General features: G+C 41.6%; 2 protein-coding genes and 1 non-coding gene across 8 annotated transcripts; 1 reads left to right on the top strand and 2 right to left on the bottom strand.

Annotated features, from left to right (window-relative positions):
• Nucleotides 1-56,461: 56,461 nt before the first annotated feature.
• LOC131415093 (U6 spliceosomal RNA) lies at nt 56,462-56,566 on the top strand. The gene has a single exon (XR_009222326.1). It is a non-coding gene; the product is annotated as a U6 spliceosomal RNA (small nuclear RNA).
• Nucleotides 56,567-64,086: 7,520 nt separating this feature from the next.
• On the bottom strand, nt 64,087-74,965 carry NFKBIZ (NFKB inhibitor zeta). 2 transcript variants are annotated; one of them, XM_058555723.1, is made up of 12 exons: nt 74,650-74,965; nt 72,256-72,395; nt 71,718-71,748; nt 71,493-71,596; nt 70,623-71,395; nt 69,830-69,935; nt 69,324-69,470; nt 69,073-69,136; nt 68,614-68,783; nt 67,643-67,753; nt 67,349-67,516; nt 64,087-65,500 (listed from the first exon to the last, which is right to left on the bottom strand). In XM_058555723.1, the coding sequence occupies exons 1-12, from the start codon at nt 74,906-74,908 to the stop codon at nt 65,447-65,449; spliced, it is 2,127 nt and encodes a 708-aa protein (XP_058411706.1). In that variant the 5' UTR covers nt 74,909-74,965; the 3' UTR covers nt 64,087-65,446. The 2 variants fall into 2 exon arrangements, with proteins under 2 accessions (XP_058411706.1, XP_058411707.1); XM_058555724.1 differs by lacking the exon at nt 74,650-74,965 and adding an exon at nt 73,092-74,595.
• A 23,193-nt stretch (nt 74,966-98,158) lies between these two features.
• NXPE3 (neurexophilin and PC-esterase domain family member 3) lies at nt 98,159-139,114 on the bottom strand. 5 transcript variants are annotated; one of them, XM_058555719.1, is made up of 8 exons: nt 139,048-139,106; nt 137,633-137,740; nt 136,208-136,393; nt 133,503-133,773; nt 114,447-115,201; nt 111,488-111,561; nt 102,474-102,680; nt 98,159-99,586 (listed from the first exon to the last, which is right to left on the bottom strand). In XM_058555719.1, exons 4-8 carry the CDS (start codon nt 133,593-133,595, stop codon nt 99,036-99,038), a joined length of 1,680 nt encoding a protein of 559 aa, XP_058411702.1. In that variant the 5' UTR covers nt 133,596-133,773; nt 136,208-136,393; nt 137,633-137,740; nt 139,048-139,106; the 3' UTR covers nt 98,159-99,035. The 5 variants fall into 5 exon arrangements, with proteins under 5 accessions (XP_058411702.1, XP_058411701.1, XP_058411703.1 ...); XM_058555718.1 differs by lacking the exon at nt 139,048-139,106 and adding an exon at nt 138,019-138,675; XM_058555720.1 differs by lacking the exon at nt 139,048-139,106 and adding an exon at nt 138,019-138,675 and having other exon boundaries at nt 137,633-137,672.
• Nucleotides 139,115-144,179: the final 5,065 nt, after the last annotated feature.

The following is a 144,179-nucleotide window of genomic DNA, read 5'->3' as shown; positions in this document are numbered from 1 at the left end:
TTGTTAAATTTTCTCATGATTTATCCCACACAGAGTTACAAGGAACCAATGAAAACACTTTTGGCAAACTTTGAAATTTTAAGTTACTGAAAGGTCACTTGATCTTGTGGTTTAGGAAAGGAATGAAATGGGAGTGTGGAGCCATGTAAATATTATCTGACCCTAGCTCATTGGCAAAATCAATCAACTCCGACTGACTCGTATTAGACCCACAAGATTTAACAATAGTATCAGAGTCAGGAGTTTCTAAAAAGTCAGTTAACTGACTTAAAATGCTGAGTAGACTAAGCTCTCATGCTCTGTTACACTGTGCCCTTCTGTAATGCCCTCTTAATACCACATTTTTCAGATATCTGCTCTGATTACCCCAGCTAAATCTGATTCATTCCCTCCTAATCAGAACTCATAACAATATATTAGAAACACTAATATTGCCCTTTTCTTCCTCTATTTTATAGTTGTTTGTTTCTTTTCCTTGAGAGCAGGAGCCATGTCTTACTTTTTTCTAATTTTTCATAATACCTTATGCATAGTAGGCACCCAAAATATTAATTGAATGAATGGCTTCAATTTTCTGGTCATGCACCATTACGTGGGAATATCTCTAAATGTCCTTACGGAGGGAAAGGATTAACAAGAATCCAAATTTCTCTTAAATTATTATTTTTTTTTTTTTGGTGAGGAAGATTAGCCCTGGGCTAACATCTGTTGCAAATCCTCCTCTTTTTGCTGAGGAAGATTGGCCCTGGGCTAACATCCATGCCCATCTTCCTCTACTTTATATGGGTTGCCACCACAGCATGGCTTGATAAGCAGTGTGTAGGTCCACGCCCGGGATCCAAACCTGTGAACCCCAGGCCACTGAAGCAGACTGCGTGAACTTAACCACTACACCACCGTGCCGGCCCCTTAAATTTTATTTTTAATACACTTGCCTTCCTACTTATATTGTAATTAGGCTAACTATCAAAAAACTCGATTTCCCAGAGTACACAGCTGTCAGAAGGAGGGAGATATAGCAGAAGAATGCTGAATTAGTGACAAGAAGAAATCATTTTGGACTTAAAACTCTTCCTTAGCTAGTGTAGGTCATGTTCCCTGGGGAAAAGACTACGATGGACATTTGCATCAGGATTTTATTGGTCTCAGGAATATCTGTAAGGGGGTGAAGAATGAAGGATTGGACAGAAGGCGAGATTGAACTGTGATACAGAAACAACAGTGGTCTCACCAAATGCCATGGGAGTTCACCTGTTAGAATGACTATTATCAAAAAGTGGAAAGATAACAAGTGCTGGCATGGATGTGGAGAAAAAGGAACCCTCGTACACTATTAGTGGGAATATAAATTGGTACAGCCGTTATGGAAAACAGTATGAATGTTCCTCAAAAAATTAAAAGTAGAACTACTTTATGATCCAGCAATCTGGATATATATCCAACGGAAATGAAATCAGTGTCTCAAGGAGATATCTGCTCTCCCATGTTCATTGCAGCATTATTCACAATAGCCAAGATATGGAAACAATCTAAATGTCCATTGACAGATGGATAAAGCAAAAGTAAAGTACATATACAAAATGGAATATTATTCAGCCTTTAAAAAGAACGAAATCCTGACATTTACAACAACATGGATGAACCTGGAGGACCTTGTGCTAAGTGAAATAAGCTGACAGAAAGACAAATACTGCATGATCTCACATATATGTGGAATCTATAGAAGTAGAGAGTAGAATGGTGGTTGCCAGGGACTCGGGAGAGGGAAATGGAAAGATGTTGGTCAAAGGATACAAAGTTTCAGTTATGCAAGACGAATAAGTTCTGAAGATCTAATGTACGGCAATATGAACGTAGTTAACAACACTGTGCTGTATACCTGAAATTTGCTAAGAGGGTAGATCTTAAGAATTCTCACCATGAAAAAGAAAAAAAAAGAAAATGGTAACTATATGAGGTGATGGATATGTTAATTAGCTTGATTGTGGCAATTATTTCACAGTGTACACACATATCAAAATATCATCACACACCTTAAATATACAATTTTTATTTGTCAATTATACCTCAATAAAGTTGGGGGATCATGGTGCTATTACATAGGATTTCATGTGGAAAGTGCTTAGCAGAATGCTTCATATATTCATATATTCAAATAATCATTAAATACCAAATAGTAACAGTATATTTGAAGATAGATATTGCAAATTTGAAGAACTATGTTCAACCTTTAGTGAAATATGTTCTGTGGAAGAGATCCAAGAAAGCCATCTTTTGAAAGCTTAGGTTATAAAATATTCGGGAGCCCACAATACTGTGAAACAACCTCAGCCCCAATTGTCCTAGTGCAGCATAGTCTTAAATCATGCTTTCAAACTTTTTAGTTCACAATCCCTCTAAAAGATTTTTTTTAACTATGTATCTCTTTACATATTTAAGTTTACTTTTTTTTTTTTTTTTTGGTGCGAAAGATTAGCCCTGAGCTAACCTCCGTTGACAATCCTCCTCTTTTTCCTGAGGAAGATTGGCCCTGAACTAACATCCGTGCCCATCTTCCTTTATTTTATATGTGGGACGCCTGCCACAGCATGGCTTGATAAGTGGTGCATGTGTCCGCGCCCAGGATCCAAACCTGCGAACCCCGGGCTACCAAAGTGGAGCACGCAAACTTAACCACTACATCACCAGGCTGGCCCCTAAATTTAGTTTTTTATTATAGGTTTTTAAATTTTATTTCTTATTGTTAGAAAGAGAAATTTATACATTTCATGAAATAAAATAAATAAGGTCTGACTAATTGAAATAAATATTTCATAATATGATTTGGTGAAATAGGTTTTGACTCTCTTATTGAATAAAGTGCAGCAGCTCTGTAAACACTTGTCAGAAGCAGCCATTGCCCCTGTAAAAATTAAATTTGGCTTCCTGGCTCTGCAAGACTGTGTTGGAAATTTAGTATGATACTTTTGACTAGTTCTACATACTTTTTAAAGCCTCATACTCTTCTCTCTCCTGATGGGCTTTATCACTAAACTATCATTTAGTGGGAGAACTATTACTCTTGAATCTTGGTGGCCTTTCTAGAGACATCAAAAGGAAGATGTCTGAAATTAAGCTGTCCCAAAGTTGACTCTTCAATTTCTCAAGATTTTCCCATCTATTTTGACTTCCTGTGTTTAATTCAGCCCGCCACTGAGAGCCCTCTTCTTTCACGGAACTTCTTTCAATTCTTGGGAAAGTGGAAGGATGATAATTTCCCACATAGTCAATGAACAGTAAGCAATATCAGTGTATTTATAGCCTGTTTTAACAGAAGAGAGAGGAAAAAACAGAGAAAGATGGAGATTTTTTTAAGTGCTGTAACTGCTCCATAAGATCACTGGTTCTTGGGTTGTAGAGGAAATATTGACAGAATCTGAAACTTAATTGATTGTTATCAAAAGATTATGTACACAACTTAAAAACTGTTAGGCAAAATTCACACCCACCAATTCTCCTTAACCAATATCCCGGAAAGAGCTGAAATTTACCTTTGCATTATCAGTGAAGAAAGGTCACAGAACTCTTGAGCTAGAAGCATATTGAAAATCTCTAGTTCACTACTTCATTTTCAGATACCAAGAAAATGTGTAAATACGAAAAGTGTTTTTTAACGTATCTTTTAAAATCCATTATTATTGTATTATCATTGTAAATAAATGATAACAAATGATATATAGTGCAGAAAGTAAACGGGAAATAGCAGAAAAATCTCTTCCGATGCACCCTTCCTGCTGAGGTGGAAATTAAGAATATTTTTTTCCACAGCCAGGTTGCAAAGTGCTAGTACAGCAGAAACTCTTTGTTATAAAAATGCTAGACACAGTATTTACCATAAAAGGTTAACTGTCATGTGTTAGGATTTTGTTGTCCAATTAGATGAAATCAGTACATTCTAGGAAGTCTGTGAGTAGTTTAATTAGTTTTGAGCCCAAGTCAATGAAACCAATAAATTTAACGCCCATAGTGTTCAGCTGCTTAGGCACTGTTCCACAGCTAAAGCCTGCTCCCCAACCGTGACCAGTCTTTTCAAGAATGTGTATTAGGGTCAGGAAATAACTCAGTAAGCAAGTACAGGTCATCCAGCAGAAACTCACTCACCATGGCTGGAAAAGTGGCTCACAGCATATACACTGCTAATGGAGGGACACACTAAATGACAGAATAGTAGAATAGTAGGCTTAGAAGAGACCTTTGAGATCATCTAGTAGGAGCCTTCAATTGACACATAACAAAGCTTAAATCAGAGAAGTTAAATAATTTGTCCCAGGTAAGTGAGTGGCAGAGCTTAAAATAAAACTTCTGATCATTCTGTCATGTTCTTCAACTGTAAAATAAATGTTATTTATTTATATATTTCCTGGCCTACTCACCTCACTGGGTAGTTGTGAAGTTTAAAATGAAGTAATTTAGATGAAGGCACTATTTTAAAGTTATCTAAACATTGCAGTGAAAGGTAAGGCAGTATTATTTGAGAAGTAGCATGGTATCTTACAAAGAGAACCTGAATTTAAGTCCTAGTTTAACCATTTATGGGATGATTAGCCAAGTCCCTTCATATCTTTGAGCCTGAGCTTCATTTTCCAAAAGAAGAGAAAGTGATGAACTACTCTGCCAACCTTACGTGGTTGCAGGGATCAAATAAGGTAGATAGTGCATGGTAGAGGTCACAGAAAACTGCAAAGTGCTATGGCAGTGAAACCCAAACATGATGAATATTCCGTGTGGCCCAGTTTATGCAGAGTATTACAAAGAAACAGCAAAAACTACACACCTCTACACACACATGCACATGTGCATGCACACTTGTTATTGTCTGGTTGTTGCTTTTTTTTTAATTCTGTTTTAGCCATCCTAGTGGATGAGAAGTGGTATCTCATTGTGGTTTTGATTTGCATTTCCCTGATGACTAATGATATTGAACAACTTTTCATGTGCTTATTGACCATTTGCACATCATTTGGAGAAATGTCTATTCAATTCCATTCCTCATTTTTAGTTTGATTATTTGTCTTTTTATTGTTAGTTGTGAAAGTACTTTTTATATACCGAATACAAATTCCTTACCAGAGATGTATTTGCAAATACATTCTCCCATTCCATTGGTTGTCTTTTTACTTTCTTGATGGTGTCATTGGAAGCACCAAGTTCTTAATTTTGATAAAGTCCCATTTAGGGCCGGCCCAGTGGCTTAGCGGTTAAGTGCGTGAGCTCCACTACTGGCGGCCCAGGGTTCGGATCCCGGGCTCGCACTGACACACCACTTCTCTGGCCATGCTGAGGCCGCGTCCTACACACAGCAACTAGAAGGATGTGCAACTATGACATACAACTATCTACTGGGGCTTTGGGGGAAAAAAAGGAAGAAGATTGGCAACAGATGTTAGCTCAGAGCCAGTTTTCCTCAGCAAAAAGTGGAGGATTAGCACAGATGTTAGCTCAGGGCTGATATTCCTCACAAAAAAAAAAAAAAAGAAAGTCCCATTTATTTGGTTCTTTTCTTCTGTAGCTTGTGCTTTTAGGGTCTTCTTTTCTAGTTTTGCACTCGTTCAATTATATATACACAATACAGAGAGGTTTAAAACTAGTTCAGGGATTTGCAGAGTCATACAGATAATTAGGGGCCAAGTTAGGATTTGAAACCTGGTCTGTCTGATCCCAGAGCCAAAGTTTTTAACTGGTACTCTATATTTCTTTGTCTTAAACAACTACTGACTGTGAAAGAGAAAAACGAATAGAAAAAATATATATTGCTCGATTAGTAACTGGAAAATATTGATTCAATCATTTACTATTCTTTATATTGCTGCTAAGGAAAGAATAGAAAAGATAGAACCACAAAGCATACAAGAGTCATAGTAATGTTAGGAATCATGAATAACAGCATTCATTGCAGTATAAGAATTAACAAACTTTTATATATAGACTGCTTAGTTAATAACAAGGTGGCATTTATATAAGTTCAAAAACAGCCAAAACTAATTGATGTTTATAAAAGTTGAAAGAGTGTTTACTTTCAGGTTATTGGCTGGGAAGGGGCATGCGTGGAGCAATTCAGATGCTGGGAAAACACATTTTTTGTCCTGGTTTGTGTTCTCTTCGTGATAATTCATCAAGCTGTGTAGTCATGACTTGTGTTTTCCCCTGCATGTTTGTTATACCTCAATTAAAATATTACTTAGGGCCGGCCCGGTGGCACAAGCGGTTAAGTGCGCGCGCTCCGCTGCAGCGGCCCGGGGTTCGCTGGTTCGGATCCCGGGCGCGCACCGACGCACTGCTTGGCAAGCCATGCTGTGGCGGCGTCCCATATAAAGTGGAGGAAGATGGGCACAGATGTTAGCCCAGGGCGGTCTTCCTCAGCAAAAAAAGAGGAGGATTGGCGGATGTTAGCACAGGGCTGATCTCCTCACAAAAAAAAATAAATAAATAAAATAAAATAAAATATTACTTAAAAAATAAGAAAATTAGGGGGCGGCTGGGTGGCACTGTGGTTAAGTTCATGCGCTCTGCTTTGGTGGCCCGGGGTTCACAGGTTCAGATCCCAGGAGCGGACCTACCCACTGCTCATCAAGCCATGCTGTGGCAGCGTCCCATGTATAAAATGGAGGAAGATGGGCACAGATTTACCTCATGGCCAATCTCCCTCACCAAAAAAATAAATAAATAAATAAATAATAAAAAAAAAAAATTTTTACACTAGTCCAGGGACCAGGGACTACCTGCTCCAAAGCTATCCTAGCCACACTGGATCTTGGATGGACATAAGAGACAGACCAGAACTCTGCACCTTGTGAATTCATTGATTTCTGTGCTCTCCCACCATCCCACTCCTCCAATCCCAGCATACGTCACCCTTAGTTTTTGCCAGAGTTCCTTTTGGAAGATTCCAACATATTGCAGGTGAACTAAAAGGAAAAAGGATACCTCTCTGCCAAGATATGTTTGGAAATCCGTATGTTCTCGATGATCAGATGTCTTTGTGGTACCCCTTCAACTAAAGAGTTAAGAAGGGCCAGCATAGAAAATATGGGTCCAGAAGGGGCAGAACTGGGTAGAATCATGACTGCTCTCCTCCTCTTGTATGGGCATCAGATTGCAAGAAGAAATGATGGCTAAAAGCCTGAGAGAGGAGTCAGAAAAGTACCAAGAGTAAATACAAGAACTCAAAAAGACATGGTGGTCTACGCTCATCTTGCAAAGGAGCAGATTGTTCTCCACAGCTCAGAGGGTATTCACGGGTATTAGCAGCCCAGACCTCGTTTTCAAAGTAGCTGCAGGTTAGCACTGCACCAGCCTGAAGGGAGATTGGGGTCAGCTTAGATTTCTGACTGCAACAACACGCAACTAGACTACACTAGAAAGCTTTAGTTCCAATTCCCTAATAATAGAAAAGAATATTTGATTGGCCCAGGCTCGTCAAGTTACCACCTCTGCTCCAATCAAAATGGCCAACATCACAGAGTACAAACACGGCTCCTACAGTAAGGAAAGCTGAAAACACTCCTAAGATGAGAACAGCATATGGGAGTGTCACTCTACCTGGCGGGAAGACTGGTGAAGTGTGTCAGGTTACATAATCTCGAGGCAAGTCCACAGTCTTTACAGTTGATAATATTTTTAATGAGTCTGTCCTGTTAAGAATCAGTGGGGCTTTTCTAACTTTTGCCTACACACAGACACGCACACACACACATGCAATAATTCCCATAGATTAGTTAAACTACCACTGCAATTATGAGATTAAAATACTTCATTTTACAAATATATATCTATGTTTAGTTCTTTCTCTAAACACAGTGAATTCTCCCATAACACAAAATAACCCCAAATTCTGAGGTTTTGTGTGTTGTAAAGTTATACTACACTTAACTTTTTCAAGTGAATAGTTTCAAATTGTCTTTTCAACTGGGAGCATGGATCAGCGGTTAAAAACAGGAAGTTTGATGAGTAACCTTGAAACCAGTGAAAATACAGAAGATACTGAGGGAAATTCAGAAAAACCTGAAATTGTCCACAGATGTGACAGTTATGGAGTAGTTCCTAAGATTTCCCACATGAACCTGGTAGTGGGAAGCATGATTGCAATATCCTGTCAAACAAGCAGTAAATCAACAGAAGGCAATCATAGGCTGTTCTCACATGTGAGTTTAAAGTGTTTTCCACAGTATTTCGGAGATTTGATAAAGTTTTGTGACCTTTGTTCAAGAAATCCTGGAATAATAATTGTCCAAGACCATGAGGCTAGCAGAATTCTTTAAAAACCAGTTATGCAATTTTTAAGGAAGAACACCAGAATTCAATGAAAAACACAATCAAAAATGCTAAATAGAAATTGCTTCAGGTTTCCCTCAAAGGCAATTTTAGAACCCCCTTAGAAAGCAGAGCCTCTTTACAAGCAGAAACTAAGCGAAACAGAGGAAGCCAAGCAAAAAGTTGCATGTCACATAACTCATTTTTATGGCTCGAAAAACATAAACAACTGTTTGGGAAGATGAAGTTAATCAGACATTTTTTAACCTGCATTGGAATTAAAACATCAATATTAATAATTTGGCCATTTCCTTGGTCTTTGCTTGCTATATTTGTGATGGTACTTTTGATAGTAAAATGATGGGTAAATAAATTTTTTTACACATAGTTGTAAGCTCTCTTAACTAGAAGAAAGGCCTGGTCAGAGAACACATTTTCCTCGTCAGGGATAAACTGTTATTTTTCAGCTTAAAGAACTTTTTAAAATCATAGTTAATTTAGCTGATCAAAGACTTTCTTGGAATACAGCAAGTTCTCATGGAGGATTTAAGGCTGTGAAACAAATGGCTTCCAGAGGAGGAAGATACGGCTATTATCTTGTCTTAGCCAAAGCAAGCCTACTTGTCCCAATGTTATCGAGTGATCTGGGAAACCGAGGCATTTTCTGAAGCACTTACCTTGCTCTCAGATCTCACCCTAGAGAAGTTCTGTCTAAACTGCAGTCCATCAGTAACAGCCTTTTATAGTTCACCATTAAGTACTCAACACTTAACAGTCCTAAAACCTTAGACCCCCACCACGTACCTAGGCTGCTTTATCTCTGCTTGTGTCAAAGTGACAAGTGACTTTACCCAGTGACAAGAGGGATACCAGGATCCCATCTGCTTTCTTAACACAGGCAGAGATTTAGGGTGCTCCTGTGATGACTTAGAGCTCGCCCTTTCAGTACACTGTCATTTCCTCTCTTTACCCACCTCATTCTTTCCAGGGTGTTTCCTCTATTTTCAAACACAGGGCAGTTTGCCAGCATGTCTTCTTTCTTGAAATATTAATCATTGTACTATGCCAAGAATTCGAATGGGATTAGAATGGAGACTTCGTTCAAAACCCCTCAACTCCGTCAGCATATCCTAGTTATTGCCACTTTTCTTGGAACTCATACTTCTTTGCGTTTCCTACTTTTCTGACCCGATCAGAAGATAATTACCTCATTCCCCAAGTGAACTGTCTTTCTTTTTTCTTATTCTCCTTCTTATTATTATTCCTCTTCTGTCTTTCTCCTCTCATAAACAGTGGTTCTGTTGTCTATAAAATTTTCACTTTCACAAATGGGTCTATGTATCAAAGTTTTATTTTAATTAAGCCAAAAGGTATTGGAGGCCTACTAGAGCAGCTTTCTCAAAAAATGGCTGTAATGGTTAGACCACATCTCAAAAAGCTATGGTCTCACAGAGGGAGGAGTGGGTAAGTGTGAAGAGTAGATAAATAACACTAAAATGGGGACTAAAGCGAGGATGAGAAGTACGTCTTTGTGGGGTCAAAGGAGAGAGGAGTTCCCAGTGTTTGGGTGATCAGAGAGAGCATCATGGTGGGAATGGATTCGGCAGACAGAGACTGTTTATATATCCTTCCAGACCCAGGAGGAAAGGCAACAGAACAGAAAAGTAAGAATGTGTTAACGGAACAGAGAATGGTACCACCTGGCCAAACACAGGCTGTGTGTAGGAAAATTGTGACCTGTAGGTCTCTGAGGATAACTTGGACCATACCATATCTCACTTTTGGGAAAATAATGAAGCAGTGAAGGTTTCTGAGCAGACAGGTGGCCTCCTCAGAGCATGCCTGAGGAAGGCGAATGACCAGCAGTGCGTGGGGTGAATCCAAATGTCCAGGGCAGGAGCCAGGGCCGTGTAGGAGCCACACCACTTGTCCAGACAAGAAGCAATGCAGGTCTGGACTGCAGAGGCAACACAGAGGAAAGAAGGAGAAAAACAACTTGCGATGAACACCTACAAGTCACGAACTGCATGAAGGACCTTGATACGTATTGTTCCATTTAATGGAAAAGAAAAGTGGGTATGAGAGACATAACTAGGGTCAGGGAAAGGAATGAGATTACTATTTATTGAGGAGGAAGTATAAAACGTGCAGCTCCCTTCCACTTCTCTCAATTGGCCATATAGGAGATGTTATTTTCCCCATTTTATAGATAAGGATACCAAGACTCCATGAGCTTAAGCAACTTGCTCAAGGCCAAAACGGTAGTAAGTAGCAAAACCATGATCTGAACCCAGATTTACGTGGCTCCAAAATAGAGGCTCTTCCCACTGTCTGTGCCACAAAGCCTATAGAATCCTCAATACACAACAATTTATTAGGCATGGAGCACGAGAAGTAAGAATAAAAAATTACTAGTGAGTTTTGAAAGATGACTCATTAACAGTGGCATCAGTAATAAAAACAAAGACAATCAGATAGAGTTTGGAGTTTGGTGGCTGTAAGTTAATGAGCTTAGTTTTAAAGGCACTGAGATTGAAATCCTGGCTGATTATCTGAGTAAGAAAATCCTAACGACAGCTGGAAATTGCTAGGTTTGGGAATCATCAGGAGAGAGATTTCAAGATGAAAGGAAAAAAGATTGAAGAATTCATGTGTAAAGCAATGCATAAAGAATGTGGAAAAGAGAACATCTTCATTACGGAGCAGGAAGAGGAAGAAAAAGCAGGTGGTGAAGGAGGTGGAAGGCAACATCTCCGAGAGACAAAAGAACTAGCAGAGTATGGTATTACAGAGGCCACAGGCGAAGACAGCTCCAAGAAGTGAAATTTCTGCAAAGAGGACAAGGAGAATGAGGACTGAGAAAAACTTACTAGGTTTCTTGGGAATGAAATACCTGGTGACCTTCCAAAAGGTGCTTTCACAGAGGGGTAGAGATGGAAGCCATATTACAAGGGGTTAAGAAGTGAATGTGTGGGGCCAGCCCCGTGGCTTAGCGGTTAAGTGCGCGCGCTCCGCTACTGGCGGCCCGGGTTCGGATCCCAGGCGCGCACCCACGCACCGCTCCTCCGGCCATGCTGAGGCTGCATCCCACATACAGCAACTAGAGGGATGTGCAGCTATGACGTACAACTATCTACTGGGGCTTTGGGGGAAAAAAAGGAGGAGGATTGGCAATAGATGTTAGCTCAGAGCCAGTCTTCCTCAGCAAAAAGAGGAGGATTAGCATGGATGTTAGCTCAGGGCTGATCTTCCTCACAAAAAAAATAAAAAAAAGAAGTGAATGTGTCAACAAGAAGTGAAAGCAGAATTTGTACTCTTCAAGAAGTTTGGTGGTGAATGCGAGAGAGACAAGTAGCAGCCTGCTCGAGAAGCAGGGTCGGAGGAGGGTTATTCTAGGATAGGGAGGACCCTGAGCATATCTGTGAGCAGAGAAGGAAAGATTGATGATGGAAGAAAGATAGGACCTGAAGGATGGAGCAAAGCCAAGAGGAGGTGAGCAGTAATAGAACCAAGAGCAGTGTTCTTGGCAAGAAAAAGAACAAGCTACCTTCTTATGAGGTAATAAAAGGGACGAGAGGGTTACCCTGCAGGAGATATTGGAAGAGTTCACATGGACTGGCCTCATTCTCAATAAAACGTAAGGCCAATAGCTAAATAAGACAGAGAAAAAGAGACTCTCCCCCAAAAGTTTGGAGTTCATGTTCTAAAAGGAAGAAAAATATTTATGTAGGTTGGAAAATGAAAATTGTTTTAAAAAGTTACCAAACTTCAACAATTTCTTCAGCTACTCTCTATAGCATTTATTCCATTTTTTCAGGAATCTAAAACCGTTATTCTCTAAAAAGTACATGTATCTCCCTTAGACTGTGTGGTTGTCATTTGGACAATGAAAATAATCTTTTTGGTTGTCAGAAATAAGCACCGCTCTGTACTCTCATCTGTGTTCCTTTGAGAAGGTTTAAGATACTTCTGTAAAGTTTACGAATGGAAGTACTGATTTCAATGTTTATTTTCAATGGCTATCAATTATGTGGTAATTTTGATTGGTCTACAAGTAACAGATGCCTTCTCTTAGCAAAACATTATATTTCACATGGATTAGCAACAGAAACTTCAACACAAACTCAGTTCCTAGAGCTATTTTGCTAGCCCTTTCCATTCTCATATTTAATCACTAAGAGCTCACATTCGCTGATTTGGTCCTCCATGTTGGGTGCATGATGTCTGTGAATGAGATTCTGTAATGCTCATAATAACCTCATAGTATACTATTATTATTATTATTCCCATTTGCAAATAAGTAACTAAGGATTAAGTCAAGCAACTTCTCCAAGTTCTCAGAGCTAGTAATGGTAGAACCAGCCTCAGTCCTGGACTGACTTAAAATCTGGTGCATCTAAAGACTAAATTGTACCACGTCACAACTGAGTTGCATATTTCGTTATATAGTTTTTTCTTCTCTGATTTCTTTGATTATCTAAGAACTCTCCTTTCTGCCTCCTTCTTCCCCACCAGAGTATAAATTCCTCGAAATCAGACACCAAGTCTAATATCCTTTGGACAGAGTCTGGAATATTGTGCATCTTCAAAAAATATGGAAGTAAATTGAAATAAATTAAAATCAACTTAAAAATAATCAATCTTCTCCATTTTTCAACACATCTGCTTGTTGCCACTACACTTCCTATACTCACCACCCCTCCTCTCCCAATGGTTTCAAGAGAATATCCAAGTTTGGGAATGTGAATATTATTATGAAAATAACCCTGTAAAACAGCTTCTCTAAATGAGACTGTGCTTATGTCAAGTGTATAAACGCATTGAAGATGAATAGAGTCTTCTCATCAACAATTGCCCAGGAAGATTTGAGCTGAGGATTTCACTCCCTTAGAGCTGATGATCTCTTGTTCATACAACAGCCATTCCTTGGGCACCTTCTATTTGCTTAATCCACTTCCTGCCCTTTATGAGTTCTCAGACAAGTGGGGGAGACAGACAGGTGTCCTGTGTTTATAGAACAGCCTGGTAATGCCAGAACAGAGGGGAAAAGGATGGCCAAACAACAGCTTAACACTTTTTTCATCATTAATTACATATATTTCAACCTAACTTCCCAATATGGGCTCATTTCCTTTTTGCATCAACATGAAGCCTCAAATGAAACCACACAGTGTATTTCATTTCAAAATGAAACTCATGACACAGCTAAGCAGTGAGTCATCCTCAGAGGCCATGAAATTTCAATCCAGTGGTTTAAAGACTGGTTAGGTCTTTTCCATTATTAAGCTACATTGTGTATTTCTTGAGCTAAACTTTTTTTAATCGCTCATTTTAATTTTGATGATGATGGTCAAAATAGCTAATTTTGTGTTATGACAAAACCTGCAACTCTCCACATCACTAAAAACTGAGTTTGGAACAAAGAGGAAACAAAGTGAGGAAACTATTTTCTTACTGATTTAGATACTGGAGGAAATTTGAGATTTGATCACAATTTTTCCACAGTGACTATCCTCACAGCCTAAACTCATATTATTATTTTTACTTTATTGTGTGCCCTACAGAATTTTTGTGGTTAACTAAAGGCTGTATCTTTTCACTTTGGAAAGTCAATCAATGCAAAAAAAATACAGAGCTAGGAAATCTACAGTGAAGAATGGACCCAGGTCAATAACACATTTCTGTATCCATGAAGATGCCCTGAGGTAACTTCCTGTGCCCCCATGGGTGATGTCATAGTGCTTGTCTGTTTCCCACCATCCTCTTGAAAAAAACATCTCAGTGATTTCTCAGGGTTAAAACACAGGTCGATGTGAACCAACCACCCAAGAATGTCCATTAGATTTCATTGGCCTCACCCTTACACACCAAAACAAACCCATATAACACAAAAGGAGAGGGAGACTGAAAGCGTATCTCAGTCATACAGAAACAAATTCACCTTTACCTCAACTTTTAGCTAATTTTCAAAAAGTGTTCTTGTGCCTCCCAGAGCACACCAAATCTTGTATGTGACTTTGCGTCATCTCCATCTCCACACTCCTCTTCTTCACCACTGCTGTCACTACCTCATGGTTGTGCACATGCGTGCTCACTTCAGGCCTGCCAAGCTAAAGCTATGTGAAGAATGCACAGACAAGTGAGTCAGAAATCTTAAAACCTTCACAGGGGCCATCCCCAAGGCTGCAGATCACATGCAAACCACGTGATGGCTTCCAATGGCATTGACGCATCAAGACAAGAGGTTTCCTTAATGTAGTACTTACTGGAAAATCCTAGTGAATCACCAACTATATGACAAGCAAGGAAATTGACAGCCCATATCCAACCCCTTTATTCTGTGTCATGCAGACGTGACAATAAACCAGAAAGAGGAGCTTGGATTTCATAACACCTGACAGTTTGGTTTTGGTCAAAATCCAAGTCCTTCCTAAATTCTTTTCAGCTAGAAAGATGGGTAAGACACAGAACCACTTCCACTGTAACACATCTTCCTCTATCAACCCTACCTATTTTAGTGCACACCCAGATCAAATATTAGTCTTTCCTTCTCTCTTTACAAGGGAGTCACATCTTACTCCAGGGTTATGTGGGTCATCCCATAAAGTGAAAACCTCATGTAATTCAAATTACCCTTGAAAACTCCTTGAGTCTCCCGTAGAGTTCAATGTCTTCTGTAGGTGATCTCATCAGTTCTCCTCTAATGTTTCTCTAGGGCTTTTGATTAATTTTTCAATTCCTACATTGAGCATGTCAGTAAATCCTTCACCACCCACTTACCAAGTCCCTTGAAAATCTATTTCACATCTTTTTTGTTGATCAGGGAGACTCTTCAAATTATTCATACAATCTTTCTATGGATTTCCACCAAAGACGTTGACTAGTTCAGGCTTGATTGAATCTTCCACCTCAGTAGAATCGACAAATAACCAAACCACTACTCATCCCAACCTTTACCCCATCTTTCTGTCTCCCCAACTCTATACTGTCCCTGTCACCACTTCTCTCCTTCCTGCCCTCCTTTTATTTCTGAAAAGTTCAATTCAGATAAATCAATTGCTCATATCATGCAAATCTTCTGTATTGGGGAAATATTCTCAAGAAACTTTTGTCTGACTTTCTTCCAACATAAATCCATTTGCCTGACTTTCTTCCAACATAATTATTACTTTTTATTGCTCTCACTTATTCATTCATTCATTCTTCCATTCCACAAATAGTCATTATGCACCAGCTACATACTAGACACCCTTCTAGGCACTGCTGATACATCAGTGTTCACAACACGCAAAGTCCCCACTTTCAAGGACCTCACTTGCCAGTGGGGTAGACAATCAACAGACATACTCAACAGACTGTCAGACAAGAGTGAGTGCTAAAAAGGGGGATAGGGTGTTCAGACAACGCCTCTGAAAAAGTGACATTTGAGCAAAGACCTAAGTAAGCAAGGAGACGAGCCACGAGATATCTGGAAGAACATATTAGAGGGAGCGGCAAGTGGAAAAGCCTTGAAAAGAGTGTGGGATTGGAGTTTTCCAGAAACAACAAGGAGACTTCCAGTATGGGATGAAGCTGAGAGCTCAACGAGGAGAGGGGTATGAGATGAGTTTGAGAGTCGGCCAGAATCCAGAAGGACTTTGGGCTTTTACTCACAAATGTTATGCAAAGCCCTGAGCAGTGGGTCATTGTGAGTGGGGAGGTAGTGTGCTCTGACTGAGGCATCTTGAGAAGGGTTTCTCCAGCTGCTGTGTGGAGAGTAGGGGGAGGGGCACGTAGAGGGTGGATGACAGGAGACGGGGAGGCTCCTCCAACCCCCCAGCATACCCTAGTGTCTCAAATCAGCCTTTCCCAGTGTTTGCCTTTTCTGTCAGTTAAAACAACTGAGAAACGATTTCTAGTTAAGTGGTTTTGTTACCAAATTACCCAACTTTCACACAATCCTTCCCTCCCACTGTCTAGGTCTGCCTCCCCTACCGGCCATGAGATCTGCTATGAATCTGGCCCTGAGAGCAAGGCTCCTTCAAGGGCCCTGGAAGCCACGTGGATTCACTGAATATCGCTGTCTTACTAATACAGGATTCCACCTTTCCACTTTCTTTTACATGCAGAGATTCTGGCAGCTGTAGCACAAAATATAATAGCTTGAAATCAAAAATTCAATGTTAGTCTCTTGAAAAAAAGATAAATGTTTCTACAGATAAAGTAATGTGTATTTAATATGGACAGTAAATTTACCTCTGAAGCACTAAATACATATACAACATTTCTCAAATACCTGGAGAAAAAATTACCTTCGAAAATTCACCTTCTTGGTGATGGGTTGTAATTAGTATTTTGGTGGTGAACATGATGTAATCTATGCAGAAATAGAAGTACAATGATGTACACCTGAAATTTTTACAATGTCATAAACCAATGTTACTGCAATAAACAAAAAATTAAAAAAAAAAAAAAGAAAAGAAAATTCACCTTCTTGAGCTTGAAGGCCTTCAGAAAAATTGTGAGTAATCTCCTAATTTTTTAAAATCTGGATGTTTTTACCTTGGCACATACACACACGAAAAACCTTCCCTTCATATTCTCATTATGAGGAAGACGAGGAAGAAGCTCTCCTTCTCTCGAGGAAAAATGACTCTCAGTAAGGAGACACATTTGTACAAGAAAAGACCTGTCGCTTCAGATTTGTAAAAACTAATTCAATTTTTTTAATTTCTTTGTTAAACACCAGTCTAGACAAAATTTTTAATGCCTTGATAAATCTGTGAACGTAACATTGAGTTTTGAATCTATAAAAAGTAATTTTTTAACTTTATCTTAGATCTATTTAGAAGCAAATAGTATGTTTTTTAAATTAAAAAAAAGGAAAAGTGCATCTAATGTAATGTAAAATACAAAGTATAGTGCAAATTATCATCACTAAACTCCCTATTTCTCATATATATGTATGTATGTGTGAGTATATATATATATACACATATACATTTATATGAATTTTTCTCAAGTCTGCCTGGTATATTTTTATTTAAACCTCTGGAAACCCTAACTACCACCTAGCCCCCTCAATTGCATTGCACTCTGCTCTAATCCCTGAATACCGCTCAACTGCCTGAGTCCAGCCATTGCCTGCTGGGGTCACGCCAAGGAAGGTCAACTTGACTCTTTAGGCAATGTGGGTCCACTGAAGATTTCCAGAAGATCGAGATAATGTAATTTTTCAATATTCATTTATTCAAAGATTTGTGGTACACCAACTACGTGACAGAGGCAACAGAGAAACAGCCACAAATAGGACAGAGCCTGTGCCCTCACAGACCCACGTGACGGCCACATGGAAAGTAGCTGGTGGGGAACCATGTCTGAGGGCAAAGACGCAGGAGCTACCTTCTGTGACAGCCTAAGAAGAAGGTGGTGAAGCTAAAGGAGACCCGAGAGACACGTCAGAGGTAGAATTAACTGGACTCTGTCAGTCATTTATTGTCAGGTTTTCTTTCCTTATCAACACTCTCTTAATTCCCTACAGGATTTTCCCTCTGGATGTTTACAACACTTCAGAACTCTGTAAGGGATCCAGGTTCAGAGAGCTAGACCAGAGTGCCCTGCTTTATGTGCTTATAAAGAAGTAGAATAAATATTGCCATGGAGTTTAATCAAGGATTTGAGTATCTGAGTGTCACGGCAACAAAGAAAAGGAAACACATCCAGAAAAGGTATGAAAAATAAAGTTTTGTTTTATAAAGCAATGAGGAGAAAATAAAAGTACTAAAGTCCTTATTAAATAGACACCATTCATCACTCTCAACAAAGCACCACAATACTTTCCAGGACTGCAATGGAAAAAGAAAAGGCTAAAGTTTTGGCACCATCTGAAATCTGGCAGGCATGATGTTTAGTCAGTCCACAAGGCTGCCTTTCTCCTACGATGGCCCGAGAAGAAAATGCAGACTACCTCAGAGCCACACTTTAAAACAAACAATCCATGTAGGGGGAAGGAGTCTTGAAGTGCTATTTTGCTTGCTTTTCAGAAACAAATGAGTAGAACAGGATTAGGCTAGAGACACCAAATTTCCCCAGACTCTCATCGGAGACGTTAGCCACAGAAAGAGGAAATCCAGTTGCAATGGATGAGCCCGGCGGTGGGGAATGAGCAATCATCTTCTCCCAAGTGGATCTTTCGAGTGAAAAGCCTAGACAGATTTTGCTCTTTAAAATGGTTTATCCTGCTCAGTCCGGCAACTAGTTTACAAAGATCCTAAGCCAAGGACAAGTCAAAGTGAAGGCAGAGGTTACTGTGTACACATTTCTATATCCAACCCAATAATCTTGATTTCTCTTTTTTTTTTTTCCTAGTCTTATTGAGACATGGTTGATCATATATCACTGTATCAGGTGCACAGCATGATGGTCTGATTTCTTGATCTTTGCAGATAAGTGGCTGTGAATAAATAAAAAAGTGGTGACAACCTGAGAAAAGCGAGCTCTCTGCTGCCTGTTTGTAGGCATTCTTGTTTCAGTTAGCAATCTACATAACAAACAAACCGGCCTAAATATAGTGAGTGGCATAAAACAACAAGCAGGCTCTATGTTCCTCCATTCTGATGGTCAGGAATCTTAACAGAAGACAGGGGGAAGACTTCTCTCTGCTCAGTGATGTCTGGGGGCTCAGCTCTGATGACTCCAAAGGCTGTGAAGTGACTCAAAAGGTATGGCTGCCAGAGCGGGGATAGGAGAATCCACTTTCATGGTTTCTTTAATCACATGTCTGGCACTCGGCCTGGGATGCGTGAAGGGCAAGCTCAGCTGGGGCTGTCAACCAGGGTGCCTACCTGTGGCCTCTCCAGCCTGGCAGTCTCAGGTAATCAGAATTCTTACGTGATGGTTCAGGGCTCAAAGGACCAGCCTTCCAGTGAACCAGGAAGAAGCTGCATGGTCTTTTGTGACCCAGCCTCAGAGGTCACCTAACCTCACTTCCAGTGTGCTCTATTGGTCAAAGCAGGCACAAGCCCATCCAGATTCAAGGGGAGGAGACACCAACCCCACCTCCAAAAAATTGCAGCCATGTTGTTAAACTGTCTCAGTTACCTTCCACATAAGATGCCTCTGTCAACAGAAAGGCAGACTGTATTACTTAGGAGCACAGGGGAAATAAGGACAGGCCTCATTAGACACAGTGAGGTGAAATGAGAGGACAGTCCTTAGGAGTAATCTTTTCGCTGTAGCACCTCCAGCAATACTCAAGATCTGATTTCCATGTAGCTTTGTTACTTGGAACAGGACTTCTTAATGTGCATTCTTCATCCCTCCCTTAAGAGCTATATGGTCCCTTTGACTGATGATGCTTCAGACGTGACTCCAGATCATCTCATCATCAATCATCATGGGGCAACCATGATTCCTTCCAGGCCAGTCCTCACACCTCAGGGCAGAAATACAGAACTGGTACATTACCACAGCTGAACAGTCACCACTGCATGAATGTACTGGGCAATTTACCCCTGCCCTAGATTCCTGTCCTGATTCTTCTGGGGGGGGGGGTGGGAGTGGGGTGTCTAGGTTTCCTGTTACCTTTAGCCCCCAAAGCCATCTTCCAACTGTTCAGTGTTACTCCCAATGGGATCAGGAGCAGCAGGCAAGGGAGAAGGAGATGAGCAGTACAGGGCCAGGCATGGATTAGCAAAATATCACCACTAATTATAGAATTATGCAACTATATTAATATCAAGTGAAATAAGCTCTAAATCATAAAGCTTTACTAGAGATAGAGTGTCGCTTCATAATGACAAAACGTACATTTCATATGAAAGAAGTAATTTTAAATTTTTATGCAACTTTTGACACAGCCACAAAATATTTAAGCAAAAGTTAGCAGACGAAATAGTTAAATGCAATATCATACAGGGATAGTTTAACAAATCTCTCTGTATTTGATAGAACAAGAATACAAAAACTCAGTAAGAATATAAAAGATATTTATTACATAGTTATATAATTAACAAGCATAATGAAGATGTAAGAGATATATAGACAATGCACCCTCAACTGCAGAATACACTTTCTTGTCAGGCACACTTGAAATACTTACAAATATTGACCCACACTGATCCTTAAAGCAAGTTTCAAAAAATACCAAAACATTGGTCTCATTCAAAGCATAGGCTCTGACCACACCACAGTGTTGTTAAACTTGACACTACTAACAGAGAGACAACTAGAAAAACCCCATATGTTTGAAAATCAATAAACTTCTAAATAGCCCATGGGTCAAAGAAGAAATTAAATTGGAAAATAGAAAAAATTTAGAACTGAATAATAATAAAAGTATACCACAAACAAAAATTGGGGAAATATAGCTAAAGCAGCAACTAGAGGGAAATTAGTAGTCTTAAAGCCTGTATTAGACAGGAAGAAAGCCTGAAAATTAAAGTGCTAAGCATCAACCTGAAGAAGCTCTAAAAAAATACAAAAAAATACATAGAAAGAAAGGAAATAATAAAAGTAAGCAGAAAAGTTAGTATATAATAGACACAATTAACAAAGCCAAAACTGTTTTTAAAAACTAATACAATTTACCAACCTCTGGTAAGACGGATTAAGAAAAAATTTTTTTTTTTTTAAAGCACAAATAATATCAGAAATTAAAAAAGGAAATGGGCAGAGGAAATGAATAGACATTTTTCCAAAGAAGACATCCAAATGGCCAACAGGTACATGAAAAGATGCTGAACATCACTAACCATCAGAGAAATGCAAATTCAAACCACAGGGAGATACCACCTCCCACCTGAGTTGGTTTGCAAACTGACCTCCGCACACGGAGGGCAGGAAAGGACAGAAGAAAGAGGCAGCCACTCCAGATTGGTCGGTGGCAGGTTTAATAAGCAAGGGAATTTACTTAGGAGGCTTGTCTTGGGCACCGCAAAACAAGATCTCTGCATCCACCCACCAGAATCTCAAAGTTTATCTAGAGGCCTTACCTAGGTTTAGTCACGTTTACCGTTCACGTGGTCTCAACGACACATTGCTCTCTCAAGGATGTGTCCTTGAAAATGGTTCTAGCTGTGGGAACGGTAGGCAGAAGCTACATCCCAAGGACGGGGAAGACAGGAGGGGTGTCTGCCCAGGACCAGCTCGAGGGTCAGTTGGAGGTCACATCCTCTTGATGACCTTCTCCAACAACCTGTTAGATTGGCTACCATCAAGAAGACAAGAGATAACAAGTGCCAGCGAGGATGTGGAGGAAAGGAAACTCTTGTGCACTGTTGGTGGGAATGTAAACTGGTGCAGCCACTATGGAAAACAGTATAGAGGTTCCTCAAAAAATTAAAAATAGAATGATCCAGCACTCCCACTCCAGGGTATATATCCAAAGGAAATGAAAACGGGATCTCAAAGAAATATCTGCACTCCCATGTTTATAGCAGCATTATTCACAAGAGCCAAGATACAGAAACAACCTAAGTGTTTGTCAACAGATGAATGGACAAAGAAGCTGTAGTATATATACACAATGGAATATCATTCAGCCATAAAAAAGAATAATATACTGCCATTTGCAACAACAGGGACAGACCTTGAGGGCATTATGCTTAGCGAGACAAGCCAGACAGAGAAAGACAAATATTATATGATATCACTTATATGTGGAATCTAAAAAAGCTGAACTGGTAGAAACAGAGAATAGAATGGTGATTACCAGGGGCTAAGGGGTGGGGGAATTGGGGAGATGTTTAAGAGTACAAACTTGCAACTAGAAGATGAATAAGTCCTGGAGATCTAAAGCACAGCAAAGTGATTATAGCCAACAATACTGTATTATATACTTCAAAATTGCTAAGAGACTAGATCTTAAACGTTCTCACCACAAAAAAGAAATGGTAGTTATGTGACGTGATAGAGGTGTTAGCTAAAGCAACAGGTGGTAATTACATTGAAATATATAAATGTATCAAATCAACACACTGTATACCTTAAACTTACGCAATGTTATATGTCAATTATATCTCAATTAAAAAAGGAAAAATACATTTGAAAACTTTGGTGAGATAGAAAAGTTTTAGAAATATATCACTTTCAAAAACTGACTCAAGAAGTGGGAAACTTTAATAGTTTTATACCCTTTAAAGATACTGTCAGCAGTTAATTCACTTGTGTTGGCTTCTATGACATATTTTCCTTCATACAGTGCAAGAATACTTGGCTATTGAATGCATATAAATTGCCTTTTAAATATAATGTAATTCCAATTCAACACAAACTGTTCCAGAGTATAGAAAAGAGAAAAAAAATACTCCTTAACTCTGTCTACAAGCTTTGCATAACCTTGAATCCACAAACTGACAAAAGCAATACAAAAAAGGAAAATTACAGGCTAGTCTCAATCATGAACATACATGCTAAAAACCAAAGAAAACATTAGCTAACCAAGTCACTCCAAGGGTATGCTAACGTATTGGAATGTTCTATTTCTTGACCTGGCTGGTGGGTACCTTGGGTTTTTTTTGTTTTTGTTTTTGTTTTATTTTTTGTGTGTGTGAGGAAGATTAGCCCTGAGCTAACATCCATGCCAATCCTCCTCTTTTTGCTGAGGAAGACCAGCTCTGAGCCAACATCTATTGCCAATCCTCCTCCTTTTTTTCCCCAAAGCCCCAGTAGATAGTTGTATGTCATAGTTGCACATCCTTCTAGTTTCTGTATGTGGGACGCGGCCTCAGCATGGCCGGAGAAGCGGGGCTTCGGTGCACGCCGGGGATCCAAACCCGGGCCGCCAGTAGCAGAGCGTGCGCACTTAACCGCTAAGCCACGGGGCCACCCCTGGGTTTTTAAAATATTATCCTTTAAACTGAACAAATACACATTTGTTTAAATATATTTTGTTCACTCTTCTGTTTATAGGATATATTTCATTATAAAAACAAAAACAAACAATCCCTAGGAGCCCCTGACACACTCTTTCCTGTAAAACACATCTGCTCTTCATCAGAACCTCTCAAAATTCTGTACATGGTGCCACACACAGTGTGGCCCACATGCCAAGCCGCAGCAGCAGGATCACATGGGAACCTGTTAAAAATGAGAATTCTGGATTAGAGTCCAGAATTAGAATCTCTGGAGGTGGGACGCAGGAATCTGTTTTAACAAGCCCTCCAGGTTATTCGGAGGCCCACTCAAGTTTGAGAAGCGCTGATCTGCATAATAGCGACAAGCAAGAGGTGGGACTTATTCCCAAGGGAACTTGAGCCAGAGGCAACTTGATGCCCAACATTACACCCACTGCCTTACCTGTGGCACATATTGCGCCATGTGGGGTTTTCCTTCTTTGAGAGACCAGCCTCACCTGGACCAGTCTCGTTTCACAGTAAGAATGATGATCATTTTGCAATGACTCACACCTGAACATCTGTGTCAATTAGCGGGCCGTGGTCGTTTAATCGTATTACAAGATTCCTTCTCCACACTGGTCACTGGGTAAGCTACCCAGGGTAAACTTGCTGTTCTAGCTCTGAGGGAAGGGGAAGTGTGTTCATTCTGAATGATCCAGGAACAAGGACTCTCCTTAATTCATAGACTAATCATCCGTTTGTGGAATAACCAAAAGTTCTCCTCCTTCCTGCCCCCTCTCTTCTTTCCTCTTCACTGTTTCCCAGAAGCTTTGCATACACAGGAGGAAAATAGAAGGTCACTTGCAAAGTTCCTCCGGTTACCTGCAAATGATTCCATGGTAATAGAGACCAGAACAACTGGCTAAAATAAGACATATCTTAATTATGGATTAAAATGCTCATTTTTATAGATGAATAAAATAAACCTTAAGAAAGTTAAAGAGCTGTTAGTAGTAGAATGAAAATAATATTTATTCTTTTTATTTTTATCAGAGATAATACTTTCACATAATTTGAAGAGACATATAGTTATTTCACAAGGCCTAATATAGAAAATAACAAGCTCTTCCCAGAGGCAACATCTTTCTTCTCTTCAGAGAATTATTTTAGAATTTATCACCATATCACTAAATAACTAAATAACATGCATATATTGCTGTGTTTTTTTTTCCAGTTTTAGTCATTATCTATTGATTTTCTACCAGGAAGGTGTGGCTTAGCTTTCGTTAACCTATCCCTCTCCCCCCACCACAAACACACACACACTTTTCCTATAACCACCACATCCCCTCATTCACTCAGTGGAGTGTATAGAAATTTTGGTTAGATCAGGATTCATTGTTTATATGACTGTGACTATGTAAACATCCTTGGCAGGTGGAATGTGTAGTCTACTGTGATTCCTTTCCTGCACAAGCTTTTGCTGATGGGGGGAGGGGGACAATTAATAACTGCTGCTTTTTCTCTTATTTGCTCATATGCTTGGTTTTCTATTATCACCAATTCAATCTCAAACTCTCTTCCACGTGCCTAAAGCTTCCATCAATATACTATGAAACACAGCGTCAGTCTATTAATTTCATCTTCTTGAGACAATCTCTTCTGGAGCCTTCTTATGTGCTTAATTCCAGACGTTAAAGCCTAGCTATTGTCTCCACGCTCAATGCCTAGCTATTGTCTCCACGCTCAATGCCTAGCTATTGTCTTTGGATCTCCCTTCATTCATTCCGGAGAGTCCCTTCCACTCTCTTGTATTAAATCACAATTTCTCATTTTCCACGTCTATCTCTTTTTTAGTTTACTCCCTCACTTTGATGAATGATAACCAGCAGCAGATCTCTGAGAAAGAGCTCATGGGAGATAAAATTTTTCAGATCTTGAGTATCTGAATTTTTTAAATTCTGTCCTCATATATGCTTATGAATTTGGCTGAGTGTAGAACTCTAGGTTATGAATCACTTTTCCTCAAATATTTGGAGGCACCGTTCTGCTATATTCTAGCCTCTGTTGTTGCTTTGAAAAACCCATAGGTGTTCTGATTTTTTATCTTTTGTATACGACTTTTGTTTTTTTCTGGAAGCTTGTAGAACGTCTTAATTTCCCCATTATTATGAAATTACAAAATGATGTTCCATGGAGTGAGTCTATTTTTAATCCATTCTGCTGGGCAACCTATGGATCCTTTCACCTGGAAACTCTAACCTTCAGTTCTAGGAAATTTTCTTTAACTATTTGGATAATTATTTCCTTCTTTCTCTTTTCCCTCTTTTCTTTCTCTCCTTTTGGAATTCCTGTTATAAAAGTATTAGGCCTCATGATATGGTCCTCTAATTTTATTATATTTTCTCTTCTATTTTCCATCTCTTTTCCTTTTTGCTCTTCTTAGAGATTTCCTCAATTTTAGCTTCCCACTGTTCTGTTGAGCTTTTCATTTCTGTTATCGTACTTTTAATTTCTAAGAGTTCTCAATTGTCATTTTTTAAAGGAACCTGTCCTTGTTTCATGAACATAATATCATCTTATATCTCTCTGAGAACACTAATGATGATCTTTTTAAGCCGTCTTTCCCCTGAAAAATCTTTTTTTCCAGGTTGCTCTTTGTCTGTGTGTTTGTTTTGATGTCTATGTTTCATGGTGAAATCTTACCTCAGCTAGCTGGTGACCTTGCTTGCCCACTCACATTTGAGTGTGGGGCCCTGAAAGAGCTGACCGGAAGTTCTGCGCCTGTGGTTGGGGTCAGGCTACTATGAGCTGCACTGTCCCCGTCCATCTAGCTAGGCAGTTTCCTTGGAGATGCCTCTCCCCTAATGTCAGTACCATGACTTCTTTCTTCTTGGTCTGGTAGAGCTCCTGGAGAAGGATCTTCCAGGGTCCTATCTGGAAGATGCACATCTGCCTGTCAACACTTTGGGAGCTGACTATAGACGAGGCCTGGAGAGGGCGGGTCTCAGCATTCAGAATACAAATTTGCTTAATCCCTATGTTTTCCCTACTGTACTTCCACCCTCAACTATGCTGACAAATCCTAGAGCAGGGACCCTCTGTTCTACACTCTTTGGTGAGCGATTTTCCTCAGCCTTCCTCAGGGTGGTTTGGGGGTGGAAACCAACTGTGAGTCTGTGGATTGGGGGAAGGGATCTAACTGCTTTTTAAACAGACTTGAAATGGATACTGTCCTTCTCAGCACTACCTCCCATCTTCCAGAAGTGCTTGTGTGCCAGTTCCTCCAGCTTTTAGAAATTCTGTGGTGTAAATCAGCTTACTTTTCAGCTCCCTACTGCTGGTGTGGGATTCAGTTTTCTCAAGTATCTCAAACAGTGTTGCTATTGTCTTCTCTCATTTTCTTTATCTTTTTAGGTTTATACCTTTCTTCAAAAAAATCTATTTATTGTCATTTTATGAAGTGTTTGGAGGAATAAAAGTAAATGTGTGTGCTCAGTCCACCATCTTAACCCAAAAAGTCACAGTAATAAGATTTAAGAAAATTCTCCATGCAGCAAAAGGTAAGATAGAATTTCAGTGACTACCTAGGGAATTTAATCAACATTAAAAAATCAAAGAAAAGACAAAAGAATTAATTAGCACAACCACTTTGAAAAACTGTTTGGCTGTCAATACCTATAGTAACTGAAAATACCCCAAATCAGAAATCTCTCACTTCTAGTACATATCCAGTAGAAACATAGGTCCATACGTTCACCAAAAGTCATGTACAAAAATATTCATAGCAGCAGTATCCTTATTAGCCCAAAACTGGAATCAATCCTAATGCTCATCAGCAGTGAAATACGTGATAAGTTGTGGTATTTTCATGGAATATGCACAATATACACAATGGAATACCATAAAAAGAAAATAAGCAAATTACTGCTATATTCAAGAACACAAATATAATATTGAGTGAAATAAGGCATACACTAAAGAGTACATATTATAAAATTCTACTTCTTTCAGGGTCAAAACTATTCTATACTGACAGGATTTATAAAAGCATCTACATCCGAAGGAGAGGACAATGACTTCATTGATCCGAGAGGTGGTTCTGTGAGTATGTACCCTCTGTGTAAATTAATCAATTGTTCACTTCTGATTTGGCCATTTTTGTATGTTATACTTCAATTTAAAAGTTTCCTTCAAAAAAAACTACTTTTACCAAAGAAGGAAGGAAGGAAGAAAGAAAAAGAAAGTCAAACCCCTAAAGTAGATTCATTTGGTACCAAACTCTCTGATCTAAGCAGTTTCTTAGGTTAAAACGCCAGCTTTTCCCTTTATTAGAATGTGACTTGAGCTAAAGCATTATTTAAATTCCTCTGTAAAATTAGATGCGGTCATTCATTCATCCAACAAAAATGTACTGAGTGCTGACTATTATAGGCACTTGGGATATAAGGATGAGCAAAACACACCCAAATCCTTACCCCATTGAGCCAGTATTCTGATGGGAAAGGAAAAGAAAAGCCTGCTCTACCTAATTCACAGAATTTCTGTGACTCTAGAGAGAGATCCTGGTAAGAACCTGCTACTCCAAATACAGTTTGTGGACCAGCAATATTAGCACGACCTGCGCATTTGTTAGAACAGCAACCTCAGGCCCCTAGACCTACTGAATCAGTATCCTCATTTTAACAAGATCCCCAGATAATTTATATGCGTGTTAAAGTCTGAGAAGCACTGCTGTAGTGCTTTGTGAATCATAAAGTGCTGTCAAGTGTAGGCTATTATTATTAGTCATGCGCACCAGGAAATTGCCACAACCCTGCTTTGTAGGTACATTCCTGTTCTAGCAAATGAGGGATATGAGGATGACAAGGTGCACGTTTACTCCCATCTTAAGAGCTGCTCTATTTCCAGGATATGTTGTCTTGGAGTGTTTTCTTTCTGTTTTGTTCTTCAAGTTGGTCTCAATTCTCCAAATCAATAGACCCCTGCATCAGAAGCCCCCCTGATGTGAGAATGCTATTGATGAAATTTATTGCTGGGTTTCTCAATTGGTTCAACACCATTTCCTGGTCATTCAACAATGAGCCCAGGAAGAACACTGATAAAGTAGTAAAATGCTGAACAATACAGACTTTAGATCCACGGAGTTTTATTGGCGTGTTGGTTCGTCTCAGATTCATTTTGTGCCTTTCATCTCTGGATGGGAGAGCTAGTGAAACTTTTTCCTGCAGGCTGTTTGGTGGATCTCTAATCAGACTTGTTCCAACAGTGCTTTTGTGGAAGCGAGAGCCCAAGAAGCGCTGAATGTCTGGAAGGCGAGGATGCTGTTCTGGGAAGAGGGACTAATGAGGCCTTCAACCACTGCCTTATTAGAGAAAAAATACCTTGTGAAATTGTTCCTACAGTAGTGTTCCCCAAAATTTAATGTGCTTACCAATCACCCAGATATCATATTAAAATGCAGTTGAGATTCACTAGGTCTGGGGTGGGGCTGAAAATTCTTCATTTCTAATATGCTCCAGTTGATACAAATGCTGCTGCTTCCCAGACCACACTTCAAGTAGCAAGACCCCATCCTACAGAAACTCAAGAGGAGCCAAACAGTGATTTTGAACCTCTAGCTTCCTCCAACGTACACAACAGGGTCTTCTGATAAAAACCAATGCCCAGCAAACCAAAGCACGTTGACTTACTAGTTCTTTAGGAATTTAGAAATTAAAAGATCCATGCTAAAAGTATAAATACCTATTTAGATATTACTATATATAAAAATTGGAAGGAAATGCATTAAAATGTTAAGATTTTTTGTTTTCTTTTGTTTCTGCTCTCTAAATTTTCTAAAATAAACAGTTTAATTTTATAATATGTAAACAATAAATATTAGCTTTTAAAATGTATATTTTTACAAATTATCTTAATCTAATGCTAAACACTCTGAATAACTGGGTAAAAAGTTCTTGACTTTTCCATAAATATCACAGAGTATAACATAGATTCGGGTTCTCTCTGCCTCTTTTCTCCATCTTCCCTATAGGGGCAGCTCTGAGGACTGCAAAAGGTCAAGTTGAAATGACTCCAAATGTATCCAACATTACATTTTCTAGGGTAAAGCATTGTTTTTTTGGTTTTGCCATCTTAATGGTGAAAATGTAAGTGGCTTCATTAATAGTAAACAACTGCTACTCCCTCAGAGCCTTTTAGGATGAAAACGTCTTCATTAGGAAACTCCGGACTCCCTGGAGGCACTGCACAAACGCCTACTTTGACTGATAAATTCACTATTTTCTTAAAGCAATTTAAAGACAAAAACTGGCTCATTTTCAATCTCTTGGGACGAAAAGGTAGTTAAATTGAGATCATTGTTGATGATTTGGTCCTGCAAGCAAGTAGGAAAAAGCCACAAGGGTGGGAGGTGGTCTGAGCAGAGCCTGGTCCCTTAACCACTGCCTTATACACCTCGACGCTTCTGGAGCGCTTGTTATGCACCAAGGACTGTATTACACACGTGTGATGCATTGTCTCATTTAATACAACAACGTTTTTGCCCAATTTTATAGATGAGGAAACAACATTAGGAAGGTGAAGCAACTTGCCTGCGGACATACAATAAGTGGCAGACAAGGCAGGAAGTGGCTGACTCCAGGCAGGATGTGCTCCGTGACAAGTGACACTTTGTAGAAATCAATGAGCCCATCAAAAACACAGTGTGTACTAAAGCATCTCAGATTTGCTTTCTGACTTCCTGAGCTCATAGCTAATCCCCGGTTTATTCATTAGCTCATCCACTTATTGTTTTGTAGCCACTAATGAACTGTGGGAGCTTCAGAGAAAGATTCACCTATTTTCCTAAATTGACTCTCTATGCGGATTCTTATAATTTTCTCATTTTAAAATAAAAATTGAGTCGATATGTTCATAGAAGGATTGGAGCTATTTCTTATTGTCATCATCATTACCATCATCATCGTCATTATTCCACATGTTGTCTGCTTTTCAATCTTATTTTGTCTTAATTTTTCTCATTTGTGTTGCCTTTAAAGTTGTAAGTTCCTTTTGGGCCGAAGCCGTGTCTTTTTACTTGCAAACAACAGAGTTTCAGAATAAAAGACCAAAAGAAAAAAAAAAAAAAAACTGTTAGCAATGGTTGCTTCTGGGTTGATGAGATTATGATAATTTTTATCCTTTCTGTACTTTCCAAATTTTCCACAGTTATAACTACAGAAAATTATTATTTTAAATCATTTTAATTTTTCTTGTCTAGGATACTATACATTGGTTTCTACAAAACATCTCACCAACACTGAAAAGTGTCTAGAAGCAACACCAGTAATAAATAGAAGTAAAAGTCTCACGTTAAATTCCGGGCAAGAGTTGAATGTGTCAGAGGTAAGAGGAAGCCACTCGAACAGAGAAGAAGAGCTGGAGGCAACACGTTTCCACGACCTCACCACTGCTCCCCTGAGTCCAAGTGGCCCAGGTGCATGAACCTGCACAGCGCTTTCCAGAGGTTTCCAGAGTAAAACCTCACTGGGTTCCACATGAGGGGGGCAGGCTCTGTAGTAGAAACATGACTTATCACGTTCCTCACGTGATAACGCATGGAGCCATTCAAAGTCCCAGAGAGACTTTTTCTAGCCAGTGAAAAGCTTCTGAAATTTTGTCTGTGATGCTTTCATGCACAAATTCATATAAAAGGTGCTGAAGTTAGTCAGTTCTAGAAAGATCTTTTTCCTTTCATTCAAGAGAAAAGACTTGGAAGCTAGAAAGACGTGAGTTTTTTAACAGAGGTTTCTTTCTAGGGCATTGCTGATATTTTGAAATAAGTAGAAACCATTGCTGTCTGCTTCCTGACGTCTGGTTATTGTTGTGCCTTCTGATGTCATCAGTTGTGAGCTGGTGACATCACAGTGTGTTGTTTGAGTTGTACTCATCACCCAAGTGCTGCTGAGAGGACAGATGGCTGAGAGAATGACAGAGAAAATGTTGGAATCTCCTCTGACCCATGAGTCAGAGAGGAAATTGCAGCCATCTTCACGTTCCACGGAGGAGACACGCCATGTGCTGGAAGCACTGGGGAGATCCCCAGCTGTCCTTGTCGGAGCACCCCTGAAACGAAGATCAGAGTGGCTGCTCTAAGAAGACACTGGGCACCACCACACAGCAGAAATTACAAGTGACATACACAGGGGACACACGGACTGGGGCGCACTTTGAGATGAGGTTCTCTAAGGAAGAGTAAAGTCTTCCACGATGCCACTAGGACGTGGGATGGAAGTACAATTTGACAAAAGCTCTCCCTTAACACCTTCTGAAATACAAGTTTCCCTCTGGGCCAGAATCCTAATGAGGCAGCTCAATGAATCCTTGAGGGACAACTATTAAAAACCTGATGTCGTGATTTGTAGACTGATATATTGGGTTCAAATCCCACTTCTGACAGCAAGTTGAGGTACTCACTTAACTCGCTCAGCCTCGGCTTCCTCATCTGTGAAATAAATAGTGGTACCTAACTCATAGAAACGTTGTAAGGATTAAGTTAGGAAATGTTTATAAAGTACTATGCATATAAAGTACGCAGTGCCTGGAACAGAGTAGGCCTACAAGAAATGATAGCTATTACTAATTGTGTGTGTGTCTGTGTGTGTATATGCATTGGAATATCTTATGTATCTCATGGCAAAGAAAGATGAGACACATTCTGGTTTTGGTTTTAGATTTGTTGAAGGTGATTAATAGCGTGTGAAATATTTTGTGTGTCAGACCCCCAATAATGTGTCCAAATAACAGTGCACCGTGATAAATTTATCCTGTCTTCTTGGTTAATGGCTTTCCAAACTTGCTGAGTCAGTTTAGGTCAAATACTGTGCGAGTTCCTATATGTCAAAGAAAAATTGCACAGCACAGAGTTTAACAGGCCAGGAAGGAGACTTTATTTAAGACCATTGCAATAGAGGTCAAGTCTATTGCAATAGGGAAGAGAGATTGAACTCAACTTCCTTAGAAACAAAATGCAGGAAAGTTTTTAAGTGCTGAGATGAGCTAGTGGAAAAGCACTCGAGGACTTTAGCCGGGAGGTTGGTCAGGGGGATTAGGCACCTGTGTTTGCTAATTGACACATCGAGTTAGGTTCCTAGCCTCCCACAGAGACTGGATGCTATCTTTCTTGTTGATGGCATTTCAAAGGACAGTTTCCAGGTCCTTGAGAAAGACAGTCCTGGGTTGTAAAACAGGCAAGAGTCTGGGAGAAGATTTACATCTCAAAGGGGCAAAGAAAGAATTTACAATTCCAAGTTTTCTAAAGTAAATTCTCCAAGAAAAGAGAGACCAGTGACCTACAGTCAGTAAGAAACCTGTCTAAAGTTTAGTCAAGTTGACGGAATGTTAAGGCCATCTTAGTCATATTCCCAGCCTAGCAGGATCAGTCTTAATGGATCAGTCTTAATGAAAGAGAGAGCCATCTAAGGCGTATTTTCCCTGGTGCCACCAGGCACCGCCTGTCCAAAACGAGCTTCCCACCTCCATCTCTATAACCTGTCTGGACATTCCCACCATTTGAGTCATTCCTGTGTGTCAGACAACAAAGCCACGATTACAATGCTGGTGTGATTTGGGGGCAGCAATGAAGGACATGCCTGCTCCTCTATCTGCCCTGCTGTCTGGCAATTTGGAGGTACATAAAGGCTCTCCAACTCTTCCTCCCCTCCCCGACCCCCCTTGCTGTTTCAGACACCCTGTGCCCCCAGAATGTCTCCTTTCCTTCTCTTTCCTCCCAAAAGAACTTCCTCCTGAATCTTATACTAAAGTGTAAAAATCTGGCTAAAAGCTTAGAGGAAGCTAGACTATAACTAAATCTTAGACCAGGTGGAATTCCTGATTCTGATCAACAGCTGGTTGGAATTTTAAAGGACCTTCTCCTCGAAACTGTCCCCTCCCAGCAAACGGGAACACAGGGCAAGAAAGTACCAATGGGGACCCAGTCTGCCAAGGACAAGCCTCAGACAGCCCTGCAGTGGCCCGGAGCCAGGACACTAACATGGGTGCCTGGAGCTGGGGGAGCACAGGGATTCTGGAGTTGCTGGAGGAAGGATATCAAAAGAATATGTCTAAGCAAAGCAGGGTGCTAAAGACCAATGCTTCCTCTCTCTTACTTTAGCCTCACATGAGTTCTAGAGCTGAAAAATTATAAGACCCAAAAAAGGACCCTGCTGTTCAACTTTTTCCCCCCAGCATCCTCTCTAGCCTTTCCTTCTGGCCCCAAAGCTATTTTATAGAGCAAGTTTACCATACTCCAAATACCACCTCAGTTGCTTCTGTACCTACTCTCTCCAGCAATGCCAGTTTTAATGTGTGCCCCCAGGGCACAGTTAAATGAGTTAATACATGTAAAGCAGGAAAAGAGTGTCTGGTATATAATAAGTGCTGTATGCATAACTAGCTATTACATGATGATGATGATGATAATGGCTATGCCTCAGCCCTTGATTGGGAGGGATCTTTGGCAAAGCCAGAGCAGAAAAGTACCCCAGTTATAGCTACTAGGTCAGCACCATAAAACAGAGGAACTCAGTAATTTTCCATAAAGGAAGATGTAATCATCCTGTTCTTTGTAAAGACTTAAGGTAGCAGAATGGATGGTATTTTCCTAGGGACAGACTTCCCCAAGGATGCTGGTCGTGCTGCCTTATATTAATCAACCCCAGAAGGCAACTGAACTTATTTTTTATTTGGGGTTACCTCCACCCAGCACCACAGACACGTGTAGGATCTGGATGTGGAAGGTTCCCCACTCTGCCAATATCTCTTAAGACGTTTCTTGTGAGAAATTCATCAGTAAAGCAAATATTAAGAAAAGTTCTGTGATACTTGAGGGGTGGTGTCTCTTGACTCCTGTCAGCATCCTTGAAGATGACCAGCTAGATTTATTACATAACCCCAAGAACCAGCAAGAGCAGTTCTGCTTCCTGGGGAAAGCCAACTTCCAAAAATTGCAATAGAACTGTTGATATAGGGTAATCCAACGGTAAACTGACCCAGCAGGGTGGGGGGTTTTTCTTAAAAGGGAACAATGCAGAAAAGATAGTTTGTGTTTATGCCTGAAGTAAATCTTTCACTTCCTCTCACGGAAGAGAAGCAGATGTTCAGTGCAGGGTTGGGGAGGCAACGGGGGAGATGAAGTAAACAAACAGAATAAAATCCTGGTTCAAGTTATTCTTTAAAACACCAGCTAGATGCTTTCTCTCATGTAAGAGCTTAAAAACCCACCTCAGAAGAGGAAGAGTCTCTTCATCCTTGTCCATACATTAATTCTTTTTTTTTTTTTTTTTTGTGAGGAAGCTCAGCCCTGAGCCAACACCCATGCCAATGCTCCTCTTTTTGCTGAGGAAGACCAGCTCTGAGCTAACATCTATTGCCAATCCTCTTCCTTTTTTTTTCCCCAAAGCCCCAGTAGATAGTTGTATGTCATGGTTGCACATCCTTCTAGTTGCTGTATGTGGGACGCCGCCTCAGCATGGCCGGACAAGCAGTGCACCCAACCGCCAAGCCACAGGGCTGGCCCCCCCATACATTAATTCTTTACGCCCTACCTACTTCACCTTTTCTTTAAAGCATAAATGTAATAAAAGCAGAGTCAACAATTACACAAGGCATCTTTTCAACAAATGATGCTGGGACAACTGGATATCCACAGGTAAATGTTGAATTTAGACCCTTACTTCATACCATACACAAAAATTAACTCAAAATGAATCATAGATGTAACATCCCTTGCTAAATGTAAGAACTAAAACTATACAACTTTTAGAAGAAAACATAGGAGAAAATCTTTGTGCCCTGGGTTAGGCAAAGATGTCTTAGATATGATCTCAAAAGCACTACCCATCAAAGAAAAAATTGATAAATTAGATTTCATCAAAATTTAAAAGTTTTGCACTTCAAAAGACATCAATAAGAAAATAAAAAGATTGGGCCGGCCCTGTGGCTTAGTGGTTAAGTGCGCGCGCTCCACTGCTGGCGGCCCGGGTTCGGATCCCAGGCGCACACCAAAGCACCGCTTCTCTGGCCATGCTGAGGCCGCGTCCCACATACAGCAACTAGAAGGATGTGCAGCTATGACATACAACTATCTACTGGGGCTTTGGGGGAAAAAATAAAATAAATAAAATTATAAAAGAAAAAAAGAAAAGAAAAAGATAAGTCACACACTGGGACTTGCAAAATATTTTTCAAGTCAATATTTGAAAATCATATTCTGATAAAAGACTTATATCCAGAATATATAAAGAACTCTTACAATTCGATAAGAAGACAAATAAGCCAATTAAAACATAGGCAAAAGATTTGAATAAACATTTCACTAAAGAAGATATATGAATAGCCAATAAGCACATGAAAAGATACTTAACCTTAATTGACGTTAGGGAAACCCAAATTAAAGTTACAAGGAGAAACCACTTCACATCCACTAAAATGACTATAATCCAAAAGGCAGGCGATAGCATGTGTTGGTGAGGACATGGAGAAACTAGAACCCTCATGCATTGTTGATGGAGATATAAAATGGTACCACTAGTTTGGAAAACAGTTGGGCAGTTTCTTAAAAAGTTAAACATAAATTAACCATAAGACCCACCAATTATACTCTTAGGTGTCCACCCAAGAGAAATAAAAACATATATCAACATAAAGATCAGTTCATGAATGTTCATAGCAGCATTATTCACAAAAGCCAAAACCTGAAAACAATCCAAATGCCCATCAACTGGTAAATGGATAACTAAATGTGGTATATCCATAATAAATATTCCAAATAAATGGAATATTATTCAGCAATAAAAAGGAATGACATACCGACATATGCTGCAACATGGATGAACTTTGAAAACATTATGCTCACTTAAATGAGCCAGTCACCAAGGCCAAGTATTGTATGATTCCATTTGTATGAAATCTCCAGAATAGGCAAATCTATAGAGGCAGAAAGTAGATTAGCAGTTGCCTGGGGCTGGGGGAAGGCATCTTTTGGGGATGATGAAAATATTCTAAAATTGGGTTGTGATAATAGTTGCACAACTCTATAAATTTACCAAAAATTATTGAATTATACAGTTTAAATAGCTGATTTCTATGGTAAATTATACCTCAATGAAGCTATTAAAAAAGAATACACAAACCAAATAAAAAGGAAGGTCAGTAAACATTGATATCAAAAAATATTAGATTAAAAAGAATAATTGAGTTTAAAACTAATCTTCCTGACACCCAAGGCAAAAGGAAAGAAATTTCATCAGTCTACATAACTTTATTCTTACTTGAAAAAAGAAAGAAAGCAAAGCTACTTTTGGAAAAGCCTTTTTTCCTGGCTCTGAAAATAATTTACTATGTATAGCTTTATATACTTAGTAACAGCACAGTGTTTATTGCAATTTTACCGAAAAAGAAAAGAAAAAAACCCAAGGTGTTCCATACGTGCTATTTCCTACAGAGGATCTCCATAAAAGCTGAAGGAGTGATATCAGGTCTTAGTTTGGGCACAGGATTTTGTATCTGGAGCCAGAATAATATACTGCAGAACCCCATTTGCAGTACTGCAACTCGATACCAGAAAATTGCTCAGAGAAGCTAAAGGAAAGAATGTTTAGCATCTCTTTGGCTGCATTTCTCACATACCGTTTTCCCCATCAGGGCTCTCACAGGGTTTCTGTAGAAAACAATCTAGAACTGACTTGACTGGTGAGTTCATAATCTTCCTACCTATTCTCTGTGGCTGACTGAAAGGAGAGTCTCATGCTTAGACACATAGACAGCAGGGAAACTAGAGAGTCTGATTTACACTCTTGCCGGGTGGCATGGCCTTAACAGAGTGGGCTAAGAACGCATACAGGTAAATAAAACTTTTGTCAAAAAAGCTGCTTTGGATCTGTCCCCAAGGCACTAACAAGAACAGCAAATCCCTAAATTTCTGTACTTACAGCACTTAAGAGATGTCCTTGGCCTGAAACATTTTTAGGAGAGAAGCTGGCAACCACCTGCCGCTTATGAACTTTAATGTGGCTCCTGTGGAGCCATTAATTTGGAGCAGAAATGAATCTCCATGGCTCCAATGAGTGGTGTTGGTCCCAAAATACACACCACCCCCCAGCACCCCTGAAACGTAACTACTCTTATCTGTTCAATGGAGCTGCGTAGCTCTGCTTCTCAGGAACACACTCTAAAAACGCACACTTAGGGCCAGCCTGATGGCGCAAGCGGTTAAGTGCGCGAGCTCCGCTGTGGCGGCCCAGGGTTCGCCGGGTCGGATCCCGGGTGCACACCGACGCACTGTTTGGCAAGCCATGCTGTGGCGGCGTCCCATATAAAGTGGAGGAAGATGGGCACGGATGTTAGCCCAGGGCCAGTCTTCCTCAGCACAAAAAGAAGAGGATTGGCAGATATTAGCACAGGGCTGATCTCCTCAAAAAAAAAAAAAAAACGCACACTTGACACTGAGCTCTTCCTCCTGATAGAAACCGACCACTCAGTGTAGGACTGAGTCATCAGCGCAGAGAATGACGGATACCTTCCTGTTTGCTATGTCAAGAGACACAGCATCTGGTGTATCTAAAAAAACTGACTCAAATTGTCATAAGTTAAAATTAAAGAACTGAGTGCAGCCACATTTAATGCTGCCTAAAACTGGAATTTATCTCAAGAAGCCCATTGTATTTCACAACAGGGACTGTGATACAGTCTCTGGAGAAAAATAAAAAGGCTTGGACTTACATAGACCCTACCATGTCCCTCTAGATACATGCCACAAAAATCTTAAAATGTTCTTAAGCTCAAGAACGACAAAACAAACTACCCAATTAAATAATAGACACGGGACTTGAGTATGCATTTCTCCAAAGAAGATATACAAATGGCCAATAAGCACATGAAAAAATACTCAACATCACTAATCATTAGGGAAATGCAAATCAAAACCAAAATGAGATACCACTTCACACCCTTTAGGATGGCTACTCTCAAAAAAACAGAAAATAACTAATGTCTATGTGGGTATGGAGAAATTGGAACCCTTGTGCACTGCTGGTAGGAATGCAAAATGGAGCAGTCTCTATGGAAAACAAAATTTCAGGTCCTCAAAAAATTAAAAGTAGAGTTACCATATGATCCAGCAATTCCACTTCTGGTTATATACCCAAAAGAATTGAAAGCAGGCACTCAAGCAGATACTCGTACACGCTTGTTCATAGCAGCATCATTTACAATAGCCAGAAGGTGGAAGCAACCCAAGTATCCATCAATGGATGATTGGATAAACAAAAGGTGTTGTATACATACAGTGAAATATTATTCAGCCTTAAAAAAAGGAAGGGAATTCTCACACATGCTACAACATGGATGAACCTTGATGACATTATGCTAAGTGAAATAAGCCAGTCACAAAAGGACAAATACTGTATGATTCCACACATGTGAGAAAGTAGAATGGTAGTTGCCAGGGGCTAGGGGGAAGGGAGAATGGGGAATTGTTGTTTAACAGGTATAGAGTTTCACTTTTGCAAGATGAAAAAGTTCTGGAGATTGGTTGCACAACAATGTGAATGTAATTAACACTACTGAAGGGTACACTTAAAAGTGGTTAAGATGGTACATTTTATGTTATGTATATTTTACCACAACTTAAAAATTCTTTCAATGTTCTTAGTTTCTTCACTATGTGAGTCGTCAGGCCAACATCAGTTGCAGAACTGTGTCCAAAGGCTGCCTGATTCGAGCAAGCTGTTAAACCTACGGAACCAGACCTGTGGTTTCATTATGATATCGAGTTGATAGTGAGTGGCCCTTTGGTAGCTGTTGCGTACTAAACTTTGAGCTCATCTTTCAGGGCCTCCCGCACATCATTACCAGGCTTGAACTTTGACAAGTGAAGACAGAAACAGTAAGATGAAGACGAAAGATTGCTGGCCAGGAGACCTGACTCCTCATAATGGCTTTATTGCTACTCGCCATATAATTCAGGCCTCTGTTTTTGAGAAGGCTAGAAACATTTCTAACAGTGTATAATGCCCTCCAACATACTGTATTGACCAGTTAGCCTTGGAAAGAACTAGTGATGTTGGTAAACTATCAGACTTTTAGCAGCCATAACAAAAGACAAAAGGATACTTAATGAAAGCAGCAGTGGTGGCCAACCGAAGGTGATATTCTGACACAGCGGAAGGAAAGAAGGTACGATGAGGGGACAGAAGACAGAACGGTTCTGCAGGAGGCAGGGGAAAAGGGTGAGGTGGAGGTAAGGGGTGATGAGACATGGGGAGAGCCACACAGGGAGGGCAAAACGTCTCCCATAGTGCCCTCAACTCAGTTCCCTCCAGACACAGCACACACACACCCCACTATTCCTGTGTCAGGAGAGAGGGAGGGGAATGAGAAATGAGGATGGGCTCAACTCCAGCTGTCACTCTATCTCAACAGCTCCAGAAGCTTCAGAGGGGAACAGCTGAAACTCTGCCACCAAGCTCACCTCCATGTCACAGTGAATTAGAGACCCATTGGGCAAACATCGCACATTCCCACCCATGACCATGCGTAAACATTGATGTGCATCCACACCAGCAAGTCCATCCTCCCCTCCACTACAATGGCAGCAGAGTCTCTTCTCTCTTCCTGTCCAAGGCTAAACCTTTGACCCACACTCTGGATCCCATCCCTTCTGCATTCTCAGGAACCAATTCCGTCCATTATTCCCTCTCTCCTCTATATCTTCATCCATTCCCCTCCCTTTAGCATGTACATATACTCAGTTCTCACCCATTCTTTAACTAATTTTTTAAAAATTCAAAATATGATAAATATATATATTTATTTATATACAATGGAATATTATTCAGCCCTAAAAAAGAAGGAAATCCTGACATTGGATGGACCTTGAGGGCATTATGCTAAGTGAAATAAGTCAGACAGAGAAAGACAAATACTGTATGATCTCACATACATGTGACATCTAAAAAAAAACAAACTCATAGAAACAGAGAATACGCTGGTGGTTGCCAGAGGCAAGGGTTGGGGGCTGGGGGAAATGAGTGAAGATGGTAAAAAAGGTACAAACTTCCAGTTATAAGATAAATAAGTTCCAGGGATGTAATGTACAACACGGTGACTATAGTTAATGATAATGTATTGTATATTTGAAAGTTACAAAGAGAGTAAATCATAAAAGTTCCCTTCACAAGAAAAAAAACATTGTAACTATGTGCGGTGATGGACATTAAACTTTTTGTAGCGATCATTTCTCAATATATACATATATCAAATCGTTACATTGTACACCTTAAACTAATACAATGTTATATATCAATGGTATGAACTGGAAGAAAAAGACTCCTAGACCCTTTACCCCCTTTTAAGATTCTCTGTCACTTCACAGTGAAAATTCTTAAAATTTCAGTCCACAATTTGCCTTCATTTCCTTATCTCCTCAGCCAACTGAAATCTCACTACAACTGATCTCACCAAGGTCACCAACAGGCCTCCTTCGTCCAATATAAGGGACAATTTAAGTTATCTTATTATGGGACTGCTCTGCAGCGCCAGACCCTGAGGACCAGGCTGAACTCCTTGGAGCATCCTCCTCCTTCCCCTCCCTGGACCCTCTTCTCTCTGGTTCCCTTCTTCCTCAGACTAAGCCTCCTCCGACTCCAACGCTACTGTCCGTTCCTCTCACCAGGGGCCCACGTCTCCTCTTTGTCTCTAGTCCCAGAATGTAGCACAATGTTCATAGTGACTGAGCCTCTAGAAATACTTGTTGATAGATTGGTCCAAATGGTACAGTGGTTCTCAACCCTGGCTGCTCATTAAATTTATCAGGAACTTTTACAGGGATATCAATACTCCAACTGATAATATTACTGATTTCACTATTCCTAGGTGAGCTGCAGGCAACAGTATTTTCTAAAAGCATCCCAGGTGAGTTTTAGTGCTCCCCAGTAAGCTTGTCACCCCTTGCTAGGGCTATAAGGACAGGGAATTCGTAAAATGCATAACTATCATTTTAGAACTTAACCCTTTGGTTAGATTTTAGGTGGAGCTTTAGAATTCTGAGACAGAGTAAATTTCAAAGGTGTCCTTAAAAGTCTACATTAGAAAGTTGTTTGAAATCGGTCCATCCACCGTCATGCCAGCTCTGCAGTCCCAGGAAGTTGCTCTCACCCTCGCTAAGCCAGGAGCCCAGATTTTGTGGAGTGAACAAGTGACCCTGATGGCTGCAAACACGGGAGCTTTTTCTTCCTCTCCCTTCTGAGTCTGCCAAGATTCTTGGGAGTGCCTTTGCCCCACCCTCCCCCTGGTTTCCAAGAACCAACATGCCCAAACCCTTCCAGAAGCTCTGGCCTTCCCTCTCCCCCTGCCTTGAGGGTCAGAGTCTGCTGTGTACCTGGCTCACCAGAGTTCTGCCTGTTACTGTTTATGAGAGAGGCGTCTGTTGGGATGGCGTGACCAGAGAGGCATATTCACACAGAGGCTGTTTTGTTTTGTGTGTGTAATTATTTGACTGTGGCTGTGGTTTTGGGGGGTTTATGGTGAAGAAGTAGGGAAGGAGTTGGTCACAAGACGACTAGAAGGACAGAATGAAAACAACCATCAAAAGCTGTGAGACCCAACCGCGCAGAGAAACAATTCCATCCACCCCGCTGCCCACTTAGTCCAGAGAGGAAGGAAGAGAGTTCACAAGGAGAGGTCATATTTCAGATCGCATCTTGAGTTGTGACCAACCTGTTAAGATCATTTAACAGTCACTTCAGTAGCAAGGGGACTAAGTCCTGAAGGTATGAACAGCAATTGTGGAAAGTTTTGGGAGTCTCCTGTGGCCAAAATATTCAGGAGGTCTGGATGTTTCCTCTCCATCAGATCCTTCTCAGCAAAGCAACAGAGTCTCACCAGAAAAAACAAAGTAATCCGCCGAAGTTCAATTCACGGAACTCAGGCCTTAACCCAAAACTCAAGACAGGAGTGTGTATGGTGCCCCATATTGGCAACAGCTTAAGAACCAAGAATTCATGCTCCTGGTGGTAAAGATCAGATTCTACATATTTTACATATTGGAAGGAGTGGGCTAACGGGAAGGAAAAGAGGGGCAAAGAGGAGACAGAGCAGCTGTTTGCAAAGGGCAGCCAATTCAGTCAAGGAGTGATTATTGCACAACATCTGGCATTGGTCCTGGCGTCTGCTGGGGGCAAAGGTTGCTGAGCTTGTGATTTGGGCCCTGTTTGCCCCCTCCTCTGCTATGAGAAAAGCGAACAAGTCGTTCCGTGTAGGACAGGGGAACCATGAGTGTGGGTGAGCAGCATGGGAAGCAGATTCCGTTCCGCCTGTCAGGAGGGCTGCCTGAGAAGCAGTGAGACCCCGGGCTCATATACTCACGGGGGTGGGTAACTGCAGCTTAGACTTGTGGGGGGACCACGTGAGAGCCACGGGCCTTTACGACATCTCTTGGGCCAGTGAGTCCATGATGGCAGCAATAGATTATCGAAATTATCTTTCCACCGCCAATAATCAACAAATCTACCACATCTAAATCTTGCTTCCTCGCTCCAATTTAACCTTTTAAAATAAGTTCACTGGCAAATTTTAAGGATCTGTTAAGTACTCAGCACGGTGGTAGGTTTTCTGGAGAGAAAATTTATTGTGCTGGGGAACTATATTAGAGAGAAGGCTAAAGAATAGAGTTGTCTAAATAGGAAAAAAAAAACAGAAAAATCAGAAAATTCCAGAACCCCTGGAAATCTTCCTTTCTCTTTAATAATGACCAAGGGGCCTCCTTCTTTGCACAGACCCAGGCTGCCCCAACATTCTGCCTGGGTACTCCCTTGCTTGACTCATTTTCACCCAAGGGTAGGGAGGGCAGAATGAGAGGGAGGTGTTTGTTGGGTTTCAGCCACACTTTTAAACTCGCCTGGCTCACACTCTGTGGGTTTTGTAGCCAGCTGCCTCTCCTTGGTGATTAATGGAGCTCCACTGAAACCTGCTCTCTGCTCCTCCTCCCACCTGGGGCAAGAACCAATGCTTCTCAGACTAGAGCTGAGAGGCCGGTATGAAGAAGGCTTACAAGTGATGGAAGATGACAAGGTAATGAAGACCTGTCACCTTGCTTACAGTGGGATCACTGAGTTAAGTTCCCCTGGGCCTGGAGCAGTATAATGCAAACACCCTTATCAGATCCCACATGTTCTGGCTGTACTTCTAACCTCGCCCTTCCCAAACTCACTGTGGACCGCAACCCATCCCCACACAGCCTTCAAGTCTTTCTAAATTACAGCCTGATCCTGATTCTTCCTTGACTGAGTTATTTCTGGGGGTCCCTCTCTCCTATATACCAATCCTTTGAACAGAATTCAAGGCCCTCCAAGATCCAGCCTTTGCCTCTTTCTCCAGTCTGATTTCCCACCATTCCAGGTCTCAAACTCTTCAAATTAGTCGACATAAAATTCTGTTTTATGTCTCTGCCTTTTGTGTGTATATTTCCCTCCTTCCAATGTTTGAGCAATGACGAATCCACACTATGTAAAGGTGTGGTCAATCCTGGGTTTTTCCTGAGTTTGAGCAATGAGGGGCCAATTCCCCTGGGGCAGTATGTGGATGAAGCCATGAGGAACTGGCAGGTTCTCACTCATGTTGATGTTGCCATATGCAAACAACTCACCTGCTCCTCCAGATCTCACTTTTTCTGAGGAATTAGCAAAGCAGTAGCTCTTTCCAAGATATTGTGGTTGGCCCTCTTTTGCCTAGAGGGAAGAAGATGGAGGAAAACTTAAGGCAGTGCTTTTCCTTAATGCCCCTGAGGAGGAGACCACCCTCTTCTCAGAAAGTTCTAGGTAGCAAAGGCTCACACCCTACTGAAAATGCTATAGAGGGTAGAGCATGGATCTGCGAGAGCCCTACAGTAATACCACCCCTTCCTCTCTGTCTTTCTCCCCACTTCTCTCCATCTCACTACCTCCATTTCCATCAAGTTTTGTGTTTCCTGGTCACCAGACCTGGATTAAAGATTTAGCAGAAAAGAATCAAGTTAGTTTGAATTTTCATTTCTTCAAATCTTTCCGTTAAAGTCACATATGATTTTTTTTGGTACATTGGAGAAAATATATGCCTTTATCAGGCAGACATTTTGGATACATTTTCTAAGTAATATGTAAGATGTTTAACATTACAAATCCCATCCCTAGTTATTTGATAATTCTTTGTAGAGTGCATCGCATTTTATTCTTGAACATATATTATGACATTTGATCCTTACATCAGTCCAAAAGCACAGCCACAAGTCCTGTCTCTTCTGTCCCCTAAATCTCTCTCGAGCCTGAGCCATCCTTCCCTTCCTCTTCTGCCTCTGCCTTGTGCAGGCTTTCATCAAGCCTCACCTGGCCTTTTATATTAGCATCCTAACTAGACAGCCAGACAGGTTGCATCCTGTTTTGTTTTTCCTCCCTTTGCACCGTCCTCCTCCTAGATGCATTCTCCACTCCTCCAGATCTTTCTAAATTACAGCCCAATCCTGTTACCTTTGTGATTTAATTATTTTTGGGTTCTCTTTCAACTACACAAAGTCCAAACTCTTTTGCATAGCACAAAGGCTCTCCAAAATTTGCCCCCTGCCTCTCTCTAATCTCATTTATTACCCTCCAGATCTCAAATTTTCGCGTGACCAAAGATACAATATTTTCTTATACATTGTTGCCTTTAGATATCTTTCTCTCTTTGGAATGATCTTTTGATCTTTACCTATTTGGTGACACTTATTCATTCTTTGAGAAGCAGATCTAATGTCTTCCAGTTTATGGAGCTGTCCCCCACCACCCAAAGGCAGAATTGCGACCCTCTCCACTGGGTCACAACCTAACCCTGTACTTATTTCTACAATAGCACTTATTTCTCTGTTTTGCAATAACTTCATTATGTCACTGGCTCGCCTGGTAAACTATTAACTCCACAAGAAGAAGAAATTCATCGTAATGATCTTTATATGTTTGTTCCTTGCACAGTACATTGTTGTTAATCTATAAATCATTGTTAAATAAAAGAATGAATGAATGAATTGCAGGGGGCTGGGAAGAAGACAGAAGAGTATAGGTCTGTTATTATTATGCTTACTTAACAAGAGAAGAGACTGGGCTAGATGCTAGTGTTACAAAACTGAAGGCACTTAAAGAAAAAGCTTAGAATCTAGTGGCTCTGCTACAAAATAAAAGGCAACACAGAAGATATGGACGCTCAGAGAGACTAATTTACAACTGCTAAGGTAAAGGAACTGTCATCATCTAGATCGTTAAAGATGAGCAGGAATTCAGCAGGAATCAAGAGGGCCACCTTACAACTTCTGGAATGAAGGGGTAATAAGTACAAACCCATGGGAATAATGAGGAGAGGCTAGTCCATACGAACAACAGGGCAAGGAGAGGGAATTGGTAAGTGCTGAGGGCAGGTCAGGAAGGTCCCATAACCAGAGTTAATGAGTATCGAGTTATCGTGGGAAGGAAGTCCATCAAGTTAGGTGGAGCACAATCAGGCAGGGCCTTGACATTTTGACTCTGCAAAGGGGAGGCATTGGGATCAGAAAATCACTTTTCTTTATAAAAAGCTCTTTATGAAAGAGATGAGAGCAATAAGAGATGAGAACTCCTCGGGCAGGATTGCTCATATCCTTGGCTAATGTTTTACCGCAGTTTATGTTACTCAGCCTAGTCATCTACCTCACGCGGCTTCAGGTGACTTTCAGCTCTTTCCAAAAATCAGCTCCACTCTAAGGAGCAAAACTTAACACACTTGAAGGTATTCGAACACAGAACGCTCTGAAATAGTGAAATCCCGAAAGCTTGAAAATGGCAATAGTGTAGAAATATGCTTTCATTTTGAAGGGTTCAGGCTGCATTTGGATATATAAATTCAGGTGTGTTTGCCAAAAAGGAAGACATATTACTTTAGAGTCAATTATGGGTATGTATAAAAGGTGTATGAATCTTGTGGAAATGTGTATATATGTCAGATAGAAATAAGGGAATTGAAGGGTGGGAAAACAACTCATTGAGGACACTAGAGCATTCATCACTTGCCACTAGCAACCGTAGTCTCTTGCTCTTTAGACAACAGAGTATCTGTCATTCAGTCGCCAACCCAAACCAGAGTAGCAACTTAACTTGCAAAATAATCATGCAGCACGATAGGCCCTGCCTTTTCCCTCACCACCTCCCCAGCACAGTTCTATTAATATAAAGAATGAATTTCAATGGTAACAAATACTATGGGGAAGAAGTAAAATTTTATAAATAAAGTACCATATTTATTATTATTGTTGTTATTTATATCTGGGCTCCTACTGTGACAAAAAGAGAAAAATATTTACTAATCTTTCAGGAATGTCGTGAAATTTAGATAATTTATGTGGCTGAGGCTGCAGCTTTATAAGGTTCAGCTAAGTGTTCGATGTTCTTTCTTTAGAATTAAGTACAATCAGCATAAAACAACAGCTCATACTTTAAATAGCATTTTATTACATCAAACTTGTCTCACAACCACAACAGGGAACTGGCAGGGTAGCTTTTGTTTTTTTCAACAATTTTTTTCCTCTAGTTCCTCAGCAAGGTTTTAGAATAGCCTTCAGGGAAGCTCACTAGCAAGACTGTAGACTCATGTAGATTGTAGACTCACAAGTATTCAAATCATGTTTTGTTTTAGGAACTCAAATGTTCTCTTTTTGTATTAAATAATATATTTCCTTCTCCATTTTTTGATACTCAGCAGTTTTTTACCTAGCGAGACAATTTCCCTTTTCTGACCATCCTAACATAGACATACAAAAACAGTACAAACAACCCCATAAAGTACTGTCCTGATTAAAACAATGCCTAGAATCAAGACTTTTAAAATGCAAATTACAGGACACACCAGTCAATAGAAGATTTTTCTCTGCAAAGGAGACAATGTAGTACAATAGATACAGCGGAGGATTAATAAAAGATAAGATGAACCATGTCATGACCTGATCTTACTTGCTTTGCCACCTCTCCTCACCTCAATTTCTTCATTCTCAGAACTGAAATAACCTACACACAGGGTTAGTAGGAGGAGTAAACCAAGCCACGCATGGGAATCAGTTTATAAAGTAAAGAGGTTTATATAAGTGTTCATGTTATCGTTACGGAGAGAAGTTACCAACTCTGGATATCCTTCCAATAAAGTCTATGCAGGGTGGGAGGCTGAGGGTTGGAGAGAGCAAGGGAGGCCTTGGCTGAGTCGTGGAAAGGATTGGGGCCAGAGGGAAGGGTGAAAGTTAGACCGGGGAAAAGAGTACTAGGGAGATAGTAACACTGGCCTACCACAGAGGGGTGTGAAGGAACAAAGCAAGTAAAATGTACATACAAAAATTAATTTGTAGAAAACACACAGATTTGCATCTATGTGTTTTAAATGAACTTATCCTTTTGAGATTTGCCAAAAATGCAGGCGTTGTCATCGGAGCTCAGCCTTTTTAGGACAATGTCAAATAAGATATTTGCCCACACATGTTTTTGCCAAAGTACAGACAAGCAGGATGCTGTCTATGAAGAGAGACGCCTCGGGCTGTTTGCTTTTAAAGGCTCACCTTTACCTACTCCTCAATTAGATTCATTTTTCCTCCTCACTGTCCCCTGTTAAATCTAGTCTCATGTCTGTCCTGCTTTGGAAGAGTGCAATCAGTAACGGAGAATAATTTTAATGTCATCATAAAAATGTTATCTACCCAAGTGAAAGGATACAACTTATTGTCTCTGTTGTACACCAGATATTTTACGTATGTATTATCATTCAATCCATGCCAGTTATGGGTGATGACATTTCTTAGGGGCAAACACACAGGCTTGACAGACTGAATGACATACTCAAAGTCAAACAAGCAGGAAGCGCTCGCTCTGCTGTGAATGGCTCCAATGTCAATGCTGTTTGGCAGACAGAAGAGACTGCAGGACTTTGTGTTCTGCCCGAGTGATTCCTTGGCCAAAAACTTGAGTAAAACTTTCGGGCTTGGTGACGGCAGGTGTTGGAGTGTTGCACCCTATAGAGACAAAGGGCAGGTCAGAGGTCCTCACCCGCCCCCTTTACATTTGAGCTTCAGACACTTGTTAGGGAAAAGTAGCACTGGATGATCCTGGTCTACAATATGAAGCCAGACAACCACTTGAAGAGAGGATAAAGGTGATTCCAAGGAGGTGGACCCAAACCCTCTAAGGCTCCTTCCTCCTAGTATTACATAAGTGGCTGATTATTAGCACCCTCTTCTAATTTTCCAAACCTAAAGATAATTATAACTCATTATTTTAAGAATAGTACAGTTTCTACTAATTCCCTCAGCCCCAGAAATGAGGATATAGTAGATAGAATATTGCTCTTGTCAGTTTCGTGAACTCTTTTCTTCAAAAACCAACCACAGCCATCCTCCATCCGTGTAACAGATAACATTTGGTTATTGAGACATGCTGAAGCATTTCTTCAGTCTGCCACAAGATTTGGGGGTGCTGCGCCCCCACACCCACCTCCCCCCACACCCCCCCACCAAATCTCCCAAGATCAAAATAGCACCTGGGAAATGGTTGCTTAAAGGTCTCTCTGAAAATGTCATGTTTCTCAGGCATGTTACATAAGTTATTTATTATTCAATGAAACTTAAGTGAAAATCCCCAGCTACCAGCACACCTCTATCCTCCACTAGACACCCCTCATTCCAGAGCTTATACAGCAGAAAGATGCTACATGCATTGAGACCAAGCCTAGCTTGTTGGAGACCTGAACCAAACCTGGAGAATTAAACCAACGTTTTGGAATTCAGCTCACAGCAGAAAGCAGGTTGAGACAGCATGTCCACATATCTGTTCACTTCTTCAAGTAGCTGTGCATCTTTTATCTCTGCCCCCAACCCATTTGTGCAACCACCATGTCAAACATGCCCAAACTTTAGATTGACACTACGCTTATAACCATGATGTAAGTCATAGCAGGAGGGTGCAAGGATGCAAACTCACTCCCCTCCACAATGCATTCGTGGTGCAGTGGTGTGCATAGTACGTCAGTGGTGCTCCACAAACTCAAGTCAGAGGAGTACTCACCCCAGCAGAATTTAAGGGTAGGTTTTCCAGCCCACTCCTGATGCTTCTGCTCGGCCTGACTCCTTTTCTGCTGCCACCTTTGCTTTCTGCTCGTGGGTATTTTCCACAAGATCAAATGGACTTCCAGACAATGAAAATGGATGAGGTTTGGGACAGAGAGTCTCAGTTTTTGGAACTTGTTTTTATAAACGCGCATTGGTCTGTCGACAAACCTGGAATGCCAAGGGCTCCTTTCAGAATGACCACATTGTCCTGTTCAGCTCCAATAATCCAAGAAAAGAGAGAGTTTTCCTTCTTTGTGCATCAGAATCAGCCAGAGAAATTGCTAAAATACAGTGTCACAGGGTCCAGCCCAAGCCTACTGAACCGGAGTCTCTAGGGGCAGACACCAGGATGTCTGTGTTAACAAGCTACCTAGTTGATCCTAGTGAAAACGCAAATTTGAGAAACATTGCTGTGGCCTAAATTGGTAATATGAAAATTTGAAATCATGATGTTAAACACTTTATTTACAATCAGATCTTTCCTGGAATACATGATTGTCCTATGAGATGACAGGTTCTTTTCCAGATAGCTCCAAGCTTACACCTGTAGGCATTCAACCGGGAGGAGGCAGATTCCCACCCAGACTGTAACCCTGGTCATAATGAGATAAAGATATAAGCTATTTCTTCCCTTCTCCCACCTGCCCTCACTCCTGGCCGAGAGCTGGCTGGTCACAAATGTGGTTGCTGTGTTAATAAGAATCATATCTTATGTCAGTGTTTGTTTTTTTACAATGAAATGACATGATTAATTGGACAGAATATTTTTAGTAGGTTTAATGTCTTCGCTTACACAAAGAAGGACTAAATCTCCACTTCCTTGGCAAATATATTGAAACCAAACAGCTTGGGACTAAGATCCCTGGGGTGAAAGTCCATAAAGTGAGTATGACCCTGAATATAACAGATGAAGAGCCGACTAACAGTGTGACCTGTGGCCAGTCCAGACCTGAGCACACAGTGACAGAGAGGAAGTTCACTTTCATGTTCACTTTCGACATCCCCTGTTTTTCCCTTTTTTACTTCCACAGTTGCAAGTTGAGTTTCTATACGCAAGCAGACAGCCGTGGATGGGTAAGCCCAGTTGAAATAATTCCAACTGACTAGATCACATAGATATAGATGCACAGAGACTGATGGAAGGTTGGAGAGAATTTCAAGTGGCCACAAAAAATAGGGTCATCAGCTTCTCATGAAAATGGGAGAGTGCTTGATCAAAAATTTTCCAAAAGATCAAAAAGTAGATAAATTTAAAACAGATTTATGAAAATTATTAACACACTCAGGTAATTATACAATAAGAACTTTATTCATTGATGCATTCAACAAATGTGTATTGAGCACCTTCCATATGGTCAGCACTGTGCTAGGCCCTGAGGATTCAAAGATGAATAAGAGACAGATTTGACCTCGAAGAACTTTGTTTCTAGTAAGTGGGAGACAAATATGTGAGCAAGGTATGCAGTAAGGATCTATGGGTGTTATGGCAGGTGGGTGGACAGGTAACTGGGTACAAAAGAAGTAATAGTGAATTGGTCTTTGGGAAGAAGGTAAGAGACAGCCTGTGCTGTGTTTTCAATAATTAGCAAGTGTTCACCTAGCAGATAAAGTGAGGAAAGGCTTTCAGGGCAGCATGAATAAAAGAATCAAGACATAAAACATATGGCACATTTACAAAATATCAAATAGTTTGGGACAACCCGAACATCATAGAGTGCAAGGAACAAGATCCAATTGGGATGATTCTGAAGAAGTAAGCAGGGGGCCTCATCAAGAGCTATGAATGATATGCTAGGGTGCTGAGGCTCAGTAGAAGAGTTTTAAGTCTTAGAGTCTTAGAAAGTTCACTCTGGGTAAAATGTAGAGATTAAGTATAAGCAAAAAAGCATTAGAGGATTGGAAATCCGTATGGAGGTCATTGCAATGATCTGGATAAGATAATGAAGCCTGAATTAAGGCAGGGGTTGTGAAATAAAGATGTGTACAGATGTCAGAGCTGCTAAGAGAGTAGAAATAACAGGCCAATGACAAAAACCCAACTGACCTATGGCCCTCTTCTTCTTCCAAGTAGTCACGTTATTTGCTTAAATGATTCCATGGCATAGATGGGTAAGGCAATTAACTTCAATTTCATTTCTCTGATAAAGTATTTAGGAGTGCTGCTGAGCAGTAAGATAGCTAAAATACAGACAAGTCAGGATGGAAAAGAAAAGGGCCCAGGGTAATGTAAAATAAGCAATTCTCAGTGGTTGCCAGAGGTTAAAGGTCAGAGGTAGTTTGACTACAAAGGGTTATCAAGAGTGAATTTGGGAGGGCAGATGATATTGTTCTATATCTTCACTGTTGTGGTAGTTACACGACTCTTCTAAAAAGTCATAGACCTATATACCAAAAAGAATGAATTTTACTGTATGTAATTTTTTTAATAGAAGGAAAAGGGAAAGAAGTAGACAATTCTCAATGATAAATCAATTTATAGCAATCTGAGAAGAGAAACCTCCTTCCTCTTGAATATTCATTCATTCACTCAACAAACACACATTGAGCACATACTCCATGCCAGAAACTGTGCTATGTGTTTGATACATGGTGCGAAACAGGCTCCATGGAGCCTACAGTCTAGTGGAAAAGACATCCATTAAATAAAATTTCTGTGAATTCGTTTACAATAGTGACAGAAAAAAATAAAGAACGATATATTATGTGAGCATGTCACAAGCTTCCCTGAAGTGCTGATATTGAAGCTAAACCCTGAAGGACAAGTTTAAGTAGACTGAAGGTGAAGAGGGGAGGTCAAGCAAAAGGACGGCCTCCCCGAGGCGGGAGCTCCCACATGCCCACACACACCCTCTCATGCATGCGCTCGCGAACACCTTCACCAACCCACCTACTCACCTTCACATTCTTATATGTCGTGTTTCTCTCTAAGATCTTTTATGCTCTGTAGCATTTCTATAATGGAAACTGGCAAAGGCTTTCTATAGACTTCCGCTATCTACCACTTACCAGATATGTCACCTCAAAGAAAGTTATTTAACCTATGTGTACCTCAATTTTTTCATCTGTAAACAGGATTATTAACTAGTACTTAATAATATTCAAGTACTAATTAGTAATTAGTACTGGGACATTGGGTAATTATAAAGAATAAATTGGTTAATAAAAATAAAGTCTTGGGGCCGGCCCGGTGGCGCAAGCGGTTAAGTGCGCGCGCTCCGCTGCGGCGGCCCGGGGTTCGCTGGTTCGGATCCCGGGTGCGCACCGACGCACTGCTTGGCAAGCCATGCTGTGGCGGCGTCCCATATAAAGTAGAGGAAGATGGGCACAGATGTTAGCCCAGGGCCAGTCTTCCTTAGCAAAAAAAGAGGAGGATTGGCGGATGTTAGCACAGGGCTGATCTCCTCACAAAAAAAAATAAATAAATAAAATAAAAAAAAAATAAAGTCTTAAGAACAGCACCTAGAACATTAAGTACTCAATAATAGTAATTTATTATTACTATTACTACTACTACTATTTTTAGAGACTCTCTGTTTCATAGAGAGAAGAAACAGCAATTAGGCTCAATTTTTGAAACAACCTAGAGAAATTACACTCTACGCCATCATACTAACATCCTTAATAGGGCCAGTGTCCTGAGCCATAGGATGGGATTCACGACTATTAAAAATGCTTTTTCATGCCAAAAAGAAGCTTTAGGGCCCCTCCTTACTAAATGCATTCCTGTTTACCTAATTTAATTCTTAAGAGCATATCTTGTAAACTTTCACCTCCAGATGTGCTAGAGCAACTGGTGTTGGACTAGCCCTTCTGTCCTTAACAATAAAACTGGAGGTAATATATAAGGCAATTGTTTTTAAGCATTGGACAAAAGGAAACACAACACTGTGACCCCTGAGAGAGGAGAAAGTCATAAGATGAGCCCCATGATTTCCCTGGATCTCTACCTGGGCACAATTACCCAACCATGACATAACAAGCCAGAATCCAAGCAAAGCACAGTGGACGTACTGACCTGAAGAGGCAGAGCTCAGAGTTCGGGAAAGCTGGAACAGCCAGAATCCGTAGGGCAAAGCCCCAGGAAGTAAGGGGGGTAAGAGGGGGATAGAGAGAAGGGAGGGTCCCAGGAGTCATGCAGAAGGTTCTCTATGAATTCTTGGCTCAAGGCTAAGACTCACATGCCCATGGCAAGCCTACCTGAGATTTGTAGTAACTATAGGGAGCAGTTACTATGGAGACAAGAGGAGAATGGAGATACCAGATATCAAACAGTGCAGTGGACACTGAAGTACAGGCCAAGGCAGAGTGACAAGACATTGTTATCAATTTATTAACACACTAGGCATCTATCTGAGACACCAGAAAAGATTAAGACCGTGCTCTAGGGTATGGTCCACTTCAAGGCCCACCCTAACAAAGTCTAAAGCCAAGGCTTTAAAAGATTTGCAGGGAGGGCCAGCCCCGTGGCTTAGCGGTTAAGTGCACGCGCTCCGCTGCTGGCGGCCGGAGTTCAGATCCCGGGCACGCACCAAAGCACAGCTTCTCCAGCCATGCTGAGGCCGCGTCCCACATACAGCAACTAGAAGGATGTGCAGCTATGACATACAACTATCGACTGGGGCTTGGGGGGGAAAATAAATAAATAAACAAAATCTTTAAAAGATTTGCAGGGAAAACTGAATTTGGAGGTTGGAACCTGCCAAGATAGAGGGGCTTGGGAAACACACTGAGCTTTCCAGAGATGTACCCCAGCAAAGCATAAAGAAAAGCCTGCAGGAGTGCAAGGTAAGCAACCAGTAAGTGAGCTGCCTACTAGAAGAAAAGGTAACACTTCTCAAAGGAAGATAACAAAAGCCCAGAGCCTACACAACACATCACCAACAATGTCTGGTACACAACAACAAAAAATTACTGGACGTGCAAAAAACAAACAAACAGGGAAACATGACCCATAGTCAAGGGAAAAGCATCAGTCCCAAAGTTACTGAGAGGATGGATTTAGAAGACAAAAGCTTTAAAGCAGCTGCTATAAACATGGTTCAAAGAATTAAACTATATATATATTTTTTTCTATATATATATGTTCTATATATATATACATGTTCTGTATATATATATGTTCTGTATATATATGTTCTATATATATATGTTCTGTATATATTTGTTCTGTATATATATATGTTCTCTATGTATATATGTTCTCTCTCTCTATATATATTCAAAGAATTAAGAAAATATAGGCTTAATGAGGGGAAAGATAGGGAATCTCAGCAGAGAAATATAAACTATAAAAAGGAGCTAAATAGAAATTCTAGAACTGAAAAGTACAATGACCAAAAAAATTCACAGTAGATCAGAGACGGGAGAAGAAAGTCCGTGATGAACTTGAACGTGGGAAGACAGATCTATAGAAATTATCCAAACTAATGAATGGAGAGAAAATGGATTGAAGAAAAGTAAACAAATCCTTAGAGACTTGTAGGACAATAGACAATTGTCTAAATATGTATAATTAGAGATGGGGCAAAATAGATTTTTTTCAAGAAATGACAAAAAAGCAAGCCATGGACTAGGAGAAGTTTTTGTAATACATATATGTGATGATGGGTTTATATCCAGAATCTATTCTAAAACTCTCACAACTCAATAATAATAATACAAACAATCTTATTATTTTTTAATGGGCAAAAGACGTGAACAGACACTTGACCAAAGAAGATATATGAATGACTAACAAGCACAAGAAGAGACGCTGGACATCATTAGTTATCAGGGAATTGCAAATTAAAGCTACAGTAAGATACCACTACACACCAAATAGAAAGGCTAATGTTTACAAAGACTGACAATACCAACTATGAGGCAGATGGAGAATAGTTGAGTCTCTTCTACACTCCTGTTGAAAGTGAAAAATGGTGCAACCACTTTGGAAAACAGTTTGACGGTTTCTTTTAAAGTTAAACATACACTTATCATATGAACCAACTACTCCACTCCTAGCTATTTACCAAAATGAAATAAGAACATACATTCACACAAAGACTATTTATAGAAACTTTATTCATGACTGGGAACAACCAATAGGCTAACAAATTGTGTTACTAACACAATAAAATATTATTAATCAATAAAAATATAAATTACTAATAAATACAACAATGTGGATGAACCTAAAAAACATCATGCTGAGTGAAAGAAGCTCGGCACCAAAGAGTACATGCCATCTGGTTCTATTTATGTGAAGTGCTGGAGAGGCAAAGCTAACCTACAGTGATGGCAATCAGATCAATGGTTGCCTGGAGCTGTGGGTGGAGGGAAGGGTTGACTGCCAAGGGGTATGTAGGTGGGAACTTTCTCATGTGATGAAAACATGCTGTCTTGATTGTGGTGATGGCTACATGGGTGTATACATTTATTGAACAATACTCTTAAAATGTATGCATTTTACTGTATGTAAATTATACCTCACAAAGTTGATTTTTTAAAAGGATACTTGCCTAACTTTTTCAATTAGAAGCCTTATTCTCATCATCATCCTGTAATAAGTCATTCAACAATAAATTTTATGAGGAACCAGTTCTTTGTGAGTCACACACAGGCACCCCAAATGAATGTCTACCCATGCGTTTGTGTTACATGTGCATGGCTGGAGAAATAGGTGCCCGTTAAACTAGTAAAGCCCCCGCACGTCATCTCTGATTCTAGGCTGCAGAAGAAACTGTAACTTCAGTTCTCATCTTCCTAAGCATCCTCAGTAACTATTTGTTGACCAGTTCCTGAAGCGAGTGAGCGTCTATTTATTTTATAAACAAATTCTACCACCTGAAATCTTGGCTGCTGCAGTGCATAGGGGCACATTCCATACCAAACCTGCCCCAGTCTCACAGCAGAAGTGAACGGTTAGAGTCTGACCACAGAGTGAACCAATGCTACCGCCGGTCAGGTGAGCTGTCCTAAGCACCTTCCCCTGCTCAAGGACCCTCTTACAGACATTTTTGAAAATACAGGCCATAGGGAAGCTAGACTTTCCTTTCCTTGAAATTTTCCTATCTGCAGTGGTAAGTTGATGGACAAGGGCGAGGTGTCATAAACCAAGGGCACTACTCACCTGTGCAGTGACCACATGTGCTAAGACAAGTGCCTCCATTTACTGGAAAACCTCCCTTACTGGTATGGAGCCTTCATAAGAACAGCAGGGTGCTCACTTTGGCAGCAATATATTAAAATTGGAACAATACAGAGAAGATTAGCATGGCCCCTGCGCAAGGATGACAAGCAAATTTGTGAAGCATTCCATGTTTTTATATGTGGAATCTTAAAAAATAACCAAACTCATAGAAAAAGAGAACAGATTTGTGGTTACCAGAGGCCAAGGGTGGAGGGGCAATTGGGTGAAGGTGAACAAAAGGTACAAACTTCCAGTTATTAGATAAATAAGTCCTGGGGACTATAGTTAACACTGCTGTATGGTATATTTAAAAGTTGCTAAGACAATAGACCTAAACGTTCTCATCAAAAGGAAAAACAAAAGTTTATTGCAACTATATGAGGTAATGGATGTTAATGGAGCTTTTTGTGGAATCGTTTCACAATATATGTAAGTCAAGTCATTATGCTGTACACCTTAAACTTATACAATGTTGTATGGCAATTATATCTCAATAAAACTGAAAAAAATAGCAGGAAATGCGTAAAATTTCACTACAAGCTCAAACGCTGTGTTACCTATTTTATGAGTTTTCTATTACTGTGTAACAAATTACCACAAATTTAACAATTTAAAACACTACCCATTTATTATCTCACGGTTCGGCAAGTCAGAAGTCTGGGTGGTGTTGGTTGTATTCTCTGCGTGGAGTATCACAAGGCCAAACTCAAGGTGTCAGCTGAGTTGGGCTCTTACCTGAAGGCTCTGGAGAAGAATCTCCTTCCAAACTTATTCACCTTGTTGGCAGAATTCAGTTCCTTAAGCATATAGGATGGAGATCCCATTCTGTTTCTGGCTATCTAGAAACTACCTGCATTCCTTGGCTCCTGGTCCCCTTCCTCCATCTTCAAAGCCAATAATTGTGGGTTGAATCTTTCTCAGGCTTAGTATCTCCCTGACTTTCTCGTCTGTGACCAGCCAGAGAAAACTCTCTGCTTTTAAGGGGCTCAAATGATTAGATCAGGTGTACCTGGATAGTCTCCCTATCTTACGGTCAATTGATTAGTAACCTTAATTACACCTGGAAAGCCACTTTTGCCACATAACAAAACATAATCACAAGAGTAACACCAGGGGCTGAGATCACAGGGTCATCTTAGAATTCTGCCTACCATACCAATGCTTGATTCTGTCCAGCACCACTGCCCTTCATTGTATCCCTAGAGATACCATTCACCCAAACATTACACAGTTGTCTTTAAAAACAAATGCTCCTAATCAGTGATTCAGAGCCCACTCTCCAGATTACAATAAGAAATACAGAAAATACTGGCTTTAAAGTTAGAGGAACTTGGGCTGGCCTGGTGGCATAGCAGTTAAGTTTGCGCATTCCACTTCGGTGGCCGAGGGTTCACTGGCTTGGATCCTGGGCGCGGACCTATTCACTGCTCATCAAGCTGTGCCGAGGCAGTGTTCCACATAGATAGAGCTACAACTCTACAACTATGATATACAACTATGTAGTGGGGCTTTGGGGAGAAAAAAAAAAAAAAGAAGAAGATTGGTAACAGATGTTAGCGCAGGGTCAATCTTCTTCAAAAAAAAGAAAAGATTTTTAAAAAATAAATCAGTAAAAAAAATAATAAAGTTAGAGGAACTGTGATTAAATCCCAAGAGATCAAGGAAGAGAGAAGTCAGTATGAGCTGGGAAAAGCTTCATAGCTGAAATGGCACCCAAGCAGAGCTTTCTAGGATGCACAGAATTTGGGCAAGCAAGAGCATGACTAGAGACAGTACTAACAGGGCACTGGCTGAGTAGAGAGGAGACTCACCTGGTAGCCTGCTGGGGAAGATTCAACAGAAGGGGGAAGCTGAGGTAAAGATGGCTTTGCAAACCAGTACAAGAGTTTGCATTGGATTCAATAAGAAATACTGAGCCTGTGACAACCTTTATAGGTTTCTGTAAGAGTATGCCAAATGGTTGGAAATTTGAGGATTGGTGAGAAAAACAAGAAGATGAGAAGAAGAAGAATTAGAAAGTTATGGGAGACACAAATTGCTTATCTATTAGAGATACATACTGACATCCTATGACGAGTAGGGTGGGCTTTAACATATTCCAGAAAAAAATAAGAGAAAAGAAAAAGAATGGCAAAATGTTTATAATTGATGAAGCTTCATGGTGGTGCATGAGGGTTCAATATACCGTTCTCCCTACTTTTGTGTGTGTTTGAATGTTTCAATAAGAAAATATGGATTTTTTTAAAGCCTATTGTGGTAATCCAGGAATGAAGTCATGAAAACCTAGACATGGGTGGTGGCAGGGAAAATGGAAAGAAACAAAAAGAGACTAATTCAACAGACATTTTGACCTTGATAACAGATTTGATATAACAACTTTGGCTGAAGGAAGAAACAAAACTGACTTATTTATATAGCCTTGGAAATAGAATAACGCCATAAAAAGAACCTGTCAATTGTCTAGACATTCCTGAACTTTGATGTATCTCATTAGTCTGTATGATTGGCATGCGTATGGAAAATAATGATCTGTGTAAGTTAAATTTATGTTTATAGATCTCTTTCTCTGCCTAGGGCACCAGAAGAAAAAAACCAGACAGATTTTCATAAAATTTAGAGGGTCTGTTTGGAAAAATCATCCTATTAAAATATAGCTTTATTTGGTCTATACAAAAAGTCATTTTGTGGGGCCCTAGAGGTGTCTCTTTATTTTTCTTTTAAACAAGGTAATGTAGTATATTATTTTTAAAGTTTTCTACAAGTTTAGTCCAGAAATTTACCTTTTTAAAAGGTTTTCCAGGAATCTTTTGAGTAGAAGCACCCAAAAGATCCAAATGTTTGCTTGTTTTCCCAAGCAATATATTTTAAATTTTCCTTAGACATAAGAAGATCCACCAGACAAAATTGCTATCTCAAAGATGAACAACTCTTGTTTCTATATCTGCAAGAGCTTAAAAAGGAGAATTTTTTGGAAATTTTAAAGTAATTCTGGAAGGAATAATTCTTGGGAGCAAAAAGGGAGAAACAGGCTTTTCTTTGTGTGAGGAAGGTTAGCCCTGAGCTAACATCTGTTGCCAATCCTCCTCTTTTTTGCTGAGGAAGATTGGCCTTGGGCTAACAATCTAACATGCCCATCTTCCTCTGCTTGTATATGGGACACCACCACAGCATGGCTTGATGAGCGGTGTGTAGTTCCACACCCAGGATCCAAACCCGTGAACCCCGGGCCTCTGAAGCAGAGCATGCGAACCCAACGCCTATGCCAGTGGGCCAGCTGGCCCCGAGATATGCTTTTAAAAGATGAATGAAAGTGATACCTAATGTAGAAACATTTGGAGCCAATTAGGAAAGACAGGCTCTCTGTGGGCAGGCTCCCACTGAGACGAATGCCCAAACTGAGAAACTTTAAGCCCCCAAGAGAGGAGCAGTCCACTTCCAGGGTAGTCGACTCCTGAGTCTTCCAGGAAAGGCCAACAGGAGATACCCCACACTCTTATACGAGTACTTGAAATGAAAGTCCTGCCTGAGAGATATTTGGCTGCAAATGCAGAGGGAAGGCCATGAGGATTAAGATACCATGAACCAAGAAAATAAACAGTGATTTCAAATTTAAGCCCCAAATCAGTTAAGCTAAAGAATCTAGTATTGTTTCACAATCTGAAATCAGTCCCTATTGTCAAGCCCAAAGGTACTGTTCCAACAGGAAACATGTGCAGGAGCTAATTACCAAGTCCACAGAACTACTGAAATCTTTATTTTTCAGGTTACTAGCCAGAATCCTGTCACTTAAAAAAATATCTAGACCTAAAACAGGATATTTCAATGGAGTTTGGCAAAGTGGATTAATATTTCTTGTCTGAAACCATGGATTTCCTTGAATTGACCCTTCACATTCACGTCTGCAGTTTCCAGTAAGTGCCTACTCTAGTGTTACCATCACAAGGTCAGATGGTGTAAAATGCAGACATTAATTTGTGATCATGTGCTTCCCACATGGGCATCTCTAGGTGGTGTGATCCCAGGTGAAGAGTAGCAGGTTTACTCACATGTACCAGAGAGTAGAATGACTAATGAGAATCAGAGAAGCTCTGTGGTAAGTTTCAAATAATTAAGCTCTCTTAATCATTATAATAGTTTTTAAATCACAGCTCAATAATTATTTTATTGTTTCTACTAAAGTTTATCAGTGCTAAATGAGTCTCCTGGTCAATGCCAGGTATTACAGCTAATAAATGAAATGGAGATGATGAATCACACATTAAATCAATAATTATATATGAAAGATGCTCACAGATTCTGAAGACAGTCTGTAGGTTTGCTCAAAAAGAAGTACTCATCTTAATCGCATTGTAAGAGAAATAATGGGAACAGAAAAGATTATAAAGCCTCCTTTATAAAGATTATAAAAGATTATAAAGTAGTGGGTTAAATGGCGGCCCCCCAAAAAGATATGTCCACATCCTAACCCTCAGAACCCATGAACGTTACCTCATTTGGAAAAATGGTCTGTAATTAAGACCATTGGCACCTGTAATTAAGAATCTCAAGATGAGGTCATCCTGGATTATTCGGGTGGGCCCTAAATCCAATGACAAGTGTCATTGTAAGAGATTCTCCAGAAATGTGAGAGAATAAATTTCTATTGTTTCAAGCCATCAAGTTTGTGATAATTCGTTACATAGTCCTAGGAAACTGATAGACCTGAGGATTAAAAAGCAGAATGACCTCAGATGTGTTAACACATTAGGTGACTCCTGATCTCTCTTTCAGAGCAGTTTCTCCAACACGAGATCCCACACGCCTGGTGCACAGCAGCCATTCCTCGGTTTGCTACCTCATCGCCACAGGCATTCCAGTAACCCATTCTCTTACCACCATATGGCTACTGCGTGTCACAGCTGCTCTCCAGTCTGCACTTCCTGGTTAATTTAGACTACAAGTGCACTAGAATCATCTTCCCGTATACTTGCAAGGAGCCTTAAAAACGCTGGAAATTCTGATTCAGGAAGGCTAGGGTGGGGCCAAGGCATTTGCACATTTAATAAGCTTCATGAAAGATGCTGATGTCCACCAAAAACCAAAACCTTGAACCTAGGGCACTCAGCAGCCAGACGAGCTATCTGGCTACTCTCACTCCCAAACCCACTCGGGCTGATTGGCAAGGAGGATGGGGTGATGAGGGGAACAGGAAGCATGGGCCTGAGGACAAAGAATATACACCGGAGAGCTGGACACACTGAGAGTGACATCCACTCTTACTCCTCCTGGAAATGGGCCATCCATGCAATGTTTCTGGGTCTATGCAGACTCCACAGGTGGAGTGAAGGGACTGAGAAAATAAAGTGAAACCAGACTTGATGTGTAGAGCTGAAGGATAAAAGTATAGCTGGATTAAATCATAAATTCCACATCAGTGATAAAACATTTATACACTGAAGTATAAAATATGCTGAGAAAATGTAAATTAAAAAGGGAGCCATAAAATTAAATTCAATTCAAGAAGTATTTATTGACTATCTGTATGTGCCAGATACTCTGCTAAGTGTGGGGCCTCTGATGATGAATGAGACCGTGCTCCCCTTCTCTCAGGGACAAATCCAGGGCACCAGCAGGAAAACCCAAACCCAGCCGTCAGGTTATAACCAATCTAAAACCTCATACCCAGGCCTGATCTCAGAAGGACCACTGAGGACTCAGCCAGCGGCTGAAGTTGACTTCTCCCTGAGGTCACATTCAACACAGAACTGCTGCTATCAGAAAATGGAGTCGGTGGTACTGAATTTAAGAAGTTGACATTTATTAAAGGTTAGAGGAGTTTGAGGAAATTCTCCACTCCTGATCAACTAAAAACACAGAAATGAGATTAAATGTTACTGATTTGATTAACAAATAGAGCTGGAAGATTCGGTCTCTGACACTTGAGGGAATTCCTTAGTGAAATACCAAACTACGGCACTCGAGTTAGTCCTTTGCAAACAGGGACTGCTTGATTTTTAAAAAAGAGAATAACTGTGCCCATTTTCATTAACACACCATCGATGTCACAGTTAAATTCTATGACTGACTCAAGGTCAGAAACACGATAGTCATGAGTTCACTAGTACTTAATAATACAGCTCTGGCTGGAAACACCACTTCCCCCAGAACCAGTGGTCCCAACCCGTTTAGCTTACATTCATTCACTCATTTAACCAATATTTTAGGAAGCTCCTACCACGCGGCGCCAGGCACTGTGCTAGTACTGAGGTGGCAACAATGAGCACATAGTCTTGGCTTCTGTGGGCTCATTCTCTAAAACAAATTCCATGAAGCGCCCCCATCCCCCACCCCTAAGGCAGATATTGCTAGCCAATCCCGGCAGCGCCTCCCCGCCAAGCCCTAGACTGCTGGAGGACCTTTCTCAACATGCTACTTGTGAGAATGCACCAGTCAGAGGCGGAATACAAAATGAAACTTGTTGGCCACTCAGATGCTAATCAAACTACACTGTGCTTCCCCCAAAATACTACTGCCTTGGATCATGTCATTTTCTGTTTCTTTCACCTCCCACTCCTCCCCCTCTACGAATATCCAAATCAACTCCTCTGAAGATACAGCTCAAATGCTCTACCTTCAAGTCTCCCTAGTTGTCCCCATTCATATATAAATTCTTCCTCTTCTGAATCTCTGTATTTCTTCCCTTTTACGGTATCTAATAAAGTGCATGCCATGTCTCCCATATACGCATCTTAAGGATAATATGTCTTTATGTCCTTGAATGCCTTACATTATTTACCATACAGCTTTGCACACACACACACATAAAATCACGTGCTTGCTAAGCACTGATTCAATTATTTACGAGAGAACCTGGGACTGATTAAGAGAGAATGTATAAGCTCACTTGGGAAAAACTTGTGTTTCTATGTTCAATGGGGATATATGATTTCTATTGCTCTGGTTATCAGGTTGTATTTGCAATGCAAATTAACTCAAGATTTCATTTATATGAAAGAAGAAAAACTATATCTGATGTACAGAATGGAACTACAGTAGATTCTTAACCTGCGAGTCACGGACTCCTGGTGGCTGTGAAGCCCGAGATTGTAGACAGCATTTGTGTCCAGATGCATCGGTGCCTTTTCCCAGAGAAAGGATACATAGCTTTCACCAGATTCTCAAAAGAGCTTATAAGAACTAGAATACATGTGCAGTAATTGACTGATGCTCACGGAGATGTTGATGTGTTTGTTCTCACATGTCAAAATGGCATGTTGGGAAAGGAAAGGATTCCATTTACTGCTGTTCCCAGGCCTACACCTCTCAGAATGATCCTGGTTATCTCCAAATTGTTTTTCCTATGTTCACTGCTCCCACAAAATAAAGTATGAAAAATAAAGTCATAATGACTTAGCTTCTTTAGCACATAAACTTCTAAATGATCAACAATAGCTATTAACTTCCATGATATTTTCAGTACATAATAAACCTCTATGAACTTGGCAAAGTTTTTTGTTGTTATATACCTCCAGGAAACATGTTCTCAAAAAAATCTAAATTAAAATATATTAGCTAATTTAAAGGTATTTAAATCAGTAATTAATAGCACTTTTTCAAACTAGGGAAAGATAAATAAGGGACAAGGAAAAAAAGGCACATCCTTAAGACGACTAGTATTACTGAATTAACGTTTATTTAAAACCATGCATGAGTTTCTCCATGAGTGTGAACGGACTAGTTCATGTCACAGCCATATTGTCAGATACCAAATAACTATAACTAACTTTTGTCCACAAGACATATTGGGTCAAACAGTGTGATCGAGCCACAGGTTATCTTTTTAAAAGGATTTTAATTACAAAGGTGATTAGTCAGTCAGTTGCACGTGAGACTTCTCATTTTAAAAAAAAGGTTTTTAATGAATCAAATTTATTACAATGAATTAGTGTGCAATCAAAGCCAAATATGCTCCTCAGCGTATGGCAGAGGTAAGCAAAATAACATTAATAGGATTAAGGTTACTAAAAAACAAAGCATTTTTCTTCTGAATGATAATATAAAACATCATGGTACATTATCATTATTTGACAATAGAAAACCAGTAAGACATGTTTCAATATTGACTTTTTGTTGTTCCTCTAAAGGTAAAACAAAATTTCAACAGAGAAAGTAAATTATAAATTCTAGAAAGTGAGCCATAAAGAGGTATTTTCTTTAAGAGCATGCAATTCCCTGCAAACAATGTGTCTGACCTCAATGTATGAGAAAAAGCATATTTACAATTCAAACACAGCTCTGTCAGCCACCAGAGAACAACTCTCCATCTTTCTCATCTAGAGATGGCAGCTGGGTGATGACACAACTCTTTTGAATGTGCATAATTTCAAAAAATAGTTACAATTCACTTGTTCTTTTCTACTTTATTGATTTACACATTTTAAATGCAGCCATGTTAATGACCAAATATGTACAAATACTTTTAAAGACAAAAACAACAATTATATACAGTATGCAAAAATCAAATTTTAACCATGATGCCTTCCATCTAGTCCAATGACTAGACACTTTCCAGCACCAGCAATAACTATCAGGTATGCATCAGGCCAAACGAAGCCTCAACACTACATCCAGATTCAGTTTTTTCCTTTCGAATGCTTTCATTTTTCTTAAAAAAAAGTTTACAATTTACCTGCTTTTAAACTGGCAATAGCTACATGAGCACTGCCTTATGCCACAAATCAAAGCCTTTTCCTACCCAAAAGCTACTGTTCATTGAAGTCAATTTTACCATTCATATTAAATCCAGATGTCTAGATCCCAGATACCTGGCTATGAAACATTAAAATCTGCCAAGAGGAATTAGATATTTTTCTTCTTTTCTTTTAATATAACCCACTATATAATAGTGAACTAAATATGTTTGTTTCATAGAAACAACTTACATTTGCCAATACAGGGCAAATGGTCTATGTACAGATACATTAGGACTGCCTAACTGACAGTGAGTGTTGCCGACCAGGCTCCAGGTCAATGGAGCTAATACGGTGGAGCTCTCTGCTGAATGGACTTTCCCTTCAGGATGCGTCGGATCTGGAATGGAAATAAACAGGATTCATGAGGTTTATTTTTTTTTACCGTCAAAGTACCATATTTCCTTCCGAGTTTCATTCCTTTCTTATATACTCTCCACCACTCCTGTCAACTTGTAAGTATATAACAATGTGTCAAGATTTTAAGGTGACAAAAAAAATACTACAACTCCTTTTAAAGTTTATTATAGATCTCCTATAAAGATCTTTCAGTGCAAGGAAGTAAAGCATCTCCACTAAAAATTATCTCAAGTTGAAAATCAACAGCTTAAATAACACCTATATTCCTTTCCTAATCTTTACTCCTGCTATTTGTGAGAACATTCAGTAGAAGGCAGTAACTATGATGATGATATCCCACCTCTATGATGATATCCCACCTCTCCTGAAGTCAGCCTCAACAAACAAGAACCCAGACCCACCTTACACACCCAAGTAAATCCTTAATAGCCTGCCCATCAGAGCCGTCACGATATCCAAGAATTAAAACCTCTGCACATAACCTGACGGATCACAGGGAAGCCCGTGGGCTCCTTCAGAGCCTAGAGGTAGATTTTAGACCCCAGGCTGACAAATGTTATTATCTGTCTCTCTGCCCACAGCAGATTAAAAGCAACAAATTAGCAGAAAGAAGACAGGAGTAGGGGAAGCAACCACTGCCAGGAGACACAAAGACGGTGGTCTGACAATAGAAGCAAAGGGAGAGACTCTCCTCCCACTCACAGACACAAAAGCACAAAGCAGAAAGGAGAGAAATCTGAGAACACTTAGTGAAGAGCCAACCGGGTCTCCACACTCAGTAACCCCCTCGAACGTTGCTGTGTGACCGCACCCCACGAACAGGGAAGCAGAGGCAGACACCGGCTCAGGACCCTGCCGTCCACTGTTAATGCAGGCTCCTGGCCCTGGGACCTCTGTGAGCCTCCATTTTCTCAGCTGAACTTTTACACTGCAAAGTTTTCGTAACTGTGAGGTGGTATAATATACATGAAAGCTCCTTACAAATTATCAAGGGATTCATTTTAAGTTATAAAAAGCTCTATCAGTACAGGTTCCTGAGGCATTATGGTCATGATGAGGACTGTGATTTGCATTCCATATATTTTCTTTTGTGATTATCAAAGTATGTAATGACCTACCCGTAGCCACAATCACCCACAATTTCCCCAGGGAAAGATTTCCATCAAAAATATCTTAAGTTCTTAAAAGATCAGTTCTTGTTATCAACAAACGTTCAGTCATGTGAAACTAGTCAATCTCCAAAGATAATATACAACCATATGCTGAGCATACTTTTGTTTAAAGTATAAAATATCTCTAGGTTCTAAATTACGTAAGTAACCTTCCCATTTCTTACTAAGTATAAGTAAGTACATAGAAATAATCCTAACAGTTCATGTTTACTGAGCACTCACTACCTGCCTGGGACTATCCTGGACACTCGGCAGATACTGACTCATTTAATACCCACAATATTTGAAGGCTCATCATTCACGAAACTAAGATTCTTTCTCCTTGGTGTCTGCAGGAATCTTGGTGTCTCCTCTCTCATTCGCTTCCAAACCTCAGACCATTCTGACTTATTCTAACCCCAAGTTTGTGTCATGGAAGAAAAGACAGGACTATGCAAGCTCTGACCACTTGGGGTCCAGGGATAAACCCTCAAATTTCTTACTCTTCCTTGGGACACAAAGCAATTCACTCCACAGTGCTACAATGACCACGGCAGACACAGACACTGACAGAGCCCACCTGAGGAGCACCGGCTGGCCTCTGCCCTGCACAACCTCATGTCCCTTTACGTCACTGACCACATGAACGTCTCTGCTCTCCCTTCTGTTGCCCTCACCTGCTCTCCCACAGGGCCATCAGGAACCAAATGCACTGGCTGCTCGTTCTCCAGGTTCCGAGTACTTGGGTCAGCTCCCTTCCTCATCAACAGGCGGACTGCATCCAGCTGCGTCACCCGATACTGCAGGCTGGCAGCGACATGGAGAGCAGTGTTCCCGTTGTAGGCCTGAGAACAGAGACAAACACCACCGTCAGGAAGGGAGGCGCGGATGAGAGCAGCTCAAGAGCCTGCAGGAGGTGTAAGGAAGGTCATTCCAGCTGTGGCGCAGTTACCGAAGCTTTCTGAAAGTACCTTTGTGTTCACAAAAGACAGGCAACTGGGCAGCTCCAGAAAGAGGCGAATGAGCTCCAGATTGGCTTCTTCAGCTGCCAAATGCAGGGCTGTGCGGCCACTTTTACGGTCCTTGTCAAAGGCGAGAGGGAAAACGACCATCAGACATGCCCTGGATACGCTTTTCATCAGGCCTCCAAACGTAAGAGTCAGCCTTGGAGACACTTCGAATGCTCCCTTCTCCCACAGCCTTCCTCAATCGCAAACTGGACGGAACCTCTCAATCCTAGTGACTTGCCCGTATGCCTCTTATCACAGTCTGCCCTTGTACACAGAGTGCCCATAAAATGGAGGCACGCAGACGATACCGCTTTATCACATTCTGAGATATAACACACTCAGCCACTTATTATGTATTCGCCTGTGTTTGCAGACGTGGTGGCCACCCTGTGGACATCGTTAGCTGTGTCCCTCACCTTTTCTATCAGACAGCAAGCTCCTCAAGGACTCAAGTAGCTTATGATTTAGGCATTCTTCCCCCAGAGCCCCTAACTCAGTGCCCTGTACACAGGAGACACTCAGTAAATCAACCTCAAATTGAAGAGAATAAAATATTCTCTAGTTTAAAAAACAGATTAAGTCCAGATCCCTCAACGATGAAGCAACCCTTACCAAAAGCACGACCTTTATCATCTGAGTATGAAAACAGAAGCCAAAGACAATATCAATTTCAAGTATTTTCTTTTCCTTTCAAAGAAAGACTAATTTATTTCACAGCTAAATGACCTTTTGGATAATAACCCAGAGATTAAAAGCAAATCAAGAAAGCAGATGAGATGGTCTTTTAAAATCTAAGTTTCTTAAATATCCATACATTTCTACTCACTCCATTAATTTAAAAAGAAGAAAACAAGTTTTAATCTATACCTGGGAACAAGGTCTTTCCTAGAACCACCTCCTCCCATCCAATCTCCAAACTCCTGTGAATTTACCTTAGCTTCCACTGCTGCTCCCATTTGAATCAGACTCTTAATGGTGTCCACCAGACTCTTATTCTTCAGTAAAAGCTCCTGAACTTCAGGCGAGTGGGGCTGCTGGTTTCTCTGGAGCTCGTGCACCACGGCGTTGTGGGCCACCACCGCGCAGTGCAGGGGAGTCAGGCCTGGAGAAAAGGATCACCAAGAGCAGTCAAGCAACCCAGCCAGGCTTTCCGTTGTTCTGTAATTATAAACCTTGAGGACGGCCTCTGACGTGACCTACAGACAGGCTCCACGAGAACTCGTAAGGCATTCCAAATAATCCCACCCTCGGGTCTCAGTGCTAATTTTATCCACAGAATATTTTAGCTTTAATTACCTCCCTTTCTTCTTGCTATGAACCTTAATACCCTTAAAACTAATGGGCCCCTCTCTATGAATGGTTCTTCACCCAACAAAGCTTCAGTTGCTTACCTTCGTAGTTAGTTGCCTCAAGATCCACAAACTGATTACTCATCACTGCTCCTTTCTGAATTGCCTACAAAATTTAACAACAGACATCTGTTAGCAGAAGACAAGCTACACCAACACTTATCAATATTCTACGGAATGAATAAGTCAACTCAAAAGAGATGGTTGCAACACGCAGCCTACATCCAACCTCTACTGTCCAGCCCCGCCTCTCCGGCCCCACGCCGCCGGAAGCCTGGCTCTCGGCCTCTCACCTGCAGCACCTGCGAGTGGCCCTTCTCTGCACAGACGTGCAGAGGGGTTCTGCCCCAGCAGTCGGTGGTGTTCACCTGGGCCCCGAGGTTCACCAGATCCTGCACGATGAGGTGCTGGTTAGCAGCCACTGCCACCTGGAAGGCACTCTGTGGACATTCAGAGGAAAAAAATATTTTTTTTAAACATATAACACCATCATAACAAAGACTATAAACCTAAAATAAGACTGATGGGAAAACCCACATGGAGAAAATAAATCCTATCAATAAGCAATAAGATACTGTAACACAAAGAAACTAAAACAAGCTTAGGTGCGGCTTCATGATACCCAGTTAGGCTTTGGTCAAACAACTACAAAGTTAACGTTAATAACTTCAAGGTTGATGGTGCCAGAGTCAACAGCTCCAAGTTAATATTAACTCAAGTCTCTTGGTCTTGAGCCCTGAAACAACCTCCACATACACCTGAGACCGTCACCCTCCTCTCCCCGTGACCACACCCTCACCTGTCCATTGTGCTCCTTAATATCCAGCATATGAAGCGCATTCATCTTTCTTGCGAGGACATAGGAAAGTGCCCTTCTCCCTTGGGCAACAGCAATATGGAGGAACCTGGCAACAAGGGAAGGAAAAGAGGTGAATTACTTCCGATTTCACTAAGTTCATCTTTTTTAAAAAATATTCTTCCTTTAGCCCCTTTCTTGATATGCTGGTACACTCAAGTGAAACCTCACAGAGCATAATTTGTCTTTTCTGCTAAGTTGATAACACATCTGAGTTGCAACAGACGAGTCAGGCTACCAGAAACAGGAAGGCGGCCAAGCACCATGCTGATTGCTTTAAATTTACTATTTTTAATATTCACAAAAACCCTATGAGGAAGGTAATATCATGAAACTGAGGCATGGAGAGGTTATGTAACTTGCCCAAGGCCACTAAGATATCAGGACAGATTAGTATTCAAGCTACAAATCAACTCACAGGTGATCATGATCAACTAATCATGACCTACTTTGCTCTACAGACAGTCTATTCTGGTCTTTCAAAACCAATTATTCAAAGAAGACACACATTTTTTTTTTTATTAATTTAGAACAGGTAATTTTTCAGCCAGAAAAAAAAGAAACTTTCTTGAAATATTAGCTATCATTGAAGAGCAGTCTCTACCTACACTAGCCATCTTGATTAGCCAACCACTTACTAAGCTCTAACTTGGTACACCCTGGGTATACCCTGTGCCCACTACATCCAAGAAGGATGCCTTACCAAATTAGGTACATGAGCGAAAGGGATACTCACGTGTCACCATCTGCATCCTTTGAAAGAAACTGGTCTTGAGAGATATTTGCCAATTTGCTTTCTTCCTGCTCTACTTGCCACTGAAAAAATGATTTCCCTAACTGTGTGGTGTTCATTGAATTTTCGATGATGTTCTGGAATGGCAGTGAAGTGCTTAAAGGGGCAGAGCCTGCATCGTGCCCCGCCATGGCCTGGCAGGCGCCATGTGGCATCATGTTGAAGTTCTGCAGGTGGGCATCATTTTGTTGCTGAACACTGGGGGAAGCCTGGATGGGAACAGCAACATTCTCAGATGCCCCATGACTGCTTAGAAGGGATGCAAAACCTTGGTTTGGGCAGAACTGTGGTTCCTGACCATCAAAGAGGTTTGGTTCATAGTTGGGGGACTGGGAAGTTCCGGAATAAGGACTGTATTCCAGAGTTGGGTTGTGGGTGTAGTGCTGCTGCTGCATGTTCTGGTTCTGTGGAGAATACTGGTACAGCGAAGCCTGATCCATCATGTGCGGGGAGCTGCTGACTTGAAACGGCTGGTATTTCTGAGGTGGAGAGAAGACCTGGCCTCCGTGGATGTCCTGACACTGCTCTCGGGGGGAACTCTGAGGGACCACCACAGGGCTCATCCAGCTAACTTGGACGGTGTTCAGGGAAACGGGGCTGCACTCGTTCTTAATGTTGATGATGTTCTGCAGCAGATCGGCACTGCTGTCCTGTTTGGATTCACTGTGGTGAACATCTTCCATGCTCTCCCCAGGCGTTGGTGTTTGAGGTGGCGTCTGGAAGGGAAGAAAAGGTAAGTTGCATGCTCCCTTCCAAAATTATTCCAGGAATAATTTCCAAAGGGTATTCAGAGGAAAATAGTGAGATACTTACCAAAAACTGGGGATGTAACAAAGCTGGCCGTTTGCAAGCTGGTCCATCAGACAACGAATCAGGTCCTTTCCTCTTCCCACTGTATGATACTGTGTTCTTCAACTCTGCACCAAAGAAAGGAATATGGAATCTGGGACCACTTTACTTGACAAATTTAACCCACAATCACACTAAATTATTTTACTCTAAAGCCCCCATAATACTATGAATAGAAGTAACTCTTACCTGTGAATTGCTCTCTGCTCACACCTTGTGTCTATAAGGAAAAAAAGTTTCCAATTTAGTGTGTATAAAACGGTTTCCTGCTTAATAGACATCAATAAATAGACTTATCTCTACCACTCTTTATAGCTCACCATAAACCTTTGATAGAGTTAGTCTAACAATATTTATTGTTTATCTTCATTTTCATTCCACCTTGAAACGTCCCCCATTTTCCCTTTCACCTTAGTTAACTCAGGTCAAGATGAAATTAATAAGGCCACTTGAGTTTTCCCTTTCTAGTCAAAATGTCCCATTTCAACTGACCCTCATTTATTTCCTTGCCCTCAACGTGCCTTCATTTATTCATTCGTTAAATTTCTCACTCGCACCTACCACATGCCTAGCACTGGGCTGAGCGATAGGAAGACAGGAGACAGCCAGAGTCTGTCCTGTGGACTCTGTGGTCTACAAGACCTACTGGACCCAGGTCAGCAGAGCATGATAACCCTGACAGACTAACCTCCCTGCCCTTTGATCCAAAACAAAATATAGGTGCCACCTTAAAATCATCCACAGCTTGGCCGGAAGCCTTCTGTTTATGACTTCGGATGTGCAGCAAGAGCTCCTTCACCGAGTTCTTCACTCGAACACCTTGAAAGGGTCCTCTCTGCTGCCTGCCAACCCCCATATGGGGCTCAACTGTTCGAAAGAAAACAACATATCCGATTAAATCCCTCCACAGACACAAGCCTTAATAACCTGAAAGCACAGCTGTCTAACGTATCAAGTTCGCAACAGCAGACTGCAAAGCCTTCCCAACCCGTTCTGCTCAGTGGCCGTGCATGTCAGTGCTCAGCCCCCCTCAAGGGTTCTACGTAGCCTGATACCTTTCCCCACCAGGCACACAAAGGAATTAAACCTCAGAAAAATGTGACTTCAGGGGTTTCTGAAGCCAACAGAGAAACCCAAATTAAGCCCCTCTGCCTCTCAACACTATCCACCCACAAGACAGGATCATAGATTTCGCCACCCTGACTCTCAGAAATCTATAATTATACTTGACTTTTGAAAAACCTTGGGGAAGCAAGAGATAAATGATGAATTTTTAGCTTTTTAAACCACAGTCTTTATGTCTACATAGAAATTTAAAAGTCTATTAATGCCACTCATCTAAGAAGGCACAAAACAAACTTCCTCCAAAGATCTCGATGTACCAAAGCCTAACAATTGACAACGTCTTAGAGTTGTTTCTTATTACTGCCCTCAACTCTGCCAATAAAGCCGCTGAAATTCTCTGAGCTTAAACACACACACCCAGGATTTCCCCTCACTGACTGTTTTTAGAATTGCTCACATAAGCCTTCTAAGTAAAAAGGAAATAATCTCTTTTCGTACTTAAAGTTTAAAATACACTTCAGAATGCAGTCCATGAGGATAGCAATCCACTTCTGACCACCACTGTGTCACAATCTCTTGGGACGAGCTGAACACAAAGTAAACATGTGAAAAGTCCGGAAATGAATAATTCAGCCAGTCTCTGGAGAGCGGAAACAAGTAATAAGATGGGACAAGAAACAATGCATAATTTGAGCATATATATCACAAACACAGGAGAGAAACAACTCAATCACCGGGCAAATGGAACGACTAGATGGTTTTATGTCTAAGGTTAGGGATATCTTGCCAGAATCTAACACAGCATCTCTCCGGAATGACAACAGTTAATAATTCGACGTCACAGGGAGAAAAATCCAGTTTCAGAAATCCCCTCTGGCTATGTGGTAAACCAAGGAACTGGCAAAACAGTCTCAGCCAGATGAAGGCCAAATGTGGGAGAAAAGGTTCTAAACACACACACAATTTTTGCATTTGCTACACATAACATACAGGGAGCATCTTACACAACCGAGTGGCTTAAGTCACTTTTTTAAAATGAAAATGAAAAATCACTTTCTAAAATAAAAGACAACCGGGGCCAGCCCCATGGCTTAGCCGTTAAATGCGCTCGCTCCGCTGCTGGTGGCCCAGGTTCGGATCCCGGGCGCGCACCGACGCACCGCTTCTCCGGCCATGCTGAGGCCACGTCCCACATACAGCAACTAGAAGGATGTGCAACTATGACATACAACTATCTACTGGGGCTTTGGGGAAAAATAAATAAAAACTACAAAAAAAAAAAGACAACCAAAGCAGGAGCGGCTAGCAGTGGGGAACACCTGGAGGAGAAGGTTCTTTACAATCACGCTGGTTAGATTCTCCAGCATTTGAGAGTATCTAGATGTTCTTCAGTCTGCCCACGGCGGCATCCTGTTTTCCCCCAAATTATGCAACTCAGTTCATTAAGAAAAGAAACCAAGCAATTCACACCCCAAGAAAGGAAACCTTCCACCTTTCTGTGCTAGATTGGACTTCACCATTCTGAACACGCAAAGCAGCACAGAGACCGCAGAATGCGGGGCCACCTCCACACACCACAGACGGCACCAACTAGAGGCATCAACCGACCTGGTTTTCAGTCCACCTTCATCCTACACCTTGATGACATCGGTTTCTTCTCTTTAACCTAAAGCCCTTTTACTTAAAATTTCCACAAATCCTGAGGAAGAAATAAGCCATGACCTTGAACACAGCCCCCAAACCCTCACCGCGGCTCCAGCCTTTCACTAAAGTAGCCACGAGAAGAAGTGACACCTGCGTCAGAGCCAAACCTCGCGCTAGTGTGTGACTTAGAGCTTCATCAGGCCGTTTTTAGAAAAAAGAGAAGAGACCAGGTCTAACGCGGTTCACTGCCCCCGGAAGTCACCGGACCGCGCCCGGCTCCCAGGCGGTCAGGGGCAGCGAGTTGCACTCGCCAGCACGGGGCGAGGCACCCAGCAGTCGCCTGGTGAACGACGGCCCGTGTGAGCGCGCCCCGCCGCCCGGGAGGGCGGCCCCGCGGCCCCCGCGGGCGTACCTGGCAGGCGCTCGGCGCGGGCGCCGCCCTTCGGCCGGGACTCGACGGCCCCGCAGGAGGAGGCGGCCGAGGCGGAGGACAGGTCGGAGGAGTCGGAGCCGGGCGAGCCGGGCGCCGAGGGCCCCGCGGAGGCGCCGGGCGGGGACGCGCCGTAGAAGTAGGCCAGGTTGAGCGGGCTGGTCATGAGGCCGCCGTCGCCGGCCGCGTCCAGCAGCCCCTCTCCGCCGCGCCCGTCGTCCAGCAGCTTGTCCACGATCATGCTCCCGCGCTCGGCGCTCGCCCGCCTGCTGCGCCGCCGGCTGCAGCGCGGCGGCCTCGGCTGTGGCTGTGGCTGTGCCCGTGCCCCTGCCCGTGCCCCTGCCTCGGCTGGGCCTCGGCTGGACCGCGGCTGCTGCGGCGCTGCTCCTGCGCCTCGGGCACCGACGGGCGGGAGGACGCGCGGGCTCGGGCGCGCCGGGGCTGCCCGGCTATTTAAGCGGCCGCCGGGCCGGGGGCGGGGAGAAGGGCCCGCCGCCCCCCGGCCCCGCCTCCGGATGCGCCGGGTTTCCCGTAAACCGTACAGGATGAGGCAATGCGCCCTCCGCCCGCGCCGCGCCCCGGCCGCGCGGGGTCCTGCCCTGCGCCCCGGGAGCCCGCCCGGGCGCGGGCCCGGCCTGCAGGGGGCGGCGGCGAGCAGGTGGGCCCGGCTCCCGGAGAAGGAAGTCCCGCAGGTGCGCGCCCCGCAGCCCGCGCGGCCGGAGCCACAGCGGCTCTGGAAGGTTCTTAAGGGCCCGGCTCCTCCAGAGTCTCAGAGCACCTTGTCTCTAACTTAGCTTTTGCCAACGCTCCTTTCGGCAGGGTCCCAAACGAAGAGATGTTGAAGCCATTTTTTCTGTCCTCAAATTATAATCTGGGCGACAACCCAATTTTTTTGGCGCAGCCCGGGAATAAAAAGCAGTGCCCGTCACCTCTGTATCCTTCAATACTGGAACAAAGCCATCTTGGCCAAATGACAGATACACGTACGTGTGTGTCTGTATTTATATGAATGTAATTTCTTTCTTCTGCATAACTTTACACTGTGTCTGAGAAACACAGGAATTTTGCTCTTTCCTATCTTAAATATTTTTTAATGGATTTACAAAATTTTTTATTGACGTTCTCTTACTTGCTAAAACCATGGCTGGGAGTTAGTTGGCAGAAGAAAAAGATGAATGATTATGTCCGTCCTTTCAAGTACATTTTAATCTTGTAGGAATGATAAGGTAAGTACACACATGCTATCTTAAAAGAAACTGATTATGGTTAAATATTGTGAGGGATACAAAGTTCAGTCTGGTGGAGGGAAGGAGGAGGTCATGAGGAAAATCTCTGTAAAGGAGACAGGCCCAAAAGGATGGCTGGGATTTCAACCCACAGCATTTACAGCAAGAGGGACCAGCATGGGCAAAGAATTAAGAAGAGTCAGAGGAAAGCTTACAGTCCCTTTCAGGATAGTCTAAGGGAAGATGATAACATCAAATGTAAAAGGTAACTTGGTGCCTTTGGTGGAGGCACCTCCAGTGGCAGGCGGAGACACTGGGTCTTTATTTAATAAACACGGAGTGAAGATGAAAGAATTTGGGGCAGGCACAATTAATCTGGAAGCAGTTTAGCTGCCCAGAGGCCATCAGGAACCACTGTAATAGCCTGGGAGAGGACTGACCTGACCCTGTGGTAGAGGCAGTGCATTGGAAAGGAAAGGAAAGCAGCCTGGCAGCATTGCCAGGGCAGAATCCACAGGCCTGGCCTGGTTGGAGGTGGGGAGCAATGAAGGGGTCCCCCATCAGGCTGTGGTTTAGGGCTGGATGACCAGGTGAAGAGGATGCCAGCTTCAGATCACAGGGAAGTCAGCAGAAGTAGAATGTTAGGGTTCGGGGAGGGAGGAAGGGAGGGATGAAAGGAAGGAGACAATGAGCTTGAATTGTTACTCAGTATTAATAGGTGGTATGAGACCCTAGTGGCTGTTCCAAAGTACATATTTCCTTGTTTCTTACAAGTGTTGTATTGCCCCCGAAACTTCTTACTGCCTCCCCGTTCTCCTCATTTTTGGATTTTGGTCACTTTTTTAAAAAATAGAAAGGAAACAACTCCCTTGATTTATCTGCAGAAAATACAAGGCTCCAGTAATTGCAATTCCTCAGAAACCAAAAATCACTTAAAAGATGCTCCAAATGAGATATTGGGCTTTCCCAGTCAAATCTATTTGGATGTTTTTCCTTCCCACTAACATATTTTATGTATAATAAACGCCTTAAGTGGCCAGTCAAATAAATTCATGGACAAAATGTTTTTACAAAATTAATTCTCCCCCTAAAATTATTTCCTGTTTCACTTGGTATATAAAAATTCGCATCTCAAAATCATGGCCTCTGGAGGACTTAATATAGACAAATATGGTCAGTGAAAGACTAATGTTTCAAAATAAACATTCAAAGATTTCTCTGAAATGCCAAAGCAATCCTACTGTTTGAGAAGACTACAACCCCCAATACCCAGAAGCCCTCCCACACATAGTCAAGAATGGTTGTTTGTTAATATCACTACAAAATTAAATTTTAAATGGACTTTGCTTCACTTAAATGTTCAAATAGAAACTGAATTTGGTCTATTAGGTTGAATGATATGGAATGATATGACACTGCCCTTGTTCTAATCAAATACTGTTGAACATTCATTCTGCAGGAGGCAGCCACCATGTTATGAGGACTTTCTGGAAAAATCCACTGAGGCCAACAGCCAGCACCAACTTCCCAGCCATGTGAGTGTGCCATTTTGAAAGCAGATCCTACAGCTCTATGTCAGGCCTTCAGATGACTGAAGCACTGACCAACATCTTGACTGTGGTCTCATGAGCAACCTTGAGCTAGAACCAGCCCCCCAAAGCCACTCCCATATTCCTGACCACAGAAACTGTATTCGAAAAATGAGGCCTTGAGAGTTTTCCAAAGGCCTCACTGCTCATCGCAGATGAAAAGATTAAAATCCTCATCTGTCTGATTCTGGAGCCTGATCTTTTGCTTTAAAAAGGGAGATCAGAAGACTCATTTCCTCAAGGCTCAGACACACTGTCTACATCTAAAGATATAGAAAAAGATGAAAATGACATATTGGCAAATTCCCTGACTCATGGAAGGAAGAAATCTATCCCAAAGCAACTGAAAGAAACTAAATAAGAAATACAAATATGACAATGCTATCTCCCCCTTGGCTTTATAGACGTTGACAATTTACCTTAGTGTGTCTTATACAAGAGAACATTTCTGAGTAGTATGATGGTGCCAGTTAAGTTGTAACACCATTTTGAGACCAATCATTCAGAGTTTTAAAAAAGGAACTGAATTTTTAAATACAGATGTAATAAACTTTTGAAAAACTAAAAATTATTTGGTGCAACTTTTCAATTGGTGCAACTTTTCAAACTTGAGATGAAAAAGCCAGTGAAGTATCTTACAGGGTAAGTTATTGTGCTGCATTGGCTGAAGAAGTCAACATCATGGGTGAGGAACCAGTAACGACTAGTCGAGGTTATTCTGCTGAATGCCTTCTAGATGAAAAATCAGCAGAAGAAATGGTGGCACTGCCCTTTCCAATCATGTAGTAATTCATCAAATTGAAGATTTCACTGCCAACGTGAAAACCGATCTTGCCTGCAGAACTGCACTTTTGCCTTAGAATTGGACAACCTACAGACTGCCAGGACTTCCTGTTTAGGTTGTATTCATTGGGTATCACACTAGCTAGTCATCAAAGATCTTTTATATGAATGCTTGACCACATACAGAAGAGATGCTGAAACATTCACAGTGTACAGTAATTTCTTTGAATCTCATCATTTATCCTAGCACAGGCGTGTTGACGTTTGCCCTGAGGGTACAGAGGCAGTGGTGGGTAAAACTGCTGGTGCTCTACCACAGAGCAAGGCAGTGGCAACAGAATGAACTGGAGTTGTCGTACCCTTCACCATGACCCACTTGCAGAAAAAGAGGAAAAAAAAAAAGAAGCCACTTTCATTTAAGCAAGTGCTAGATGAAACAGTAAGTTACTAATTTTATTAAATCTTGACCCTTGAAACATACATATTTTTAATATTCTATGATGATTGTCCGGAAAGCCACTTGGTGTATTAGGTTGAATGATATGACATTGCCATTTGTTCTAATTAAATATTGTTTTTGACTTGTGAGCTGAACTAGTCACATTGTCTTTCATGGAACACCAATTTTACCTGACTGCCAAACTGTGGTTATTCAAACTTGAGTATTTGTCAGGTATTTTTCAAAAATGAACAAAGTGGGGCCGGCCCCGTGGCTTGGCAGTTAAGTGTACGCGCTAGCCTGCTGGCGGCCCCGGGTTCGGATCCCGGGCATGCACTGACGCACCGCTTCTCCGGCCATGCTGGGGCCGGTCCCACAAACAGCAGCTGGAAGGATGTGCAACTATGACACACAGCTATCTACTGGGGCTTTGGGGGAAAATAAATAAATAAAATTTAAAAAAATAATAATAATAAAAAAATAATAAAAATGAACAAAGTAAGCCTGTCGTGTCAAGGAACAACTGAAAGTATTTGTTGCCAATGATAAAATTCAAGGCTTCAAATGAAAATTAGAATTTGGGAAACTTTTGTCTGACACCTTGAGCTTGAGAGCTTCCCAATATTTGAAGATGTTTTTGATGAGGTCAATGGTGATATTTTATTAACAAATGTAATTTTTTCTTTTATTATATAATGAAATGTGGCAACATTTAGAAAATTTGTCTAACTCAATTAACTAATATTTTCCAAATGAACAATGCAAGATGTTACAAAATCACACATGGGTACAAGATCCATTCCAGGTACGGGTGACCAATGGGTATTAATGTATCAGAGTACAAAAAGTTCACTGACACAGTGTCAGATTCCACACTGCATTTATCCTTTAAAGAATATCACTTATTTCGGTATAATATTAAACAAGAATATCCACAATTGTCTGAAATGACTATTAAAACATTTCTTCCTTTTCCAACTATATATCTGTATGAGGACAGATTTTCTTCATACACTTCAACCAAAACAACATATTGCAACAAATTAAATGCAGAAGCAAATGTGAGAATCTGTTTTCTGTAAAGCCAGACATTAAGAGATTTGCAAAAATGTAAAACAGTACTGCTCTTCTCACTGAATTTTTTTTTCTGGTTTAGAAAATACAGTTCATAAAATAAATTAGTAAGTGAAGATTTTTTAAAAATTTTATTGGTAGACTGTACACAATATATCATTTAAACTAATAGTTCCAGATGAGACTAATAATTGTTGAACACCTGATTCTGGAACCTTCCTCTCCTCTCCATCTCTATTTGAACTATCCAACACAGGCCTTCATCTCTCACCTGAGCCAAATGATTGCCCATCCAGCCTTGCTCACCTAAAATCCATCCTCCAGACCAGACTGCCATCAGCATGCCATATCTACAACCAAATCTAAGAATTCCTCTACTCTATTTAAGGATCCTTCCGTGGCTCCCTATCCTCTTTAGCATCGAGTTCAATCTTCTTAGAATGGCAGGTGCCCAAGCCCTGCCTCCTCACCAGCCTCTTCTTCTTCATCACCTGCAGTAACACCAAACTGGATCTAGTTCCGCACAGCAAACTTCACTTCTGCTGTTCCTCTGCACAGAGTGCTCTCCCGTTTCTCAGCTGGCCAACTCATGCTCATCTTCCTCAAGACTCAGATTAACATCCAACACTCCTGGAGCCTTCCCTCACCTTCCTCCACACCCTCACCCTCACCCCCAGTCTGGCTTAAGAGCCCCTCTTCCGTGTCCACATACAGACTTCCATCAGAGCTATAAAGCTGTGCTGAAATTACCCATCTGTGAGTCTCATTCCACCATAAATTCCCAGGACATGTACTCCTTGCAAGTAGCCAACTGCCTGTTACTTAGTAAATATTTAATTGACCAGTAGAAACAAATGTAAATGCTTTCAAAATTATTTCATGTGCAATACCACACAGACATCAGAATAGACCCTTTGGCCCCCTGAATTAGAATCTCTTCATTCTGGATTACTTTAAAACTATTTTCATGTATTTTATAAATATAAAAAAACCCAGCTGTCTTTGCCCAGGATTCTTTGGTTCATATCAACTTTGTAAAGAACGTAAAATGCTTTCAAGAGCTTTCAAAACAGATAGCATGTTATGTAATATTGATTTGTTGGATGATTTCCCTGAAAAATAACAATTTATTATCTCCATAGCAATGTAAAACATTTTTAACATCTCAAGAAACATTTAAACTTCTGGGTGTTCTAACAGATTATTTTTTTTAATGTAGAGAAACAAATTAGACCATATATTTTTAAATTCTATGTATTCTCCAATATGGTAGGGCCTTGCAAATGGCAGGTGCTTTTCTAGGCCCTGGGGCACAGCAGTGGTCAGACAACAGTCCGTGTCTTTGTGGAGCTTATATGCAGAGATGTGAACATTCTGGTCATATACACAGATACTATTACTATTCCTGAAGTACACATACTCAGTTCTGCTAGGACTTACATACTTCCCAATAGAACATGACAACATCTGACTCCCAGGCTATGGCACAGACAGCTGTAGTTAGTAAGATCCATAAACTGCTTCCTTACAAATGGCATAACATATTATTTTGTGTGTTTTGGCCTAGAAAGACCAAAAAGTTCTCCTTTGAAATAATTTCCTAGTTCCCGTTTGCAGCAAATTATTAATATCTGGTATCAAAGCATGGTGTACCCTTATATTTCTGTTGAGGAAATTTCTCAAAGCAGGTAGATATACCTATCTAGTAACCTAATCATATGGATGGATTAGCAAAAGATTTGCACATCTCGGAACACTCAGTGCTGACGGAATGAACTTGAAACTCAAGTACTGTATGTACAGTATGTACAACTTTCCATATTATGGACTGGTCATCTCAAGGCAAAATTAATGCTGGAATGTCCCTGGAGACACCTCTCTGGAGCTTCCTCTTGCCTGCAAGTATCTATAAAGAGGTGCCATGTAGCACTCTGTCTGTCCCACAAATATTTTCTGAGCACCTATGATGTGCCAGGTGAGTCATCCACCATGTAAAGTAACTCCACTGCTTTCCAGTAGGTATGTAAGGCCTGTCCACACAGCCCAATCAATTACATGCCCTGTAAACAGAGGCTGAATCACAGCAGTGCCACGGTATCATGAAACACCTTCCAGCCCAGCAATAGACTGACATCCATGTATGTAAGTTGGAAAACAAAACAAATTTGTCTTCCCCTTTACCACTTCATTTCTAAAGAAATGAAATTTTTTCCATTGGCTTTGAGAAAATATTCACATACTATGAATGTGTATATGATTCACACAAAATCATATGACATACATGATGGAGTGATGTTCGGTGTTGGTCTGAAGGGCTACCTGGTGTACCAAACTCTCTAATAAGTAATGATCAAAACTCACACAGGGCTGGCCCCGTGGCTTAGCAGTTAAGTGCGCGTGCTCCGCTGCTGGCGGCCCGGGTTCGGATCCCGGGCGCGCACCTACGCACCGCTTCTCTGGCCATGCTGGGGCCACATCCCACATACAGCAACTAGAAGGATGTGCAGCTATGACATACAACTATCTACTGGGGCTTTGGGGGAAAAAAATAAATAAAAAAAAAAAACTCACACAAAACATCCACATGAAACAAGTGCACGGTCCTGAAATTCACCTTAGAGTAAACTATTCTTGGCTCTTGAGGTGTTTCCTGTTTTCTGTTTATAATGATGAACTTTATCCATAACAGACACATATAGAAATATAAATGATGTAGATGAGCTTTGTCCAAAAGGGCAGAGCTTGACAAGTCCTGTGATGGCTTCTGCTTTCTCTGCCTTGTGACAATTCAAAGATTTCATTCCCATACATATGAAAGAAACCACCATCATAAATACTGAAAGTGGGAATACTGTCGATTCTGAACTGCCTGAAACAGAATGGTGAGGAAAGAAAAGCATTTCCTCCCAACGCCTTTTTCCTTCCTTTTTCCCTCCATCCTCCTTTTTGCCACTCTTTTTCCCACACAAATCCGCAGAATCCAGACAGTAGCACATAGTCCAAAATTATCCTTCCCTATAAATCCTTCTATAAAAACCCATCCTCTGGGAAGTTCACTCAGCTTTCAGGAAGAAAACTCCAATAAACTGATTCACACTGTAATGTAAATAAATAACTTTGTTACCTTTCATGGGAATATTTATATTTTTTAAGGAGGAAAAATAAAATCTAAAGGCCATCAATGAAACCCAAAGGACTGAATGTTTCATAGTTGGATTTTGGGACCTGAGGTAATTAAGCAAAGATTTCTGACAGACAGACCCTTCACTCTTCCTTTGTATAAGACACTGGCCTACATGAAGCTAAGAAACTTCCAAGCATCGTTCTACTTTCTTTAGGTAATGATTTAAATCTTTTCTTTTCCCAGAAGAAAAGGGTAAATTTGAAAGGTGGGTTAATTTGAGCATAATGCTTTGTTAATATAGAAATAGATACTGTACTTGTAAATGCACGATACATTGTTGCTTAATAAACATGTTGATCAGACTGATTTATATGTTGACTTCTGTTTTTCAAAACTTTTATATTCATAATCTCCTTTTCCCTTCCCTTTTTAACACAGATAACATATATTTGTCAAATTAGATTAGGGATGAGAAATAATTTCATGCCTTATATGCCACATTTTATCAAGAAGAATTTTACTTCTAGAACTTTTAATTCAGAATTTAAGACTTGAGGTTTGGGGGCTTTTTGGGATTTGGGGGGGTTTTTTGTTTGTTTTTTTTTTCACATAAGTCTACAGGGATTTATTTTGAATTTCTGTAAACAAGGACAGTAGCATATGCCAGACAGAAAGACCAAGTATAAAAAAGTTTATGTGTACATGATGTAGTCTACACAGAAATAGAAATATAATGATGTCCACCTGAAATTTATATAATGTTATAAACCAATGTTACTGCAATAAAAAAAAAAGTTTAAGAGCTGAGGAGAAATTAGCCAAGATCATGTGCAGAACAGACATCATTACCCAAAAAATAATAAAAAATTATAGACCCACAATATAATAATACTTTGATACACTGAGGTAATAATAACTAGCCCTATGAGTGTCCACCAGGTACTGAATACTATGTTAGGTACTTCACATATATACTTTATCTCTAATGTAATTAACACCTGGGAGAATGGGCGAAGATTAAGGTGAAATACGCAGTGATGAAATCTTGCCAACCACAACCCACATCAGCAGACAAATACAACATGTACAGCCATGAGTGGAGTCTTGTGATTGACAGGATAATTTAATATTGGAATTAATTAATGAGGAAACCTGAACTCTCAGTTACTAAAAAACTGCAAATTTCATACAACATTAACGACAATTACTCGTTCAAACAATTACCCCACCTCCCCCAAAACTGCTTTTGCCACATTTGCTGGACACCTGAGGGCAGGAGTTGGCAACTCCAGCATGCAGGCCAACTCCGGCCTCTTGCACAGCCTGTCACCTAAGAATGGTGTTTACATTCACAAACAGTTACGTCTTAAATGGTTATAGGTGCCTACGTAATACCCTCCATCTTCTTTCTTAGCCTACCAAACCTAAAACATTTAATATTTGGCCCATTACAGAAAAAGTCTGCCAACCCCTGCTTTAAGGAAAAGCGCTCAGAGGCACTGTAGTGTCACGGCTCTGACGCCTGCAAACTCAGCTCTAGCACTTACCAGCTAGTGACCTTGGGCACTTGACACGTCCTAGACAATAAGTGTTAGTTCCCTTCTTGATCCTATAAATTATTATGACCATTGAGTAAATGTCCACCCAACTTGTGTGTGTAGCTGGGAGGAGCAGAGAGGGACAGATTACACACTGGACAGAAGCCTGTCTCATCATACCTTGTGTCTGCACAGCATTTTTCCTCCAGAGCACTTTCACATTTGTGCAGTCAAACTGGTTAGAAAGGAGCCCAATGTATAAAGAAAGTTATAATTGTAGAATTTGTAAGTCAAAAAACTATCATAATGAACAATTCCTAAAGTTGTGCCAAATTGGCCACAAGGTTCAGTAAACGGTTTCTCCTGTTAACATCCTTCCATTTTTCTCTATTTCCAACAAGCATGCTCAAATTCCATCTCTGAACCTCATTCTGGATTTTACAGACTTGTCCTATTGCCCTGCAGAGTGTCCTCTTCCCATCAGCCTACATCATCCTATACAGTTTAAAAGTTCCACAAAAGTCTAGCCATCAGGGTCCAGGGGACCAAAAGACAATCGGTGATAAAGAGGAGAGGGCAGATAGAAACAAAGTCATCTTTTCAGATGAACAGAACATGTGTTCTGTTCACTTTAACTCTCAGAATATCTGACCAGTGATTCCCACCCTCTGCTTCCCCGCACACCTGAGAGGTAAGACACACTCCCATCCGTGACATGCTCTCTGGCCACTGTGATATTCTGGGTGTGTGGCCCTTGAAAACGCTTCCCGGTGATTTTGATTGTCCTGTAAGGAGGAGCTCCCCATCCGCTGGAGAACTCTTGCTTTAAATTACTTTACCCAGTAATTCTAGCACCATTCATACCTCTCAGACTATCTGAACAAGACAGGCCAGATTTAACACGAGTCTTCACCTGTATGAAATACCAACAGATTCAGATTCACCTTTGATTATGATTTCTTAGAAAAAAGAAGGAGGGCGGACTTGGTTTAAATGCCTCTCCTACCTATAGCTGTATTTTATGAGACACACACCATAACCAGCAGTCCTCCTGGAGAAAATTATAGAGAAAGGTGATAGACTTATGTTTGTATGGACTGCTGGCACCCACATAGGTACAAGGAGATGGGAACCTTTAAATACAGGTATTGTAAGTAAAAGGAAAAGAGACCTGACAGAAACCAAGGACTCCATAAATAACCTTCTATGAAAATTACCGAAAAAAAAAAAGTAAATGCAAACAGATAATCTGAGAAGAGTACCCAGATTGCTGAAATGCCTGAATTTTTAAAGAAAGTCACACCTACTTTCTCATAAAGAAATGCTGTTGCAGAGAAGGGACCAGGTGATCTTGATTTGGAGAAAGCACAATTTAAGGGAAAACAGAAACAAAACTAAGTTTTTAGGTTGCATATTTCAAGATTCTCAAATATAAGTGTCTGTGTGTTCATTTATCTAAAGGTATTTGTTAAAGAACAAAATTTTATTTCAAGAAAAGATAAAAGGCAATATCCAGCAATCATCAATTTAAGTTCTATTGATCATAAAAATTACCCTATTCATAGATTCACTCAGCAAATATTTACTGAGCCCTCCTAATGTTCTGGACCCTTTTCCAGGTACGAGGAACACAGTCCTGAACAAAGACAGTTTGCCCTCAGGGCGCTTACATTCTACCGGGAAAGACAGACAATAATCAAATGGCTATAGGAATATAATCCCAGGAGGGGATAATGTGCTGTGAAGAAAAGAAAGCAAGGCCAAGGGAGAGAGCCAGACAGAGGAGCGATTTCAGCTGGAGAGGTCCTCGGAAACCTCCACACTGTCTTCCAAACCTACGTGGCAGCAAAGCAGCTTGAGACCTGAAAACGCGTCTCCCGTCTTCTCTGGCGTCTGAGCAAGCCTCCCAGTTCCACAGCTTCAACTCTGACCTGGATAAAGACTCCAGGTGCCTATCTCCAGCTCTGACCTCTTCTCTGAGCTCTAATTCCACATTGCCAAGAGGATAATCAATGGGCGAAAACCAAACTTGCCATCCTCCGCTTTGCTCTTCTATTCCCACCAAAAGACTACCTTTATTTTTCTAGAAATTTCTAGAGGACTTAAATATTTGACTCTTCCACTCCTTCATTCCACTCTAGAAAAGTCTTGATAGTTCCTTCTCCAAAATGCTTCCCACCTACCCCTTAATGCTCATTCTCACTACCATCACGTTTAAGAGCAACTAGAAATTAGTTTGGGAAAGCTGTGATATTCATGCTTTCCCCTGCTCAACCCAATTGCACCCTATGACCTCCCAAATCAAAACTAAACTCCCATGCTTGGTTTTCACATCCTCTAAAATCCAGCTGCATCGTATCTATCTGTTATGGACTGAATTGTGTCTTCCTGAAATTCATATGTTGAACCCCTAACCCCCAATACCTGAGAATGTGACTGTACTTGGAGACAAGACCCTTAAAGAGGTAATTAGGTTAAAATGAGGCCCTTAGGATGTGCCCTAATCCAATCCGCCTAGTGACCTTATTAAAAGAGACACCAGGGATGTGCGTGCAGAGGAAAGGCCATATGTGGACACGAGAGAAGGTCGCTATCTGCAGGCCAAGGAGAGAGTCTTCAGGAGAAACCAACCCTGCTCACACTTGGATCTTGGACTTCCAGGCTCCTGAACTGTGAAAAAATAAACTTCTGTTGTTTAAGCCACCCAGTCCGTGGTCTTGTGTTACAGCGACCCTAGCAGACTAATGCACGATCCCGTCATACTTACATCTACTGCTCAACACGCAGTCCTTATGAAAGATTCTGGAAGACAGCACACTAATTCTTGCCCCAAACTTTTATCCAAGCTAGAATTCTTGCCTGTAGTACTCTTCATCCTTTGGTTAAAAGCACAGCATTTTGAAACCAGAAAAACCTGGGTTCAAATCCCAGCTCCACTCACTTAATACCATGTGGCTTTAATTAACTTCTCTAGGACTCTGTTTTCTCAACCGTAAGATGGGGACATTAACTGCACTCAGTCAGTACGTAGGTTAAATGAGGCAGTGTACGTGATGTGCCTCGCACAGCTCCTGGCACACAGTATAACTCGATGGTAGTTATAATTCTTGTTTATTTTCAAAGCTCCGTTTAATATTTGATTGTTAGCATTCTAGCCCTTTGGACCACCAGCCCAAGCTGAAGAGAACACAGGAGAAGAGGAGCATCATGGAGTCAGGTTTGGAGCCCTACCCTCCAGGGTCCTGATGCCCCCTGAGGACGCTGGAGTTAACGGGATAAGCCCTGGGAGCCATCAGGGGTTCTGAACCGAGTAAAAGCATGACAAAGCCATTCTCTAGGAAGGATGGAGCAGCCGCCCACTGCAGTTAAGCAGGACAGACACCCTGCAATCGTCAGGGTGACGGGTCATGAAGAACTGAACTTGAGCAGTGCCTACGGGAACAGAAGCCGGGAAGGGTTTAGAGAAGTATTTCAGACACATAACCTATAGGACTGGCCACAGACTGGACACAGGAGAGAGGAGAGTCAGAGGGAACTCTGAGGCCCTGAGGTCGATGGAGTCACAGCACCATGAACGGAAATACGAAGCCAGGGGAAGGACCAGGGTGGGGGGGCACGGAGTCTGATTTAACCTCCATGTCCCACGCCCTGTGCCTCACCTCACCCACACCTGCAGTCTGATTGGGCAATCTCTCTGCCCTTCTCTTCCAGGAAAACCTCAAGAAGAGATTTCAAAATTCACTCACACCAAAACATCAACGTTGACCTTTCGTAAAGGCTACTTGCATTTTAAGAAAGACCCTCCAAAATTAACCACCATGAACTCTGGATAACTGACAAACATAAGTGAGGTATGGGATGGAGAGAGCATGTCCTTCAACATCAGTGTCATCACACAGCCCACCTCTGCCTGCTACAGGCACTTTGTCAGCTGCAATCAGGCACCATCCCTCCATTTTGACACTAGTATTGTGTTTAATCCCTTTCTTAATGCTGGATGCTGTTCAACACCACAGAAAACATACAAAACTGTCTTCATTGGCTGTTTAAAAGAAATGAGATGTCAGCACAGAACAGCAGGGCTGGGCAGGTCCACGATTTATCAGCATCTGCCATCCTTCAGCCACCTCCAGGCCATCCATCACAATGCTAGAGATGCCAGCGGTAGACTCGGCAGCCTTGCCCAGTGATCGTCTTCAGTCTCCTCCAACCCTAATGAAACCCACCTCTTCTACCCTTGACAGAATAGACAGAATAGACCCTTGACAAATAGAAAGTTCTTATAGTCTTCAAAATAGTTCTTCACAGATTAGAAAACAATTAAAGAGTTCTTTCACTTTTTTTCCCATTCTGGGTTATTCGTTACCCAAAACTCATGGAGTGACCATGTGCTTGCACTGCAGAGGTGAGGGAGGGAGGCAGAGGAAAAGAAGAAGAGGGTAAAAATCTGAACTCACAGCATTCCCCTCCTCAAGGTGTTCTCCCTTCAGTAAATCTTCACTCACATTTGTGGATCGCTTTTGTAGCCCCAGCCTTTTAAACCTCCCACAAGCCTCTCTCTGTTTCTTTTAAATATGGGATTCCACAGCAAGTGGTCCACATCTTCAAAAGGATCTGACCCAAATGGATCTAAGTGCATCACCTCAACAATTCCATAGGAGTTATTCCCAGCCATGCACATGTTTGTAAGTGTGTACACCGTAGTATGTAGACCCATAAGGGTGAGTGTGTAGGGGAGGTTGATTTGTTTTAATAGTCGTGGTGCTGAATCATTCAGCAGATTATTTACTCCGAATTTCATATTACTTCCTGTCACTTTTCGTGGACGCTGCCAAAAATTTTTTCACTGCACTCTACCAAATACTGCACAAAACGAGTTAAAACGACATCATCATGGTGTGGCTGCTATTGAAAACAGTACGATGGTTCCTCAAAATATTAAACATACAATTACCATCTGAGCTAGCAATTTCACTTCTAGGTATACACTCAAAAGAATTGAAATCAGGGACTCAAACAGATACTTGTATACCCATGTTCAGAGCAGCATTATTCGTAATAGCCAAAAGGAGGAAGTAACACAAGCGTCCATCAAGGGATGAATGGATAAACAAAATGGGATATATACATACAATGGAATATTATTTAGCCTTATAAAAGAAGAAATTTTTGACATATCCTACTACATGGATGAAACTTGAGGACATTATGCTAAGTGAAATAAGGCAGCCACGGAAGGACAAATAGTATATGATTCTACTTACATAAGGTAGCTAGAGTCGTGGAATTCATAGAGACAGAAAGTAGAATGGTGGTTGCCAATGGCTGGGGGAGGGAGGAATGGGGAGTCATTGTTTAATGAATGTGGAGTTTCAGTTTGAGGAGATGAAAAATTTCTGAAGACAAAAAATTTCTGAAGATAAATAATAGTGATGGTTGCACAACAACGTGAATGTACTTAATTCCACTGAACTGTACACTTAAAAATAGTTAAGACAATAAATTTTATGTTATGTATATTTTATCACAATTTCTTAAAATATCAAAAACACTTAAGGATATAATAGAAGAAAATATTCCTAAAATAAAGAAATATGAAAAAAAAAAAGAAATCACCAGGGCCGGCCCGGTGGCACAGTGGTTAAGTGCACACGCTCCGCTTCAGTGGCCCAGGGTTCACAGGTTCGGATCCCGGGCGCGCACTGACACACCACTTGTGAAGCCATGCTGTGGCGGCGTCCCATATAAAGTGGAGGAAGATGGGCAGAGATGTTAGCCCAGGGCCAGTCTTCCTCAGCAAAAAGAGGAGGATTGGCATTGGATGTTAGCTCAGGGCTGACCTTCCTCACAGGAAAAAAAAAAGAAATCACCCCTCTTCCGAAAGCAGGTACTTTAAAAATTCATGGCAATGATGCAGACACAGAGCAAGACACAGAGACAACAGGCCCAAGAAGAATCTTTGACTTCAATTGAATAAGCATGTGTAGGGCACTTAGAGCTGTGTGTCTCAGCCTTGCTGTCATTATCACAACCCCTAAGGAGCCTTTGCAGATATTTCTTCTCTAATTGTCCCCTGATGAAAGTTTAAAACCACAGACACTCTGTGTATCTGTTTATGTACTATGGTCCTTTAGAGGGTCACAAACCGTTGTAACATCTAAGTATTTCCCCCCAAGAACCAATTTTGCCTCTTGGGGACAACATCACCCTCTTTGAGAAGGCATGATTTAGGGTATTAGCCACTAGAAAATGGGTGCCATGACAAATAGCAAATGTGACGGAAATAATCAGAGGACTGGGGATGCACACATCCTAATCAATGCTAAAATGTATCCAAAAGTCTTACAGTAATATTAACAGTTTCTGCACAATGCTAAACATCCAAACAAAAAGTGAGAAATTCATTTTTAATGTCTCCAAACATCTGGAAGTTGCCATCATGTAGCTATAACATCCAGGTGATTAAGAGAATTTTGAGAAGTTTAATTCAGATATTTGGTATCATGTATAGAGAACGTAGCATTACCGTTGTTGTTTATAACCATGACACAGTTTATTTTCCTACATGGAAAAATGATATATGCAGATTTTATAGAAAAGCAGCATAATTTTTCTTATTAACTGGAACTTAAGGAGCCTTGTAATTTTGCTACTCAAAGTGTGGACCTTGGGCCAGCAACATCAGCATCACGTGGGAGCTTGCTAAAAACGAGGAATTACAAGCTCCACCCCAGACCAACTGAAACAGAATCTGTAGTTCAACAAGATCTCCAGGTAATTCTTATGCATATTAAAGTCTGAGAAGCACTGCCTGAAAAGACAAATACTGAAATCTTCCTTAATTCATCAGCATTTTATTCCTTAGTCATCCAAGTAGATTTCTTTATTACTCCACTCATCTCATACTATAAAGCCTATTGGAAATGCAAACTAGAAAAGGATCGTGCGAAATTAAAAAAAAAAAAAAATCACCAGATAGAAAACATGCAAATTTCTATCCCAGGGGCTACCTCTGAAAGAAGTTAATTCAGGGAGTTAGTTAACTCACTCTGCAATAGCGGGGATGGTAGAGAGCAGGTGAATGGGTTTGCCAGGTGCCCTCAGCTCCTCTCTTCAGAAGCAGCAGCAGTGGCCCTTCACCAGAGGTGTGACTAGGAATGTTCTTCCAAGCCTTAGCTTTCCCGCACAGGAGGAATCGTCCTGAGAGGAGGCAGTGAACGAGCAGCAGGATTCCCCTTTCTTTATAATCCCAGCTGTTGTGTCCAAAAATGGTGTAATACGTAAGAGGCTGCCTCTCCCCAAACATTAGCCCAACCACTACTCAATTCCACCATATTGCTTCACTCTGAGGTACGAAAGATTTTCCGGTTGTCTACTTAAAATGTGAAGGATTATGTGGTTATCAATTAAAACTGTGTCAGTGAAATCTGAACAGGGAGTAGGTGTTAGCCAGGTGGGAGCCAGGGAAAGGGAAGGACCCTTGGGAAATCCGAGCCCTGGACAGAGGATGGCCTCTCTCCTTGTACCTCTGCTAAAATCCCACTGGTCTGGTGGCAAGGGTACTGGGTACGGAGACACGGCCCCTCAGATTCAAATCCAAGCTCTGCCATTTTCTATCTGGGGGACTTGAACCAACTGCTCAATCCCTCTGTGCCTCAATTTCCTCACCTATAAAAAAAGGCTAATTATGTCTACCTCAGATGCTATTCTGAGGGCTAACTGAGATCTAGCTGGTCAACTCCCAAAACAAGCCTTTAATAACTGTTAATTCCCTATCCAGGAACTCCTCCAAGGAGCAGTAAAATATTTTCATTTACCAGCTTTGGAAGGAAAGTGTTTTACCTCACAGACAGCCCCAAATTTAAAGACAGGAAGTGCTTTACTCAGAAACCACATTTGCCAGCTTCAGTGAGTGAATGAGTGTCTTCACTGAAACTGCAGGGGGCATGATGCTCACTGGGCCTGTTGAAGATTACATAACCCTGAAACTGTCAGCACAGAGCTGAATTCCCCTCTTAGAGGTATTCATGTGCCCTCCTCTCACAGAAAACAGTGGAAATTCAAATTGGTTAAAAAGATGCTAAACCACCAAAAATTCCTAGTTCACAAGAAATCACAGTAAAATGTCTATCAGTAAAACTCATAGTAACTTTGAAGCAACTTCAAAAATTGATTTAAGAGATCCAAGAATCTCAGAAATTTTAGAAAACATCCCACTGCCCATTTTAATTACATCGGCCAAGGCCCAGGTAACATCGGGATCCTATTTGTTTAGAAATATCCGCCTTTCTCACCCTCAGGAGTTCAGCATCAGGCCAAGAAAGCCAAAAGGTGACATTCAGCCTCCTGATCTTCCCGTCAACCTGGGGGAAAAGTAAGAGACCACCAGATCAGTGTCAGCTAGGAGCTAAAAGGAAATGGTTTTCTCAGGAGCAATTCATTGTAGGTCTCAGAAAAAGTAGAAAATTGTCCCCTTCAGTAGTGCTCTCCCCTGCTATTTGAATTCTGAGAGGGGGACTTCTTTCAGGACAAAGGAGAATGAGGAAGGTTTGCCTCCATTTCCTCGGTGAGGAAAAGCCTGTATCCAGACTAGATTATGCTGACCACAGTCATCACCTCCACGCTGGAAAGGATGCTGCCAAACACTTACCATTATATGGGATTTCTTGTGCTAACTCATTCCAGAGTCACTCTTCTGTCGCTCCCAGGGCTCCTCGACTGTACCCTGCCCATCTGTGTCTTCAACCCAAACAAAATGATGTTAGAAAGATGATGGGGGAGGGGCCAGCCCGGTGGCCTAGCAGTTAAGTTCACGCGCTCTGCTGCGGTGGCCTGGGCTTCACAGGCCCAGATCCCAGCATGCACCAAAGCACCGCTTGTCAGGTATGCTGTGGCATTGTCCCATATAAAGTAGAGGAAGATGGGCACGGATGTTAGCCCAGGGCCAATCTTCCTCAGCAAAAAACAAAAAAAAAGAAGAAGAAGAAGAAAGAAAGATGATGGGGAAGAGCAGTGGATCATATATTGTATTCTGAAGCCAAACGGAGACTTCAGGGTGATCTGCGTGTTTCCATGATCCGGATGGCCGATGCCTCCTCTATCAGCGATATTGAGGGTAGGAAACAAGCCTGGGAAATTTTTCTCTCCTTTGTCTAAACAACCTACTGTCCAAGAGAGGTAAAAAAATATTCCACCTGACCAGATAATGTATGTCTTTAGAAGCCAGATTTAAAGTGGAGGAATATACATTACCAAGTGCATAAAATTTCCATCATAAATGTCATCCTCTTTGGGATACCCCGACCCTGCTACAGCCAGTTCACTAATCCCCGTGGAGAGACTCTCTGATCCATCCTACCTAGAAATGTGCTTTAATTCGCACAAAATCCCTTAAAATACTTTATTCAGATTGTTATAAATCTGAGGGTCAAGTCATCAAATTTCAGGCTTCGCTCATTCATAAAATGGTCTTGTAATACCTGTCTTCGATTTTATGGAAGTAACATAAGAATGAATGAGAGCATTCTATACAACATTTCGATCTACTCAGATATATTTGTCCATAAAGATGTGATTTTATGCCCACCCTTGGTGGGAAGGCAGGCCTCTAAACCCACACGAGGACCTCCTGGGAGATTGCGGCCTGGGGGTATCCTTGCTCTGCATCACTGACAAAGATCAACTAACTCCTTTCCTCACCCAGCCTATTCTCCTCCATCAGCATCCTAGACCTTCCTGGGCCTTAAAGGCAAACAGATATGATTCACAGTCATTACCAAACTATAAAAAGCATCCCGGATTTTCTTTCCCCAAAAAACTGCCCCCCAATATTTTGCCCACAAACAAGTATGATTACCCAAATATCAGAAAGTGACTCCAAAGGAAAGAATCCGAATATGGGGGGGAATAAAAGCTTAGCATTTAAGACACTTTTTCATACTAAATATCAAATAATAAAAATATACCTCTGTTTGAAGAGTCAAGTCATACAAATACGTAAAGGCAAATCAATTGTTTCCAGCTGTGATCAGCGATAATCGCCCAAGTACGTGAGCGCATGAGAAAGACGACCAGTTTCCTTTTGAGGTTACATGATAAGCAGAGCAGCTAGGCAGCCTTTTTCTCTAAGAACTCGTGGCCGGAGGAGGCCAGCCCTCTCCCCGGCCCCCTTTATAGGGTTCGCGCGCTAGCGGGTGGGGGCGGGGGGAGCTGGGGACCCGTTTCTAAAACGCAGGGCACGGTCAGACTCTGGTTGGAACGGGGATGCGTGGGCACAGAGGGGGCGGGAGGGGCAGCCAGGACGAGGTCGGTGGACTTTTTTCTGCACACTGGAAATTCCCAGGCCGAAAAGGTACCGACCCGCGTCCCGGACATTCCCCGCGAGGGCCGGCTCCAAGACCCGGACTGGAGCCGCGCACGGGAGTCACAGCACATCTGCAGACGTTTTTCTTAGGGATGCCTTTCTAAACGTCTCCCTGACTCCACTGCCGGGCATTAGGGTTGCCTCCTCGTCGGATTCACCTTCTCTTTTCGCGTTTTCTGTAAGGCCCCTAATTGTGTGTGCGCGGGGGGAGAGGTACTTTCTACAACACAGCTTTTTGAACGTGGCAATCGAAAAGGAGGGCCGCTGTCCTGCGCCTTCACTGACAAATCAAAGGACCAGGAATCCGCGACACAAAGCAGCGGTCCTGTAACGTGAAGATCACGTGATTTTCATGGGGGAAGGGGGCGAATTTGACAGAGAGGCAATGATCCATTGTACAACACCGAAAGGAATTCTCCTATGACAGTTGGTTTCACTGTGGCTTTTTTTCCTTTTGGGACACTTGCTCCTGTCATCTCTGTGCTGCTTGCTTTTTTTTCCCCAGGCAGTGTTAAAAACCAGCTTTATAGTCAAGACCAGAAATGTCCGGCTCTCCAATAGCAATGGGCATCCAGAGCCAAACACCAGGTCCTTAAAACTTGAAAACAACAGATGGTCTTTCTCAAAGAAGCCTGACTGCCTCTCACATAACGTAGAACATCGAAAAGCAAAATATAACACACTTAAGTTCACACTTTTTCCAAACCTTAAAACGTTGAGTGCTCTTTGAAGAGACAGGCTAGATGGAAGCTGGTGAAGTGCCTCGGGCCCTCCTACCTCTGTATCCGAGAAACTTCTGCCCTCAATAACCCTCTCACCTCCCACCATGCCCACACGCCTAGGATTCCTAAGTGCCCCTAGCACCCGGGACTGTGGTCTCACTGTCACAGACAAAGAGAGCACCTTTGAGATCATGGTCACTTATTTCTTCACACTGAAGGGTCAGGCATTCTAAGTGCATGAGACTCCACTGTAGGCATCGACTCTGGGGAGAATGACGCTTAACTTAACACAAGAGAATGAAGACACTTCAAGTGGCATTTCTAGTATAAGCAACTAGCTAATGTTTAAAAGCCGAGTTTACCCAGACCCAGAAAGATAATGCTGAGCTTTATTTTTTAGGGGGCAGGGAGGCTTGTTTCTGTTGTTTCCTTTGGGTATTTTCCTGTACCTCTCATAATTGTTCCTTTAATAGACTCACCAGAAACAGACCCACCTCTGGCATGTAACACATGGATAGGTAAAGGCTTACCATATACATTCTTGTCAAGCACCCTGATGTATCAATCTGAAACTTAATACCTGTAGCCAGGAAGTCAGTCAATTAGTATTTAATAAAATGATGGTTGTTCAGAATAGTCAAATGGATTATATGGGAACACCAAAGTTCTGTTTTCTATTTGCTAAAGAAATGTTCCTCTTAATAGGATAACTTCTATGAAATATAATTTGCATAGAAGGCCTTTATTATGGATTCTGTCTTTCACAAGTAGCATCAAATCAATCATATAAGTTCTCAAATAGGAGATCCACTAAATGAAATTAATGCTGTTGTTCCAAAATACAAATCCATATTCTAACCCAATGAAATTGTATATAAACCACTGTTTTAATATCTTATTATAAACCTAAATGTCCAACCATAATGGCCAACTTATGTAAGTAATGATAACATCATTAACTGAACTGTTAGGCAGACTTTTATAGTTAAGTTATGAAGACTATTTAACATAGAAAAATATTTGTATGTTAAGTAAAAAAACACAGATACAAATTACATATTCTGTGATTACAGCTATGTAGTTAAAAAAAAAAACCTGAAAGAAAATACACTAAAATGCTAATGCATTCAGATGACAGAATTATGGATTCTATCCATAGATTATCTTCTTCTAGATTTTACAGTTTTTAAAAATTACGATGCCCTACATATTTATAATGGAAAATATATACTTAAAACAAACTTTATTATTTTGCTGGCATGCTAATATTCACAACTATGTTGTATTGGCCTAAAATAAACTTTTCAGAAGAAATTAAAACATTGTATCTAATTGTTCTGAGAAAGATTTAGGTAATATATCAAACTCTACACTTAGGCATTTTTTTAAAACTTCCACACTACACAGTAGAAAGACAAATTAGAAGAGGGACAGAAGTGAATGAGAATACTTCAAGAAACTATGTCATCAAATCTTTAGGACTTTATGTCACTAAATCAAAAAATAACAAAAAGTGGACAAGATTACAAGAAATCATTACAAGAAGTAGCATCACTCCAAAGCCCTGGAGAGGAAGTGGAAATTGAAATTCCCCTGGGAAGATGATGACTCAGCCTCCTCTGGCAATCTTTGAGAAAATGCTCAGAAGTTCTTGCATGAAAAAGTAAACCTCTCTTTACAAAAGTCCAAGTTGTAGTTGAAAAGGGCTAAGGACTCGCACCTTAGTTCAAATCCAAACTCGAGTTCCTCATCTATAGAATGGAGATAATATCACCTCACTATTGGGACCATGACAGATCATGACAGAATTAAACGTGATGGGTAAAAAAAAAATGTGATGTCTATTATTTTCTGAAATAATTTTATAATTATTTTCTGAAATAATAGACAAGCAGTACCATTTCCTTAGTTCTATCTTTTCTCTTCCCTTAGTGTTTGTCCAAGTGTAGAATCCCACCATTCCATCAGAAGCATTGGGCATTTGTCACAAAGGTGGATTGCACAATTCCCAGAGGCATAGCCCCTAATTCTGCATTTATATCAAACATTCCAAGCGATCCTTAGACACTCTAAAGCTTAAAGACCATTAAAATTAAGCTATCATATATTTAACTCTTCAGACTTCAGAAAATAATTAAAAATCTTCCTTCCCATGGTGGCCCTCAAGGCTAGGAAAGGAAGATCTTAGCATCTCTGTTTTAGTTACAAACCCAAATTCTTTGACCCATTCTTCTAAGAGTGCATATTTTCATGCTTTAAGCATCTGTCTTTATCTCTAAAGCCTCCCCGGTTTCTTCAAATGTCCATTTTGGGATAAGAAAACTAAACTGTAACATATTGTGGCTCAAAAAGAAAAGAGTACTTACTAAATGGCCCCAAATTAACTTAAACTCATTTAAAATTAATAAGATAAAGACAGTCAAGTAAAATTGATAATTCAGTTATTTTAAGACAGCCAGTAGGCATAGCAGCTTTTTACTTCCAAGCATGAGAGTGTGTGTGCCTTATGCCCAAATCAAGAAATACCTGCCATAGAGTTCAATATCTAACTTTAATTTCCAATTAGATTTTAATTTCTAATTTTGGTATGCAATTCAAAATAACAACCAAAAAAGAAACACTGGAAACTGATGGAAGTAATTTCCACAACTTTATAACAAACAATAGCATTCTTTACATGAAAGTCAATTCTTAAAACCCTCAAACTTCAGAACACAAAAATAGATTTCCCTTTATAGATTTCCCCCCTTCCAGTTCCAAAAGTGGTTATTTTAGAATAAGGATTCATCACGTAAAGTTTAGCTGAATCAAATAAATAACAATCACCCAATGCAACTGTCGATTCAACGCATGGATTTGACATATACTGCTTTCAGATTTCCCTTTTGCTTCTTTTCCAGACAAACACAGGACAGTGTAAACAGTCTCACTGAAAATCCTGACCAACGACACTAGCTTCTTCAGTTAATTCAGAAAAAGTGGGTCATCAAGAGAAACTCCTGAGACAGAGTCTTCAGTGTGGTACAGGAGCCACTGACTATGAGCCTCAGTAGTTCACCCGAGAAGGTGGACCAAGTGTGCTATTCATGCAGATATGCTCAATGTCCTCTACCAGATAAGCTACAAGCACTCTATGCCAACCAAACCTGTCCCTTCCATTTAGGTTGGAATATTTCTCACACTTTTTAGCCCAGTAATCTCCCCTCCCAGAAGAAGCTAGTTCAAACACACTCATTAGCATCTTTGGTTACAAGGGCATTATAGTGTAGATGCTGTTAATAATAGTTCTCCCATGGCTAAGTCAAGATTGGAAAAAATCCTATAGGTAGATATAAATGTAAACTTGCATTTTCTAAGCTCCTTACAAGTCATTATATAAAGTCTAGCTCTTTTTGAAATTTTGTACATATGAATGGCACCCATCTCTCCATGGGGCCACCATAAACTTTCTGTAATGCAGTTGGTGGAGAAAGTCACTGAATGTGATTTCTTCAGTCCCCTCAGGGCAGGCTAGGTCTCCACAGGGCAGACAAAAGACAAGAACATGTCCAGTTGGTTCTTCACAATAACTTCATCTGGATGTAGCTTGTGGGGTAGATAATGGGCCAGGGTCATCTCCCAGGCATCAACGAGATATACTCCAACCCCTGAGAACATCTTCCGAAGGATGGTGTCCAGCTGAAAGTTGTACCAGTCGCTGTTGAAAAGGCTCACCTCAGGCCCCAGCTCTTGGGCGTTGGCTGTTCGGATGACTACTATGGTCTTAGGACTTCGATCCAGGAGCTGGACCACTGCTCGACGGATGTTTCTGAGTCGCCGGATATACACTTCCAAGGGGAAGGTGCTGAAATGAGACCATACAGCTATGGCCACCACTGTGTTCTTCCCTCCCACGATGCCATTCAGCTCATTTGCCACATAACGGAGCTCATTGCTAAAGACAGTGGTGAAGCGGATGGGGGGACCATGGCAGCGGTATCTGAGCAGGATGTTGTGCTTCTGGTCCACCGCAAGGAAGGGACCCACATTCTTGGGACTACCCAAGTTAAATTCTACCAAATCTGAAACGAGGAAAACTCAAATTCATAAAAATGTTCAAACCAAGCACATATATTTTGATTATTCTTTACTTAGTGGCTTCAAAGAACAGTTTCTAAAATAAAAGTACAACAACAGAAAGGTACGATACAAACGTACAGGGAACACCTATGTTCCTTCCTCCTGGCCCCTGGGCCTGCGTGGGCCCTTATTCTAACATATTTATTATTTAAATCACCCCATAAACATGACATTACAAGTTATACCATCAGTGACAGATTCTATACCTATGTCGATACCTCAGAAGCAAATCACCTGTTTACCTCTATTAGAGGGTAAGAAATCTTCCTGTTTGCACTGATTGTTGAATATCTAAAAATAAACTTGACATTTACACATTATTGTTCTAACAGATAAATATTATTTCTTCCAGGACAAGGGCTACAACTTCTGCTTTTTTATGAACACATAATAGTAACCAATACCTCTTTTTGCAATAAGCGAAAGAAAGGAGCAACCCTGTTTCTTTGACTTTCAACTGGATGGGGAATCACGTTCATGTCTGAGAAGTTCCATCTCTGTCATAAGAACACAGACAGCAGCACAGGTGGGAATCCCTTCGCTCCCTCCCCTTTATCTAAGATGTGTTTCAAAGTCCAGCTCCTCTGAGATCTTCTGAAGATCCCAGGAATTGGTGATTATTCTCCCTTGTAACTCCTTAAAAACTGTCTTTACGGGGCCGGCCCGGTGGCGCAAGCGGTTAAGTGCGCGCGCTCCGCTGCGGCGGCCCGGGGTTCGCTGGTTCGGATCCCGGGCGCGCACCGACGCACTGCTTGGTAAGCCATGCTGTGGCGGCGTCCCATATAAAGTGGAGGAAGACGGGCACCGATGTTAGCCCAGGGCCGTCTTCCTCAGCAAAAAAAAGAGGAGGATTGGCGCGGATGTTAGCTCAGGGCTGATCTCCTCACAAAAAAAAAAAAAAAAAAAAGGAAAAAAAAAAAAAAAACTGTCTTTACAATTCATCACTTAACCCATGCCCCATGAGGAAAGAGTGTCTGTCTCATACCCCTAAATATTCCTATAAGTGCCTTACAGAGAACAGACTAGGTAACTTCTGGCAACCCAATCCAATTAACACTTCCTAAGCCCACATTCAGTGCCAGCCACTACGGTGTGAAAAGCCACCAATGTTCAGAGGGATAAGTCACAGTCCTTGATCTCAAGGGGTTTATAGTCAGTTCTGAAGAAGTAGCATCAAACGATGATTGTCCTATATTACGCTTAAGGGTTAAAGTAAAGGTTTCACTTTTTTCTCCGTGCAGTCCCAAGCTCCTAGTCTAGTCTTTCCTACCTAATTCATTACTCCTTAGCATTTGGCCCCACTTAAATTGAATAGAAGGTCAAGCTACCCTTCTCTCTTTTGATAAGATCAAGCAGTGACACAAGGCTTCATCAGGTGACAATCTGTCTGCACAGGGTAGGTGGAAAACAATCAAGACATTCAATGTGATCATTGCTATGAAAGGAAACACCAAGCCACATCATTAGAACTTAAGAATCAGCCAACTACAGACCCCTGGAGGGCCTGCTTGGTCAGCATCAAACCGTGCCTCGCGTCATGCCACACAAATTATTTCCCTCCTCCTGACTTTTTTTTTTTTTTATAATTTTATTTATTTATTTTTTCCCCCAAAGCCCCAGTAGATAGTTGTATGTCATAGCTGCACATCCTTCTAGTTGCTGTATGTGGGACGCAGCCTCAGCATGGCCGGAGAAGCGCTGCGTCAGTGCGTGCCGGGATCCGAACCCGGGCCGCCAGCAGCGGAGCGTGAGCACTTAACCTCTAAGCCACGGGGCCGGCCCTCCCTCTTCCTGACTTTTAACTTACACTTTATCAACTAGAACTCAGCTATGTCTCTTCCAATAAAAAACAAGCAAAACAAAAACAAGAATTAACTTTACTTCTGGGGGTCATATCTACTTCCTCCTTGCCTTCTTAAAATTAAATTTGAAACTAGTTGATGTACTAAATAAAAGAGAAAAAAGAAAAACATCACAAACAACACCTGACAACAAATCATGGGAATCTGCTTTATGAAAAGTGCTGCCCATATATAGCCATCAAAAACAGTTTCCACAGAACTCTTTGTCAGCTCCCTAAATTGCAAGCAGGGTCTTTAGTCCTGCTGCCCGGAATCCATCCCTCCTCACCCATCCACACCCCTTCCAGGAAGAGGAAAAGGCCCACTGTGAATAAGAGATGGCCCTCCAAGGAGCGGGGTTCTATTCCGAGTCTGGAGAGCAGCCCCAGAGCCCAGCGGTGATATCAGGAAGCTAAGAATGCTGGCACTCAGCAAGCCTCCCCGAGAAGGAGCCAGCTCCATCTCAGGTCACACCAGTGGAAGGCCCAATGGATGACGGAGGGATGGCTTTGCTGCGTGGAGGCATTAAAATGGACCGCAGTCAGTTTGGCCGCTTCCTTCCAGTTAAATCTATTATAAACTTGGAGCTGAACCAAATAAAACTAGGAGAAAAACAACTGGAAATGTCCACCTCTGTTTTACAGACCAGAATATTAGAAGTGAAAGACATCTGTGAGGTGATATTCTCCAGTTGTCTCATCTCACACATGGAGAAATGGAGCCCTGAGAGTAAATGTCCAGGGTCACACAGCTACCCAGTGGAATGAACTTCAACAAGAAACCAGTGCTTCCAGCAACACATCACAACCCCACCGTTGATCACAAAGCATCACACATCTCCAGGGTTAGGACACCTCTGCAGTGCTACAGAGAAGTAACTGCTTCCTCGCCTGATGCCTTTCTTCAGGCACTGGAGCGAGCCTGCTTCTTTCAAAGCTGATTTTGTACATGCGGGAAAGAGTTATGAAACAAAAAGCAAAGTACCAACCTGGAACAAATGTAGTAAGGTATTCAAACCACTGCCTGATTGTCGAGTCACCAAATAAATACACCACTTTTCTTTGCAAGCATTCTGTAACGTTGTCAGGGTCATTAAACTGGCGCATCTTAAACCTTCTGGGCCTCCACTGATCTCTGTAATAATACCCGGAAGGAAAAGTTCCTGAGCCTTGAGATAGGTCAAAGTTGTTAGTTTCTGAAAAGAAAAAGGAAAAAATAAGATATTCTGAAACATTCCTCCAACAAACCATACATGAAAAATGTTCCAAGAAACACAATTATGCCCCTCCGTTTGTTAGCCTGCTGGCAAATGGGCAACACTTCCTGCTGTCACATCTCAAAGAAATCCCAGACTTTCCCCTCGCTACAAAAGGTTCTCCTTTGCACAAAAATGGGAAGATCTGAAATGGGGGTGAGGGTGTTGGGGGACAGAAGGGGAAAGGGGGACTTTGAGCATTCCCTCTGATTATTCATGTTTCTATCAAAGCCAAAAATAAAGGCAGGCAAAAACCGAGGAAATGTGTCAATATAAGCATTGTCCTGCATTATTCCAGAACAAAAGAGTTTCTTATCCAAAAGCCCGTGAGGCAAGTAACAACTTAGATTCATATTTTACATATGCATAGTAATATAAGTCTACTGTTTCGCAGCCCATTACAAGGAGAGTTTTAACCCACGGGTCCTACAATCAAATATTAATTCAGAAAACCACCACTTAATACAGAGAACAAGCCAATGACATACAGTCTAAAGAATTATTCCCCACAATACAAAAGGTTCAGAAGGTCTTTAGGCACAACGGACATTAAAAATGCACCAGCAGTGTGTACTCACAGCTGTAGCCTAGCTACACACAATCATACGAGCACCAGGACATCTCTCAGAGGGAGAGTCAACACCCTTCTGCCCTAACAGCTCCCTCGGAAAATGCCACTGTGGAAACAACACGCTTTATGTGCTTCAAAACAGACAGACAGAGAGCGCTAATATTTCTTGCAAGTTTACTTTGCACCACTGTTCTGTGCAATTCAACCTATTATCTCATATGATGCTCACGATAATCCTTTAAGGTAGGTCCTATTATTATCCCTACCTTTCAGAACAGGTAGGCAACTTGACCCAGGCCCCAGAGCCAGCATGGGGCAAAGCCAGGACCTGATCAAGCACGTGAGCTCCAAAGCCCGTGCTCTTAATCACCGCGCCACACCGCCACTCAAAACCAGACGTTTGTAGACGCCCTCCATTTTCTCTCTGGCTTTTTCCCTTTAGGTGTACACTTACTCATGTCTAACAATCAAATCTATAATCATCAAAAAACCACCAATCATTTTATATCAATTCCTTACATGCCCCAAGGTTCAAACCTTGCTCATAATCCAGTAATTCTATAGTCTCACCTGTTAAACACAATTCAAAATCCAAATGCTTACACGACTCAGAAATTTAAGTTTAACTGAGTCCCCTATTTGTGACTATTTTCAGTTTATTTGACTTCTCGATATCATCCGTATTACTCAAAATTATTTTGGTTTTATTCCCTTCAAAGAAGATGCTGTATTTGACAGTACATATTTAATCTTTTTTCTTAGGCATCTGCTAACTCTTTGCAGGTTCAGGGCCAAAACGTAAACAGCATTTTTATTTTTTTTCCCCCCCAAAACCCCAGTAGAGAGTTGTATGTCATAGTTGCACATCTTTCTAGTTGCTGTATGTGGAACGCTGCCTGAGCATGGCTGGAGAAGCAGTGCGTAGGTGCGCGCCCAGGATCCAAACCTGGGTCGCCAGTAGCGGAGCGCACACACTTAATCGCTAAGCCACACGGCCGGCCCGGTAAACAGTATTTTTAAAAGCTTTATTTGGCAAATGTGATTACCAAAGAAAAAATGGGGAGTGGGGTAAATATTTACTTGGTTTACTTAAAAACAATTTCTCAACACGTGCCTGAGTGTGGCTTCCCCACGTTACCACACCGTGCCCGCAGCTCCCGCATCACAGCAGCTCCTCAAGGCTACACAGGCCAAGGGCTCCTGACGATGCCTGGGGCCCAAACAAAATATTTACTAGGATGGGGGCCGGCCCCGTGGCTTAGTGGTTAAGTGAGCGCGCTCCACTGCTGGCGACCCGGGTTCGGATCCCGGGCTCGCACCTACGCGCTGCTTCTCCGGCCATGCTGAGGCCGCGTCCCACATACAGCAACTAGAAGGATGTGCAGCTATGACACACAACTATCTACTGGGGCTTTGGGGGGAAAAATAAATAAATAAAATCTTTAAAAAAAAAAAAATATTTACTAGGATGGGAATTTACAGTGATTTTGAAGTTACAATTTTTACTGGCTATTCTGGGTACAATACATGTTATAAAGAAAAGTGTACATCACACAGGAAACAATTACCATTTCCATTCAAATGTTAATTAGATTTACTACCAGAGTTAAGTCAAGCAAAGCAAATCAATGACTGAACCTGAATTAATCTTTAAACATGCAGCGCTAGGTAAAACAGCATTTTTACATTGAAATACATGTGCCTACACTGCCCTCTTACGGTCAGCTGGGACAAAGACACTGCCTGACTAAGGATTTTAAGCGGTCTGAAGTTGTTTAAAAAGTCAGCATTTCTCGGAACTCAGATGCATTTTCAAGTAAGATAACTGAGCTGTGAAAGCCTCTTAAATCGATAATATAACCCCTAATGTACTATACATGTGGAATAAAAATAATTAAAAAACAGAAATGAATTATTACTCAATTTTCTGGTTATCTTGAATACTGATGGCCAAGGAAGAAGTTACAGGGAGGGGGCTGGAGAGGCAGATATGAAGATATTCATGAGAAATCAGAAGGGAGAGTTTTCGTCATTTGCAAGTAAGGTCCCGGCTTCTCTAAAATGTCTTGGCTTCTCTTTAAAGCCCATGGCTTACATTTTCCTCCAAAGGGCGTCATCCCATGTCACTCATTAGCCATAATGAGGGCTATTTGGGCCACAAATGGGACAAAATGAGAGAGACAAATTTCCCTAAACTCGCTAGAAAGAGCTTGCGGAGGGGGATACAGCATGAATGAAGGGTGGGAAAGGTGTGTGCACACAGGTGCGTGCACAGGTCCCTTAACTCTGTGACATGGAATTATCCGTAGAAGGAAGAACAGTAAAAGGCAGGCCAAAAGGGAGCGCATGGTTCCTAAGGGGAAAAACAGAGAAGGTAGAGGAGAAATGGAGTCAAACAATTCCTTGACCAGGGAACAGGAGCAGAGGAACACCTGGGTGCCACCTAGGGAGATAAGGAATGAGGATAGCATGTCCAGCTGTGTAGCACACCCTGTCTAGTGCTGGCAAGATGAGAAGGGCCCAGCTACACAGTGATTACAGCGGCTTGAGTCTACCCTTGAATTCCCTCTACAAAACCCAGGGAATTTGGTTTTTTTCTTTATGTTTTAGTTCCCTATAAGCTAAGCATTTTACAGAGGAAAGTTTAAAAGGCTGTATAGGTACAAATACCTGTAGATTCAGAGAATGTTGGAAAGGAACTCAGAATAGCTAGTCCAAATATCTTTATTTATTTTTTTTGGTGAGGAAGATTAGCCCCGAGCTCATATCCGTTGCCAATCCTCCTCTTTTTGCTGAAGATTAGCCCTGAGCTAACATCTGTGCCCATCTTCCTCTATTTTGTATAGAGGAAGCATAGCTCGATGAGCAGTGTGTAGGTCCGCACCCAGGGATCCAAACCTGTGAACCCTGGGCCGCTGAAGCAGAGCACGCAAACTTAACCACAACGCCACTGGGCCAGTCCCCAAATATCTTTTAAAGGTGAAGAAAGCAAGTCAGAGTGACTTGCCGCAGTTTCTCAGAGAGCTGTCAAGGCAGGCAGTGGGGGAGGCAGCTCTGATTACAAAGGTCACCTTCATTACTGACATGGTCCTGGCAGTGGGCTTCCTTCCCCAAATGACTTCAGTTAGCTGGACTTTATATGCAGGATATGAGCCCTTCAATTTTCTAAGTTAACTGGATCTGGACCTTGGTTTCATTATCTATAAAATTACTAGTTATTCTGAAGGGTTGCTGGGAAAATTCAATACTGCAGTAGTGTGAAAGCATTTTTTTTTTATTGTGTTTTTTTTCCTGTTAGGAAGATTGGCCCTGAACTAACATCCGTGCCCATCTTCCTCTACTTTATGTGGGACAACGCCACAGCATGGCTTGACAAGTAGTGCGTCAATGCACACCCGGGATAAGGATCTGAACCCGAGACCCCTGGGCCGCCAAAGCAGAGCGTGTGCACTTAACCGCTACACCACCCGGCCGGCCCCCGAAAGCACGTTTTCAATAGTAAAGGGCCAGTGCGGAGTGCTGGAAATAGTCTATATGCTCTAAACATTCTCTATCTTGACGTGTGGTAGTCACTTGATAAGTTTTCTATTGCTGTGTAACAAATCACAATTAGTGGCTTAAAAACAAGGGGCATTTATTTCTTATCAACAGTTGCGTAGGTCAGGAGTCTGGAGGATGGCCTACTGGTTTCTCTGCTCAGGTCTCACAGGTCCAAATCAGGATGTCAGAGGGCTGTGTCCCTTTCTGAAGGCTCTGGAGAAGAATCTGCTTCTAAGCTCATTCCAGTTGTTGGACAAATTCAGTTCCTTGTGCTTCATTTCCTTGCTGGTTGTCAGCCAGGGAATGCCCTTCAGCTCCTAGAAGCTGCCTCCACTCCTTGCCATGTGGCCTCCTTCATCTTTAAAGCCACCAACGAAGGATCTCCCTCATATGGAATCCTTCTCACACTTCCCATCTCTTTCTTCAGGAAGAACCTGGTCCCTGTTAAGGGCTTATCTGATTAGGTCAGATCTATCCAGGATAATCTCTTTTTTTTAAAGCCAACTTTATCCTATACTACAACTGAAGGGAAAGGATTGTATAAAGTCAGGGATACTGGAAGTCATCTTAGAATTCAGCCTACCACAGTTACAAAGATACGTAACAAAGGGAAAACTCCATTGTCCTTTCTGCTTATGCTCGGTGTACACTCTTGTATATATTTCAACAGATAAGGAAAAACAGTAAAGGGCTATAAAGATGTTAATACTTATTCTATTGCTCTTAGATCTAGTCCTATCCTAAACTCTCAGTAAGCTCCCCAAAAATATGAGTTCTACTTTAGCTGTTGTTGAGATTAGAAGCCATTAAGGTCCCTAAGCCATTAGGGTATTAATGGTCTGGGGACGACAGGACAAGTGCTTACGAAAATTCAGCAGTAATTCTGATACTGGGAAAGCCTGTCAGAAACCAGACACCAGCCCTTGCTAAGGTAGTCTCGTCTAACTAAAAGCTGTGTTTCTTTGCTTTTGACTGGAATTATACCCATGCATGGGGGCAGCACTGGCAATCTCAAACAATCCCCCAGACTCTAAATATGCATCTTAGAATAATTTTACCTTGCAGGAAAATCAATTAACTAATACAGAACAAAATTTCAAAGGGAAAAAAAACTCTTCAAAATACAAGATTCATAGGTGAAATCATAAAAGTGGAAAGACTATGAACCCTTCCAAGGCGGGGCAAAGAAAATACAAGATTAGCCTGAAATATTTTGTGCTGCCAGAAAGTAAAGTGCTCAAAAAAGAAAAAAAAAGGATGCGAGCATGTTGCATGTCAAAAGGGCACAGAGGCCAAACTGAAAAAAGCTCCCAATTGCTAAATCTGGAACACGCGGAACAACAGAATGGAATAAATAACCATGAGTCTATACTGATGTAATTAAATAAATGGGAAAGAAGAGACAATTCTTCCTCACAAATTCCAACTAATAAATGTCTTAAGAATGAGAGATGTTAATAACAAGCCACCATTAGAACACCACAGAAATGATTGCTGCAGGCAAGATCTATCGACGAACGCTAAAATTAGTGGGCAAAAGTTTAAGCAGAAACAGAACATTTACACTCTGTTTTAGTTTCCTGTGGCTGCTGTAACAAATTACCATAAATTAAGTGGCTTAAAACAACACAGATTTATCCTCTTACAGTTCTGGAGGCCACAAGTCCAAAACAGTACCACTGGGTCAAAACCAAGGTGCTAGCAGAGCCATGCTCTCTGGAGGACCTAGGGAAGAACTGTGCTCTTGGCTTCTCTAGAGCTGTGTTCTTTGGCTCATGGCCCCTTGGCCTTTTTTTTTTTTTTTGAGGAAGATTGGCCCTGCGCTAACAACTGTTGCCAATCTTCCTCTTTTTCTTTTTTCTCCCTAAAGCCCCAGTACATAGTTGTGTATCACAGCTGTAGAGCTGTTGCAAAGTTTCTGTCGCCATGTAAGGTAACACTCACAAATTTCAGGGATTAGGATCTGGATATCTTTGGGGGACATTATACAGCCTACCACAGTCTCAAAGTATCTCCCTAGAATACTGAGTAAATACAAAGATAAAAACGGTAAGTTCACAGTGGAGAACGCTGGCAGACAGCACTTTAACCAAGTGATCAAGGTTAACATCATTGTCAATACATATCGACATCACATACCCCTTAAAAGGACACAACATTGTTTCTGTGCTATTCTTTCCAAAAATGCATAACCTCAAACTAATCACAAGAAAACATTAGACAAACCCAAACTTAGAGACAGTCTAAAAAATATCTGACCAATGCTCTTCAAGAGTGTCAAGGTCATGGAAGATAACGAAAGACTGAGGAAACGAAAGACTGAGGAACTGTCACAGAGGGAAGACCAAGGAAACACGGTGACTAAAGGCAATATGGGATCCTGCACTGGCTTCTGGAACAGAAAAAAGGACATTAGTGGAAAAACTGAAGAAATCCAAATAAACTCTATAGTTTAGTTAACAACATTGCACTGATATTAAATTCTTAGTTTCAATAAGTCTTCTGTGGTTACTTAAGATGTTGGCATAAGCGGCAGCACGGTGAAGTCTATACGGGAACTCTGTACTATTTCTGCAGCTCTTATTTAAGTCTAAAATTATCTGAAAACAAAAATTTAAAAAGAGGATGAAAGGAAGGAAGGAAGGAAGGAACAAAGGGAGAGAGGGAGGAAAGAAGGGAAAGAAAGAGAGAGAGAGAGGATTTGAGCCCTTCATTTAGGATCTTTGAGTGCCCCCTGCTGGTCACTAGGGTGAACTTCAGTGAAGTTCTGCCAAGCTGACGACTTGGATATCATATAGAGCAACAGTCCTCCTCTTTTCTTTCCAATCACTTACCTGCTCCGAGATGGTTTTCGCAAAGCCAGGCTATTCTGCTCCTACAGATTCATGGTTGCTTTCTTCCTCTAAAAATCCATCAGAAGCCTCACCAGTTACTGAATCTGCCTTCCCCCTAAACAGAACAGTACATCACAAGCCAGCAAGCACTTCCTGATTGAAGCCCAAGACCTGGCAGGTGCAAGAAAGCCTTCCAAAGCTCCTGCCTCTGCCCCCCTGGACACCCAGGGACGTCACAGGGCAGGCAAGCCAGACCGCCGAGGCTGTGGGGGAGGACAGATGCAGGCGTGGGACCGGCCTCTTAGGCATCGGCCACGAGGGAGTGTGCGGAATGCGGTAGTACTCAGGGTACCCTGTCTACCGATAGCTCAGCATGGGGTCGAGGGCCAGGCAGAGAGAAGACAAGCAATTTCCATTAACGATGTTTCACGCATGTATCCTCTAAAACTAGTAACTCACTGGGTTCAAGTAAATCAAATGCAGCTCTTCAGCAGGGAAAGACCAGGGTTTCTCGCGGTACGTGAGAGTAGAGACCACGGATGCAGACTGACAGTTCCTGCCTGCATCTCGGCCACAGACAAATTTTAATTAGCCCACACAATATTTTAAACGGTTTGAATTAGATGCCAATGTTGTGAAATCCGAAGACATCACATTTAAAAACTGACTTCTCGGTTTTCATGGAAAAACAATATCTCTAGATGTGGCCACATTTGGTCTACATTTCTGCATGGCAACAACGCAGCAGGAACTGAGAAGGGCTGCCCCTTTAGATGGTCCTTGCTCTTTGGTTCCCTCCCCACCACTCACATACGGCTACACCCACCCTGCTGGACTCCTATGTGTTAAATACCAGGTCCCTGTGGCACTAGTGTTTGCAGTACCTGCTGTTGGGGACACTATATATATGCTTTCAACAGCTAAAAGGACCTTGCCTGCCATCTGCACTTGACCTTAGCCAAAAGGCCAAGAAGCGATTGCCTGCCATCTGCATAAGCCTCCTTAAGAATGTTCATCCTTTCTTCCCAAAAGTCACTATGTCTACTCTGCAAAAACATAACATATACATTTACTCTTCTGAATTTCATTCTTTTACTTTTAAAAATATCCTGCACCAATAGATCAGAATCATCTGGAAGGTTTGTTAAAACACAGATTGCTGGGCCCACCCTGCAGAGTTTCTGTTTCCATAGTCTGAATTTGCAATTTTAGCAAGTTCCCTGGTAATGCTGATGCTGCTAGTCCAGAGATCACACTTTGAGAACAAGTGCCTTTCACTAACCCCGTGCTTTTGATTTTAAAAATTTCCATGACAATTTTACACACATTTCTTGAATATCTCTAGAGCAGTCATATCCAACAGAACTTTCTGCAATGACAGAAACATTCTTTATCAAATGCTGTCCAACGTGGTAGCCACTAAGTCACATGCAGCTATTGAGCATATGTGACTGAAGAATGGAATTTTCTATTTAATTTCATTAATTTAAATTTATAATAGCCACATGTGGGTAGTAGCTACCATATTGGACAACATAGCTCTGAAGGCTCCTGAGGAGCCAGAGGGGGAGGGAAGAAGAAGACAACTTAACATGAGCATAAACAGCAAAACCCAAGATTATGCTCATAAGGTCTAAGTGATTTAACTTAATCAAACAGCTCTTTCAGTATTTTCAATTGTGCCCAGAAGTCACCATGGCATATTAAACAGAAAAAGAAATTTTTGTAACATCAGTGAAACTACAGAGCTTCAACCCACTTAGCAAGAACCCCCACCAATCCTGGAGCTCACTTCTGCTTACCTTGCATCCTTCTGGGAATCACGGTCACCCAGTCAGGTCCACTGGAGTTGACTGGCATTTTGATATTGACACCACTTAGGAGGAACAGAAAGAGCACAAGCTTAGATTCAGGAACATTTATTTTTCAATATGTATCTTTATTCTCAAATAAAAAAATGGATATGACTTTGCAGAGCCTTATTAAGATGAAATAGTCTTATAAATATTTATCAACATGATTAATAATAAACTAGGTCTCTTGTAATAAGCACGTTATATGGATATATAAACTGAATAAGAATTAAATAGGTTCCTAAGTTCTCACTGCTTAGCCCTGAGAGTATGAACTCCAAAACGACAAATCTGGTGTGAATTACTTACTCCCCGTGGACTCAGAGAATGGCTCACACTGATGAGAGTGTCTAGTTTGTCACTATTTGTTTTCAGGTTGCAAGTCTTCACAGCATTAAGTCACACGGCAGATTCCTAGGCCCTGCCCAGAGATGAGTCCCCTGGGGACACATGCTCACACGGTACTTTGTTCATCATGACTCCCTTACTAAAATGTACGCTCCTCGAAGACACAGATTGTGTCCCACTCACCTTCTGTCTTCAGCACTCAGCACAGGCCCTGGACTAGAGTCCATGCTCGGAAAATATCTGATGGAGGGCTGCGTGAAAAGTGGGGTAGAGTGGAGTCCAAGAGAAGATACTGAACACTCGGTGTAACTATTCCAAAACTGGGTCACAGTAATTAGGCCTCTTACAGTTAGACCAAAAACAAACAAAAAAGGATAACTTTTTTGATGTGGGAACTTACAGTCATGATGTTTTGTTTCATCAAAAATCAGTTCAAAAGAGATTTGTTCTTAAATAATTCTTAAGCTTCTATTCTGTGCCAGGCACCGTCCTATAAGCCAGTAAACAAAACACATGGCACCTCCTCCTTCACGGAACCAACATTCTAATGGGGAGGAAGGAAGGACAGGGAGCTACATTAGAGAATACCGGAATTTCATAGCTTAAGTCAGTGCCATTTGAGAGAGGACAGGACTTTTATTTATTTATTTATTTTGTGAGGAAGATCAGCCCTGAGTTAACATCCATGATAATCCTCCTCTCTTTGCTGAGGAAGACCGGCTCTGAGCTAAAATCTATTGCCAATCCTCCTCACCCCCCAACCAAAGCCCCAGTAGACAGTTGTATGTCATAGTTGCACATCCTTCTAGTTGCCGCATGTGGGACGCGGCCTCAGCATGGCCCGAGAAGCGGTGCGTCGGTGTGCGCCCGGGATCCGAACCTGGGCCGTCAGTAGCGTAGCGCGCACACTTAACTGCTAAGCCACGGGCCGGCCCAGGACAGGACTTTTAAGAGAGCGCATATAAACTGCTTTCGCGAGTTTGGCGCTTTAAGGTAAAAAAAAAGAAGAAAATTTCACCTCTGTAATTTTCCAGTAAAAAAGCTCAACCTCAATCTAGTCATGCAGAGCCAATAAAGCAGCAAATCCAAATTAAAGGGCAGGACAGACGTTATTTCATCCTTCTGGATTCACAGGTGCTTTTTGGTTTTAATGGCAGGATATAGTGCTGGGAATATTTTGAAATTTTACACTCACTTAATTCTCTAACCTTTCTCCCACCTCTTTTCCACACGGAATTTCAGTCAGTTACAAGCTGTGCTTCCTCCTCTGTGCTAGGCCACGAAGTGGCCTGACAACACAACTCTGAAAGGCAGTAACCAAGCAGTCTTCACACACAGGAAAAAGTGCACAGAAACAAAATCATCTGCTCACAGTCATCGATAAACAGTGTGTCTGAGATCTGAAGCCAGGATTAAAACTAAAGCTCAAGTCCTTTTGTCCTGAGCTGTACAAAAACATGGGCAGCCTCAAGAACAGTACAGTAACTACACTGAGCAGTGCTCCCTCTGCTGGCCTTCTAAAGCATGGCAGGAGACGTCAAATGGGTGCAAACTGTTATGATCAAAAGCTGGCTCAAGCAGCAGTGGAAAATCAGAGGGTTTTATTTTAGAAGCTCCTATAGCCCACATATTTTATGGTAGGAACGTTTCCCCCACCAAGTAATGAGTGGACACAAAACAAAATTTTTTAAGGTATCCAGATATACTCAGCAAAAATACCTCTCTACCAGGGAATGTTTTAAAAGTATATATTTCATTAAAAAATAAAAAACATATTTACATTCTTTCAAATAATTGCACTTTTTGACCATGTAGCTTTTCTTTTTATTTCTTAGGAATGTTATTTTATTTCAGAACTATATGGACTGTTGAAGAAAACAGAAATTCTAATTCATACTGATTCCATACCTTCAGTTTTACAGATTATTTCATGTATTGATCATTATGCTGAAACAGTTTCACACGTAGGTTCAAAAATCGGAATTTGTGCATAATACACGGTAATTTCAACAACGATTAACTTAAAAATATAGTTTGCTATGGTGTTCCTGGCTTCCTGTGCTTATCACTAAATCAACTCAGCAACGTTGCCATATTCATCTTTTCCCTATCAATCAATGTTTATAGGATTTTAACTGATAATATGTCACTTAAAAATGTTTTAGTTTATTAGACATGAAGCTAAAACACTGACCTGACTACAAGACCTTTAGCCACTCTGTTCTTGGATGGTTCTTCCATCTGTGAATAGTGATCTTGCTTATACAGCTATAGATACCCTACGCAGTTCTGAATTAAAACATAGATATGAGGGTAAAAAAACAAAAATTCAAGGGTAAAACGTCTTTAATTTGAACTGGAATAAGCACTAAATTTCCCTTTTAAAAAACTAATCACAAAACATAAATCTGTATTTATTTTCTTATTCACCACTTCTCCTGAATGGAACAAGTTCACAGAGAGATAAGAAGCCCACAACCAAAACCGAAAGTCTCCTAAAAGGGATGAGGACAGCGGAAAGGGACTCTTCAATTACCCCCCTAGAACAAGGCGCCCATACCTCTGGAAGAAAGCATTCTCAGCAGCAGTGAGAAGGCCCTTCAGGTATCCGCCTTTGAAATGGTTAATTCTGCTGCTGCAAGGCAGCTTCTTTGGTTTGAAGCAGAACCAGGGTTCTCCAGTGTAGAGATCTGTGAAGTTACACAGAGGCAGGCTCCTAGGAAGACACACGTTGCACTCAGTAGTTTCAGAAATTCTTCCTGAACGGAAGAGACTCTTGAAATAGACCCTGTCTGGTTTCTCTTCCTGTAGGTGCTGAAGAACTCTGATCCCTTCGCTGGGGTGGACCAGAGATATGGACACTTTAACTTTGCCTGGCCAGAGCAACGTAAAAAAGACCTTGTAAAACCCATTCTGGTAGTCTACCACTCTGCCCACGGCCCCTGCCTGCAGCTTAGGCGAGTGGATTCTGGCCTGCAGGTAGTCTCCACCATACTTCTTGGGCTTTCTTTGAAAATCCTGTACATGAACCAGCACCTCTAGCTGGCTTCCCACCTTGAAGAAGGCTGCAGAGTTCAAGATGACAAAGTAGCTGGAAGAAGGGTCAGTGCTCTTCAAAAACGGGACTGGGCCCACATCAGGCACCTGCCACTGTAAGGCAGCCAGCAAGGAGTTCTCCTCTATGCGCTCTCGGCTGGACAAAGTCTGGTGCTCATAGCCACAGTAAGGATTCCGGCTAATTCCTGACACCTGGGGGGAAACAAACTGTCCACTACTGTCGATGAACGTGGCTGAAACAGTCTCATGGTCCAAGTACTGGAGAGAAAGACACAAACAACAGAAACCAAAGCTACAATGAATCTCCTTATATTCAACCAGAGAAATCTCTGCTTCAGTTTAAATTTTAATAAAACTACTTGGGATGCCATTGTTTCAAAAACCAGAGCTCACCAGTTTTATAGGGCTATCTTACTGTCACACAGCGAAATCAAGATGAGGAATAAAGTCATAGAGGGATTCCCACACTTTTGTGTGTTTTACCTCCAGGAGCTTGATCAGGTTCCCACAGTAAATATCAGAGAAAAATCTCACGCTTCCAGCAGGATAAGGGAAAAAGGAATCATTTCGAAATATACCAGAGCGTTCTGTTCTTCTCTTGAGGCCTGTCCTCAAGAGCAACTATTCTACCAGAGCCTAACCTATTGGGGTAAGGAACATACCCAACTCCAGCCCATCCTAACCATTCTGTCCAACTTAAGGGGTGTGGGGAGGACTAAGAACCACTTCTGGAATTCACAGCCTCAGAGCACAGGTTCACTAAAGGACTGAGACTTAATCATAGAATATAAAACTCTTCACCTCCCCAACACCTCACCACCACTAAAAGCCTATTTATCAGCCTTTTTACCCAGTACATCATGTCCAGCTTTCAAGAAAAAATTACAAGACATATGACAAGGCAAAAAACATAGTTTGAAAACACAAACCAAGCATCAGAAGCAGACTCAGACATGTCAGGGATGTTGGAATAATCAGATCAGGAATTTAAAACAACTATGATTAATATGCTAAGGGCTCTAATGGAAAAAGCAGACAACACACAAGAACAGATGGGCAATGTAAGGAGAGAGATGAAAATTCCAAGAAAGAATCAAAAAGCAATGCCAGACAGAGCAGAGAGGATTTTTACAGCAGAAATAATACTCTGTATGATATTATAATGATAAACAGATGTCATTATACATTTGTCCAAACTCACAGAATATACAACACCAAGAATGAACCCAAATGTAAACTACGGACCTTGGGTGACTATGATGTGTCAATGTAGGTTCATCCTTTATAAAAAATGTACCATCTCGTAAGTGATGATAATAATGGAGGAGGCTATGTATGTGCGGGCAGGGAACATATGGGAAATCTCTGTAATCTTCCTGTAGCGTAAACCCTGACTGACGATATTTCTTTTTAGTAATTCAAGTGCCTGACTTCAACTTTGATTGCCAAGGCATCCATTTCAAAGAGGCATCCACTTCAAAGACAGCTATCTCAAAAAAAACCACACTGCCAGACCCATGACTAGATAAAGAGCCAGGCCACCCCTGCAACCCCTCTACCCCCACCCCACTCCTTTGTTTTAGAGATCTTGGTTGATTTAGATAACTGACCACTTATACTTATGTATGAGTAAAATGAATGACAACAATTATACAAGGGACAGGAAGAAGAAATTAGGAACATTTTGTTATTATAAGGTACCTGAACTACCCACGAAACAGTACAGTGTTATTTGATAGTAGACTTGGATTTGTTGTAAATGCATATTGCAAACTCTAGGGCAACCACTTTAAAATAAGAAGTATAACTGATATACTAAGAAAGGAGAGAAAATGGAATCTATAAAATGCTCAGTTAAAACCACAATTCAGAAAAAGAGCAGAAGACAAAAATAGGAACAAAGAACAAGGACAATGAATAGAAAACAGTAGCAAATATGGTAGATACTAATCCAACTATATCAATAATCACTTTCAACATCAATGAGCTATATGCACCAATTAAAATAGAGATTGTCGCAATGGATTAAAAAACAAGACAATTAAATGTTGTCTACAAGAAACCTACTTTAAATGTAAAGACATATACAGATTAAAAATAAATGGAAAAAGATATACCATTCTAGCACTAATCAAAAGAAAGTGGGAGTAGATATATTAATTTCAGACAGAACAGACTTCAGAACAAGGAAAGTCATCAGAGATAAAGAAGGGCATTATATAATGATAAAGGGGTCAATTCTGCAAGAAGACATAACAGGTATGTGCCTAACAACAGAAAGTCAAAATATGTGACAAAAACTGATAGAACTACAAGGAAAAACAGATGAATTCACTATTATAATTGAAGACTTTACCACCCCTCTATCAGAAATGGACAGATCCAGCAAGCAGAAAATCAGTAAGAACATAGTTTATCTCAACAGCACCATCAATCAACTGAATATAATAATGTATATCTATAAACTACTTATCCAATAACAGCAGAATATACATTCTTCTGAAGTTCATGTGGAACATTCACAAAAATGGACCACATTCTGGGCCGTAAAACACACCTTAAAAAATTAAAAAGAACAGAACTCATACAACGTCTCCTATCAGACTACAAGGGAATTAAACTAGAAATCAGTAAGAGAAAGACAACTAGGAAATCTCAAAATTCCTGGAGATTACACAACACACTTCTAAATAACACAAGGGTCAAAGAAGAAATATCAATAGAAATTTAAAAAATTTTTAAGTAAAGAAAATGAAACACAACTAACCAAAATTTGTGGGATGCAGTGAAAGCAGTGCTTAGAGGGAAATTTACAGCACTGAATGCATATATTAGAAAAGAAGTAAGATCTAAAATCAATCATCTAAGCTTCCTCCTTAGAAAACTAGGAAAAGAAAAGCAAATTAATTCCAAAGTAAACAGAAGAAATGAAATTAGAAATTAGAGCAGAAATCAATGAAATTGAAAACAGGAAATCAGTAGAGAAAAGTCAATGATAAAAGGTGATTCTTGGAAAAGATCAATAAAATTGATAAGCCTGTAGCCAGGTTAACTAAGAAAAAAAAGAGAGAGGACAGAAATTGCTAATATCAGAAATAAAAGAGAAGACATCACTACAGATCCCATAGACACTAAAAAGATAATTAAGGAACACTATGAACAACTCTATGCCCACAGATTTGATAACTGAGATGAGATGGACAAATTTCTTCAAAGACACAATCTACTAAAACTCATGCAAGAAGAAACAGATAATCTGAATAGGCCTATATCTATTAAAGAAACTGAATCAACAATTAATGACCTTCCAGGGGCTGGCCCAGTGGTGCAAGCGGTTAAGTGCACACGCTCTGCTGTGGCAGCCCAGGGTTCGCCGGTTCGGATCCCGGGTGTGCACCGACGCGCTGCTTGTTGAGCCATACAACATCCCATATAAAGTAGAGGAAGATGGGCACGGATGTTAGCTCAGGGCCAGTCTTCCTCAGAAAATAAAAAAAAAAGTTAAAATGACCTTCCAAAACAGAAACCACCAGGCCCAGGTGGATTCACTGGTGAATTCCACCATATATTTAAGGAAGAAATTGTACCAGTTCTCTAGAATCTCTGTCAGAAGATGAAAGCAGAGGGAATACTTCCCAACTCTTTCTATAAGGCCAGCATTACCCTAACACCAAAACCAGACAAAGACATTATGAGAAAACTACAGACCAAACTCTCTCTTGAACATAGATGTAAAAACCCTCAACAAAATATTAGCAAATCGAATCCAACAATGAGTAAAAAGAATTATACACCATAACCAAGTGGGATTTATCCCAGGTATGCAAGAAAGTGCCTTAACAGAACTCCAGTCCTTCCTAGCGACCATGATTTACACCCTCCTAGAACTGGTCTTTAATCTTCACTTTGACCTTTCTATTTAGAAGACAGGACCCTAAAAAGACTTCACTCTTTTCTATCTTGGACTTTAATATGGTTATTTTTATTGTGGCATTTTCCTCCATATACCATACAACACAATGGCTTTTGTACATTTTGTATCTCAAAATTTTATATCCTACCTCTAAAATTCAGATGTTCAAACTCTTTCTTATTAATGAACAGATCTGCCTGTTTAACAATGGAGTTTTATACAAAAAAAAAACCAAAAAACAAAAAACTCTCAACTTAGAGCCTTGTAAAATTTCAGAGGTAAAGAGAAGATCCTAAAATCTTCCAGAAAGGAAAATAATGTTACCAATAAAAAAATTTTTTAATAAAAAGCAAGAATTAGATTGGCATTAGACTTGTCTTTTGAAACGATGGACACTAGAAGACAGTGGAGCAAACTTGCAAGGTTCTAAGGGAAAAGCATTTTGAATACAGCATTCTTAACCCAAATACAAATCATACGAGAAGACAAAATAAAGAGTTTCAGACATGTGAGCTCTCTTTCCATGTGCCCTTTCAGAACGACATTATTTGAAGATTTAATCCAGCAAAATGGAAAGAAAAATCCAAAGAAATGAAACTAACCCAGGAATACAATGAAAAGCAAACTCAGAATAACAGCTGGGTGACAGATCAAGAAAATAATCAGTGAACAATAAAACAGGAAAGATAGAGAACTCTGAGGGGAAAACGCCTTCAAGAAGAAAGCAGATTCAATTCAACAAATTATATGAAGGAAGATCCTAATGATATGCTACAGAAGGCAGTATTTTCTTCTCTCATCAGAAAAAGAAAGGCAATTAGCGCTCCAGGAAAAAAAAGAAGAGGTATAAGAAAGGCATGGTTAAAATATGAAGCAAATTAAAATGTAGCATGATTAAGTAACTGATGTAGTGTATAAAAAATATCCATTTGACCTTGATGCTTGGAACATTCTCCATCGAGAAACACAGGTTTTGTTTCAAGGATCATGCTCTATATTGAATAACATTTACATAATCATAATAATGTAAATCCTGTATGTTATGATTTTTAAGCATAAGAATCAATCCATAAAGAATAGACATTAGCCTTAATTATAGTTACAGCAATAAATCTAAAGATTATAAAACCTGATGATGCAAAAGTAATATTATAGCTAACAGAAGTCAAATGTAAAATAATGCAGGCGTGCTTTTCTTCTTCAATTACAGGAGGGAGTTAAGATATATTGTCTAATGCTATTAGGGAAACAAAGATCTAAATACATTATTTAATGTATAGAAATGAAAATAATTTTACAAATTTTGGAAAGAGAGTGATAGAAAATGTGAGACAGCAGAATATCTCACCTTTCATTATCTTAACAAGAGCAGCAGTATCAGCAAATATTTATTGAGCACTTATATGCCAGAAAATCTAAAAGATTTTACGTGAATCTTTCGATGCGACGTTCAGATCATCCCATGAGATAAGTCCTATTATTATGTCCACCTTACAGACAAGAAAACTAAGGCACAGAATGGCTTAATAGTTTGCCCAAGATCACGCAGGTTATAAGCAGCAAACCAGGACTGGAATCCAAGCAGTCTGACTTCAGTCTGGGTTCTTAACTACCTGCACTACACTACCTCAGGTGGAAGTGTCAAGATATTGTCACAGATTGAGGTATATGGGGTAACTCTTCGGGTTCAAATCTGATTCAGTTTGAACTAAAAAGCCTGACTTATCGCCTAGCAAAAATACGTTGTTCATCTGGTTAACCAGTAAAGAATGCACTCTCTTAAGATAAGAATGCATACTTCCCCTCCTATGCCCCATTGGTAACGCCTGGATTAGGTCCTTTCCCAACATTAGGGTCTTGTTGACCTACTAATTTGCAACTGAATATCTTTGAAACTTTGATGAAAATGTATCGTGGGTGTGTTTAATGTATATTCTTTGTTCTAAAAAGATAGAAGACGGTACTGAAAACCATGCTTCTCTGGAATGCTTTCTAAGGACTTCCCAGGTTATAATCCTCACTCTGGCGCAAGTAAAGTCACCTTATTTCTCTTCTCTATAGAATGGTTATTGGTTATTTTGCGTAGACAATAACAAGCCCCTTTCCACCACAACTGGGTTTATGTTAATGAGGTAACTTTTGGAAAGCACCTAAGGGTGGGGACTGGTTGCCCACAGAACCAACCACGATTAGAGGGTTGCAACTTTCAGTCCCACCTCCTGACCTTCAGGAAGGGGAGACTGGTTGGAGGTTGAATCCATCGCCAATGACCAATGACTTAATCAGTCATGCCTACAGAATAAAACCCAAAATATGGGGTTTGGAGAGCTTCCAGGTTGGTGAACATGTGGAGATTTGGGGAGAGTGGCGCACTCCTGGAGGGCATGGAAGCTCTGCACCCTTTCCACATACCTTGCCCTAAGCATCTCTTTCATGTGGCTGTTTCTGAGTTATATCCTTTTATAATACCAGTAATCTAGTAAGATGTTTCTCTGAGTTCTGTGAGCCCTAGCAAATTATTCAAACCCAAAACATGGGTTAATGGACCGTCTGATCTATAGCCGCTCTGTCAGAAGCAGAGGTGACAACCTGGACCTGCAACTGGCATCTGAAGGGGGAGGGGGAGCCAGTCTTGTAGGACTAAGCCCTCAAGCTGTGGGATCTGATGCTCTCTCCAAGCAGATAGGGTCAGAACTGAGCTGAATGATAGGACACTCAGCTTGTGTCTAAGAACTGCCTGGTGGTGTGGAAAAATCCCACACACATACATTGGAAATTGGGTGCAGAACTTTTTCAGTACTCAACCCAGAAAACTGCATCTTACACTGCACAATGAGTTAAATTGCAAGGGGGAAAAAAACCCAATAACAACAACTAAGCAAAACCAAAAATTACTTTCCTCAAAAGCTAGCATTACCTGTTATAAACCACTAAAACAAAGCCTCAGGCTCCCCATATATGCCAAACCACTTCAAAATCCCATACAGCTTAAAAATAATCCCATACAAGGTAAAAATAATCCCACAATACAACAAGGATTTTTAATGATCATCTTTGAATCTGTATTTTTTCCCCTCTCATTTTACACTTACAAACACACATTTTCAATTGAAAGGATTTCATTAGGAGCCTTCGTTTTATTTATTTATTTTTTGTGTGTGAGGAAGATCAGCCCTGAGCTAACATCTGCCAATCCTCCTCCTTTTTTTTTTCACTGAGGAAGACTGGCCCTGGGCTAACATCCGTGCCCATCTTCCTCCACTTTATATGGGCCACCGCCGCAGCATGGCTTGACAAGTAGGAGCCTTCGTTTTAAAGGAGCACATGGTATTTGTTCATTAAAAAGAGTAATAAGAAGAAAACAAAATGACTTTAAAAATTTTCCTTTAGCAGAGTTGATGCCAGCATCATAACAGCATAAGACATTTCTCCTTTTCATCCACCTTCTTAATAACTCATTAGGCATCCATACACAAACAAAAGTGCCTCTGCGGGATCCAGCCCCCCATGCCAAGGGACTCTGGAGGAGTCTCACCCACATGTGCATCTAGTAATAGGCAGACAGACCTCAGCACAAGCTGTGGAACTTGCCCCAACCCCTCTCTGCTGCAGTCCAGGAAACCGTGGAGAGTGCTGACCTGGGCAGATACTGATGGACGAGAAAGAACTTGTAGAAACCCAGCCTTCCCAAGGGGAGATTCCAGCATGCCACTGGAGGGAAAAAAATGAGTTTGGACGCACTGGAGAGGGTAAAAGAAACTTTGCCAACGTCAACCCTCCCCCAACATGACACCGTGTGGGTCTGAACTATCCGTAGCACCCTCTCTGAAGAGGGAAAAGGAGAGTGTGGGATGCTGTGTGGGATGCTGCTGAAGGAACCCATTTCTCTCCAGCAGCACCCAGAGTACTGATGTGGGACCTCCATGATTGGCAGGAGGGAGGAGATTGGGAAAGAGGCAGATAAGAATATCAAAGGGCACTCAGGGGACACAGTTCCTGCTGAGTGTGCTCAGGACCTTAGCAGGAAGTCCACCCACAACCCTGTTCTACTGTTGGGTCATGGGTAGACTTCCTGCTAAAGTCCTGAGCAAGAAGAACCTCACCTAACAACCTCCCCACTGAGCTCACAAGCACCCCCAATGCCCCGAGTGCTGAACCTACACCTCCTCCCACTCTGAGACCAGCTTCTTGTGTGTGCTCCTGAGGGAGGCAGCAAGTGCGAGTCTGGTAAATGCAGTACTATCAGAAAAACAGACCAGTATCAATGGGGAAGGGAGAAACCACAAACTTGAGCTACCGTGCCACCTTCTGGAAAACAAAAGAGGTTAACAGTAGCTAGCCTGGTGGGTTATAAGAACCAGAGAAGACATAAAAGCTCAAGATTTGTGCCACAAGAAGCAGCAAGAAGTGCAGAGCAGATGTACCTGTACAGGCGCCAAGAAAACCCCAGATATAACAGGGCCAATGAACAGTCTATCCAATCTGAAGACAACCAGTAAAGATTTGAGGAGGTGTCTGCTACTTCAAATGCGAAAACAGCAACGCAAATCTACAAGGAACATGGAGAATCAAGGAAACATGTCATAACCAAAAGATAACAATAATCCTTCAATAACTAAGCTCAAAGGCATGGAATTTAGCGACCTAGCTGATAAAGAATTCAAAACAGCTGTTTGAGAAAACTCAAGGAGCTTCAAGAAAACACAGACAATTCAACGAAATACACGAACAAAATGAGAAATTTACAGAGAGCTGGAAATCATAAAAAAAGAAGCAAACAGAAATTCTGGAGCTGAAGAATTCAATGAATGAAATGAAAAATGGAAGAGAGAGCATCTACATCAGAATAGATCAAATGGAAGACAGAGTAAGAAAGCTAGAGGACAGGAACTTTGAAATAACCCAATCAGAAGAGAACAAAGAAAGAAAGAATAAAAAAGAGTGTAGAAAGCCTACATGATCTACGGGATGCCATCAAACAGACAAATAGAATAATCGGGGTTTGAGAAGGAGGAGAGATGGAAAAGGAGGCAGCAAGTTTATTTAAAGAAATAATAGCTAAGAACTTCCTAAACCTAGGGATATACTTGGACAACCAAGTTCACGAAGCTAATAGATCACCCTATTATCTCAATGCAAAGAGACTTCTCCAGGACACATTTCAATGATACTGTCAAAAAAACAAACATAAAGAGAGAATCCTAAAAGCAGCCAGAGAAAAAAAGATTGTAATCTACAAAGGAACACCCATTCGGCTATCAATACATTTCTCAGCAGAAACCCTACAGGCCAGGAGAGGATGGAATGACATATTCAAAGTGTTGAAAGAAAAAAAACTGCCAACAAGAATACTCTATCCAGCAAAGTTATCTTTCAGAAATGAAGGCGAAATAAAGACTTTCCCAGATAAACAAAAGCTGAGGGAGTTCGTCACCACTAGACCTGCCTTGCAAGAAATGCTGAAAGGAGTTCTTCAAGCTAAAATGAAGAGACACTAATCAGTGACACGAAAACATACAAAAGTACATGACACACTGGTAAAGGTAAATATACAGTCAGATTTAGAAAACTAATTCTGTAATAGAATGGTGTGTTAACCACTTAACTATAATATAAAGGTTAAAAGAAAAAAGTATTAAAAATAACTGTAGCTCCTATAATTTGCTAACAAATACACAATATAAAAAGAAGTAAATGGTGATATCAAAAATATAAAAGGGAGGGAGTAAAAGGTAGACCTTTGCATGCAACTGAAGTTAAGTTGTTATCAGCTTAAAATGGACTACTTTATCTATGAGATGTTTTATGTAAGCCTCACGGTAACCACAAAGCAAAAACACAGAGTACATTCACAGAAAAGAAAGAAAGGTGCAACAGAGCATACCACTGCGGAAAATCACCAATTTACAGAGAAAGGAGAAACAGAGGGAAAAAGAAACAATGAAAATACAAAACAATCACAAAGCAATTAATAAGATGGCATTAGTAAGGCCTTACAAATCAATAAATACTCTAAATGTAAATGGATTGAATTCACCAATCAAAAGGCACAGAGTGGCTGGATGGATTAAAAAAACCAAGACCCAACAATATTCGGCCTACACGAGACTCACTTTAGATTTAAGGACACACACACAGGCTCAAAGTGAAGGGATGGAAAAAGATATGCCATGCAAGTGGAAACCAAAAGAAAGTGAGGGTAGCTAGACTTATACTACACAAAACAAACTTTAATCCAAAAACAATAACAAGAGACCAAGACGATCATTATATAATGATAAAGGGGTCAATTTATCAAGAAGATATAACAATCATAAATCTATACCTACCCAATATTGAACACCTAAATATATTAAGCAAATACTAACAGAACTAAAGGGAAAAATAGACAACAATACAATAATAGGAGGGGACTTCAATACCTCTTTCAGCAATGAATAGATCATCCAGACAGAAAATCAACAAGGAAACATTGGACTTGAACCATACATTAGACCAATGGACCTAACAGACATTTATAGAACATTCTATCCACAGCAGCAGAATACACATTCTTCTCAAGTACTCATGGAATAGTCTCCAGATTAGATCACAGGAGAGGCCACAAAACAAGTCTTAGCAAATTTAAGTTAAGACTGAAATCATAGCAAGTATCTTTTCTGACCACAATGGTATGAAACTAAGCACCAACAAGAGGAAAGCTGGAAAAAAATACAAATATGTGGAAATTAAATAACACACTCCTGAACAACCAATGGGTCAAAGAGGAAATCAAAAGAGAAACCAAAAAATATCTCAAAACAAATGAAAATGGAAACACAACATACTGAAACCTACTGCAAAAACAGTTATGAGAGGGAAGTTTATAGCAATAAATGCTTATACGAAGAAAATAGAAAGATCTCAAACAACCTAACTTTATACCTCAAGGAACAAGAAAAAAGAACAAACTAAGCCCAAAGTTAGCAGGAGGCAAGAAATAGCAAAGATCACAGTGGAAATAAATGAAATAGAGACTAGAAAAACAACAGAAAAGATCATCAAAACTAAGAGCAGCTGGGGGGCCAGCCCAGTGGCATAGTGGTTAAGTTCGCACGTTCTGCTTCAGCGGCCCAGGGTTCACACGTTCAAATCCCAGGCTCGGACCACGGCAAAACACTCATCAACCCACGCTATGGCGGCATCCTACATACAAAATAGAGGAAGATGGGCACAGGTGTTAGCTCACAGCCAGTCTTCCTCAGCAAAAAGAGGAAGATTGGTAACAGATGTTAGCTCAGGGTCAATATTTCTCACCAAAAAAAAAAAATTAAGAGCAGCTGGTTTTCTGACAAGATAAACAAAACTGACAAACCTTTAGCTCCACTAAGAAAAAAAGAAGACTCAAAACTAGAAATGAAAGAGGAACACTAAAACTGATACTACAGAAGTACATAGGATCGGGCCGGCCCCGTGGCTTAGCGGTTAAGTGCGCGCGCTCCGCTACTGGCCGCCCGGGTTCGGATCGTGGGTGCGCACGGACGCACTGCTTCTCCGGCCATGCTGAGGCCGTGTCCCACATACAGCAACTAGAAGGATGTGCAGCCATGACATACAACTATCTACTGGGCTTTGGGGGAAAAATAAATAAATTAATTAATTAAATAAAATAAATAAATAAAAAAGAAATACATAGGATCATAAGAGGCACTATGAACAATTATATGCCAACAAATTGGATAACCTAGAAGAAATGGATAAACTCCTAGCAACATACAGCCTACCAAGACTGAATCAGGAAGAAATAGAAAATGTGAAAAAACCAGTAACTAGTAAGGAGATTAAATCAGTAATCAAAAACCTCCCAACAGAGAAAAGCCCAGGACCAGATGGCTTCACTGGTGAATTCTAGCAAACATTTATTTATTTTTTACTTTTTGTGAGGAAGATCAGCCCTGAGCTAACATCCATGCTAATCCTCCTCTTTTTGCTGAGGAAGACTGGCCCTGAGCTAACACCTATTGCCAATCCTCCTCCTTTTTTTCCCTTTTTCTCCCCAAAGCCCCAGTCGATAGTGGTATATCATAGTTGCACATCCTTCTAGCTGCTGTATGTGGGACACCACCTGAGCATGGCCAGACAGGCGGTGCGTCGGAGCTTGCCCGGGGTTCCGAACCCGGGCCGCCAGTAGCAGAGCACGCGCACTTAACCGCTAAGCCATAGGGCCGGCCTCTCTAGCAAACATTTAAAGAAGAATTAACACCAAACCTTATCTAACTCTTCCAAAAAACTGAAAAGGAGCAAACACTCCCTAACTCATTTTAGGAGGCCAGCAATACCCTGATAGCAAAGCCAGATAAGGACACCACAAGAAAACTAAACTACAGGCCAATAGCCTTGATGAATATAGAAGCAAAATTTCTCAAAAAAATATTAGCAAACCAAATACAACAGTATATTAAAAAGATTATATACCATACACAAAACAATAAATGTGATACACCACATTAATAGAATGAAAGATAAAAAATCATAGGATCACCTCAATAGATAAAGCATTTGACAAACTACAACATCCTTTCATAATAAAATCCCTCAACAAATTGGGTATAGAAGGAACATACTTCAACATAATAAAGGCCATATACAACAAACCCACAGCTAACATCATACTCAACAGTGAAAGATTGAAAGATTGTCCCTTCTGAGATCAGGAACACAACAAGGGTCTCACCATTCTTACTAAACATAGTACTGGAAGTGTTAACTAGAGCAACTAGGAAAGACAAAGAAATAGAAGGCATCCAAACCAGAAAGGAGAAGGTAAAACTGTCATTATTTGCAGATGATACGATCTTACATGTAGAAAATCCTAAAGACTCAATCAAAAAACGTTGGAACTAATCAACAAATTCAGTAAAGTTTCAGGATATAAAAATCAACATAGAGAAATCAGTTGCGTTTCTATATACTAATAACAAAACATCTGAAAAAGAAATAAAGAAAACTAACCCATTCACAATAGCATCAAAAACAAAATAATTAGGAATAAATTTAACCAAGGAAGTGAAAGATCTGTATAATGAAAACTATAAGACTTTGATGAAAGAAACTGAAGACACAAACAAATGGAAAGATATCTCATGTTTACAGACTGGAAGAATTAACACTATTAAAATGTCTATACTACCCAAAGCCATCTATAGATTCAAAGCAATTCCCATCAAAACTCCAATGATATTTTTCACAGAAATAGAAAAAATATCCTAAAATTTGTATGGAACCATAAAAGACTCCAAATAGCCAAAGCAATCCTGAAAAAGAAAAACAAAGCTGAAGGCATCACATTCCTGATTTCAAACTACACTACAAAGCTATAGTAATCAAAACAGTATAGTACTGGGGCCAGCCCGGTGGCACAAGGGGTTAAGTGCATGCGCTCCGCTTTGCCGGCCAGGGATTCGCAGGTTCAGATCCCAGGGGCGCACTGACGCACTGCTTGTCAAAAGCACGCTGTGGCGGCGTCCCATATAAAGGGGAGGAAGATAGGCACGGATGTTAGCTCAGGGCTAACCTTCCTCAGCAGGAAAAAAAAGGAGGAAGATTGGCATTGGATGTTAGCTCAGGGCTGATCTTCCTCACACAAAAAAAACAGTATGGTACTGACATAAATACAGACACACAGACCAATGGAGCAGAATCAAGAGCCCAGAAATAAACCCCCACATATACAGTCAACTAATACCTGACAAGGGAGTCCAAATACTCAGTGGGGAAAGCATAATCTCTTCAGCAAATGGTGCTGGGAAAACTGGATAACCGCATGCAGACAAATGAAATTGGACCCCTATCTTACACCACTCACAAAAATGAACTCGAAATGGATTAAAGACAAACACAAGATCTGATATCGTAAAATCCTAGAATCAGCAGCTCCTTGGCAGTGGTCTTGGCAATGATTTTTAGATATGACACCAAAAGCACAAGCAACAAAAGCAAAAATCAACAAGTGGGACTACATCCAACTAAAAAGCTCTGTATAGCAAAAGAAATGATCAACAAAATGAGAAGGCAACCTATGAAACAGGAGAAGATATCTGCAAACCATATATCAGATAAGAGGTTAATATCCAAAATATATAAAAGACTCAGACAACTCAATAATAACAACAACAAAAAAAACAATCCAATTAAAAAATGGGCAGAGGAAGTAAATAGACATTTTTCCAAAGAAGACATCCAAATGGCCAATGGGTACATGAAAAGATGCTCAACATTACTAATCATCAGCAAAATGCAAATCAATACCACAATGAGATATCACCTCACACCTGTTAGGATGGTTAGTATCAAAAAGACAAGAGACAACAAGTGCTGGTGAGGATGTGGAGAAAAGGGAACCCTTGTGCACTGTTGGTGGGAATGTAAATTGGTGTAGTCACTATGGAAAACAGTATGGAGGCTCCTCAAAAAATTAAAAATAGAACTACCATTGACCCAGCAATCCTACTTCTGGGTATATATTCAAAGGAAATGAAAAAAGGTATCAAAAAGATATCTGCACCCCCATGTTCACTGCAGCATTATTCACAACGGCAAAGATTTGGAAACAACCTAAGTGCCCTCTGGTGGATGAATAGATAAAGAAAATGTGGTAACATATATATATACATACATATATATATATATACACACACACATACACATACACACACACACACAATGGAATATTATTCAACCACAAGAAAGAAGAAAATCCTGCAGTTTGTGAAACCATGGATGGACCTTGAGGGCATTACGCTAAGTGAGTCAGACAAAGGCAAATAATGTATGATATCATTTATATGAGGAATCTAAAAAAAGTGAACTTGTAAAACCAGAAAGTAGAATGGTGGTTACCCATGGCGAGGGGGTGGGGGAATTGGGGAGATGTTGTTTAAGAGTACCATCTTGCTACTAGTAGATAAATAAGTTCTGGAGATCTAATGCACGGTACAGTGATCTAATGCACGGGACAGTGATCTGGAGATCTAATACACGGTACTGTATTATAAACTTAAAAGTTGCTAAGAGACAAGATCTTAATTGTTCTCACCACAAAACAGAAATAATAATTATGTAACATGATAGAGGTGTTAGCTGACACTGTGGTGATAATCATACCGTAATATATAAATGCATCAAATCAACACATTGTACACCTTAAACTTACACAATGTTATATGTCAGTTATATTTCAATAAAAGAAAATTTTCCCTTACCTATTGATCACCTTTTAGGAAATATTCCAGCCTCCCTCTCCTTTTCAGTTGTTGTGAAGATATGGCAAACCATTAAGGACAAAATCGTGCACATGTGCTCACATCATACCCCCTCTCCTTCTGACTCTTTTCCTCTCGTCCTCTCCCATCACTCTTGTTCTTCGCGTAGCGACACCAACTATTCATGACCAGCTGACTCGTGCAGCCCAGTCCAAGAATCACCAGACACTTGGTGCTAAGCCACCTGAATCTTACTCACAAATGAAAAAGAATGCAAAAAGATCACCTGCTTAATTTTCCTAAATGACAAGTCTATTCCAGGCCAGTGACAGGGGCAACTTCAGGGTCCGCCATCTTTTTAGATTCAGAGCCAAGCAGAAACACCAATGGTCACTTCCGGAGCCACTGTAAGCTGTGGACTAGAGTGAACATTACAGTTGCCTGTCCCATGTCTGTTTCACTCTTGGCCTACTGAGAAACAGCACTGCTGTCTGCAGACCTGTCAGCTCAGGGGTGGGCCTGACTGATCAAGGGACAATCCCAAGCGACTGATTCAGGAATGGGCATGTGAGCCAATTTTGGACTATGGAAAACCAGAAGAGGTTGCTGGAGGTTTCTGATGGATGCATGCAGCCAAATCCAGACACCACCAGTGCTCTGGGAACAGCTATCTGAATTTTACTTGCAAGTGCAAAAATGCAAGTAATCTCTTGAGACAGTTTCAAGGGAACAAACTGTCTCTTAAGCTGGACATGTACAAGGAAGCAACCACTTGTTGCTATGGCAGCATCCTACAATCCCACCATGAAAGAGGACGCCACAGAAAAAAAGCTCACACAAAGGAGAGTACAGCCGAGAAACTTACAGAGAAACAGCCTGAACTATGCCCAGCAGAACCAAATGAACTATGCCCAACCTACCTCCTGACTTCTATTCTAAATGAATAATATCCTTTAACGTTAAAGCCAGCTTGAACCAGGTTTCTTTACCTGCAGCCAAAAGCCTCAATACACTGGTATTGTTTTTATAATCTTAAATTATCAATGAATAAGGAAAAAACAAATAAATAATTACAGCACATGCTAAAAGAGAGCTTATCAAACAACAGACAACGATTCTCCCCACGACCTTTTGCTGGATATTGATACATGCACCTCCTTCTCATATTATGTGATATTTTTAATTAAAATTGAGTTTGTGCTCTTTAGAAAATGCTCAGATACTCTAATTACAAGAAGAGTATAGTCAGGATCAGAAAGAGGATGGAAAAGGGATTAAGGTATGGAAGACTGCTGCGCTTCAGAGCCTTTCCCATCCCAAGCTTCTTTACCAACTATCATCACAGTAATAAACCGAAGAGTTTAACAGTCATGACAATATCTCATCCTGGACAAAATGACCTCTTTAGACAAGAGACTCTACTGAAAGACCTATTTATTATTTTCAGTATCAGAATTGTCTTAATCTTTTATTACTGCCATCTCCCTTCTCCATTATTGTTCAGTTTGTGTTTGTGCAGATAATTGGAGCTGTTAGCTGACATTCCGCCCAGAAGTTTCTAAGAACTAAAGTGGGAATTTCCTAACATTCCTTCCTAACTGTAGTAACATTAATGATGTGGGATGCTGGCCTACCCTCTAAGTCTCTCCTTCTCCCTTTTCCTACCCCCGTGCCTATCCTAGACTACACAACTATCTTTTTTCTCTATTCTTATACCCAGGCTGTTGAATGTGGTAAAACAAAAACGCACACTCACAAAACCCATGCAGGTGAGTCCACACACACGTATGGCTTTGAAATTTACTGCCCCCTGTCGTCCTGCAGCGTCAGCTCCATGTGCCAACCCCATTCTTTCAAGCCCCTACACACAAACCTCCCGCTCCACCTTCCCTCCTCTACAGGCGAGCACTCCCTCCAAATCCTGCCCTCCAGGAGCAAATGCATCTCCATTGCCAGCCATCGTGACATTTCTCCTTCTTGGGTCAGAGGAGCACAGGAGGAGCACAGCCCCTCCTACATGACTAATGATACAACGATAACAAGGGCACTCACAATGTACCGCGTCCCTCACCAGACACACACACCTATACGCCCCATTTGTGCTCCAGATCCCTCCTCTCCTCCCCGCCGTTGGCCACTAATCCTTCTCCTCTCCAGCTTCTCTATTATCTCTTTCCCCTCAAGTCCCTCAGACCTCTACTTTCAGCTGAGATAGAGACACAATGAGATTTACCCTTCCACCTGAAACAACTTAAAAACAAAAAGCCCCAAATATATGAAACAATGGTTTTCTAGACACTGGACATCAGACAACAAAAGACAATGATGCTTGAAAGACAGGAAATAGAGGAGGTGACCCTGTAATTACCCTTTGCTTACAGCCTTGAGAGCATTTCCATGCTGCAGCACAGGGAGGGGAAGCCAGGCAGAGCCTGGTGAACTACTTAAGTTGAGGAGATGGAGCTGAGAATCTTAAAACACTGAGCCGATCAGAATGCACAGGACAGAGTAACAGGAGGAGAGAGCTGCACGGAGAGAGAATTCAGGAGATCCACAGAGGGTCCCCCTCGAGGATTCAGCAGAGTACTTAAGAGCACATGTGTGTAATGAAACCACTGGAGGCTTGGAAAGAACCACGTGAAAGTATGAAAGAGAACAGTCACCCGAGCTCCCACAGGGCTGGGAGGTTGGGGGGGACACAAACATTAGGCTATAGCAAAACCCAGTAAGCAAGACATACCATAATAACGCTGGACCTATAACCCAAGAAATACAAGCCAACAAGATTAAAAAAGATTAAAAGGGCAGCATCATTTTATATAGAAACTACTCCATAAATTTTGAAGATAGATGAGTTGACGCACGCAGTGCAAAGGTGGGAAGAGGGGAACACCAAGTACCTTCTTCGTGCCAGGTACTTGAGGGTTCTGTAAAGTGCCCTTGAGTCTCCAAAACACACTCATCAAATCCCCCCCGAAACACTCCTTCATCTTGTCGCCAGGAGTCAGCTAACGGTCCCCTCCTTGAAAAGGCTTTGCTTCATCACTCTAAAGCTGCTCCAGAGCAGCCCTGTTTGTAAAGCCTCTCTTTACAGTGCTTTTCACAATTTCGAATTATCATTTATTATTATTATATGATTGTGATTACTTATTGCTGTTATTTTCTCCCACGCACATTTAGAACATGAGCTCCATAAGGGAAGAAATCATGTCTGCTGTCTCCACTACTGTACCCCTGGTGACGAGCACGGTATGTAACCTTTGCAGGCTCTCAAATACTTACTGAACAAATGAAAACCACCAGTGTGACCAGGATGAGCTTCCTGATGACCAACACTTCCCAGATTAGTCAGCCTCAAACCCTAGATTTGGTCCCCTTAGTTATGATGAGTATACTGAGTACTCACCTCTACCTGAGTGACGTTGATGACCAGCACCACCACCATCAGCACTGCCAGCAGACAGCAGAAAAGCCGCAATCTGAAGAAATTGGTCCACATTGTCTGGCTGTGTCCTGACACCCATGGCCGACACCGTGCTACCTCCGCTCCTCAGAACTCCATGGCTTTCTTTCTTCGAGCTGCAGGCAAGCTTTCACTTTAGTCAGCTTCTTTTCTGCTAGTGTTCTTTGTAGATAGGAGAGGCTGGGGTTGATTTAAGAAGCACATTTTTCTTCTCCTTCAAAGAGAGGAGATGAGAAAACAGATCACCAATTGCAACAGCCTAAGGTGGGTGAGAGGAAAAACACACATGTCCTCTTCCTTAACCTTACTGAAGGGCCAAGGTCATGAGAAAGCAGAGAGCCAGAGCACAGTCACATCTATTCAAAGCCAGACAATTTACTCAAACTCAACCCCAGGCTTCTGTGTAAATACAGTGATATTTATCCAACTACCTATTTAGATTTTAACTTTTAACAGAGCAAAGCAGAATGTCTTCAAACTCCTAGAAATTGCAAAATTAAAGTAACTTAAATCTCTACAGAGGTCTAAGTAAATAAAATCACTCCCCTTCCCTTAGAGTTTAAGTTATACAACCTTACTAGAGTAATTACATGTAAGGAGCATTAAGAGGAAACCTTGTGACTTGATGGGAGTTCTGGGATACTGTGCAGACCATCCTGACATCCTCTGGAAAACAGTCCCATCCCTCTGTACGGCAGGAGACAGGAAACACCCTTAGGGTTTCTAGCTCCCCCACCACCTGTGTGGTCCTGATGCTCCCACAGCTGAGTGACAAGGCACAGGAGGAAAGACACCTGCCCTGAGGATGCAGGCGAGGAAAGCTAAGCTTGAGGCATTAGTAACAGGACACCCAAATCCTTCATCACCCTTGCTAGAGGCAGACGACTTCAGCGTCTGCTGCTCCTGACTGTTCTCCCACCTAACAAATTCAAAATGCTCTCCCGAGGTGCTATTCCGATATAGGTAAGCAGAGAAAGTAGTAGCGCTTTGTTCCCAGCGAGGCCCTCCACGGCGGGTGGGGTGGAGAAGTAAAGGTGAAAGGGTGCAGAGGGTCTCAGAACACCTAGCTGCACCGGCACCCCTGCAGCCGTGTCCTGGGCCCGGGAAGCCCCATTCCCACACTCTTCTCTCCGCCATCTACTCCACTCCCACACCACAGGGACCACGCAACCGGCCTCCCCCCAGCTGCATAAGGAGATGAGGCTAAGCTCGTCCAACAGGCTCTCCATCCTCAGAATTCCCACAGCACTCACTATTTTCACATCTCAGCTGATCTCTATATTTATACGTATTTCTTGTCTCCCCCACTAGACTATACCAATTATAACTATATATTTTTTAAAAAACCAGAAACCACATATCAGAGAAAAAGCAACTTACTGAATACAATGTATCATACTTTTTTGATTCCCTCACAGCACTTAGCTCTTTACATGATATAAATTGATTCAATAATCCACACATCAAATAACTGTGGAGGCCTACTCTGTAACACACACTTTACTAAGTACCAGCACTTCCCTTGGAAAGCTTACACTCCTATTAGGCAAGAGGTAGTTCACCTCCTAAATTACAGAGGAATAAATCCACCACTCCTGGCCACGTCCACAGGGACACCGGGTACTGTGCAAGACTGCACTTACCCATTTCACAGCCTCCCAACACCGCCTCTCTCCAACACCCAGGCCCCCACCCACCCTAAACGCCTGTAAAGTCTGGGAAAGAAATGGCTGTGAAATAGAGGAAATGACTCTGTCACCAGGCCCAACTGCTCCTTTGTAGAAACAGTTCTCAAGGAGTTGGCCGTAAGAATCATAGGTTTCCTCGACGGCCAGAGAGGGAGAAGACCAAAGCCAACACTCCACAGGAAGTCAGCTGCACTGTGGCAGGCGCGGTCTGTGTCCTGTGTGAAGGCCAGCAGCCAAGAGGACATCAGCGTGCTTTGGGGCAGTCATCGGCAGCACAGCAGCAGTCAGCTGAGCAGAAGGATGGCCAGGGCAGCAGCACCAGAGCCAAAGGAACTACAGGGCTACAGGCAGCGATGCAAATACGAAAGTCCCTCACGGCCGGGGACTTCTACTGAAAATCACTGTGGAGGGTCCTACCAGGAAAAGACCTGACTACCTGCTCCGAGCAAATAGAGCACTGAGATCTGAGGGACCCACTTGTACACCTCAGTAGGTAGCCTGAGGCGCACCAGACAGACCTCTCTTCCAGACATATAAAATGTTGATAGCTGCCACCTCTGGCACTTTCTGTTTTTCCCCTTCATCTTTATGTCCTAATTTTTCACCAGGAAATAGAAATCACAAATATAAAGAATAAAGCTGGTTTCTACAAGTAATAATTAAAGATGAGCCATAAGGAGAAACAAGGCATTAAATCAGATATGGGAAAACAATTCAATGCAAAAGGAAAGATTTCAAAGGGAAAGAAGAACTCTGTAACAGGTTTCTGTTCTTTTCCTACAAATATAAAAACCTAGGCATTATATCAAGAAAGCTATTCACAAAGAGAGCAGGAAAATATCACTTGTATCTCAAACTGCTTAGAACTGAGTAAGAAAAATAGTGCTAGATGGGAATGACTCTAGAAAAAGTTTCCTAGGTCAACCAAAAAATAAAAATACATAATTGAATGTAATTTACCTTTTTTTGGAAATTTCCAGTTCCCAAGAAGAGATGCTTATTAGAACTAGGAAATCAGAGTTTACACCTCACTTTCCTCCAGTGTAAAGGCCTGAACTCCAGCACTCGTGACAGCAGCCCAATTCTTTTCTTGCCACATCCAAAGCACATGTTGATGTTTTTTTCATTTTTATACCATTCTTCCTGCTGCAACAGAGACAAGCACATGATATACAGGTTAAAAATACTGAAAATGAAGGAAAAAAAAAACACCATATTTGAAATCAAGTGTACAATTTTATAGAAAGAGATGTATGTAGGTTTCAGTACAATGCAGTAGAGGAGTGGGGATAGGAATGTTTCCTTTCCTACTAATAAAAAACAGTAACTGGCTATTTATATACACGAACTTAACCATGGCAAATTATTCCTAGATCTGAGCTGAAGGTCAAAATTTTATATATAGCAAACTATATAAATATAACCAAAAAAATATAAACCAAAGATTAAAGCCCCATATGTCTTTTTTTTCTTGAAGACTAGAATAATCATGTAGTTCGACCATCCACCCTACCACTATAGAAAACAAGAGGTATCTAGACAGATCTAGAACTGATGATTACTCCATGAGGAAACTAAACCTCAGCAATCTTGTTTTCAAATGTTTCTGAAGCGTCACTCCACCACTTACTCACGCTTCATATTCATGTTCAAACGACAAGCAAAAAGTAAAATGCGTGGTCTGTTGAGTCTGTTTTGGCAAATTTTTATTAAGACTACTTACCAGCCATCTAACTTCTTTATGGCAACAACCCTAGACTGCCATTAGGTACCTGACTTCCTATTCCCATCTCACAACAGAATTACAAAGTGATTGCTTACATCACTTGGAATCATAATTGTTAGTAACACAAATGAAATACTTGAGTTCAGTACTAAAAAGAAAATTGGGCAGCAACCCCACCCGCTGGGGAGCTAATGTTCTTAGACAACCATTTCACACAGGCAATGTATTAGAGGACAACCACACATCCAGTTTACGGAACAGTCACCATCCTAAATACTCTGACCTGCTATCCACATAAATGTAATTGTACTTGTCGGAACAAGCGTCTGGAATTTTAATCCAGAATACACGAACCCCCTACATAAAAGACCACAGCACAGATTTACACAGAATATACCCAAACTTAAACATGTATATCTCAAACTTTCCAAAGAGCAGCTGTATTTCACAGTGTGCTAAGACCTTGAAACTTAACAGGGCAGGGTCTAGAGAAAGAACTGGAAACTCATCCAAGACCATGACAATGATGGGTCAACCAAATAAGTAAGGTCAATCCTTGGACAAAGATGAAGCAGGACGGAAGCCTGCAGGGCTTGTCTCCTCGGAGCCCATTTCTCTTTCACATACACCCGCCTCTCATGCCCCAAGTGCTGACTCACCTAGGCCTTCCCCGCAGGTCTCCCCAAACAGCACCCCATGCTTTCAAGGGGGGAGGAGGGGGCAGAGAAGTAAACTAATCAGTTAAACAAGTCACAGAATAGTAAATGCTGTAAGAAAAAACAGGGCATTTTCAAAGGCAGTAGTGTCTAACCTTGCATGCACATTAATGTCATGGGAGCTTCTAAAAATGCCAACGCTGGGACTGCACTCAACCAACCGAGTCACGATCTGTGAGTAGCGCCCAAGAGACAGCTTTTCTACAAGGTCTCCAGACGATTACAATATACACCCAGGAAGGAGGCCACAAGTATAGGGTGGCCAGGGGTCTTATCTGTATTAATTGGTCAGGGATGGCCTTTCCGATGATGTTTGAATTGTAACTTACAATGTCCCCTCAGGACAATCCGGTTCCAGGGCAGTGGGGACAGCCAAGCCCACTTCAGTGGTCCCTTCGTCCCTTTCTCAGTAACAACAGCACTGTATCAGGCCCAAAGAGACTGTGGGGATAACAGACCCAGGGAGAAGACACTGAACACCGTCAAAGGAACGCAGAAGCCCATCACCACGGAGGAACAGTGCGCCGCCGCCGCCTCCACTGCGCGGATCAATTAACTACCAGGGTCTGGGAGCTCCGCCAGCTTCCAGCACACCCTGATGTTCCAAATGCTAATTAACCACGGTGACGAGGAGGAGGCCCACCAGAGCAGTGCGATTCTTTATCCTTAGGAAACGTGGCAACAATCCCCCGTTAGAGTAAATAATGTAAAGCAAGGAAATTTTGACAATTACACACATTTTGTATAAATCCCGCCTGAGAATCCCTCTTACCACCACCCTAGTGGTCTTTGATCAAGCCGAGATGGGCGACAGGCCAGGGACTCCACATCACACCCTGAAAAGTCACCCTCGTTTCTCCCCACACGGCCCGAATCCGGGGTCCCGAGACGGGGCATCGCGTGAGAGCACCGATGAGCACGGGGAAGCAGCGGGTTCCCCGGCAGCGACGAGACGGGAGGGGCCGAGCGGGGGCTCAGCAAGTGCGCCGCGCCGGGTTAGGGAGGGTGTCAGGGGGAGAGGTCCTCAGCGGCCCCGGGGTCCGGGCCCCTCCGCGCTGCGGCGGCCCTGCCCGCGCTGCAGCAAGTGCAGAAACCGAGAATGGAGGCGCGCGCGCCCGGCCCCGCCCCTCCCTGCCGGGTCCGAGGCAGCGGCAGCCGCGGAGCCCAACCCTGCCCGTCGTGGGCCCGAGCCTCCCCTCCCAGGCTCAGCGCCCGCGGCCGGGACCCCGGCTGCAGCTTCTCCGCACCGGGCCGGGGGCCCGGGAGCTGACGCGCGCAGGGGAAGGGGCTTCGCAGCCCAGAGGCGCGCGCGAGGAGCCGGACAGGGGCGCGCCCGGACAACAGGGGCCCGCACTCACCTCCAGGTCGGGCCGCGGTCGTGCACTGCCCCGCGGCCGGACACCGGGACAGCCTGCTCGGTCGCCGCGGCTCCAGGCAGCCCGGCCCCCGCTTCCTGGCCCCGCTACGTCTCCTCACCCCCGACCCCCGGCTACGATTGGTCGAGCTCCGGGAGGGGCGGGCCGACGACGCTGACTGACAGCCGCGGGCGCCGGCCGCGAGCCCTGAGGCGAGGACGCCGAGTTGGCGCCTCTCGCTCGGCTGCCCCCCGGGCGCCGGCGCGCAAGGGGGTCCCGCCGCTGTTCCCCTGTGGCCTGAGCTCTGGCCCCTCTCGGGAGCCAGCTCCTCGTCGCCTTCGCACATCAGGGTTTCCCCAGGGAGCGTCCGTTTCGAGGTATTTTTCTTGTCAGCAAAAGTGACCAAACCGAGGCGCCCCTCCTTGGGCGGTCTGTCCTCTCGGTGCCGGAGTATTGTTCCTTCGACCGGAGAAGCACGATGTGCCAAGCACGAGCTCGGACGGCAGGCCCTGGAACCTTTTCCTTTCTTGAAATTGGCCGGTTTATTCTATTCGCCCTGGAAACAGCCCGTTCCTTTTACTCTCCCTGTAGATGACGTGGGCATTCTGGCAAAAAACGCCTGAATCCTTTTCCCCCCAATTTTAGGTCATTCTGTTTGGGACATTCTCCCAAGCGGTAAAAGCCCGTCGCAGCTCCGTGAACTTCAGGAACTGAGAGGAGTCCTTAGAAGACGGAAATGCCCAGGGAGGCGGAAGGGGTCGGCCGTTCTGTGCTCCCCGGCGCCCGAGCTGCCGGGGTTGCCGACCTTATCCCAGCCAGACCAGGCTCTCGGAGTAGACCTGCTCCAGACTGTTACCTCAAGGCCGAAGGAGAATACTTAATATAAATTACAGGTCACGTTAATTATTTGTACATTTACTGACCACAATGGACTCTCGGTGCTCATTCAGATGTGTTCATGGCAGGACTACATGCATGGGTGACCAGACCTATGAATGGAATAACAGAAGGTCCTACACAGGGCAGTCTCTTCTAGAGCCACCATTTTATTCTCCTTCCTTGAGGAAATTCAGCTGCCAGGGCCTGCTGTAGTCATAAAAGGTAGCTTCCATTGCCTCTGTGCCTAATGATGAACAGCCCCATAAGATAGACTTCTGTTCCAAGTCCTATCTCCCAGTAGTGGACTCCCCTCCACCCACCTGTCCAAATTTGGCTGTCTGGCAAGTGGCAAGTACTTAAACAGGACATGTGGACTTCTAGGTCATGGTTTTGTTACCACACAAAATTGGGATTCACTTGCCGCATGCACATAAAAAAGACAATTACTACAGCATCAGCTTTTGGGAAAAGGAATCAGCTTTATTGCTAGATCCATCTGCAAGGAGACAGGGGCATATGCTCTCAGATCTGTCTCCCAGATCCAGGGCTTGGGGCACAATTTGTGGGCTGGAGGGCAGAGCAGTCTGAAATGTGGAGATAGATGATTGGAGGTAAGGAGAAGTGAGATAACTGATGATCTGCACAAGCATAGTCAAGCTTCATGCCTCTTCATAGGACATATGTTCACAAAATGGCAGTGTTACCACGATCTGAGGGTGGAATTTTTAGCTCCTTGATGTCAAAAGGGTCACTTATCGAGCATTTGTGCAGGCCCATTGATGTGTTGGTGGTCTCAACTGGCCTGAACTGGATGAGGGGGGTCTCAGTTCCTGAAAAACCACTCTTAATTACTCTGTTGATAAGATGGGGTCAGTTGAACTGGTCCTGGAGGGCCCGCGGTTACAGTTTGGACCACATTAGTGATCTTGATTAACCCCCATTCACACAGGCACTCATAACTCTGAGGCATTTGAGTGATCTTACATATATTTTACAGTCATTATAGCCACAAGCAAGAGTTGGTGGGACCAGAGAGGCTGGTCCTACTAGATTCTGTTGACCTTAAACAAATGGACAGCCAGTTATTTCTCCAGCAAAAATGGGTTTATTTGGGATTAGCAAAGAATTGCAATTCCAAGTCTGCGACTGTGGCAAGCCACCTACAAGTCCCAAGCAGCAAGGGGAGTTCTCCCTTTTTGTACTTTTACAAAGGGGAAGAGGAAGTTGGGAGGCCTATTGTAAACAAAGAGTCCATTGGAGGAGACTGGGAATTCCAAGTGTGTGGCTTTTCATTGGCTGAGTTTCTGTTTATTAATTTTTACATTTCCCCTTTTGGTCAAGATCTTTCTATGAAAGCATTGCTAATCAAGAGTCATGTTTTTCCTGTTTCATTGGCCTTTTGTCCCTAGGTGCCAGGAAGACCCTTTCCTGGGTCTCATGTCCCACATTGGAGAAAGTACACAGGTTGGAAACCGATTGAGGTCACATTCAAGTAACAAGGAGGGGCAGGAGGGAGAACTCACAGGCATTTTTCTTTTCTAAAGTCCTTATGTTATCAAGATCATGAGCACTGGAGATCATCTGAAGCATTATGTCATCAGCAAAGGTCTGGCAGACAAACTTCCAATAAGCCTGGTCTGGACATCTTGGGAAAGCTGTCTCCTCAGATGTCATCGGCTTCAATTCTGGGAAATCTTAAAGTCACCAGATGACATGCAGGTCTAGTCAGCGTTTGGTGCTTTCCTTAGAGGTGTCGTGTGAATCCAAGAGTCTATTCCCTGGAGTTTTGTGGCATATAGCAAGCCATGTGCAAACCCCCAGCAGCAAGGGGAGGAGAAACTCTTACAGAGGGAAAGAGGAAGTTGGGAGGCCTATTGTAAACACAGTCCATTGGAGGAGATTGGGAGTTCGAAGTGTAGTGGCTTTTCATTGGCTGAGTTGTGACAGTCTCTCATTGGCGGAGCTGTTGCTGGGCAAGAAGAGGAAGTCTTTCTTCTTCCTGTTGGGCTCTGAAATTGCCATAGGGCATGAGAGATCCCAACTCCATTTTACATGAGGTTTATTAATTTTTACAATTCTTAAAAGATCTCTGACTGCGAAGTTATGACAGTGACTGCAAAGTGACTGGGAAGCATTCTCCCAATGCAGAATACTACCCTACAAAGAATATGTGCTTTGGATCCTAGCCTGACTGGGTCTGATCCACAGTGTTGCCTCTTACTAGCAGTGCCATCCTAGGCAAATTACTTAACTTCTGTGAGCTCGTTTCCTCCACTGTAAATTAGGGGCAACACTACCTGCACTTAGGAATAAATGAGATGACAAATGAAAAGTACCTAGCACAGCGTCCCAAATCTCTTCCTCTTGAATTCCCCATCTCAGGTTATGACACAGCATAAGGAATTTCTGAATGTTGCATTTATGATAACTTTGAGAGCTGGGGGAAAAAATGAGAACATGAGGTTTGAATGTTATGATATGAAATCAAAGGAGCTAATCATTTCTGACCTGTCTGCAAATATGGCTTAGATGCTGATGTTACTAAATTTTATTTCTCTAAGCAAAACAAAGCATGGATCTTAACGTTAGAGAAGCAAAAGCAAATTAAGCCTGTTTCTGATGTAGCTAACTTGGGGGATATTCACCAGCAAATCTGGCTCTGTCTCTGATGGCAGAAGCTTAGGGCACAAGCACTCCTGAGCCCATGTCAGTTCCTATTCAGTTCCTTTGTTTCCTCCCTTTGAACAAGTGACTGAAATTTGGGCCCCAGAAACCATCAAACCATTGTTCAAAATAAGTGACTGTTGTCCCATTAGGTACCAACCACCTTATTCCAAAAACACCATAGACTGTGAGAGAATGCTGCCAAAGGTAGGAGACTAGAAAGAAGAGGTATTTGGTGCCTGTGTTAGTTGGCTCAGGCTGCATAATAAAATACCATAGACTGGCTGGTGTAAATAACAGAAATTTATTTTCTCATAGTTCTGGAGGCTGGAAGTCCCAGATCAAGGTGCCAGCTGATTCAGTTCCCGGTGAGAGCTCTCTTCCTGGCTTGTAGATAAACACCTTCTCACTGTCTTCTCACATGGTGGGGAGAGAATGAGAACTCTCTGTTGTCTTTTCCTCCTCTTATAAGGACACTGATCTCTTCGGATTAGGGCCCCACCCCATGACCTCAGTTAACCTTAATTGCCTCTTGTTGGGAAAGAGTCTCATGCGTGCAGTCTTTCATGCATGCAGCCTTGGCCTGGAACACTTCCTTACCAAGAGATACACGAGTCCTCACAGCACTTGTTGGGCTTGTCACCTTGTGTGGGAATATCTTTTCCTGTTTCAGACTCAATGTGTATTCCTTTGTTCTGCTTAAGAGACCCCACAGGGCTCCCTTGCTCCTTCCACCATGTGAGGACACAGCAAGAATGGCCATCTATGAATCAGGAAGCTATCCCTCACCAGACAGTGAATCTGCTGATGCCTTGATCTCGAACTTCCCAGCCTCCAGAACTGAGAAATAAATTTCTGTTGTTTATAAGCCACCCAACCTATGGTATTCTGTTACAGCAGCCCAAACGGACTAAGACACTTAGACTATCCACTCAAAACAGTTTTCCAAAGTTACTTAGATCATCTCCCTTTTTCCTACCCCCTTCATTGAGTTTATGTCATACATCTGTAATACAGTTAGATTCACTTGTCATAGTCCACATTTCATCCTAAGAGCCCCTGACATCCTAGTTGAGATTTTTGGGGGTAAAATTTACATATAGTAAAATTTCAGTCTCGTGTACTGTTCTATGGGTTTTGATAAATACATAGACTCATGTATCTACAACCATAGTACCATACAGAATAATTTCATCACCCTAAAAATTCCCATGTGCAGCCTCTTCCTCAACTCCCAGCACCCCCTAATCTGTTTTCTCTCCCTATGGAAAACATTAACAAAACTAAGAGTTGGCTCTTTGAAAAGATAAGCAAAATTGACAAACCTTTAACTAGACTAACCAAGAAAAAAAAAGAGGGAGGACCCAAATAAATAAAATTATAAATTGAAAGAAGAGCTATTCAACTGATACCACACAAATACAAAGGATCATAGAGACTACTATGAACAATTATATGACAACAAATTAAACAACCTAGAAGAAATGGAGAAATTCCTAGAAACATACAATCTACCAAGAGTGAATCAGGAAGAAATCTGAACAGACCAATGAGTAAGTAGATTGAATCAGTAATCTAAAACTTCCCAACAA

Source organism: Diceros bicornis, chromosome 15 (assembly GCF_020826845.1).
Source record: "Diceros bicornis minor isolate mBicDic1 chromosome 15, mDicBic1.mat.cur, whole genome shotgun sequence".
Lineage (NCBI taxonomy): Eukaryota > Metazoa > Chordata > Mammalia > Perissodactyla > Rhinocerotidae > Diceros > Diceros bicornis.
This window is presented reverse-complemented; position numbering and strand designations above follow the sequence as displayed.

Bases quoted from the DNA above. Each gene is read 5' to 3' on its own strand.
- NFKBIZ (XM_058555723.1), bottom strand. From the start codon at position 74,908: ATGATCGTGGACAAGCTGCTGGACGACGGGCGCGGCGGAGAGGGGCTG. The intron at 69,936-70,622 runs GTGAGTATCCCT...CCTTGTTGCCAG, and splicing joins AAGGATGCAGATGGTGACAC to GTTCCTCCATATTGCTGTTG. The intron at 67,517-67,642 runs GTACTTTCAGAA...CTCTGTTCTCAG, and splicing joins TGTCTTTTGTGAACACAAAG to GCCTACAACGGGAACACTGC.
- NXPE3 (XM_058555721.1), bottom strand. From the start codon at position 133,595: ATGTGGACCAATTTCTTCAGATTGCGGCTTTTCTGCTGTCTGCTGGCA. The intron at 111,562-114,446 runs GTATGGGCGCCT...GTTCCTCCTAAG, and splicing joins GAGAATGCTTTCTTCCAGAG to TGGTGTCAATATCAAAATGC. The intron at 102,681-111,487 runs GTAAGCAGAAGT...TTTTCTTTTCAG, and splicing joins GATTCCCAGAAGGATGCAAG to AAACTAACAACTTTGACCTA.